Source organism: Delphinapterus leucas, chromosome 6 (genome assembly GCF_059928025.1).
Source record: "Delphinapterus leucas isolate spDelLeu-1000000601 "Yukka" chromosome 6, BTC_Dleu_Yukka2, whole genome shotgun sequence".
NCBI lineage: Eukaryota > Metazoa > Chordata > Mammalia > Artiodactyla > Monodontidae > Delphinapterus > Delphinapterus leucas.
This window is the reverse complement of record NC_143134.1, coordinates 77,296,621-77,418,516: the sequence shown is the minus strand read 5'-3', so window position 1 is coordinate 77,418,516 and position 121,896 is coordinate 77,296,621. Positions and strand designations below refer to the sequence as shown.

The 121,896-nt window shown below is 39.1% G+C and overlaps 1 protein-coding gene across 9 annotated transcripts; it reads left to right on the top strand.

Moving 5' to 3' along the window:
• Positions 1 to 1,807: 1,807 nt before the first annotated feature.
• On the top strand, positions 1,808 to 81,800 carry CEMIP2 (cell migration inducing hyaluronidase 2). Of its 9 annotated transcripts, none has more exons than XM_089913296.1 (26): positions 1,808 to 1,902; positions 18,733 to 19,075; positions 23,395 to 23,535; positions 24,139 to 24,700; positions 28,285 to 28,454; positions 31,226 to 31,282; positions 32,365 to 32,553; positions 34,451 to 34,620; positions 35,686 to 35,895; positions 36,207 to 36,412; positions 36,553 to 36,622; positions 39,943 to 40,071; positions 42,274 to 42,362; positions 53,277 to 53,408; positions 55,138 to 55,173; positions 55,935 to 56,090; positions 58,644 to 58,821; positions 61,022 to 61,237; positions 65,100 to 65,308; positions 68,394 to 68,576; positions 71,331 to 71,550; positions 74,231 to 74,329; positions 75,851 to 75,940; positions 77,588 to 77,742; positions 79,273 to 79,376; positions 79,730 to 81,800. In XM_089913296.1, the coding sequence occupies exons 2-26, from the start codon at positions 18,745 to 18,747 to the stop codon at positions 79,924 to 79,926; spliced, it is 4,299 nt and encodes a 1,432-aa protein (XP_089769422.1). In that variant the 5' UTR covers positions 1,808 to 1,902; positions 18,733 to 18,744; the 3' UTR covers positions 79,927 to 81,800. The 9 variants fall into 9 exon arrangements, 7 of the variants coding, with proteins under 7 accessions (XP_089769422.1, XP_089769420.1, XP_089769427.1 ...); XM_089913294.1 differs by lacking the exon at positions 1,808 to 1,902 and adding an exon at positions 2,616 to 2,959; XM_089913298.1 differs by lacking the exons at positions 1,808 to 1,902; positions 31,226 to 31,282 and adding an exon at positions 2,623 to 2,959.
• The last annotated feature ends 40,096 nt before the right edge of the window (positions 81,801 to 121,896 follow it).

Genomic DNA, 121,896 nt, shown 5'->3' with positions numbered 1-121,896 from the left:
TCCCCCTCTTTTGGTTGTTATTGTTGTTGTTGTTAATAGAACTTACTTAGAGCTGTATTAGGTGCACAACAAAAAGCAGAAGGTGCAGAGAGTTCCCCTGTGTCCCCTGCCCTTCTTGCACATGCACAGTCTCCCCTACTAGCAACATCCATTTGCTTTGGTTTTGGCAATAGATATAGGTTATGGAAGTAAGATCTCTTTAAAACCAAAACTTTCATTAAAATAGTTTATGTGAACTTTTCATTGTTATTTTTGATGTTTGAGTTGTTGGCTGACTTTATTCCAATAGGCTTTTGCTGTGTGAACTTGGCAGGCTCCTTAAACTTGGAGTCCCAGTATCCTCATCTCTAAAATTGGAATAGTAATTATTGGGAGGATTAAATGAGATGTCCCAACTCTAAGCAAAGTGCCTGGCACATAATAAAGCTTCAGAAAACGGGCATTTTAACATAAAGTTGGCACTGCACAGGTCACAGGGTATATTTGTTTCCTGTGGCTGCTCTAACACATTACCACAGACTTGGTGGCTTAAGACAAAAGAAATTTATTCTCTCAGGCTCCTGGAGGCCAGAAGTCTGAAATCAAGGTGTGAGCAGGACTGCAGTCCCTCTGGAGGCTCTAGGGGAGAATCCTTTCTTGCCTCTTCCAGCTTCTGTTGGCTGCTGGCATTCCTTGACTGCATCACTCCAATCCCTGCCTTCCTGGACACATTGCCTTTTCCTCTCTGCCTTCCTTTTATAAGCGTACATGTGATTGCAGCTAGGGCCACCCTGAAAACCCAGGAAAATCTCCTCAACTCGAGATCCTTAATTTAATCTGCATGGGCCCTGTTTCTCTGTAAGGGGACATTTCCAGGTTCTAGTGATGAAGATCTGATATCTTAGGGGGACTATTTTTTAGCCTACCACACAGGGTCACACAGTTCCTGTCCTGTCCTTACAAGGCATGGTCCTGGACATCTCACCTTTAGATTACTAAAATAGTCCTTTGTTCCCCCCAGTTTGTGGTTCAAAACCATCTGCCTTATTTTAAGAACATTCCTCCCTCTCCCAGAGGGGACAGTGGCTCCCAGGGTTGGGTGGTTTCTTTAAGGTCTCAGCACTAGACCGTGTTGCTATTTTAGAGGCATCTTTCCAAGGTTTTATTTAATTCCGGGATGCACTCTAGCACTGTTTCTCAAACTTGCATATTCCCAGCATCTCTAATTCCGAGGATGGTGCGAGGTTTGGCAATCTAAAATTTTCAAAGTGTCCCACAGGAATTTTATCAGCCAAGATTTAGAAACATTGATTCCAGCAAAGTCCTGAACCAAAACCCTCGAAATAGGGAATTCCCCTTCCCGCCTGCTGGGTGTGTCATGGTTGCATGACTGAGGTTTTTTTAAAAGGGTGGAGAAAAAAGAAAAGAGCAACCCTGAAAACTGAACAGTCTATCTGTACAGTATTCCCTGAAAGAGCTCCCTAGCGGGAAAACTTCCAATTCCGGATTAAGTGGCGGATGGCGACAGCCTGGATTTGGCAGTCCTGCTGCTGTCACTAGCCCGGGATCTCGTAGGTCTGAGTGATAAAGCCCCGGCCGCGCCCTCAGCGGAAGCCAAGCTTTCCCTCGGTGAGAGCAGCTCCAGCTGTGGTGGCGGCCAGGCTATTCCAGCCCTAGTGTGGGTGTCCATAGAGAGGTACATCGCAGTTGGGGTGGGCGGGGGAGTGGCCTGCAGCGCCACTCCTGCAAGTGGCAGCCACTCCAGAGTGGCGCGGGCAGGGGGCGTGGGGATACGTAGGTATATTTATTCTGGCGTGAGAGCGGGATGCTGGGACCGCTCTACGCTGACGGAGGAGCTGTCCTGAGTCGAGAGCAGGCCGTTCTCCCGAAAAGGCTAAGAAACCAGAGCCGGTGATTGGCCAGGTGGGGGCAGCCGTAGTGCGGTGGCCGAACGCACAGAAAAATTTCGGGAGTTGTGGAAGTCCCTTCGGGGATGATGGGGCGCAGTTTGGCTCAGCCAGGAGCGATGAAGGGGCATGTCCAGCTCAGCCGTGAGATGTTGGGGCGCAAAGTCAGGCTCCCCCGGGAGGTGACAGGGGTATAATGTCCAGGTCAGCCTTGGAGTGATGGGGGGCGCAGTGTCAGGCTCAGCCGGGAAGTGATGAAGGTGCAGAGTCAAGCTCAGCTGGGAGGTTATGGGGGCTCTGGGTTAGGCTCAACCTGGGGTTGATGGGTGCCGCAGCGTGGGGGCGCTGCTTGGGGGGCCTGCTCCGGCAACCGGACGGTCAGGTGCTGTTCCTGGGCGCCGCAGCGAGAGGCGCTGAGCGCCGACGTTCGCTGCTCGCCCTGAGCTGGGGCAGCGGGAGGAGCCCTGCGCGGTCACCGCCTCCTCCGGCCACAGGCTCCTCCTCTCCCCCCGCCTTCTTCGTCTCGCCTGCCCGAGCGCCCAATCAGCAGCCCTCGGCCCCGCAGAGCCGGGTTGCTTGTCTGGGCGGCGGAGGCTGAGCGCGACCCAAGCGAGCCGCGGCGCCCGCCGACCAGGGACAGGCGGGACTCCCGGAACCCCGCTTTGCCCCGCGCGGCCGCCCCCCACTTCATTGTCGCGCGGACGCTTCGGCCCGAGCCGCCCGGGCCACGATTCTCCTCCTCTTCCTCCCGGAGGGGAAGGAACGGAGACGGCGGAGTAGCTGCTCCGGAGAGAGCAAGCCGAGGCCCTTGCCCCTGAGGCTCGGGACGGGAGGAGGAGGAGGCGGAGGCGGAGGGAAGTGCGCGTCATTCCCGGGAGGAGAGTGTTTCACCTCCTGGCAGAGGCTGCGGCTGCCAGTTGCGTAAAAGCGGCAGCGGCGGCAGGCCGGGGCTGGAGGGGCTCCCTGGCCATGGAGGGAAGATCCAGACCCTGGGACGCCAGGAGCTCGGCTCTGTCTCTTTGGACTGCTGTGTAGGCACCTGAATTAGCCGACGCTAAGCGGGGGAGGGGAAGGTAAGAAGCAACGGGGTCACCAGCCCCCCGCCCCCTCCGCTCTGCCTCCCTTGCTGCCCGCTGGGGGCCACTGCCAGGACGCGGACCATGGTCCTCCGCTCCTTCCCGGCTCCCGGCAGTCAGGCATTGGGGCATTTCTATTGAAACGGCAAAATCCTCCCGCCTCCCACAGCACCCTCGCCCCCCCCCCCCCCGCGCGCCGCCTTTCTCCTTTTTGGATTAGGAGTAACAAGACTCTTCCGAGTAAGTCCTGTCCATAAGAAAGGGTCTTTGGGAACCACATCTTGATTTCTTTCTCTCCCTCGCTCTTTTCATTGCTTTTACGGGGAACCAAACAATGGACCTTTGAAAGTCGGTGTGAACAGTCTTAAATTTTCTGGAGAGGGCTGGCTTGGGGGAATAAACCCCACAGGAAGCCGACTACAGTGAAAGGTTGGTGGAATGTGCATTGCAGAGTTTCGGCTAAAGTGAGCGCGCGCGTACGCGTTTGGGGTGATCTTTGTCTCTTTATTACCCTGGGTTGGTGCCCCCCCCCGTCTCCCACCCCAGTTTCTTTTAGTTAAGGTAAGGCGACTCTTTAAGGTCTCGTGCAGCTTTCTTTAAAGCTGGGGAAAGGCTTAGCACTGGCCCCCACTTCCAGCTTTCCTCTGCAAAGTTGGGAGGTCTTGGCAAAGGAAGGGGGTCCGGCTCTGTGAGGACCCCTAAGTGCTGCGGTTAATGCTGGTTGCTACACCCCTTGTAATAAAACCAAGGTTCTGACGTCCCTGGATGCTGTCTGCTAAGGGTTGATTTGTGTCCCCAGATGTCCCGTGGAGCGGAAGCTACTCACTTAAATTCTCCACATTAGGTTAGGAAAACAGACTTTGATATATGTCTCCTTTCATCAGCAGTAAGGGTTAAGGATAGAGTGCTTAATAATTTTAAGAACTTTCATTCCGCACAGGAGCCACTCACTGGCTTGTGTTCACTCCCCTTGTTTCAGTGTGACTGTGATGCGATGTTGCATAATTACGCGTGTTGAGGGTGTGCAGATACTATCTTCGTGAGCTCTTCCCAGTACAAAGTGAGAAGAATTTAGAGGAAGGGGGATGGAGGGAGGTTTCACCTGAGCTGAGTAAAGACTGAGTCCTCAAAGCAGCCAGGCTTACCTGTTGGAAATGTCTCTGTTTTAAAAACAAATACATTTAGGTTCTGATGAACCTATGGGCAGGACAGGAATAAAGACGCAGAGATAGAGAATGCACTTGAGGACACCGGGAGGGGGAAGGGTAAGCTGGGACGAAGTAAGAGTAGAATTGACATATATACACTACCAAATGTAAAATAGCTAGCTAGTGGGAAGCCGTTGCCTCGCACTGGGAGATCAGCTTGGTGCTTTGTGACCACCTAGAGGGGTGGGATAGGGAGGTTGGGAGGGAGACGCAAGAGGGAGGGGATATCGGGTTTTTGTATATGCATAGCTGATTCACTTTGTTATAAAGCAGAAACTAACACAGCATTGTAAAGCAATTATACTCCAATAAAGATGTTAAAAAAATAAAATAAAAACAAATACATTTAAAATATTTAGCCTTATGGTTCTTTGGTTGTCTAGAAAGGAGCTATTAATGTTTGTTTGACCCTTGAAGGAAACGTGCTATTTTCAGAATTGGTCTGGGCATCATACTTTGGTTGTGTCTTTGATTAGCTATGCAAAGGGTTCTTTTGAGTTTGCATTTCTGGGCAAAGCAGAAGGTAGTGCACTTCCTCTGTTTAGTAAACATTGGCTAGCACCTTTTGATGCTTTATCCTTTACATTAAAACCACTCCTCTCAATTTTCTGTGTACCTGCACTACAGGATGTGTGTGTGTGTGTGTGTAACTGGAAGTCTTGTGGTTTTCAGTTCAGTCCACCTGACGCTGTCTTATCTGAATGTGTTTACAGGCCCAGAAAAGTAAGGTTAGAAGTGAACTCTGAGTCATCACCTGTTTCCCTTTAACAGTCTGAATGAGCAAGCAAGGGGAGGACTGGGCACTGTGTGTGTGTGTGTGTGTGTGGACAGAAAAATTGAATCAGTGAATTCTTACATGGTACTTGTTTAGATTTCCTTTGTCACAGCTAATTGAGTAAAAGTCTCTTTTTTTTTAAGGATTATTGGTTTTTTTTTCTTTATTTATTAATTTTGGCTGCATTGGGTCTTGGTTGCTGCACGCGGGCTTTCTCTAGTTGCGGCGAGCGGGGTCTAGGCGAGTGGGGGCTATTCTTCGTTATGGTGTGCGGGCTTCTCATTGCGGTGGCTTCTCTTGCTGCGGAGCATGGGCTCTAGGCGCTCAGGCTTCAGTAGTTGCAGAACGCAAGCTCAGTAGTTGTGGCTCGTGGGCTCTAGAGCACAGGCTCAGTAGTTGTGGCTCACGGGCTTAGTTGCTGTGCGGCATGTGGGATCTTCCTGGACCAGGGCTCGAACCCTCAGCATTGGCAGGCAGATTCTTAACCACTGCGCCACTAAGGAAGTCCCATGAAGTCTCTTTCCTTGGTTTGGCCTATAACCCCTCAAATTTTCAAAAGTCAGGAAACTTTCACAACAGGAAACCAGAATGGGGCAACACCTCATTCATGTTCTAATAGACATAATCAAGCCTGTTCTCAAACAGCTATCTTGGAAATGAAGAGGAAACAAAGCAGAGAATAAGGTAGTCTTGCGGGCCATTTCTGAATTTGAAAAGTTACTACTTACTAGCTATGTGCCTCTGGGCAAGTTTCTGAAATTGAGAATGATGAACCACGTGTCAGAAAGAGAAAATTTAAATTATCATTGTCAAATTAACAGTTTTACTCACATGGGATGCTGTATGTAAATGTGTACCTTGTAAAGTGCTGTAAAATATTTATGAGTATTGCATCATCCACCCACCCACCATCCCTTCAGCTAACAATTATTAATCACCTATTGTGTGTCAGGCTTTCTGGAAGCAATCTGATTGCCCACTCTCTTTGTGGAGTGTTCTTTTTGGTAGGGAGAGGGAGTTGGATGAATTGGTTGAAATTCCAGAGGTCACAAGGAGCAAAGATACGGACTTCCCTGGGGGTCCAGTGGTTAGCTGCCAGTGCTGGGAGCGCCTGTTCGATCCCTGGTCAGGGAACTAAGGTCCCACATGCCTCGAGGCCAAAAAAAAAAAAAAAACCCACAAAAAACAAGGAGCAAAGATAACCTGGTGGCTTCCATCTATAAAGAAAGATAAAACAACCTCTGCTGTTGAAGAAATGAGTCTATTCAGGTACAAAAGGAAATGAACAATTAGAAAGCCCAATAAGTGTTTGGAGAATTATGCATAGAATGCTTTAAGAACCCAGAGGAGGATCAGATTGGGAATGGGAGGGGGAAGCAATTTAGTGAAAAGTAAAATTTACTAAATCAGACGTAATAGTAGGGGCTGAAAACTGGTGTTAGACGTACCATTTTGAAATGTAAAGATTGGAGGACTTGAAGTCAGAATTGAGTTTAAAACAAAGCTCTGACAATTGTTAACCACTTGCTTATTGGGCAGATCCCCAAATTCCTCACATATTGTTTCTTCATCTGTAAAATAACTTTATGGAATTCTTTGAGGATTAACTTTGATTTAATTTGCTGTGTATATGATAAAGTACCATACAAGCTAATGCTGTTTGGTACTTTCAAAATATGTTCTTTTTAAAAGCTGTAAATAGATACAGTTTATAACTTAGTCTAATTGGTCTCAGTCACAGATTTCTATTTTATTGGCCCTTTCCTGAGTGTGCTGAATCCCATCTTGAGTGCAAGTCTTCAGCTGTTGTCATATGGTGAGTCTCACTTGTTCAGGCATCTTCATCTCAGACATAGGAAATCTTTTCATCGCGTTTGGGTTGTGAACGCTAATTAGAAGGATGGGCTGTCTAGTACAGTACATCAATTGAGAGGGGCTTGTCTGGGTCTGTACTGTAACGTCCGTACTCTCCTCCCTCCCTCCCAAGTCAGGCACTGGTCCTTCTGTTTGTCTTGATCCTAACAAAATGAATACAGAAAAGGAAAAAGAAAGGACAAGAAAAACTATACATCTACGTTTTTGAGACCATGAAAATCACCCTTAATAGTTTTCTCCATTTGTATAGAGGTATAATTTTCAACTACACTATTAAAGAAAGGCTATGCTCTCAATAGCAACAGCTGCTGTCTAGGTGAAACTTGAATCTGTAAGCAGTACTTGCTTTAATATACTTGCCTTAATTCTCTGCTTGAAATGGACTTAAGCTCATCTGACATTTTAATAAATTGCCTTTGATAGAAATCCATACTCAGTATTTAAAACTACCATGTTAAATGTGACTTTTTGGGGGAAGGGTGATATGACTGTAAATCAGTTCGCAGGACAGTTACACATGCTGAATCTTAGCATGCAGTTTGAATGGGCCTCAAAAATTATATTAAAATGAGGAAGTTGAGACCCAGAGAGGCTAACTAATTAGGTAAGGTCATGTAGTAAATTAATGGCTGAGCAGGGACAAGAACCCCTTTGTCCCTATTTCCAGCCAGCATATTTTTTTCTCCAATATACTCTAATTTGTTACTCTTTGGTTTTGTTAGCAATTTAGTTATTTTAATGTTTTAATATGAAATAATTTGCATTCTGGGTTAGAAATCCACTGCGCCCAAGTTTAAGGCAGACACTGTACCTTCTGTTTTGTTTGGGAGAATCTGGATATGATATGGTGCACAGAGTGGGGTGAAGCTACTTGTAATAAGTTTGTCAGATAAGGAACTAAGTGTAAAAGTAACATTAACTTTACTTGCATTTTCTATAAATAGTCTACTAACTTAAAATATTGTCGAAGTGCACATTTTTTAAAAGAAGCAAGTTCTTCTGAGTAAGAAACATTACTCAGATTTGTGTTGTGAAACATATGATAAAAGCATATTAGAAATAGGTTTGCATGTTCTTTTGTTTTTCCTGTACTTGCTTTGAGAAGCCTTTAATGCTGGTTGTTAGAAACTATGCCCAGCAAATATTTTGTTACATTCCCAAGATGTACAAGGCACTGTGCAAGTTGCTGTGAATGATACAAAGATGTGTGAGGCATAGGGTCTTTATTAAAATGTCTCTTTACAAAAAGTGAAACAGACTCAAAGCTGTGTATGACTTAAAACTCAGAATTGCTATCTCCCAGCAAATCAGTCCTTTGATCTAGTAGGCAAATCTGCTCTGAAATTGTTATTATTAGACTAACCAGACTTGTAACAAGATATTTATTTTCATTACATGGTGACAAGTGATAAACCTTTCACTTTATTTACTTTATCAGGGCCTCATCTTAGTTTGGACAATAAGTAAAACTTTGGCAACGTTCGATAAGATTTTATATTATGAAAAGTTTGCCTGGGAGAGCTTGTGGCGGTCTTAGCTTTAATGTATTTTAAAGATGACTTCTTTTTTTTTTTGCGGCACGTGGGCCTCTCACTGTTGTGGCGTCTCCCGTTGCGGTGCACAGGCTTCGGACGCGCAGGCTCAGCGGCCGTGGCTCACAGGCCCAGCCGCTCCGCAGCATGTGGGATCTTCCTGGACCGGGACACGAACCCGTGTCCCCTGCATCTGCAGGCAGACTCTCAACCACTGCGCCACCAGGGAAGCCCTAAAAATGACTTTAACATTGCATAGAAGTGCGACTGGAACATTGTTTTTGCCTGAAAAGGTTGCAGTTTAAGACAATCCATATTGAGGAACTGAGAAAAGAATTGTCCTCATTGACTCTGAGTTTGATGTTAGTATCTTAAAACATATGCATATTCACCACAAACTAGATGTCATGTCTGATTACTAAGTCTCTCCGAAGAGTGAAATTATTATTGACTTGGGGGCTCTTGCCTAATTACTGGCTTGTGCTTGGAGACTGCAAGCCTTCTCTTATCATAATGGTCTCTGCTAATGGTGACTCACTTCCCTGAAGAATGAGTGAGGTTTTTTGTTTGTTTTTTTGTTTTTCAATACACAACGAGGTTGGAAAATTCATTATTAACACTTAAGAGATTGGAAAGATTAAGTTTAGCACAAGGACAAATGCCTGATTCCGGTTACAGAATAAATTAGAAAAATGAGTCATTTTTTAAAAATTGTGGCTAAAAAACCCCCACATACATACCATTGTTTTTAATACCACCAGTGCCACCACTATAAAGTCAACATTGTATGAGGAATTAAAAAATATTATACTTCATTAATGCAAAAGATATGGCTTTAATTGTTCAATAGGTGCTTGGTGATAGCCATTCCCCAGCCATCCAATGCCATATACTCAGATTGAAGTGCTAGTAATGTTGAGAAGCTAGCAATTTGGTAGCAAGTGGGCTGTGTATGAAGGTATAGGTGAAAAGGCCAAATGAGAAATAAATCATCTTATCTGCGTGATTAATGACATCTTTTGATGGATATTAGTTGCTGTTTGTCCAAGTGCCTGTCCTTACCATATGACCCCCCTTCACAATATATGGTCAGTTCATGGATAACCTTCCCCAGCTGCCTGGTTACCATGTCGTCTGAACTTGGCTTTAGCCTTAAAGTATTTCTTCTTGCTCCCTGTTTGTGCTTTAGTCCTCATCACTTGAGCTCATTACTCAGCCCCTGTTTACCTGTCCTGCTACTGCTGGCAGTATTCTATCCCTGTTCAGCCATGCAAAGTCCAGCCTCTGCTCTGGTGTTGAGTAATTGCTCGTTCACTGGGGGTCCTGCCTTTTGACTCTCTGGTACCCCTGAATTTGACAAATGTCAAGGAGACTGTGGAAGGGGTGTATATGGTCCCTATGGTAGGCCTAGGTTTCACAAGCCCTAGGAGGACAGGGGCTGTGATTTTTTTGTATTTTGGCCAGGAACTCAGGAACTCATCTGCAGGTGACACCTGCCAGCCAGCCTTCTGGAGCATACGAAAGACATCCTGAGTTTGTTGTTTTCTCCCTATATTGGTTATTGTTGGACAGTGTGTTGTCATTTTTTTTTTGTGGTACGCAGGCCTCTCACTGTTGTGGCCTCTCCCGTTGCGGAGCACAAGCTCCGGACACGCAGGCTCAGCGGCCATGGCTCACGGGCCCAGCCGCTCCACGGCATGTGGGATCTTCCTGGACCAGGGCACGAACTTGTGTCCCCTGCCTCGGCAGGCGGACTCTCAACTACTGCGCCACCGGGGAAGCCCAGTGTGTTGTCATTTTAGGGGCAGAGTTCAGTGGTAGATTTTAGTTCACACATGCCAAGGAAGATATTAGTAGTAGTCTGATGGTATACATTTGGGTAAGTAAGTTTGGGATTTAATAAAATCAGGCTATCACCCCTTTAGACACACCAGCCTAGTGTCTTTGCCTCAACATATATTGTAATTACTTGTTTACCTGTGTCATCGTCTGACACCCACCTCCCCAACGCTAGGCTATGCGCTTCTTGAAGGTGGAGATCATGTATATTTTTTGCACCGCTGGATCCCAATCATCTAGCAAAATCCTTGTCTCATAAGCAATCCCCAAACCTGAACGCATTCCCTGTTTGGTAAGGCTTTTCTCTTAAATATACTGTGTGAAAAATAGACTATGTGTTGTAGGTTAAAAAATATATATACATTTGGATTCTGATCCTGCACCTGCCATTAATAGAAACTTTGCTTTGATGTTGGATTGAGTAGCCTGGATCACTTCAGTCTGGGCATCTCATTATTCATCTGGAATATTTCTTAGTTTGAAAGGCATGTCAAAACATACTTGGTATATGTTTCCTACTGTCATTGCATTTTGATGCCTGTATGTCACTGGATCATAAACTTTTGGTACACCTGTACTGAGTTATCAAACACATCTCTGTTGTCTTTTCTTTTTTCCCCACCTTTCAACATTCTACCAACATGACTTTCTTGAATTTTTCTTCTGGAAAAGCATCGTAAAGCTTTGTCCCTGGCGCTCGGCAGAGAATGTAGCCCACAGGCAGCTCTGCCCTTTGCTATGACCTTAATTAAATCAGCCTCCCTCAGGTCAGACTTAGGCTTTGGTTCTTTCTTTCGAAGGCCAGCTGCAAGGCTGATGACATGCCTGCGTCTGCCATTGTGTGCCTCTGCACAGCCATCCGTCACTGTCAGCAGGTTGGGAGTCTCTCTGCTGTGTCCTCCCAGCCAGTGGGGAAAAAGGGCGAAGGGGGATGGTCTAAAGACCCTTGAGAGGGAGGGGAGAAGAAAGAACAGCTTTCAGTAGAAAGAATTAAGGAGAAAAAGGAATCTGAGGAATAATAGTCAGAAGAAAGGAAACAGAAGTGAAGAGCAGAGAACTGGTAGGTAAAATGACCCTCTCCTCTCTCCAATTTTCCAAGTTGAAGAACAATCATGCTCCAGTTTTGCTTATCCTTTAGTTCTTTACTTCTACCCAGAGGCCTATGTACTTTGCTGTTTTTTAAAAATTTTATTTTTGATTGGGCGAGGAATGTGAGATATTGTTCAGTTGTCACCCTTTCTACCCGCCTTGGTCTGTAGATCTGTATTTTTGCCCCTTTTGTTTCTCTTTTGTTTCCCGGGATAATGTTCTCCAGCCTTTTCGCTCTATCAGCCATCTTGGCTTAAGGGTCAAGCATTGCTTTTCATGGACGGATCTGAAAAAAGACAGGATTAATGAGTATATTTGGTGGCAGAAAAATCAGACATCTGCCTCCTGTACCTTGCATAAGTGAGAGGAGTAAAATAATGAATTAAACTATTTCTTAAAGGTCACTTACTTTAAAGTGGGAAAGTGTTCACTGGGTTTACTTTGGGCATTAGATATTATAAATAAAGACTCTGTTTTGATGGACCATATTTTAACAGGAGATTCCAATAGAATTTGCCAAGGATATATACACTTTAGTGAAATTGTAGCTAATTTGCTAATCTGAAATCCTTAAATACAGACCCATGAGCATATATTGTTTCGTTGTTTTCCAGGAAAGCAAACTCTTAGTATTTGTAGTTAATTTTTGTTTTCCAGGGATTTACTGTTTTCTGACTATAGTTTTCTAGCAAAGAGAGTATAGATTAAATGAAAAGTGAATTTCTAAGCAGGGAAAAAAATGTCTTCTGACTTTAAATAATAATTCCAACTCAACTGCTTAGTGGGAAAAAAATTTCTTTTTAGTAAATTTAGTCTTTTTAGGACTATATGTTTGAAATATTCCTTGTGATTTCTCGGTATTGTGGTTTAATAGTTAGTGTGTATTGAGAGATTTATTTCCTTTTGAGAGGGGAGATAATGTGAACAATATATGGTACCAAACTGGAAGTCAGGTGCATATTGGTGTTTATATATAATACTAGGTTAACTTTTGAGTATATCATTCATCATATGTGTCAAAATTGACCAAGTGGAGAAAAGAAGGTGGAAAATTAGAATTAAAGTGTCTCAGTACCTTATCCTTTTACTTCATAGGGAGCTGTTTATGGTTCAGGGTTGGTGCATTCCCCTTCTATTTCTGAACATTGGCCTCAGTGTGATCAGCTTAGTGAAATGAGCAGGAATCAATGCAGGTAAACTAACTCTGCAAAGTGTATTGTTTCTTGGGAATGTGCCAGACAGTTGCAGGTGCTAGTGACTCATCCTGATTTGGAGAGTTGAAGGACAAAGACAGAAGGGCTATGACAAGTGCTGGGTAATAATGGAGAATGTGTGAATGTGACAGTGTGAAGGCACTGTCCTGTTCAGAAGTCTCAGAGTATTCATTTCTTTGCCAGTCTGCTTACACAAAACCAAGCAGATCTCTGAATGAAAGTGAACTTATTTTTTTCCCCACCATCTGTCTATTTTCTCTCAAGTAGCTATAGGAATAGACCTAGCATTTATGCTGAATTCCTTTGCAGTCATTGTTATAGAAAAATGTGTTTTATCTTGTTTGGTCTGGGAATAGAATATGTAATAAAGTATATTCTGCTAAACTATAAGAGAATTCCCCCTCTCCGAAACTCTCTTTGTTTTATCCTTTGCATTTGAAAATCTTTATATGAGAATATTGATCACACTTAAATATTTGACAGTTTGTGAAATTGAAGATCCTAAAAGTCAACTTTGCTAAGTTTGTTTCTTACTGCATAGCTTTAGTATGATTGAGTTGTTGAGCTCATTGTTTATCAACTACAGACATAATCTGAATGTAAAACAAAGCTAGATGAAACATCCTACCTCCTGCTCCCCCCCCCAACAAAAAAAACCCAAACCTGAAAATCACCTTGATGTTATTCTCTCTTGTCCTTCACTTAAAAATAGGAGATTGGAAGTTAGAACCATTAATTGAAAGTTCAAGGCCATTAGGAGCTGGTTAAGAATTTTGTTAGGTCGTGATTACTAGTAATTATAAACAAAATTATCATTTGTTTTCATGATAATTCGCGAACACCTCTCTTTCCTGGCATAACTTACTTTTATTTTTGCTGTGACTGAGCACACCAGTCAGTGTGTTACAAAGACCTACTAAGATCTTAATAAAAGGAAAAGTTTCCTTAGCCAGGTTTTGGCCAGTTGTACTGAAACTCTCAGAAAGTAGACTAATTTGTAGAACTGACCTTTAGGTTGGATACTGTTTCAAGAATTATGTCCTTGATCAAAGAAAGATAAACTTGAGGAGATCATGCCAGTTTCTTGACTGTTCCTACAAGCCTGAATTTTCCATTCAGAAATAAGTTTTTATACCAAGTGTAGGCAGGATTTAAAAGGGCTTAAATGAGTCAAAAGTATTGCATTTTCATTAGGTGTTCAGTATGATGGGGCCAATATGCATGGCATAGCAATGGGCTGTGGGACACCCCTATGTTGGGTTGGAGGGGCTGGATGATTTTGCACTATAGGGCAAGTGTCCTCAACCACTGTGTAAGTGATAAGCACTTGTGGTAGGCAGTTGGCCTTCTGTATTAGTAGCTCAGCAGTAGAAAGAAAATGAAAACTCAACCCTTTTAAAGGGTTCTTAGGAGTTTTGAATTAATTGCCGCTATCTCTGTATTGAGAAGACTTTTCCTTTGATCATAGCATTTATTTGCTGTCAGCATAACAATATAAAGTGGAATGGAACATCTCCTTTTTCCTAAGTACCTACTGCAGTTGAGCTTGTCTAGATGGTTTGCTGTTCTGTATCTTTAGAATTTCTATTTGCAGTTGTTAATAATAACTTTTAGTCACCCACTAGATTGCATATTAGCATTTTGTAAAAATTAATGCATTGACTTTTTTGCTTGAAGTAGTAAATGTTCTCAATTTTTCCCAAATTAGGGTAACTAATATGGAAATTAGACAAATTTCCCAGAGCCTCAAGGATGTTGAAAAAGGAGTAAATGGGAAATTCCAATCTGTGTGTGTGTGTGTGTGTGTGTGACAGAGAGAGAGAGAGAGAGAGAGAGAGAGAGAGAGGAAAACAGTAAGTTCTAAGTTCAGTAAGCACTTACTGAGTTCCTACTGGGTGTAAGTTCCTGTGAGAATACCAAGAAGAGTAAGGTGTTGTCCCTGCTCTCAAGAGGCTTTTGGTCAACTGCAGGAGATGGACACGTACTTACGTTAACTGCAACATAAGGCAGAAAGCAAGGTGATTCAATAAGAGTTTTAAACAGAGTACAGGGAAGAACAGGCAGGGAACTTATTTTGGAATCCTGAGAAGCCTTCATGGATGAAATAGCACAGTATTTGAAAACTTTATAGGATACTATCTTAGTTTTCTTAAAATCATGCCCCTTTTTAATAGGTCAAAAAAACCCAACTATGATCTCCTTTAATGTTGTTGAAATTTCAAAATAAATTACTTTCTGTGATTATTGTAATTTATAATCAAATTAATTAATTGAATACTCTTACCAGCTGTAAGCCCCTCCCACAGTTACTGTTTGAGTTTATACACTCTTTTTATCCAAGAGAAGAATTTTATTTAAAATAACCGCAAATTTTTAAGGTAATTTTTTTTTGTGAGGGCAACTGAGAATTTGACAAAAGTACTAGGTTTTGAACGCTACCCCTTTTTTCAGTATTTGCATATCTTTAAGTTGATATGATTTTTTCATACTTTTAGTCATTTCTTTCATATCTACTTTAAATTTTGCCTAAATTCCTGGTGCAAATTTTTGTGTGATTTTATTTTCAAATTAATTATTACCAAGCCTTTTGGGCTACTAGGTTTTTAATCATCCAGGAAATAAATACTCACAAGATAATTCTTCTAAGGAACATCTAAATACCAAAAATTGTGCTCCAGAAGCTTTGTAGAGTGTATTTCCAAATTTGATATGAATGACTTGGGTTATTCCTCATTTTGGATTGTTTGTGTTCAGGGGTTTAGCACAGTCCAAAATAACTCTTAAAATATATCTTAAAATACTGGTGTGTTCCTTCTGTATACTATGTGATTTCCACTAGAAATACAGCCCTTTTAAAAATGACAGGTGATATAAACAAATTAACAGTATATTAAGTAAAAACTTCCATCTGTAGTAAAAATTTTAAAATGACACCTAATGCTAGCCTTGAATAAAGTTTGAAAGCCAGGGGAAACTCTTCATCCTCTTTCTTCCTCTATTAGGTTTCTCCGTTGTTCTTGGGAACATAAACTAATGTTCAAACTAATGCTACCAGTAGTAACAACCTTATGGACTGAACAGCCTGGGAACCTATCACAGTATTTCATGATATTTCCTTGGTCAATTTCACTCTTCCTTCAAGCAAGTGATTTAAAATTGAATTTAGGACTCTATGTATAATATTGTTTAACTTTTTATACTATTTCATTGACACAAATGCTGTTAAAATAAATACTTGGAATAATCAAAAATAAATAAATAATAAAATTGAATTTAGGAATTGCATTTCTTGGGGATGCTGTATATCTTTTATCTTTATCCCCCATAGTCCCTACCACAATTCTCTAATGACAGTAAGAGCTCGCAATTGCTTATTGAATGAGTGAAATGACAATTTTTTCCCATGAATAATTGAAATCTAGTTAGCAATCAATATATTTTAAAGTAATTGATTTATAATACTACTAAAGCAAGCTCTTAAATGTAAAGTGAAATCCTAAAGCAGTGTATTTGTGTCTTATTAAAAAATTGTAATAAATTGCGAGGAAAATCTGCATATTATTATTTTCTTGTAAATTTATTCTAACATAGTTTCAATAATGTGTTACTCAGGAAAATAATGATTGTATTTGTTGCTTATGTATTTACATGTTTTTCAGTAAAATAGAGCTAATGGACTCATAATATGTAGGAAAAAAATATATACAGTTTTGCAGAAGGGTCCTGGGGAAAACATACCATGATTACCATTGATTTATTGGTCATGTGAGTTTGTGGTAGACACCATCTGAATTTTCATGTTAGAATGTGAATGTGAAGACAAATATTTTTCCCAGTGGGATGGTGACTTCATTTAGGCTCTCATTGCCTTTTTTTCTGTTGCTTTGGGTACATCTGGAGACATTATCTCCCACAAAAGGGGCCTCCAGGCTGTTAAGTAATAACAACCTTTCTCACCCTGAAACAATAAAGTATCAAGTGATTTCAGCTTCAAACAAAAGATTTCTACTCCCTTTCAGAGGAGATTATAGTCTGATTCCCCTCTCACCCTGGTGAGCCTGGCACTCAAGAGTATCTAGTTTAGTCCTTTCTTCCTTGATAGATGATCATAAAGGGGTCTTTGTCATACTCTCTCATTTGTTCCAGCAGGATGTATCTATTATTTTGGTCGGCTGCTTGACACATACAGCAGTTTCTTCAACAGTACCTTCGATCATGTTGTTCTCCCTTTGTCATAGAGCTTAAGCTTCATCTAAATAATTACTTTTGTTCAGAAATCAAACCCCACAAAGCAAGTGTTTTTGACAGACACACTCTGAGAAAGTTCTTTGCCCCATGTAAAATCAGCATCAATTCCTGATTAGATTCCCTTTCTGTCCCTATTAATTTCCAGGTCGTTTGGGTCCTGGGAACACTTATTTGTGGCTTCTTTAATGGCCACATTTTGTGTTTAATGGATTTGCTGTAATTTAGAGTAGCTTGGAAGTACCCTTTTTTGTTGTTTTGGCAGAAGGTGAGTGGGATTAATTATAAGAGTATTGAATGAAGTCAGGTGACTCTGAGATGCTGCAGTTGTTAAGGAAGGGAAGTAATGAACATCATGTTTCTTATTTATTCACAGTTGCTGCAATAAGAACATTAAATGGCAGCGCTTCTTTCCCTCCCTCCCTCCCTCCTTCCCTCCCTCCCTCCTTCCATTCTTTCTCTTTTTCTCCCTCCCTACCTCCTAGCCTTCCTCTCTTTCTTTAACTTGGCAAAGTTACAGAGTAAGGTTTCATTCAAAACTTATTCTTTTATTCGAAAACTGGTAAATGCTTACTATAAAGAATATAGAAAGTAAAAAGGACTGCCGTTTTGTGTGTATGTCAGCTTCTCTTAGATAAGAAAGAATCATGTAGAGTCTGGTAAACTTCTGCATGAAGAAGTTCTGAGAATATTAAGGTGCCCTTTCAGACTCAACACAGTTCTTGTTATACCCTTGCAGAATTGATTCTTTGAAATTATTGCCTCTCAATTGTTTTGGAAGACACATGAGTGTAACTGTTAAGAGCCTGAACTCTAGATTCAAAATTCTTGGGTTCAAGTCCTGGTTCTCTGTAAACTAGCGAATCAACTTTTCTAGTCCTCAGTTTTCTCATATGTAAAATGGGGATAATGGCACCTACCCATAGATGTGTCGTGTTAGATGAATACGACAAATTAAACGTATTAGATGAGTTAACACACTTAAGGTGTTTAGGACAGGGCCTGGCAGTAAAGTGCTCTATGAATGTTAGCTATTTTTTAAAATCATCTTAACCATAATCTTTGAATGCTACTATTTTTTAAACAAAATTTGAGGATTTAAAGGAATAATATAGACTTTCTCATTAAATGAATTCACAGTCTGTTAAGTGATAACATGGTTAAAAATAGTTCAGTTGCTTTACAAGGAGATAAATTTTGTGGAAAAATTAGACACCTAAACATGCATGCTTGCCTCCTGGAACTTGTTAGGGCCACCTTATGGTTCTCATATGACACATGGACTCTAACTTCAATTTGAAGAGATTTACAGTAATGATACTCAAGGTGTGACCACCTGCTTCAGTGTTACCAAGGTACATTTTAAAAATGTGAACTCCAGGGCACTCTTTCCACCAATTGAGCCAGAATCACTGGGGTGGAAAGCCTGGGAATCTACATTTTTAACAAGATTCCCTGGTGATTCTTATGCACAATTGAGAACAGTTGCCACAGAACAGTGGCTCTCAAACTAGATGCTCATTACTGTCACTTGGGGGGCATTTAAAAGATACAGATGCTGGGCTCCTGACTTAATTTTGGGAGTGTGGCACTGGACATTAACGTTAGTGGGTGATTATAATGTGCAGGGTGGAAGAGCCATGGCATTAGAAGACGATTAGTGGAGGTGATTGTTGACATAGTTTATTATACCAGGATGTAAGCTGACTTGATATTTTCAAAAAGTCATTACAGTGGTTACCAGGGACTGGAGCGAAGTGGGGAATGTTATTGCTTAATGGCTATAGAGTTTCTGTTTGGGATGATGCAAATGTTGTGGAAATGGATGGTTGTAATGGTTGTACAACATTGTGAATGTGCTTAATGCCACTGATTTTACTTAAAAATGGTTAAAATGGTAAGCTTCATGTTATGTATATTTTACCACAATATTAAAAAAAAAGCCATTACAATTCTCACATTTCTGAGCCTTAATTTTCTTTTCTTTTCACAGTGACAGTATATCATGCATGCCACTAACTCCAGGGGCCACTCCCCTGCTTTCCTGCAACCTCAGAATGGAAACAGCCATCGCTCATCTGGCTATGTTCCAGGGAAGGTTGTCCCACTGCGTCCCCCTCCTCCTCCAAAGAGCCAAGCTTCAGCCAAATTTACCTCTACCAGACCGGAAGCCCGGGCCACCTTTGCTTTCTCATCTGAGGAACAACAAGCCCAGAGAGAAAGCCGAAAGCAGAAGAGGCACAAAAATACTTTCATTTGCTTTGCTATTACTAGTTTTTCATTTTTTGTTGCACTTGCAGTCATTTTAGGAATATCCTCAAAATATGCTCCAGATGGTAAGTGCGTATGTGTGCATACAGAAACCATTCTAGGAGAAGAAAGAAGGGAAGGAAGGAGTAGAATAAATTCTGAAAAGTCTTTTGTTATTTTAACTTGGCTCTAGCTTACTAATATATAATTAGATAATATGAGGTGTATCTTCTTATGAATGAGAGCAATTGTTAAAGGAATCCACTGGAAATGACAAAATTAAAGGATTGCTCTTCCTTTCCATTTTCCCACTTTGTCTCAGGGCTCAAGACTTTCTTGGAGCATTTCTTTTCAAAATAGTAATTTTAAGAGTCTTTTTTGAAATCCTGTGGTAGCACAATTTCATCTTTTTTGGTAGGTATGATTTTCAGACTGACACAAGTTTTTAGTAATAAAAATTACTAAATGCAGTGATAAAGTATATTTAATTGAAAAATAAGTGAAAGTGGTAAGTTTTGTGTTCTGCCATTTGAAACCAGTTGAGGAGACAGCTCCAAAAGAGAAGCTTCCAATATTTTTGAGGAACAAAGCATATCCTTAAAGAAGAAGATCCATTAGTAGGTATAAGTTCTGATACACTTGTCTTCATAGTTAAACATCATTTAGGGAGATTTTAATTTCTTAAATGGCCTTTGCTTTTCAAGTTGGTAATATAGCAGTACTTTGAATGATTTTGAAAAGTTTATTGTTAGTTAGCCTCAATATAGTAACAATGAAGAATGGCCTCATAATATACCCTATCTGTCTCTCCGAAAATCAAAGGGCTCAGCACTGTGGAAAAAGCAGACCAGGCCACTGGATTGGTACCATACTGGTCTGCATTTTTTTTTTATAGTCTGCAACAGATTTTTGTTGAATTAGTGCCTCCTTAAATGGGTATAATGTTTGAGAAGCATTTTACCAGTTATAAGACTTAGAAATATTAGTTTATTTAGTTTTCATGGGTGATTTAGGGGTCTTATAGACTTTAAGGTTTTGGGAGGAGGTAATGTCAATACTTCTAAGAAAATAGACCTAAAGTAAGAGAGATGTTCATTCAACATCTTTGTTGGCCAAGCCAGTAGACCACATAAAGAACTTGCAACATTGCTTTCCATTGCACGTAGCATTGACTTTCTTTCCCCTTTTCTCCAGAGAAATAACCAAATTTACTGCTGTTGATTCATTCTTTCCAAGTAATCTTCAGTAAAGGGATGCTAGATTTTGGAAAATCAGAGCTGAAATCTGTGGCTTTAATTGATGTTTTCATATTCTAGCTAAGACATTGAATTGCTGATGTGGTTCCTTGAATCAACATCGTTCAGTTTCACATTTTGGCAGTGTAAGGGCAGAATATCAGTGGAAAGATCTGGTATGCTGAAATATTTCAGGATCAGCCTCACTGTGGTTATTGCTGTTATGTAACTTTGATAATGCATCCACTGCTCAACAGATGGGTAGCTGAGAAGGTGGGACTAGCTAAGCTAGTTTTTTGATGCTTTCTGCAGACTATATATTTTCTCATTAAGTGTAGTTTACTGGAAAAAAACAGACTGGAATTTTTGGTGATAAAAAATTTCTAATGAAGCATGCTTTCCTGGGGAATAATTATAAACAAGAGGAATTATATAACTATTATAGTAGGCTCTAGATCTTTTGAGACTTAGATTCCTTCTGGATTTCCTTCTGTAGCTGGGTACAGTGCTTGTTACCTGGGACCTACATTTGCTTATGATATCATGGAGCATTCCAGCTAAATGTTTTATGGGTAGAGAGGGAGGTAGAAGAAAAGCTCAAGAAATCCTCAGTATTAAGTCAGAACGAATTCAAGATGATTTTTGTTTCTCCGATGGGAATAAAAGTTTAAGGATTATTCTTAGTATAATAGTGATGATCATTGATTTATCAGAATTAAATATCAATGATTATGAAACTGCTAGGAGAAAAACTAATTCCATGAAATAATTGCCAAGGTCTTAACTAGTGGGACTAATTTTAACTGTAGTGGTTATTATCACCTCAAAGAGAAAGCGTGAGCCAACATGAATGCTTAGAAATAGATGCTTGCATTAGTGGTGTGCAAGTTCAAAATGAGGAATCACAGTTTTCTTCCTATAAAAAATTATATCTTTGTGATGTACCCAGTGTCTCTACTTTTTCTCATATTATCCCCCAACATACACCTTCCACCTTCATATGATTTGCAAGCATATCCTGTCCATTCTTATCTTGGCTTAGTTTAAATATAGGCTGTATCTTGCTATTCTAAATGAGCAACCAAATGGACTTGGATAGTAAGGGATATTTGCATCACTAGTATTCTTATCTCCCCTTCATGCTCCTCTTACTTAAATACTATCCACCCTTTGAGGATCTATGTCTAGTGTCATCTGCTCCATTGAAGCTGCCTCAGTTACTCTAGCCCCACCCCTCCTTTCTCTGAGCTCTTTTTCATCTAAAGTAACTACCACATTGTTCAGTATTATTTCATACATGGCGGCTTTTTCTCCCAAGCTAGGTTATATGCTCTGAGGGCTGTGAGCTCATTCTAAATTTTATAAATTATATACTTTATAAATTTTACACTATCTAGTCCAGAGTGGACAAATTGATCCTCAACAACTACCTGGTCATTAGTTGGTCAAAATTGGTGTGATTTTTTTTTCCTCACTTTTCTTCCAAATTATATCAGAAACTAAATGTCTCATGCATTAAATAGCTGTGGCAATGCAAAATACTTTTATGTTTTCATCATCATCTATTCAAGAGGCAAATTCTTTTTTTGTAAACACTCCATTTATTTTTTATTTTATTTTTTAAGATTAATTTATTTATTTTTGGCTGCGTTGGGTCTTTGTTGCTGCATGTGAGCTTTCTCTAGCTGCGGTGAGTGGGGGCTACTCTTCGTTGGGGTGAGCAGGCTTCTCGTTGCCGTGGTTTCTCGTTGTGGAGCACGGTCTCTAGGCGCGCGGGCTTCAGTAGTTGCAGCGCGCGGGCTTCAGTAGTTGTGGTGCATGGGCTCAGTAGTTGTGGCTCACAGGCTCTAGAGTGCAGGCTCAGTAGTTGTGGCACACGGATTTAGTTGCTCCGCGGCATGTGGGATCTTCCTGGACCAGGGCTCAAACCCGTGTCCCCTACATTGGCAGGTGGATTCTTAACCACTGTGCCACCAGGGAAGTCCTTTTTTTTTTTTTTTAACATATCTTACACGTTACTAACATATTATGTACACTATACACATCTGTTTTTTAAAAAAAATATTTATTTATTTATTTCGGCTGTGCCAGGCCTTAGTTGCATGCGGACTTCTTAAGTTGTGGCATGCATGTGGGATCTAGTTTCCCTACTAGGGATCGAACCCGGTCCTCCTGCGTTGGGAGCACGAAGTGTTACCCACTATACCACCAGGGAAGTCCCTCAAGAGGAAAATTCTAACTCTAGTAAAGAAACGCTACAAGGAAAGTAAACCTCATTTCTTAAAGGGGAACTTCCATATCACTCAACTTGCTAAGAATCTAGGGTTTGGCTTCTCTAATCTGCTGTTTCCTCATCTCTGAAAATGAGAAGTCATGTCTTTGGCCATTTGCCTCTTGAAGCTTTGTTGGGAAAGTGTATATGTCTGAAGATAGTGATGTTTATCAGCGGCTGCCTTTGGAATGAAAGAATTGCTATTATCACCTACTTTATGATTCACTGTGCATAGGAAGGAACCTGGGAAGACCTGATATACATATTGGGTAGCAATTTCTATTTTTTATTTATCACTGTGTTGTGAACATAGTTTCTTTTCTAAAACGGCTTTCTACAGTGGGTCCAAGAACAATTCAGAGTTTTGCCTCTTACTGTTGATTTATTTCCAGAGTAGATAGTTCAGGCGAACTCTGTTTTCACCTTGTGGACTCTGACCCAAACTAGTGGATAGCGACTTGGTTTTGTGGTGAAACCTTTTTTTTTTTTTGGCGGTACGCGGGTCTCTCACTGTTGTGGTCTCTCCCGCCGCGGAGCACAGCCTCCGGACGCGCAGGCCCAGCGGCCATGGCTCACGGGCCCAGCCGCTCCGCTGCATGTGGGATCTTCCCGGACCGGGACACGAGCCCGTGTCCCCTGCATCGGCAGGCGGACTCTTGACCACTGCACCACCAGGGAAGCCCTGTGGTGAAACCTTTTTTATGCGTTGAGGAAGTAAAGGATTTGACACATCTCTGCCTGGTGGGATGGATGGAATTTCCATCCTTATGGAAGGAAATTAAAATATGTCAGCCCATTACTTGCAGGTTGCAATAAATGATGGTAGTACTTGGATTTGGCTAAAGGCATTTTTGCATATTGTTGGTTAATGGGATATCGACATTGCATTGTTTTATAGAGAATTGCCCAGATCAAAACCCCCGTCTCAGGAACTGGGATCCAGGACAAGATTCTGCAAAACAAGTTGTTATCAAGGAGGGAGATATGTTCCGCCTGACCTCAGATGCCACGGTGAACTCTATAGTCATTAAGGATGGAGGTAAGTAGCAGTCCCTGTCTATGGGAACAGCAAGGTTGCTCTTTATTGCAGGGCAACGTTTGATGTTCTTTATGTAGAAAACTATTCTTAGCTTTTAGGATGTGGTGTCACTCTAACCATGGAGACAGGAAAAGTTCCTAAGGTAGAACGGTAGAATTCAAGAGCTGGAAGGGCCGTAGAAATCACTCAAGTCAAGACCCTTGATTTATAGAAAAGGAAATAGTTCCAGAAGGTCATCTCTCATAGCTAAATCTTTGTTACAACTATGAACAGTGATGAGAGAGTTAATGTGGGTTAACGTATGTGAAAATGAGATTCGGATTTGTAGAGTCTTACATATTTTTCTAGAAATGATGTACCTTTAAAGTGAATGGATTGAAATTCATACACATGGGCATCTTTAGGGTGTTGAGGTATGAACTCTCCATTTCTTCCTTTAATATGTTTTGAAAACAGGTTCAATTTTCTAAGCAGACTTCTAATAAATTCTTTGTCCCAACTTAACTGCGGAAGTGCTTTTTTCCCCTCTTAAGATGAAATTTATTTCTCTGTACCTCAGAAAGATGTTTCAGAAGTTGGCTTACTTAGTGTTATTCCCTGCAGGACTGCTTGTATTTGGGGACGATAAAGATGGATCCAGAAATATTACTTTGAGGACTCGTTACATCCTGATCAAGGATGGTGGGGCGCTTCATATTGGAGCAGAAAATTGCCGCTATAAATCCAAAGCGACAATTGCCTTGTATGGCAAGTCAGATGAAGGTGAAAGTATGCCAACATTTGGCAAAAAATTTATTGGTGTGGAAGCCGGTGGGACACTGGAATTACATGGGGCACAGAAGGCATCTTGGACGCTGTTGGTGAGAACTCTGAATTCCTCAGGCTTGACCTTTGGCTCCCATGCCTTTGAAAAGGACTTTTCCAGGGGCCTCAATGTGAGGGTCATTGACCAAGACACAGCCAAAATTTTGGAAATCGAGAGGTTTGATACGCACGAATACCACAATGAAAGTAGGCGACTTCAGAAATTCCTGAGAGACCAGGATCCAGGACGGATTGTTGCCATAGCTGTTGGAGATTCAGCAGTCAAAAGCCTCTTACAAGGAACCATACAAATGATCCAGGACCGGCTGGGAAGTAAGCTGATCCAAGGACTGGGCTACAGGTGGGCATACATATCTCTTTACTTTCCTTCCTGCTATGTATTAGCGTCTGTGTCTGTGTGAGAGGAGAGCGGGATGGAGAAAGAAACAAAATACTTCACAGTCTGACTTCAGGGACCAGAATGGCCACTACCATTTGGAAGTCTCGTTGCCTCTTGCTTTGAACTGGAGGACAGAAGACTGTTTACAAAGTTCTTTTCTTGGCTTTGGTTTATGAAGCACTTTGTGAACCTTAGCGTTGGGCTTGTGAAAAATTAAGAACAGAAACGTACTGAAAGCAGTCAGGCAGTTTAAGGAGATTGACTTCCTTCTTTTATTATCTTCTGAAGATCATATGAAACTCAGGCTAATTGGAGGTACCTTATGAGTTGAAAGGTTAGGGCCCAATTCCGTGCTAAGGTGGAAAAGTTGTCTGAAAAGATTGAGGAGGGGTGGAACATGCACAATTTTCTTTTTCTTTCTTTCTTTTTTTTTTTTTTGAATCCTTTAATTTGAGTCTGCTTGTTTGATGGGCCCAGGCCTCTGGGGCCCTGGCACATGTGAGGAAGCACAAGTTGGAGGGCTACGAGGTTCATCCAGATAGTACGATTCATCCCTACAGTTTATTCTTGTGTTCTTGTGCCATAGTCTAGTTAATCATGATTTCCTAATGCAGTTCTGGGTTCTGGGGAAGCAGCTGGCTCAACATTTAATTAAAAAAAAAAAACAAGTTTTAATTCTGCTTACTGTTCACAATAAAGTCAGGGAATATCTGCAGTGAAAAGTAAGAGGACTTCAAAACTCCCATGTTGAAATGATCTAGTTATTATTTTTTTCCTTTGATGGTTGCTTGGTCTAGTTATTATTTTTTCTTTGGTCAGTGTTGGAATGGAATATTATCTATAGAAATTGTAGAGAAAGTTAAGAAGACAAAAATTAGTGAAGAAAAAGCATCTGTAATGTTCTTAAAATGCTTTTTACTCACCCAGGGAATACTTAGGGGATTCTAAGTGCCGGGGACCCATAGATGCTTAGATGAAAGGACACTGTCTCAGAGTCCTCTTTTAATCTGGTGGATAAACAGAGACCTAAGTAGAAGGGGATCATACAGTGAGAAACTTAGTGCAGCTACAGGGTATGATGGGAGTGCAAATAGAAGGAGCCTTGGAGGCTCCCCAAAGGTGAGAAGCCCGAGGGAAGTTTAGGAGTATACTGTGTAGGCTGTAGAGAAGGAGGGCTTAGAGGTGGTTTTTTTTGGGGTGGTGGTGGTGGTGGTTTAATTAAATATTATACATATACAGAAAAGTGCTAAAAACAAGAATATAGAGTTTAATGACTTATCACCATGTGATATCGGGGTAGCGACCACCCAGTTCAAGAAAGAGAACGTTGCCAGTGTCCTGGAAGCCCCCATCCTATCCCATCCTGTTCACTGACCACTCCCTCTGTTCACCAGAGGTAAACCACTCCCCTGGATTCGTGGAGAACACTAAAGTTCAGGTTTGCCTGTCTTTGAACTTCATATAAATGGAAGCAGACGATATGTTATATTTTGTGTCTGGCTTCTTTGCTCAACCTCGTTATTGAGTGTCGTTTATGTTGGTGCATGCAGGGTGGCTTATTTTCATCGTTGTTTATTTACTATTGTATGACTATAGCACAGTGTATTTACTGCTGGACATCTGGGTGGTTGTCCAGTTCGGACCTCTCATAAAATGTGCTTCTCTGAGTGTTCTTTTATCCATCCCTTCATGCTCATGTGCACATATTTCTATAATTTATAAACCTATGAATGGAAGTGTGGTCTGTTCAAAGTAAGACACCTACTTTGTTTCACTATCCAGTAATACCGGAGATTACAACTTTATGTCATTATTGTTCTAGGTTTTGTGAGTTCATTAGCTATGAATATTTTGTTTGACTCTTTTTGGGTTCCTCTCCCTACTGTTTCTAAATTCCCTTTAGAATTTAGAAATATTGCTGCTGATTTGTTGGAGGAATTAGAGTTGTGATCCTTTGCCAACATTCCATTGCATTGACATTATCTCCAGGGTACATAAACATGCCCCTTTGAAGATAATGTTCTGGCACGCTGAAATTTTCCTCAAGTGGAGGAGGGAAGTAGGAGTGTTTTGGAGATAATATCAATAGAATAGAACATTGTTTTATAGTTGCTGAGGCAGTTCTGGTAAATAAAGGAAGTCTCTGATATTCTTCCTCTTCCCTCTCACACAGGAGATAATAAATGGAGACATTCTTCGTTTGATTCTTTCTGCTGTATCAAGGAATATAAATAGAGCTATAAAGCACAGTCGGCCAAAGAGTAGCTAATCCACGCAGGGGTGGGTGTAGAATTTGTAAGGTTGTAGGCATGCTCTGATTAACTTTCATCTGTGAGTATCCAGCCATCTGTCTAGCATAGATTACATTTGGCTTTTTTTTTTCTACAGTAGGAAGTTGACATTTTTCTTTTCATGTTTTAAACCTGGAGTCTTAAGGCAAATTTTCTGACTTTTTATCTTTGTTCTTTCTTTCTTTTTTTTTTGATTTATTTTGCCACAAGCTTGAGCAAAGTCCCTGGGATGTGTATCACAGTATCACAGAAATAAAATGGTGTTTTTCAAACATACTGCTTTCAACAAATAGATATAAAGCATGTAAAATTTTAAATCTATTGGAGAGTGATTCTACAGTTTTAATTTAAGAATATTAAGAAACCAATAATCCAGTGGTGCTCAGCCTTGTTTGCATACATGAGATCTTAAAAAAATCCCACGCCCAGGGCCCACCCTACATGATTTACCTCAGGATCTCTGAAGGTTAGGACACGCCCCCCCCTGCAATTTGTGCAGTTAAGGTTGATACCTACGGCTCTAACGTCTGACCTGTGACTCAGAGGTTCTCAGTGTGGTTCCCAGACCAGCAGCATCAGCATCACTTGGGAATTTGTCATAAATGCAAATTCTGTGGCCCCGCCTCAAACAGTCAGAAGGTGGGGCCCAGCAATCTGATTTAACAAGATGATTCTGATGCCTACAAAGTTTGAGAACCACTGCTCTAACTCAGTGGTTCTCCAGTGTGGCTGCACAATCGTGGCATCTGGGGAACTTTAAAAACAGACTAATGCCAGGCCCCACCTGTAGAGATGTTGTTTGCATCAGTGTGGGCTGGGTCTAAGCATGGATATATTCCTAAAGCTCCATGTGATTCTATTATGCAGCTAGGTTTGAGAACATAGCAGAGAGGATAGTGGAAAAGAGAGCAGGTAATAATCATTTAAAAAGAAATGGGTTTCTGCCCAGAATGATATAGGAATGAAATGGGTATGCATTGAGGAAGGAAGTTAGTGATTAGCTGAAGTCATAGTCATCAGTGTTTCACCTGTTACAGAGCTGGACAAACAAGGATTTAAAATTCAGGTGCATTTCCTTCTGTGATGTCAGTTATTTCAGCCAAGTTTGGACTTGCAACCACATATGAAAAAAGAGGTGGAGGGATTGACAAAAATGAAAAAATGAATTAACAGCACCTGTTATAACATCCGTATTGGGGAATTTGGTCAGTACCATGACAAATAATCAAATGCACCTGCTTATTTTCCTTCTAGGCAAGCTTGGGCTTTGGTTGGTGTCATTGATGGTGGAAGTACTTCTTGCAATGAATCTGTGAGAAACTATGAGAATCATAGTAGTGGAGGAAAGGCTCTTGCCCAAAGAGAATTTTATACTGTGGATGGTCAGAAGTTCTCTGTGACAGCTTATAGTGAATGGATTGAAGGTAGGCGAGTACAGTTTATACTCTTGTAAGACATTGGTAAGTATTGTGACAGATTTTTTTTTTTAAGTGTATTCAAACGACATTCTGTTTAGCTTTCTCAACTGGTTAAAGATGAAACCTATAGTTTCCCTACTGTACATACTCTTTTAGACTCAAGGGTTTTTTCTGGACTAGAAAATGATCTAGTTTAGGCACGCCCCCAATTGGACTTTTGTTCTTCATTCTTGAGTCATATGGTGTAGTTAATGGATTTGCTTCCTGGATTTGGTACCAATTGAACCAATCTGGATGTGATCGGGTGAGCTGTCTTTGGTTATGTTCTGAGACAGTGAAATGATCTTGTACTTTAGATTTTCTTGTTATATAGACATGTCGGCAAATATTACCTTTGAACACATGCTGTATAAACAAATTACTCATTTTCTTAGCAATTTTTCCTTGATAATCCAGCTAGTACATTTATCTTATGGACAAATTGGAAAACACAGAAAAGTACAGTTAAAATTAATGTTTAACCCTATCATTCAGAGTTAATTAGCCCTCTTCAATCTATGTTGCCTCCCCTAGTGTTCATTTTATTTTAACCTGCTTTCCTCTCCTTAAATAATGTATTGTAAAGTTACCTTAGGTCTTTACTTTTTCTTCAGCATATTTTAAAAATTATAATCCACCTTTCAGAAGAACTATCATGTCTAGCACTGATTCTCTGATTTTTTCTCTTAAGGATGTTCGCTGCAGAATTTCTGTACTTACCGACGTTGCTGCTAGATTTTTTTGGCTCCAGGTAGATAGGCAGCCTTCTGTCTGTGCTTGCCCACCAGCTTTCTTTTCCAACCCAATATTATACCAAAATTAATGTGAAATGAGTCATTAAAAAGTGCTTTATTACATCTGTAATTAGCCAGAAAGGTTTAGTTTAGACTGAGCTTATAACTCTGTTTTGAGCAGCATTGTAGCAAAGTATTCACTGAAATGGATTTTTGGAGACAGAATGCCTGGGTTCATATCCCAGCTCTTTTACTTACTATATGATGATGGGCATGTGACTTTAACTTCCTAACCCTCAGTTTCCTCATCTGAAAAATGGGGATAATAATGGGAACTACCACATAGAGCTGCTGTGAGTATCAAATGTGAAGAATATGAAGTTTTTTAGCACAGTGTATATAGTAAGCACTAAATAAAGGTTAGCTATTTTAACAATAATGCAAACATGACCTGGGTGTATTTTGTGTCCTTGTAATTAAAGAGAGAAAGTCTTTTGCTTTAAAACAGAGTTCCTGGTATGTAACAGGGACTTTCACATGTTCCATCTAAGCAGCCTTCTGAGTCTGAGGTGAGGAGATGGTTTCTATTATGGATAAGGAAGCTGGAATCAAGCCTCAGCTTTCTGCCTCCAAGACTACTGCTCTTTTGACCACTTCATGGTTGCCTCTGGCAAAAAGCGTAGGTAGATGAGGAGTATTTCTAAGCAGGAATTTGGACCTGCATGAAGAGTTTAGTGGAACTGCTTCCAGGAAGACTCCAGGCAGAGGATAACACTGACAAACCTTGAGTCAACATTTCCTTTGTGGGAAATTTTGCTTTCATTTCCACATTGCCAATGACTCCTTTCTTCTGGAAGAGGGTACATTCTAGCTATCTACTATAGAATATTGTTTGTGTTCTATGTTCTCAGTGGCTCCTATTTTCTGGAAGAGGTAGAAATTCTCTCCAGGAAGCAAGGAGGATAAAACTTATATCCTTTCATACTTCCAATTCAGTAGTGCTAATAGGAGATATCTCAGGTAGTCTCAGTGGCTCCTATTTTCTGGAAGAGGTAGAAATTCTCTCCAGGAAGCAAGGAGGATAAAACTTATATCCTTTCATACTTCCAATTCAGTAGTGCTAATAGGAGATATCTCAGGTAGGATTTTCTTCTACAGCCAGAAAAAAGTGAGGAATAATCGAACAATACAGATTTTTTCCATGTAACCTAGCTTTTTTTTTTTAAACAGAAACAAATTCTGATGGTCTTTTAAGCCAAAACTTATTGATCTAGAAATCTTTTTTTTTTTTTTTTTGCGGTACGGGAGCCTCTCACTGTTGTGGCCTCTCACGTTGCGGAGCATAGGCTCCGGACACGCAGGCTCAGTGGCCATGGCTCAGGGGCCCAGCCGCTCCGTGGCATGTGGGATCTTCCCGGACCGGGGCACGAACCTGTGTCCCCTGCATCAGCAGGTGGACTCTCAAGCACTGTGCCACCAGGGAAGCCCTAGAAATCTTTTTTTAAAAGCGTTATTGAAATTTTATATGAAAAAATTAATGTTTCTTAGTTGCTCCTTTTTTAGATAATTCTTTTTGGTAAAATCTGAAATTTTGGGTAGTGATTGTCATTGCTACCATGAGTTTTTTGTTTACCTTTGCTTTTAACTTGCCTGTTTTGATTCTTGGGAAGGCAGAATGATATAGACTTTAGGAAATTGGACTCTGGAATTAAATTAGCATTCATTTGTGGGCTCTATCATTTTTCAGCTGTCAGTCAGACTCCTTGACCTTTGCTTTCTTTATCTTTAATGCATATAATAGTTCCTATATCTCAAAGTTGTTTTGATGAAAAGTTATTATGTATGTGAAGTCCCACAACTGTTAGCTCTCGTTATTGTTAGAGTTATTATTATTATTTAGACAAAATTCCATTATAGGCTTTAGTATTTATATGCAAGAAACATATAAAAAAAGAAAACACTTTACATTTATTAGGTTCTTTTTTTTTTTTTGGTGCTTTGTAGAAACAGGAAAACATGGTGGATCAGAGTCTAAAGGAGCAGAATTCAAGACTTGCTCAGGTTAGGTTTTATCAGGATATCCTCAAGACTGTAAGGATATGTGTGTTACTCTTTGTGCCTTGCCTAAATTTCCCTCTTTTTTATTCCCTTAACTTGAGTAAATGAGTTTTTTTTACTCCTATCATCGACTTAGAGTCAGTGTCTTAAAGTAGCCCCAGAGTAGTTTGCCAGTTAATTAGAAGGATGATAGTGAAGTACAGTTAGTAAACAGATATCTTTGAAATGTGGTGTTTTCCCACATTTCCATATTTTCTGTAGCTTCCATCTATTCCATATTCATTTGCATTAAATCAGTTTTTAAACCATAACAGATTATATCATGGACAGTTTAGAAGTAGGAAACACTTCTACACTTGGTTGCATGTTAAAGAGTATAAGTTATGGAGATGCTGGATCAACTTTTCAGTTTTCATCTGCCTAGTTGGGAACCAATTCTGAATTTCAAAAGGAGGTATTAGGAGAGATCAGTAATTAGTAGTCCCTGGATTGCAAGCCTGACGTTATCCCAGGAAAGGAGCTGAGTTGGACTGGGGCACTATCATGTGGCCTTTAGGTCACATTGCAGATAATAGTGGGAATACTCATCCCTTCAGTAGACATTTATGAGTCTGCACTATGAGACAGAGCAGTGAATACACAGATGCATGTACTTTGCTGCCTTTACTGATGTAGCTTCCAAGGAGGTGAGCTGTCTTCCCATTGGAATGATATGAATCATACCAGAGAGAATATCAGAATGAGAATACCGGACATAAAGGTTACTTCCAGCAAGGATGTTTGGGAAGTACTTAAAGGTTCGCCTGAACTTTATCAGATGAATAGTATCTTGGTTGATGAATTAAGAGTGGAAGGACACTGTAGATAAAGACTAAAGGATGAGCAAAGGCAAAGAAATGAGAGATTGCCTAAGGCAAGCTTTTATTCTTAATATTAAGATTACATGTGTGCTAATGTCCTGTTTCATCCTGTGCATGGATCAAATTGAAGCATTGCTGACTTGTGTTTAACTTTTGATTTGTGAATCAGTGAGGGGGTTGATTTTAGAAAAAAAAAATCACTTTCTTTCTTGCTTTTTGGTTTAGGTGTTTCTCTTTCAGGTTTCCGGGTAGAGGTCGTGGATGGAGTGAAACTTCATCTGCTGGATGACGTTAGTAGCTGGAAACCCGGAGATCAGATTGTGGTCGCAAGCACGGACTATTCCATGTACCAAGCAGAGGAGTTCACTCTTCTCCCCTGTCCCAAGTGCAACCGCTTCCAGGTCAAAGTCAAAGGTATCAGACTGCTCAGAAGGTTTCTTGGGAAACCCTCTTTTTGAGATGTGACTCCTGGAGTTCTTTGTTTTATCTTCAGTCGTCATCATCATCATCTTCATCAATATTGAAGTTCTTAGTAGTGGGGTGTTTTGAACACTAGAGGCCCAGAGGATGTTAGATAAAAGTAGTCATTGAGCAATAATGTTGCTGTTAATGATGTGTTATAGGCAAATCAGTGTTTTTATGCCAGTTTCTATGTTAAAAAAAAAAACAAAAAAACGATGCAGACTGGATGGATTTTTTTTTCAAGATCCTTTCCAACTTCTTTCTTATTAATTTTCCACTATTAAATAATAGTAAACCAGATTCATTTTTTAATAGAAGTCTTTCTTTTTTTTAATTAAAAAAAATGAAACTCATGGTTTTTGAGTGTCTACTTTCTTGGCAAAAAGTAGATCTCACTAATATATTTAAAATGGAACCAAAAAGGTATTTTCAGGGCTTCCCTGGTGGCGCAGTGGTTGAGAGCCTGCCTGCCGATGCAGGGGACATGGGTTCGTGCCTCGGTCCGGGAAGATCCCACATGCCGCGGGGCGACTAGGCTCGTGAGCTGTGACTAGGCCCATGAGCCATGGCCGCTGAGCCTGCGCATCCCGCAACGGGAGAGGCCACAACAGTGAGAGGCCCGCGTACCGCAAAAAAAAAAAAAAAAGGTATTTTCATAAAACTACATTTCCTATCATAATCTTGAATAATATATTTTTTGAGAAAGAGCAATGTACAATAAGATTCTTACTGTAAGCTGTGTTTATAAAGGATGACTGACATTTACCAGGTACTTATTTTGAGCCTGGTAATAGGCAAAGCTTCTTCATTGCCTCATTTATGGGATTCATTGTGCATTTCACTCATTATATTTCCTTGCTTCTGTAATAAAAATTATACATTTATGATACAAAACAAAATAAAAACAAAACAAAATAATTTATAGTAACTATTTAATAAGTACTCAATGGGTAATTTAGAGCTTTGAAGGTTAAAGGGAAATTTTTTGCTTTAGAAAAAAATGGGATTGGCCCACTTAGCAATTTTTTCTTGTTTCATTCAGTGTTGTACTTTTCTTTCTTGACAATACAGGGCATAAGCAGGAAACAAAAAGCTAAAAAACCATGATACGATCTGGCATTAATTTCATTTGGAAATTCCCACTCTTGTTAACAAGTCTACGTGATAATGAGTCTCCATAATCTCAACTCCTTGATTTATTTGTATTTTTCCTTCCTGAGTTTATATAGTAAAGATCAGATAAAAGCTCATTATTAAAGTGTTTCTAAGCTTCCAATAAAGATGGGAATTTAAAAGTGCATAATAATATTACAAATAAGAAGTGAGAAAGGAAAGATGGTTATTTCTGTACTGTTAATGTCCAAATGTAGATTACTTTAGCTTTGAAGTAGAAGCAAAAACAACTTGACACTCTGTTATCAACATGTACAAAACCATTCGTTTTCCTAGATCCAACATGCATCTGGGTCTTCATGTGTCCTCAAGGGAGTAGAACAAGAGCACATGGACAGGAAGCAGAGAGAGAGAGACAGCAAGGATTCTTAGTTAGATTCTGGATTATTGGTGCTGTTCAAGAGAGGACTGAACTACTTCAGGGAGGAGTAAGGTGTCTGTGTGTGGATTTGATAGTTGGTAGTGAGGATTAAGGCATTGAGTGGGGGATTAGGCTATATAATCCTTAAAATCTTTACTTCCTGGGATTCTGTGGTTCTGAGGTATTGAAGAATGGAAGAAAACAATAAATTTTAATTATGTCTTGGAGTTACAGAATAAAGAGGACTATCTTTTTGACATAAGTTTTATGTTTTCATTGTTCTAATGTTATTTTTGCTTTGCTCTCATCAACCAGAAACGCCTCAGTTCCTGCACATGGGTGAGATTATAGATGGTGTAGACATGAGAGCTGAGGTTGGAATTCTTACCCAGAATATTGTAATCCGAGGAGAAATGGAAGACTCATGCTATGCTGAAAACCAGTGCCAATTCTTTGATTATGATACCTTTGGGGGACATGTCATGGTAGGCAAAAGGATTTAATGAACTCTTTGAAACCCTGGCTGCTAAGTGCATGTTGAAAAAACTTCAAGTTTTGGAATGAGATCTTTATGGCTATTGAAATCATATTTTATTTCTTTATCCAATAACAATGAGATTTTAGATGATTAAAAGATAAGGTTATATCTTTATTTAGTTGATCTGGACCTATAGTTAAACCATTTAAGAACTGTCCTGTGAAGGATTAAATCAGTTTACATTGGGAAGAACCAATTATACAGACAAAGAAACAATCTCAGTATCATGCATGCAATCCCTGAAAGAATCAGTTTTTTTTTTAAAAAACATATTATGAAACGGTAAGCAGTACACATTCAAAATATGTTTCTGTAAAGATATTTTTTGTATGCAGATTTTTACTCTGTAAAAGTACTAAACACTTACTGTGTGCTAAGCATTGCTCTATGTACTAATGTATTGGACTCCTGGGCTGCATTTTGGCTACATGTGTCTTAAAATCAGTTTTTGTGCATTGAGTAGGCTATTATTGTTGGCTATGTTTCTATTGCACTGATTTCTAAAATGTTGGTCAGTGTCATTTCTTTGTTTTTAGTAGTGTGATAAAAAATCCAGTGTTTGTAAATATTGAGATCGCTCCAGTGGTGGATCAACAGAGGCGTTTTTAAAAAGAACTCAAGTAAACAACAGTATGTGCTAACTAAAACATTGAAGGAGGATTTAGAAATAATTATTTATCAAACTCTGGTGGCGATTATAGAAATGAAAGAATAAGACAAGACTGGAAATGGCCAAAATATTTGAACAAACCCAAACATATATACAGAAACCATTTCTGTAGTTTTCCTTGTTACATTTCCTTTATTCCTAATGAGAGGCTATTTTTATTGCTCTTCAAAGCATTCACTTATGTAAAGAAGCATTTGCTAAATTATGATCAAGAAAAAAGTCTAGTCTAGTCTCCTTCAGATATTTTCTATTAAAACAATATTTTTTGCTACTTTGCTATTCTGAGCTACTTTGCTGAAGCTACTTTGCTTACGTATCAGTTTGATTTTGGTTATCTTACAGATAAAGAAAAATTTTACTTCAGTCCATCTTTCTCATGTGGAATTGAAACACATGGGTCAGCAGCACCTGGGGCGGTATCCTGTTCATTTTCACCTGTGTGGGGACGTGGATTATAAAGGAGGGTACAGACATGCAACGTTTGTGGACAGCCTATCTATTCATCACAGCTTCTCAAGGTGCATCACTGTGCATGGGACAAATGGCTTGCTGGTAAGTAGCCTCACATTATGTTGATGCATATTATGGAAACAGTTAACTCTCCTTCATTCTCATGACTTCTCAATTTTATATAAGTAAGCTGTTATACCACATGTCTTACTCTATCCTGCTTTACTGAGAGTTCTGCTGTTTTTCTCAGTTCTTTTAAGAGATCAATGAACCCTGACATTTGACTTTGCCCCATCAGCTAAGATGAAAACTTGTTTTTGCTTTTGTACTGAGCATGCCTCATGAATAGCACTTGTCGCTTAAACCGCAGTCAATCTTGTTACCAGTGACATCATACACTTGTATTTCTGCAGATAAAAGACACCATCGGATTTGACACACTAGGTCATTGTTTCTTTTTGGAAGATGGTATTGAACAGAGAAACACTTTGTTCCACAATCTGGGACTCCTCACCAAACCAGGCACCCTACTTCCCACTGATAGGAATAACTCCATGTGTACCACCATGCGGGAAAAAGTGTTTGGAAATTATATCCCCGTGCCTGCCACTGACTGTATGTGAGTAATTGGCAGAGTGAAAAACTCACTTGTGATGGTCAAGGGCTGTTGGCTTTTGGGGAAGATGTTTTGGGGGAGGTTTTTAATAGGTGGGATTTTTCCTGATGAATGTTTAAATCACCTTAAAAAATGCCTTTCAGGGCTGTTTCAACTTTCTGGATTGCTCATCCCAACAATAATCTGATTAATAATGCAGCTGCAGGCTCACAGGTAAATAATAAAGTGCTTCAGTTTTTTTGTATTTAAGTTTGTAAGTATTCTGGTTTATATATATGCAATGTAGTTTGTGGTAATCTAACTCAAGCACCTTGTTTTCTGGTACAGCTTATTTCATTGAGAGCAGGCTATAGTTGAGATGGTTCTTCTATTTTTTCTAAATCATTTGTGCCAGTTAGTGTTTATGAGTGTAGTAAGACAGGCGCTAAATGCCAGAAAAGAGGTGGGCTCATATCTAGGGTTATCATGCCATCTCCAGAGTGTATTTTTACTGTATTATGTACGATCTTTCTGGCTTCCCTATTTCAGTCATATATTAATGAGCAAAGAAAGCCTTATGAGAGTGGATTATTCTGTAGAATATTATGACAATGGTCATTCTGGTCAAAGGGGCACATCCTTTTGTTAAATACAGGGATTGTATACACTTAGGGATTTCATCTCTTTGGTAAAGCAAGGACTCAATTGTGTGCCTTAAATTGTTTCACATACACATACACAGGGATAACTTAAGAGAATAAATGAACTGTTTTTGGATGACAGAAATGTCTCCTGGATAAGCTTGGAGAAATTTACATTTGTAATTGTGTGTTTTTAGAGCTGCTAATTTATAACATAAAAATGAATCTTTAAGACATGATACTATTATGAGTATATCTGTGCTGAAAACTATAGCACAGAAATATGAGCTTTGTAGCAAAACCTGAATATTCATATATATACATCATGGCTATTAACAATTTAAAAAGGAAAGAAATATCTAGCATTGTTTTCCAGGATGAAATAAAAAATAGTTGAAGGGAGTATTCCTTCAAGATAACCAGAAAACAGGTATCACTGGGTGATGGTAGAATTCACATCTGTGATTTTTCTTAAAAACATAAAACATAAAATTTTTATTTGACAGAGCAGAGACCTGGACATTCAATCATTTCAGGCTTCTATTCATTCATTTTTCATCAAATATTTGTTGAGTCCATACGGGATTTGTGTTGAGAGTTTCTGATTGGAAGATGAGATTTTGGGTAAAGGTGACCAAGGGTTTGATGTTCAGTCTTACCCCAGGATCGTCTTCTGATCTGTTACATTACAAATCAACAGTCAGAGCAGAGCTTCCTTTAAGCTGTTTTCAGAAGTCATGGGTAGAAGATCAAAGCAAATTGCAAATAGTCCATGAAAAATGTAAGGTGAGGTTGCCAGACATCCTTATTAGGCCTCATGTGAGAAAAGAAGAAAGCAGGTCTCTATTTTTTCCATCTCCTGTGTGTTCTTCGTCCTTTGCGTTCTGTGAGTTCTTTTTTTCTCTCTAGAAAAATTGTTCCAGTAAAGCTCATGTTTTGGCAAGGATTTTCCTCCCAAAGTAAATCAAACCCTTTCTTCTTGGTACCTTTCCACTGCCTTTTACAAAGCTCCCTTTACCTGTTTTGACACCACAGAGTTTTAACAGGAAACAGCTGCTACCTCCTTATCCCCCTTTTTCTATCCCCCAACCTGAAACTCCATTGCATCTTGGGAGGGTTTACTCTGCCCTCAGTTTATAGGGCTATGGTATGGAGCCTTCTTCACAGCCCTCCAAGTCTGTTTTGTGCCCAAAAGAATAGAGGTGGCAAACACATTTTTCAGAGTAGTTTGTTTTACTAAGACCCATCTGTAAAGTTTTATCATGGAAAAATGCCACATTTTGCATTCGTTTTGGTGATATGTTTTCCACAATTCATATCTCTATGCTCCTAAAGGACTTTGTTACAACTAATATAGTACTTATTACATATATTATATTTTAGTTTTCTCTGTATTTCCCATTAGAGTATGAACTTTGAGACCTGGCACTAAATAAATGTTTGCTAAATTTGAATTGATACCATACTTTAGGACTATATATTTGAGTTTTAACAATCTGTTTAATCAGAGTTCCTTAATGTGAAGTTGTCCTTCACATTGGGCTGATTTTTAATTAAATTGTAAAATAAAAAATTATTCCAGAAATTAAGAACATTTCATTTCGATTTTTATATCTCATTTTGAGTGTCAGAAATTTTCAAACTGTTCTGCTTTGGTTAAGGTAAGTAACACTGAAGTTGAACAGACAGGACCTAGCCTGAGACAGCATCCTGATTCATGTGTGTGGTGGTTTTTTCTGTTTGGCAAAAATTTGCCTCGGGACAAGAAGGGCACTGGAGTTGTTTGAAAGAAGTCAGTGATGGATAGTTGTTTAATAGGTATGACTCATCTATTGATCAGGTTTGGAGGTAAACAGAAAAAAACCCATATTGCTAAAAGGCTGTGCTGTCCTGGTCACATGGAAGGGAAGGGAGGATTTGGTTCTAGTTCTGTATGACTCTTTTTTTTTTTTCCCCAGCTGTTATTTAATACTTTGATTTAAAAAATTTTTTTATTGGAGTATAGTTGATTTACAATGTTGTATTAATTTCAGGTGGATCAGTTATACATGTACATATAACCACTCTTTTTTTTTTAGATTCTTTTCCCATATAGGCCATTACAGAGAACTGAGTAGAGTTCCCTGTGCTATACAGCAGGTTCTTATTAGTTATCTATTTTATATATAGTAGTGTGTCTATATCAGTCCCAATCTCCCGGTTTATCCCTCCCCACCCCCGCCACCCGTTATCCCCTGCTAACCAAAAGTTTCTTTTCTATTGGATTGGCCAAATGAACTTTTTGGCCAACCAAATACATCCGTGACTCTACTTCAGTTTTGTAAATAACTTCATTTGTACCCTTTTTTTTAGATTCCACATATAAGTGGTATCATATGATATTTGTCTTTCTGTGTCTGACTTACTTCACTCAGTATAACAATCTCTAGGTCCAGCCATGTTGCTACAAATGGCATTATTTTGTTCTTTTTCATTGCTGAGTAATATTCCATTGTGTGTATATGTGTGTGTGTGTGTGTGTGTGTGTGTGTGTATGTACATACCACATCTTCTTTATCCATTCCTCTTTTGATGGACATTTAGGTTGCTTCCATGTCCTGGCTGCATGAGTTTTTAAAGTAGATAATGATGGGAAAGTTACTTAAAAAATAAATTTTGGTATCAGCCAATTCTATCTTTCGTCCCATCTTACAAGCAAAGTTAAATATGCCTTTTTTTTTTAAGCCTGATATACTGCTTTGAGTGTACTAGATGAGTGCACAACTCTTAGAGTCAATTCTGAACCTGAACCAATGAATAATTAGTGTTAAAAAGATGAAACTTGTTTGTGAAATGCTTAGGTTATGTGAGAGTGTTTCATAGAGTGGCTTTATAAAAGGAGGCTTTTTAATAATCTTGCCCTTTTAATTATAGGATGCTGGAATATGGTATTTATTCCACAAGGAACCTACGGGGGAATCCAGTGGATTGCAGCTCTTAGCAAAACCAGAACTCACTCCATTGGGAATATTTTATAACAACAGGGTCCATTCAAGTTTTAAGGTAGGTTCCTAAATTTTAACAATCAGTACATAACGATTTGCAGGGTAAAGGATGGACTACTGTGATTACAACTGAGAAATGTTAATATTAGGTAGAACTTGTCATCAGAGAAAGCAATTTGTGATTAAATAAGCAGACTCCTAACCTTGCCACATTCAGGATGTATAGACAGCTTTCTGTTTATACACACATAGGAATATATGCTACGGCACACATGTACATGCAATCTGAATAATTATAATAATGGACTTGACCTATGAATCCTCATCCTCTTCCTTCTCTCCCCTTGCCTTCTTTCCAATCTTTAATATCGTTACATGTTTCTAAGGATGTACACATTAGTGTATTATATGCTTCTGGAGCTTAAAAAGCATATTTTCTCTCTTCTCTCAGTGCTAATAGGGTGTCCTATTGGATACTTAATACTAGTTATGTAAATAGTGAAATATTGTTTAAGAATATTTGACCCAATTTAAAATGATATATAGGTCAAGGAGGCGAAAGGCCATTTAAGAACTCTCACTTTCATGATATTTGGCACTTGTCCCCACCTCCCTGGTGATAAATGCATCTGGTTCATTTTATGCTCCCAAGGCATCTTGATATTTTCATCATGTGATACAATGCCCAGATTCTTTACTCTGATGTGCCCATCAAAGTTGAATTAATACTTTCCATTTATGATACTCAGAGGATCCTTTAAAAACCTAAGTGTGATGTACTTTGAAGAGCTTAGAATCACTTGATGAAGACTTGAGAGAGGAAAAAACTTAGAAAGAATTGTGGTTTTTATGAACTGAATAGTTGATTAAGGCTAGTAATTGTTGAAAGCAGCACTTCAAAGCAGAAATCCTCAAAATTTTCTAATTATAAGTGGTATTACAAAAAACACCTTATTCTAATTAATTTTTTAAATGTCATATACCATGAGGACATGTAGTAATCTACTGTATCAATTTAAAATAAAAGGTATTAGATCTAAATAATGAGTGGATTATTAGGTTTTAACTTGTTAAATTTGGGACTGACTATCCAGAGTGATATCAGACATTCCAGCCTGCTGGGTGTCTCAGGGACACATAAATAAAATGTGTTCAACACAAAAATCCTTAATTTTGTCCCCAGACCCATTTCTGTGTCTCCGTTTCAGTGAATGAAACCATTAGCCAGTTAATTGCCCAGACTAGAAATATATGAACCTTTATTGTTTGTTTCCTTTCCCTTATCCTTAGACATTTTATTAATTACTAAATGGTATCAATTCTACCTAGTAAAGAATTCTCACTCTATTTTACCTGTTACTGTCACGAGTCTAGATCACCTTTATTTCTCTTCTGGATTACTGTAGTCAGCTCCTATTTTTTCTCTTATCTCTCTTTTTGCCCCTTTCTAATTCATTATCCATCTTGTAGCCACAGTATTCTTTCTTAAAATGCACTTGATTCCATTGCCTTTATTAAACGTCCCATTGTCTTGACTCTTTAGCGTATCAACTCTGCACCATCTGGCATTTGCTTCTCTTTAGTCTTCTTCCTTACCTTTCCTCCCTCCATACATTTCCTCTTAGTCCAGATAAGATTTTTTTCCCTCAGATGTGCCATGCTTTCTCTCATCCCCAGACGTTTTGTACAAATGATTCCCTTGAGTACTTTCCGCTGGGTTCTTCAACTGTTTCCCACCCACTCCCTGCCCTTCATCCCTGACCTGTTCTGTGTGGTTAGTTCCTTCAAGTTTCAGCTTTAGGATGTCACTTCTTTTTGGAGACATTCCCTGAATTCTCTCTCTCTTACCTTCACAAAAGGTCTTATCTTGGTGCTTTTCTTATGTGCTGCCAAAGCATCATCTACTTCCTTTGTTATATGCTTATCATATTGGATGGTAATTGTTTATTTCATTGCATGTCTTCCTGATAGTTTATGTGTCAGTAACAGCAAAGACCATAGTTTTCTGGTTGACGTATAATGCTTGGTGCCTACCCTAAGGTGGGCACTAAATAAATGTTTGCTGAATGACCAAATGAGTAAAAGTATTAAAAAAGTACAGTAAAGTAGCTCTTTTTGTAATACCTTTGCTTTGCTGTTTATTCCCTTCTCCCTCCTTTTTTGGTAGATGTGATAAGCTAAAACTTATTTCATGAATCATTATATATATAGTTATAACTTGGGATTCATATTCATTTCAGTCCATTATTATATTTTCCAGGCTGGCTTATTTATTGACAAAGGTGTCAAAACAACCAATGCTAGTGCTGCTGACCCAAGGGAGTACCTCTGTTTGGATAACAGTGCAAGGTAGAACTGGTCCTTTTAAATCACACTCAAGCCATATCTTGCCAAAGTAAAACTTTCTGAGTTAAGCTGTTGCGCTCTTTCTCCAGTAACATGTTTAAACTGAAGTTTTCAGGGTTTGTAGGAGGGTTTTGGAAAAACATTTATTTTGCTGTTCCTAGGTCCTGTGGCTGGGCTTTTCATCTTATTGAGATGCCAAAGAAATTGATGCTTTTTCTCTTTTTGACAGTTGTAAATTGATGTTAGAGAGAGTTGTAGAAAGAGAAAGAAAAAGAAGAGAGATATGTTGAAAAAGGGTTCAAAATTTGGCCAAAAGTAGAACATGATTCATTGAAAAACAAGTTAAGCTAAGATGTTTTAATATAATCCCTGAAAACCAAGGCATATATAATTTATTGTTAGTGGTCAAAGTGGAATGTTGCGTTAAATCTATTTCAAAGGGAAAAGTCTCAAACTTGATGATTAAGCTAGTTCTGGTTCAGTTCTTCGTAGTCTCAGCTTCATATCATAGCTGGGCTATGTGTTACTCTCCTTTATAACCACAAAATGTGGTTAGGATATGGATCAGCATTTCAACAAAGTTTTTTTTTTTTACATGCTGTATATGAGCCAAAATAAATAAAATATCTCCAATGGAAACAAAATTTTCTGGAAAAGATGGCAACTTAAGGTCATATTCAGTAGAAGCTGTGTACATGTTATTTTTCTATACTTCAAGTTGATTGACCAACTAAAGGATCTGAAAGGGTCCTAGATTTAATAGGCTCTGTTGACAGTTATTTAAGAAAAGGATGACAGGCGCTATTGTTCACAAGGGAATAAAGTAGGAGTCACACTGGAGGTTGGTAAAGCAGAATCCTTGTGACACAGTAATAAAGGTCAGGAGAAAACTGGGCAAATAAGTTAGTAAAATTAGTCATTGTTAAAGGTCAAGTTGAGCCTGAAATATATTAAAGCAATGATCAGAAAACATTTGACAAGTGGAGAAATTGTGGGCATTGTTTAAATAAAACACAAGGAAGGTACTGGACACCTAATAGCTGGGCAAGGTATGACATGGAAAAAGAGGAGATAAACTTGAGATGAAAAAGGAGCATACAGATGACAACAAATTATGAACCAAAAAGAGAATATTAACTGACAAAACAAATCTTTGCTAGAAGATTGCTGCTGCTTTTTAAAAGAGTTTGTTATAACTGGTAGAACTAATAATGTGTACTTTTCTAAGTTAGTATTAACAGAAAAATCTTTATACACAGCACAATTGACTCTCTTATCTGCCTTAAAAAATTACATGTGTGTGTATAAATGGATGGATGAGAAAATATATTTCAGAGTCTATTGATATTTTCATTATACTTGACAATAAAACAATTTGTTCATAGTGGCCTAAGAAGTTCTTTACCGTGTGTGAGTGTATGATATTATGATAATGGTATTCTTTCCTCTGCTCTCTATTACTTTTATTACTAGTTTATAAATATATACATATTGGTAAGGAATTAGACTCCATTTGGAAGTTGTTATTGAAAAGAACTGATTATAGGAGAGGAGTAACAAGACATTTGACAGCTAGTATATACATTTAATTTTGTATAAACTAATGTATAAGATATGCCCTCGTGCATTCATGCAGTTCAGACATGAGTAAAAATGATAAAACTCAAACACAAATGAGTAATAATCCAGCCCATGAATTAAACATCAGACTCATGGGATCCAGAAGATATTTAGTCTGTTCATCAAAGGGGAAGTTGACCTAATAGTTAATCAGATGAGCCTTTCCTTGTGTCTTCAAGATATGAAATTGCAGGAATCCAAAGACGGGATATTTTAAATCCAGAAAGCTCCCAGTTTAAGATTGGGAAATTTCATCTAAAAGGGTAAAAGAGCATTTAAAGCAGAGGACAATTAAGGGAGAGTTGGGAAGTGTGCTGAAGGCTTATACATGAAGGTGATAGAAAATTAACTGCATTTTCTACATACCAAAGTGGGAAAGAGGATGAAAAATAAAGGTTATCTGAGCAAGTGGTCAGTGATTTATATGGATAGAAATTTCAGAAAAAATGGGATGGCTACAGCAGAAAATCAGATGTTGCTTTACTGTACTTTTTTTTTTTTTTCTTTTTGGCTTTCTTTTAGAACGTTGTGTAGTTTCCTTACCAGAACCATCTGCTTGATATTATGTGATGACTGCAAAGCTGTTTGGCAGCAACTACAATGCCAGAAGAGTGGGTGGTGGCTCAGAGTCAGACTTTTTACCCCTTAGGTCAGAGCCATTTAGTGTAAGGGCTTATGTACACAATCTAAGGGTGGATGTAGCGCTTTCTAGATTGGTCTCCTTACCATCCGTTCTCCATTATCCTTTCACCAAGTAGCAGCTAGTGACCAGTTAAAAGGTGAAATCCAGTTATATCACTGCCCTGACTCCATGTTTCTGATGACTTTCCATCACACGTATTTATTTATCCACCTGCTTTATTGAGGTATGATTGACATGTAAAAAGCTGTGCATATATAATGTATAGAACTCGGTAAGTTTGGAGATAAGTACACACCCATGAACTCTCAAGGGCATAGACTTATCCATCACCTGCCAAAGTTTCCTTCTACCTCCTTTATGGTCATTATTTTTTTAATTAAAAAAAATTAAATTTTTTGTGGAAAGATCACTTACCTGAAGATCTACTCTCTTAGCAAATTTTAAGTATACAATACAGTATTTTTAGCTATAGGCACTATGCTGTAGAGTAGATCTCTAGACTTTATTTATCTTACATAACTAAACCTTTTGTGCCCCTTTGACTATCACTTCGCCATTTCCTCCTCCCTCCAGCCCCTGGCAACCACCATTCTACTTTTACCTTTGCATTTAGAATAAAGAACCACACCCTTGCCTGGCACATGCCTTCCTGTCTATCCTCTCCCTCTTGGTTCTTACTTACCAGCCAATCTGCTTATTGTCCCTTGAATATGCCAAGCTCACTCATGCCTAAGGACCTTTGCACTTGCTGTCTTCTGGGCATAGCTGCTTCTCAAATCATACATATTTGATGAGTACCTACCATGTGCCAGCAACTTTCATAGTGATGTTTGTGCAAATGATGTTTCTTTAACGTATGATTGAAAATCTCAACCAGCTGAAATGGTTTTTGTAAAGCTGTGTAGTTTTTTCTCTCCCCACCTGCCCAGCTCTGTAAGATTATGATGGAAATGATCTTTTTAAAAATTAGGTGGCCTTATGGAATTATTTGAGTTGTTACAGTTGACAGAGTTTTTTTTGTTGTTTTTTTTGGTGGTGGTGGGGTGCCATGCTGCATAGCATGTGGGATCTTACTTCCCCGACCAGGGATCGAACCCGTGCCCCCTGCAGTGGAAGTGCGGAGTGCTAACCACTGAACCGCCAGGGAATTCCCGGTAAACAGGGTTTTCTGTTGTTTTTTTTTTAAGAAAAATATTTTGAATTTTATTTTATTTTTTTAAACAGCAGGTTCTTATTAGTTATCCATTTTATACACATCAGTGTATACATGTCAATCCCAATCTCCCAATTCATCACACACACACACACCCCCACCGCTTTCCCCCCTTGGTGTCCATATGTTTGTTCTCTACGTCTGTGTATCAGTTTCTACCCTGCAAACTGGTTCATCTGCACCATTTTTCTAGGTTCCACATGTATGCGTTAATATACAATATTTGTTTTTCTCTTTCTGACTTACTTCACTCTGTATGACAGCCTCTAGCTGCATCCACCTCTCTACAAATGACCCACTTTCGTTCCTTTTTATGGCTGAGTAATATTCCATTGCATATATGTACCACATCTTCTTTATCCATTCGTCTGTTGATGGGCATTTAAGCTGCTTCCATGACCTGGCTATTGTAAATAGTGCTGTGATGAACATTGGGGTGCATGTGTCTTTTTGAATTATGGTTTTCTCTGGGTGTATGTCCAGTAGCGGGATTGCTGGGTCATATGGTAATTCTATTTTTAGTTTTTTAAGGAACCTCCATTCTGTTCTCCATAGTGGCTGTATCAATTTACATTCCCACCAACAGTGCAAGAGGGTTCCCTTTTCTCCACACCGTCTCCAGCATTTGTTGTTTGTAGATTTTCTGATGATGCCCATTCTAAATGGTGTGAGGTGATACCTCATTGTAGTTTTGATTTGCATTTCTCTAATAGTGATGTTGAACAGTTTTTCATGTGCTTCTTGGCCATCTGTGTGTCTTCTTTGGAGAAATGTCTATTTACGTCTTCTGCCCATTTCTTGCTTGGGTTGTTTGTTTTTTTAATATTGAGCTGTATGAGCTGTTTATATATTTTGGAGATTAATCCTTTGGTGATTCGTTTGCAAATATTTTCTCCCATTCTAAGGGTTGTCTTTTCATCTTGTTTGTAGTTTCCTTTGCTTTGCAAAAGCTTTTAAGTTTGATGAGGTCCCATTTGTTTATTTTTGTTTTTATTTCCATTACGCTAGGAGGTGGATCAAAAAAGATATTGCTGTGATTTATGTCAAAGAGTGTTCTTCCTATGTTTTTCTCTACGAGTTTTACAGTGTCTAGTCTTACATTTAGGCCTCTAATCCATTTTGAGTTTATTTTTGTGTATGGTGTTAGGGAGTATTCTAATTTCATTCTTTTACATGTAGCTATCCAATTTTCCCAGCACCACTTATTGAAGAGACTGTCTTTTCTCCATTGTATATCCTTGACTCCTTTGTCATAGATTAGTTGACCACGTTGCATGGGTTTATCTCTGGGCTTTCTATTCTGTTCCATTGATCTGTATTTCTGTTTTTGTGCCAGTACCATATTGTCTTGATTACTGTAGCTTTGTAGTATAGTATGAAATAAGGGAGTCTGATTCCTCCAGCTCCATTTTTTTCCCTCAAAACTGCTTTGGCTATTCAGGGTCTTTTGTGTCTCCATACAAATTTTAAGATTTTTTGTTCTAGTTCTATAAAAAATGCCATTGATAATTTGATGGGGATTGCATTGAATCCGTAGATTGCTTTGGGTAGTATAGTCATTTTCACAATACTGATTCTTCCAATCCAAGAACATGGTATATCTCTTCATCAGTTTGTATTGTCTTTAATTTTTTTCATCAGTGTCTTATAGTTTTCTGCATACACGTCTTTTGTCTCCCTAGGTAGGTTTACTCCTCAATATTTTATTCTTTTTGTTGCAATGGTAAATGGGAGTGTTTCCTTAATTTCTCTTTCAGATTTTTCATCATTAGTGTGTAGGAATGCAAGAGATTTCTGCATTAAATTTGTATCCTGCTACTTTACCAAATTCATTGATTAGCTCTAGTAGTTTTCTGGTAGCATCTTTAGGATTCTCTATGTATAGTATCATGTCATCTGCAAACAGTGACAGTTTTACTTCTTCTTTTCCAATTTATATTCCTTTTATTTCTTTTTCTTCTCTGATTCCTATGCTATGTTGAATAATAGTGGTGAGAGTGGACATCCTTGTCTTGTTCCTGATCTCAGAGGAGATGCTTTCAGTTTTTCACCATTGAGAATGATGTTTGTCGTGGCTTTGTTGTATATGGCCTTTATTATGTTGAGGTAGATTCCCTCTGTGCCCACTTTCTGGAGAGTTTTTATCATAAATCGGTGTTGAATTTTGTCAAAAGCTTTTTCTGTATCTATTGAGATGATCATATGGTTTTTCTTCTTCAATTTGTTAATATGGCGTATCACATTGATTGATTTGCGTATATTGAAGAATCCTTGCATCCCTGGGATAAATCTGAGTTGATCATGGTGCATGATCCTTTTAATGTGTTATTGGATTCTGTTTGCTAGTATTTTGTTGAGGATTTTTGCATCTATATTCATCAGTGATATTGGTCTGTCATTTTCTTTTCTTGTAGTATCTTTGTCTGTTTTTGGTATCAGGGTGATGGTGGCCTCATAGAATGAGTTTGGGAGTGTTCCTTCCTCTGCAATTTCTTGAAAGAGTTTGAGAAGAATCGGTGTTATCTATTCTCTAAATGTTTGATAGAATTCATCTGTGAAGCCATCTGGTCCTGGACTTTTGTTTGTTGGAAGTTTTTTTTTTTTTTTGGAAGATTTTTAATCACAGTTTCAATTTCATTACTTGTGATTGGTCTGTTCATATTTTCTATTTCTTCCTGGTTCAGTCTTGGAAGGTTATGCTTTTCTAAGAATTTGTCCATTTCTTTGAGGTTGTCCATTTTATTGGCATAGAGTTGCTTATAGTAGTCTCTTAGGATGCTTTGTATTTCTGTGATGTCTGTTTTAACTTCTCCTTTTTCATTTCTAATTTTTTTGACTTGAGCCCTCTCCCTCTTTTTCTTGATGAGTCTGGCTAATGGTTTATCAATTTTGTTTATCTTCTCAAAGAACCACGTTCTAGTTTTATTGATCCTTGCTATTGTTTTCTTTTTTTCTACTTCGTTTATTTCTGCTCTGATCTTTATGATTTCTTTCCTTCTACAAACTTTGGGTTTTGTTTGTTCATCTCTCTCTAGTTCCTTTAGGTGTAAGGTTAGGTTGTTTATTTGAGATTTTTCTTGTTTCTTGAGGTAGGCTTGTATTGCTATAAACTTCCCTCTTAGAACTGCTGCATCCCATAAGTTTTGGATCATCGTGTTTTCATTGTAGTTTGCCTCTAGGTATTTTTTGATTTCCTCTTTGATTTCTTCAGTGATCTCTTGGTTATATAGTAACATACTGTTTATCCTCCATGTGTTTGTGTTTTTTATATTTTTTTCCCCTGTAATTGATTTCTAATTTCATAGTGTTGTGGTCAGAAAAGGTGCTTGATATGATTTCAATTTTCTTAAATTTACTGAGGCTTGATTTGTGACCCAAGGTGTGATCTGTCCTGGAGAATGTTCTGTGTGCACTTGAGAAGAAAGTGTAATCTGCTGTTTTTGGATGGAATGTCCTATAAATATCAATTAAATCTATCTGGCCTATTGTGTCACTTAAAGCTTCTGTCTCCTTATTAATTTTCTGTTTGGATGATCCGTGCATTGGTGTAAGTGAGGTGTTAATGTCCCCACTATTATTGTGTTACTGTCGATTTCCTCTTTTATAGCTGTTAGCAGTTGCCTTATGTATTGAGGTGGTCCTATGTTGGGTGCATATATATTTATAATTGTTATATCTTCTTCTTGGATTGATCCCTTGATCATTATTTAGTGTCCTTCCTTGTCCCTTGTAACATTCTTTAAGTCTATTTTATCTGATATGAGTATTGCTACTCCAGCTTTCTTTGATTTCCATTTGCATGGATTTCTTTTTCCATCTCCTCACTTTCAGTCATATGTGTCCCTAGGTCTGAAGTGGGTCTCTTGTAGACAGCATATATATGGGTCTTGTTTTTGTATCCATTCAGCGAGCCTGTGTCTTTTGGTTGGAACGTTTAATCCATTCACGTTTAAGGTAATTATTGATATGTATGTTCCTATTAGCATTTTCTTAATTGTTTTGGGTTTGTTTTTGTAGGTTCTTTTCTTCTCTTGTGTTTCCTGCCTAGAGAAGTTCCTTTAGCATTTGTTGTAGAGCTGGTTTGGTGTTGCTGAATTCTCTTAGCTTTTGCTTGTCTGTAAAGCTTTTGATTTCTCCGTCAAATCTGAATGAGATCCTCGCCAGGTTAAGTGATCTTGGTTGTAGTTTCTTCCCTTTCATCACTTTAAATATATCATGCCACTCCCTTCTGGCTTGTAGAGTTTCTGCTGAGAAATCAGCTGTTAACCTTATGGGAGTTCCCTTGTATGTTATTTGTTGTTTCTCCCTTGTTGCTTTCAATAATTTTTCTTTTTCTTTAATTTTTGTGAATTTGATTACTATGTGTCTCATTGTGTTTCTCCTTGGGTTTATCCTGCGTGGGGTTCTCTGCGCTTCCTGGACTTGGGTGGCTATTTCCTTTCCCATGTTATGGAAGTTTTCAACTATAATCTCTTCAAATATTTTCTCACGTCCTTCCTCTCTGTCTTCCCGTGTTGGGACCCGTATTATGTGAATGTTGTTGCATTTAATGTTTTCCCAGAGGTCTCTTAGGCTGTCTTCATTTCTTTTCATTCTTTTTTCTTTATTCTGTTCCGTGGCAGTGAATTCCACCATTCTGTCTTCCAGGTTACTTATGCGTTCTTCTGCCTCAGTTATTCTGCTACTGATTCCTTCCAGTGTATTTTCCATTTCAGTTATTGTATTGTTCATCTCTGTTTGTTTGTTCTTTAATTCTTCTAGTTGTTTGTTCTTTAATTCTTCTAGGTCTTTGTTAAACATTTCTTGCATCTTCTATATCTTTGCCTCCATTCTTTTTCTGAGGTCCTGGATCATCTTCACTATCATTATTCTGAATTCTTTTTCTAGAAGGTTGCGTATCTCCACTTCATTTAGTTGTTTTCTGGGGTTTTATCTTGTTCCTTCATCTGTTACACAGTCCTCTGCCTTTTCATTTTGTCCCTGTTTCTGTGAATGTGGTTTTCGTTCCACAGGCTGCAGAATTGTAGTTCTTCTTGCTTCTGCTGTCTGCCCTCTGGTGGATGAGGCTATCTAAGAGGCTTGTGCAAGTTTCCTGATGCGAGGGACTGGTGATGGGTAGAGCTGGGTGTTGCTCTGGTGGGCACAGCTCAGTAAAACTTTAATCTGCTTGTCTGCTGATGGGTGGAGCTGGGTTCCCTCCCTGTTTGTTGTTTGGCCTGAGGCAACCCAACACTAAACCCTACCCGGACTTTGCTGGGGCTAATGGCAGACTCTGGGAGGGCTCACACCAAGGAGTACTTCCCAGAACTTTTGCTGCCAGTGTCCTTGTCCCCACGGTGAGCCACAGCCACCCCCTGCCTCTGCAGGAGACCCTCCAACCCTAGCAGGTAGGTCTGGTTCAGTCTCCTATGGGGTCACTGCTCCTTCCCCTGGGTCCTGATGCGCACACTACTTTGTGTGTGCCCGCCAAGAGTGGAGTCTCTGTTTCTCCCAGTCCTGTCAAAGTCCTGCAGTCAAATCCCGCTAGGCTTCAAAGTCTGATTCTCTAGGAATTCCTCCTCCCATTGCCAGCCCTCCAGCTTGGGAAGCATGACGTGGGACTCAGAACCTTCACTCCAGTGGGTGGACTTCTGTGGTATAAGTGTACTCCAGTTTTTGAGTCAACCACCCAGCAGTTATAGGATTTGATTTTCTTGAGATTGAGCCCTTCCTGCCGTCTCATTGTGGCCTCTCGTTTGTCTTTGGATGTGGGGTATCTTTTCTGGTGAGTTCCACTGTCTTCCTGTCATTGATTGTTCAGCAGTTAGTTGTGATTCCGTTGCTCTCGCAGGAGGGAGTGAGCGCACGTCCTTCTACTCCGCCATCTTGAACCAATCTCCCTGGTTAACAGTTTTTTTTGTTTTGTTTTGTTTTATTTTTTTTTTTGTGGTACGCGGGCCTCCCACTGTTGTGGCCTCTCCCGTTGTGGAGCACAGGCTCTGGACGCGCAGGCTCAGCGGCCATGGCTCACGGGCCCATCCACTCCGCGGCATGTGGGATCTTCCCGGACCGGGGCACAAACCCGTGTCCCCTGCATCAGCAGGCGGACTCTCAACAACTACGCCACCAGGGGAGCCCCTGGTTAACAGTTTTTGATACCAATTTTTTTTTGCCTTTTCAATAAGGTCCTTGTAAATATTTTACAAGGACATGAAAGAAAAAGTAACATTCTGTCTTTATAATTAATAAGTCAATGCAATACAATCTTTTTTTAAGTGCTGATACATTTTTTCTTTATATTTTTTTTTTTTTTTTTTGCTGTATGCGGGCCTCTCACTGTTGTGGCCTCTCCCGCCGCAGAGCACAGGCTCCGGACGCGCAGGCTCAGCGGCCATGGCTCACGGGCCCAGCCGCTCTGCGGCATGTGGGATCTTCCCGGACCGGGGCATGAACCCGACACCCCTGTATCGGCAGGCGGACTCTCAACCACTGCGCCACCAGGGAAGCCCTTCTTTATATTTTTTATTATAGTAGATTTACAATATTAGTTTCAGGTGTACAACATAGTGATTCAATATTTTTATAGATTATACTCCATTTAAAGTTATATAAAAGAATAGCTAGATTTCCCTGTGCTGTACAATATATCCTTGTTGCTTATTTATTTCATACATAGTAGTTTGTATGTCTTAATCCCATACCCTTAATGTTGCCCCCCCATCTACTCTCTCCTCACTGGTAACTAGTAGTTTGTTCTCTGTGTCTGTGAGTCTGTTTCTGTTTTGTTATATTCATTTGTTTGTTTTATTTTTTAGGTTACACTTATAAGTGATAATATAGAGTATTTGTCTTTCTCTGTCTGACTTATTTCACTAAGTAGAATACCCTTTAGGACCATCCACGTTGCAAATGGCAGAATTTCATTCTTTTTTATGGCTGAATAATATTCCATAAGTATAATCTATTTAAAATTTAGGCTTTTTAAAGATATTGAATCCAGTTTTCTCTCTATCTAAAGCATTTCACCAGCACACAACTCAAATAATACTCTGCTGCACATATATGTATGTTGAAATATATGATTAATTTACTCAGTAAGTTTATATTAATATCATGTAGCTTGAGAATTTGTGAAAACATACTATATTTCCTGGTCTGAGGTTTTTCTGTTTATTTTTGAAATGGTTTCAGTGCTTAGAGTGTTCTGTAATGTCCCTTTTATAATATAAATTGATTAAAAATAAACTGAAAGCAGTTCTCTGCAAATTTGTATTTTTTTTCAATATTTGAAATGTAAATAATTAAGTTGTGTCTTAAGGAGTTTTTTTTTTAGTTTAGTTTTGTTCAAAGTTAAATTCTGCTCTTTGACACTTAAGTTTATAATCGTAAGTAGCTTATTTACATTGCCTTTTCATTACTCTTTCTAAAAATCCTTTTTTTTTTTTTTTCTCCTAACCCCAAGGTTTCGGCCTCATCAGGATGCAGACCCTGAAAAGCCACGTGTTGCTGCTTTAATTGACAGGCTCATTGCTTTTAAAAATAATGATAACGGAGCTTGGGTCAGAGGAGGAGACATTGTCGTTCAGAATTCAGCGTGGGTATTGTCTATGAAATTATTATCTGATGACACTGATGTATTTATTTTTTAAGGCTTTTTAAAAAACTCAGTAGACTGAAAGTACAGTGGGGTTTCTGGAATCATAGTATCATTACTAATAGAAAAGCTCTGAGGAAATATGCCAGCATTAACTGACTGCAAATGTTTGGAATTGTCTCATTCTGCTGCTTTTATTGGAACTGAACTTGTCTGGTGACATGAGAGCTTTTTGATGAGATTAAACAGAAACTGGGACTTTAACTTTATGTAACAAACATGGTCTATGTCAGAGAGCTAAATAAAGATTTTGAAACTACCTGCATTTTTTTCCTTCCTTTTGGAAACTCAGTTTCCTGATGCTCTTCCACTGCCATTCAAAACAAAAGTTTTGAATTCTCCCTTAATAAGTCTGTTGACTTATGTCTTAACATGACTTGAGGCAGTAAGCGTCTCACTTCTTTTCCATTTGTATAATTTTAGGAGAAGTCTGATGTATGTTGAGGTAAGATTTGGTGTTCAGGAGTCTAGAAAAATGTTTTTTTCTGGCTAGTACTGACATTAGCTGCTTGGCATTTTACCATCATCTCTGACTTTTATCATTGCAAAAAAAAATGGATATTGTATAAAATCTGTAGAAATAGCTTGGGTATTAATGTTGAAAAGTTTTTTTTTTTTTTTGCGGTACGCGGACCTCTCACTATTGTGGCCTCTCCCACTGCGGAGCACAGGCTCCGGCCGCGCAGGCTCAGTGGCCATGGCTCACGGGCCCAGCCGCTCCGCGGCATGTGGGATCTTCCTGGACTGGGGCATGAACCCGTGTCCCCTGCATCGGCAGGCGGGCTCTCAACCACTGTGCCACCAGGGAAGTCCTGTTGAAAAGTTTTGAAGAGAATACCGTGATCTGATTGTTAAAAATTAGTCGTTCCTTGGTATCCGTGCGGGATTGGTTCCAGGACTCCCCATGGGTACCAAAATCTTGATGCTCAAGTTCCTTATGTAAAATGGCATAGTATTTGCATATAACCTACACACATCCTCCTGTATACTTTAAATCATCTCTATTACTTATTATATCCAAGACAATGTAAATGCTATCTAAATAGTTGTAAATGCAATGTAAATGCTATGTAAATAGTTGCTAGCACTGGACAAATGTAAGTTTTGCTTTTTGGAATTTTCCAGAATTTTTTGTTTAATATTTCTGATCCACAGTTGGTTGAATCTGTGGGTGCAGAACCCACACATATAGGGGCCAAGTATAATGATAAAAATTATAATTATAGCTAACACTTACCTGCTGCTTACTCTGTGCCAGACATTGTTCTAAATAGTTGACACTAATTAGCATTTTAATGCTTTCAAGCATACTATGAGGAAGCTTATATTATTATTTCAACCTTTAGGTGAGAAAACTGAGGGGCAAACAGGTTGAATAACTTGCCCAAGGTCACACAGCTAGTAATAGGCAAAGCTGAGATTGGAACCAGGTGGCTTCACTGTGGAGCCTATGCTTTTCATTATTGGAAAGTGAAATTTTGGTGTAGTCTTGGACAGTAAACATTACTGGAACTTCCTGGATTTTATGACAATTAAATATTTTGAGAGAATTACCTCTTCTTATATGTGATAAGTTAAATATATAAATTAAATAAATTAAATAAAATAAATAAATAAAATAAATTAAAATATAAATTAAAATGTTCCCTCATTCTCTTTTTTCTTATAGATTTGCAGATAATGGAATAGGACTGACCTTTGCCAGGTTTGTAATTACTTTTAAAAATACTTACCTGATTATTTTAAAGCTGTAAGGTAGAATAACCTTGATATATATTTTTTGATAACACAGGAATGTTATATCATTTATTAACATTAAAAAAATTAGCACTCACTTCCTGATGCCACTTGAGGGCCAAAAATACATTTTTATTGATTAATTGAATTTATACCAAAGTAGGAGATGAATCTAGCTGGAATTACACAGAAGGGTAGGCCCACCATATTTTTTGCTTAAAAGAAAACACTTGATCTTTAGATTAAAGATCTTAAAAAGTAGGGGAATAAAGAGGAAGGGAGTAGAAGTCGGGAGCAGATTAAATATTTTCTTTCTTAGAAGTTGGTCTAATTTCACAGTGGTCTTTAAGAACTAAACTTTTTATGTTATATATTTTTCTCCAGATAACAGTTATTCTCATTGCCATCTTAAACATGCTTGTCCTCTAATTATTGTCCAGGGCAAGTTTATTCTCCTCATTTGCAGTATTGTTGCTTGGGACTGAAATAATTAGTTGTTCCTGTAAATTAAATCTCATTTGTTTAAATCTAATTTGCCAAGCACATATTAATTTATAAGAGGTATGTTCAATTTTGAGGTACCTTTTGATGACTCACTAATATGTATCAGAAAAAGCTACTGGCTACTTTGACAATTTTTAGGTTTTTAAAGTTATAGCTTGCCTTCATTTGAGGGTCAATTTAAATTTCCTAGAGATGTGTGGTTAATGATTATTCTCATTTTAACAGTGACGGAAGCTTCCCAAGCGATGAAGGTTCCAGCCAAGAGGTATCTGAATCTCTCTTTATTGGGGAGAGCAGGAATTACGGATTTCAGGGTGGTCAGAACAAGTATGTAGGCACTGGAGGAATAGACCAGAAGCCTCGGACGTTACCCAGGAACAGGTAAGCATTGCTTTATCAGAGGAGTGTTAAATTTAAACAATAAATGAAAACCTAACCCCCTTAACAAAAGTTTCTATAATAATCCTGTATCGATTGGTTCCCACTGTGACACTTTTCCGACCTTATTATTATTAAAACTATTATTCTTGTTGTTATTATTGCTATTACTATTGTGTGTATTATCCTCTGGAATTCTGGAGCGTTAACTATTAAACACTTTACAGATTTCATTATCAATTTTATAATGAAGGAACCTATCTTGTTTATCCTTCCTGTATAAGGCCTTATATAAGCTGGTAATCTTTTTTTTTTCTTTCTTGAGAGAACTGCCGAACCATAAACTATGGACATTGAGTCAGTTTTCCCTCAATATGAGATGCTAGTTTTCAGAAATAGCCACTGGAAAAAGGAAATTACCTATTGAAAAGAGTCCTAGAAAATGAGGTGATAGATGCCAAAGCTGACTCAAAACCTAACCACAGGTGTATAATTAACAATGTTTCAGATGTTGAAAGGGTATGGGGGTAGACTTTTGGCATGTTTTCTTCCAAAATAATCACAGTCATTAAAATAGCACTTAGTACTAGAAAGATTCTTCAGAACTTTTAGGGAACTATTACCTAATTAATCTGTACCTCAGTTCTGAGACACAGTTTGGAGTTGTCATTTTACTCTCAGGAAAACCAGGTAGAGAAAAACTAGTGTTCTAAAGGCCTTACATTGGAGCTAATGTCAGAATTTATCAAACATCAATTCCCTTAAAGCTATACCCTGTGTCTGGATATTGGGCTAGGACAGGTCAGGGGGATGGGGCAAACATAGTTGCCTTTGGGGGACAGGTAATGAGTGTTGGCCGAAGGGCTTAACTAGCTTCTGGCAAAGGGCAGTCTATGCTTGGCTCCTCTTGCCTGTGTTTGTCGTTGGGAAATATTGAACATCTTTACTATATGCTGTGCTATGTGTAGAACTCCTGTTAGACCGTGGAAGCCACTAGGAAAGGAACTTCATGGATTTTTAATGGCAAACATTTATTAAATGCTTATGATGTATCAGGCCCTGTTCTAAAATACTTCATTATTCAGTTAATCCTTGCAAAGCCCAGTGAGGTAGGTGCTGTCATCATCCTGCTTTATAAGTGAGTAACTTACTAAAAATAGCTAAGGTGGGACTCGAATCCTGTTAGTTTGGCTTCAGTGCTCTGCTCTTTACAATTAGGCTAAAGCTGCCTCTTCTAATATGTAAATTAAAGAAAAAAGGCTGTATTAGTTGGGTATGGGCTGCAGTAAAAACGGTGGCCAATTCAATTCCATTATTTTTATTTTACACTGGCCTTTAGTTTTATTTCAAAATGCTATTGCTTCTTTGCCAAGGAGGAATTTTCGAAATGAAGATTCCTAGTTGGTCAATGGATGCGGTTTTTATTTTACTGTACCTTTACAACCTTTTCTATGGCAGAGGACCGTTTTGTGATGTATCCTTGGAAAAACATCAGGAGGCATAGTTTTTTTTTTTTTTTACATCTTTATTGGAGTATAATTGCTTTACAATGGTGTGTTAGTTTCTGGTTTATAACAAAGTGAATCAGTTATACATATACATATGTCCCCATATCTCTTCCCTCGTGCATCTCCCTCCCTCCCACCCTCCCTATCCCACCCCTCTAGGTGGTCACAGAGCACCGAGCTGATCTCCCTGTGCTTTGCGGCTGCTTCCTACTAGCTGTATCTATCTTATGTTTGGTAGTGTATATATGTCTAGAGGCATAGATTTTTAAGTAGGCTATTTGATTTACTTGCTAGCATCTATGTTTTTATTGTAAAACACCACCAAGCTGTAAACTAATTAGTTGCTATAGAAGTCCTCTGCAATGCCATTAAGAGCGTAATAGGGGAAAAACCTAAGGGATCCAGAATATTATGGGTTTTGTACATTAATTACGGTTAATAATATATGATTAGTAGGTTAAGGAGTTGTGTTGGAACAGAAAGGAGTAAAATGAATAAAACGAATTTCTCAATCTAGCCATCCCCTTTGACATAGTAAGTAAGCCTTGCAGACTTACACTTTTGTACTTTTAAGCATATCATTTCTCCTTACTACTATCATTTAGTGGCTTGAAAGGAGGTTCTCTCTGTTTAAGCACAGATTTGTCTTTTGTTCTCATGCTAGAGATTTTGGAACTAAAGCTAAAGTGTATGAGTTATCAAAGAAAAGATCTTAACTGAGTTGATTCAAGGAAGCCAAGTCACCTTTTCAGACAAGCCTCCATTCTATCCAAAATAGCATCTCTCTTCTACCCAGTCTATTGTATTACCATGTCTTTACTTTCTTCAAGCACTTATTATCTGAAATTGTCCATTGTTTTTCTGTTTGCCTTTCTCACTGCAGTGTAGGTTTCATTTGATTGGAGATCTTGCTTGGTTACCACTTTATCCTACAATTGTGCTTGGTGTATATGGGATATTCAACTGTATTTATAAAACAAGTACGCAAGTGAAGTGCTGTTAAAGGGACGGGCCCATGTGCATTAAACAAAATCTTGTATCTCAACAGGACATTCCCAATTAGAGGCTTTCAAATCTATGATGGGCCCATTCATGTTACCAGGTGCACTTTCAAACAATATGTGCCAACTCCAGATAGGCATACCAGTGCTATTGGCTTCCTCATGAAGAATTCTTGGCAGATAACCCCCAGGAATAACATCTCCCTTGTGAAGTTTGGTCCACATGTAAGTATGTTCTCATGGTTCCTACACAGTGAGTATGGTGGGTAGAGGAGGGATGGCACATTTCCAAAGACGAAAACACAAACGAAGGGTTCGCACTGAGTTTTTACGATTGGGAGGAGAAATCTATGCAAGAGCAACTCCTAATTCCAGGTACTCTGTCCTGCTGAGTTCAAGGGGAGAACAGAAGTCCCATGTGACCTGGGGTATTTCTGATATTTGGTGATATCTTCAAAGGGAAAATGACTTAAAGTGATGACACAGGGATGGGAATTGTAGAATTTCATAGGAACAAGAGGACATATAATTTGTAGAAATTCAGTATAATAATCCATGAAGAGATTTGGGTTTTACCTGGTATTTTACTTTTCTGGGGTCTATTCTTCTGGGGAACTAGAGGATAAAAGATTGGGAAAGAAGAGGAATAGTGGGGTGATATGAAACAAATGAGGTTATTTCTTATATGAACTATTGGAAGGGTTTTATGAAGATTGCAAAGAAGACTTAGAGATAATTGTTTACAATGCCATAGGCCACAGGAATAGTTTTCTTAGTAGTTTCGTCAGTACCCTCTTTACCATTAAAACACAGGACAATCTGATTATATACTCCCAGCCTCACCCCATCTTTCCACTTCTAAGATGACAGTGGTGTAGAGATTGAGCCTCAGACCGTATTGCTTTCTGCTCCCACAGACACAGCCACAATTGGAAAGTGGCTCGTAGTTCTCTCATTCATGTCCACAGGCAAACTCTGTGGTTGCCCAGTTTAAAGAGAACTTAAGATAGTTTACCAAAGTCTATATGTGGTTTTCATGAATAGCTGAGGCATGGAACAGAGGCACACGTGCAAGCTGGGTTGTCAGCTTGGTTGACTGGTTCTCTTCTAGGCCACATAACTCCAGGGGAAGAGGAAGAGCTACACTGTGGGTAGGGTCCCACGTAAATAAATAGGGTGGTTCTTGGATTACCTCTCCAGTGTAGAGGTTAGATGTTCGCTTACTGCCCACGTGGCTCTCCCCATGCACAGAGTTTGGTGATCACTGACACGGTCATACTGAAAAAAAAAGTTTTTAGATGTTTCGTTTGTTGCAGAGTTCTAGAGTTCTAACAGCCTAAGAGAATCCATGCTGTTTAAGTTTAGTGTTTCATCAGCCTAGAATTCTCTAACGTGGCAATGCTCTGAAACCATTCATAAAGGGAATGGTCTGTCATATTTGTTATTCCTAAAAAGGTGGACAGTATGCCCTAGACTTCTTTTAGATTTAACCATAGGAGGTATAAGGAAAAAGAGAAAAGAGCCTAGAACTAAGAATTTAGAGCCACTTGTCCCACACATCACTGATTTTCCATTGAGCTGCTTATCATTTAGATGTTCAGCTGGTTTTAAAACTTCCCAATAAAAGCATTATAGAGGTGTATCTGCATGGCTTGAATAACATTAGTAACTTACCACTAATAAGAAGCAGCTAAAGATTATAAAGCATGTAACCTGCAGCCTGCTTTGCAGCTGTGTACTATGTGTTCGATAAGGGCATTGAATTAACATTACCCGACATGAAAATTACTGAGCTGGACTTGGTCTACGTTGAGGGAGAGAGAAGATAACACACACTTTTCAACAAGTTGTAGTGAGTCGTGCAGCCATACCAAGGCAACACTTAGATTGTGTTTTAGTTTGGAACTGTACTTACTTTTTGGTGGGAGGAGTCATTAACAAGTTAACTAAAGCATTTGGAGTGAAATAAAATGATTAGCTCAGGAGATAGAATTTATAATAGATTTTTATTTAATTGAGGTATGGTTTGCATACAGGGAAACGCAGAGATCTTAAGTATAAAGTTTATAAGTTTTAACAAATACATATGACTGCATAGTTCCCCTTCCCACAACTATTCTAGTTTCTCATACCATGGATTAGTTTTATCTGGGGAATAGGTAATAGTTTTTAAGTTAAAAAAAGGGAAAACACCAAAGGTGAAATTGAACGCTTGCTGCTTGAACTCTACAAGGCTTTGGGAAATTTTTTTCCCCGTGCGTGTCATAATTAATCAAAAATGTTGGTTGACAATTATGCTGTGACTCAGAACTGCTTTAACCTTAAAGTAATTGTAATGGATATGAAGTTGGGTCCTTGCAGGGAATGCTGGCTAACATGGCAGGAGCCCTCATTTTATGATGTCCCTGTTTTTCATTGTTTTCAGGTGTCTCTCAATGTCTTCTTTGGAAAGCCTGGTCCCTGGTTTGAAGATTGTGAGCTAGATGGTGATAAGAACTCCATATTCCATGACATTGATGGCTCTGTGACAGGATACAAGGATGTTTACGTGGGAAGAATTGACAACTACCTGATCCGCCATCCAAGCTGTGTAAATGTTACCAAATGGAATGCAGTGGTGTGCAGTGGGAACTATGCCCAGGTAGGCCAGAACACATCGTGATGCCTGATTCCTTACCAGCTCCTGACAGCACTGCTTCTGTGAGGAGTACTCTTCAGCTCTTCGGGATGATTGATACTTTCCAAAGCATGGGTTTTTTGGGTGGTTCTTTAGGGGAAAAAAAAGAAAAAAATTCATTAGGAATCATAGACTCACAGAATTTTATTTAAAGTTCCCCCACTCCAAACCAATTTAAAAGTGAAAAAGTAAGCCCAAGAGAAGTAAGATAACTTGCTCTTGGTTAAATATGGTTGTATTGTAGTTGGGGTGAGAACCCATATGTCCTGAGTTCCTAGGCCAGGTTTTTTTGCTGTGCTACAGCTGTGTCCCCTGAGAGGGTGTTTCACTCTTTGCTTTCAGGGTTATTATCTCTATTTTATCTCTAAATTAGGGACTCTGACTTGTGAGGCAGAATATCAGTAGATCACACGGAAAGTGAGATGCTCTCAGAAACAGAGCTAGGAATTGGAATGAGTGGACAAGGAAGGAATCCAAGGAAATTCTGCAAATTATATTATGATATAATGTCTATGAAAATATGAAGGGGATGATATAGATTGGGAAACACTGCTTTGAAAACATTAAGCTAGCGTGCAATTTATTAACTGGATGCCCAGTATAAGAGGATGGAGTAATTAGGGAGGTAGCATGTTAAGAGCACAGATGCCAGAACCAGATTGCATGGGTTTGAATTCTGGCTTTGTTATTTCCTTTAATATGAGGTGGGTAAGTTAATCAATTGCTCTGTGTCTCTGCTCAGTGAGGATAATATTAGATCCTCTCGTACATGGCTGTTGTGAGGATAGAATGCACGAGTATTGGTAAAGCATTTCACCCGTGGCCTAGCACATAGTGAAGTGCTTGCTGCAATTAGTATTATTTGAAGAGCAGGGCTCTAAGTTGCAAAGATGATTTTAATAGTGGTATTTGATGGATGACAGATTGCAGAATGGAGGTACCAGTTGCCCAGAATTTTGAAGAGAGCAGAATTTTATTTCCATATTTTAGAGAATTACATGGTCATATTTAATAATAGATGTTAAGAGAGATAAAAGAATAGAGGGGGGCTTCCCTGGTGGCGCAGTGGTTGAGAGTCTGCCTGCCGATGCAGGGGACACGGGTTTGTGTCCTGGTCCGGGAAGATCCCACATGCCGCAGAGCGGCTGGGCCCGTGAGCTATGACCGCTGAGCCTGCGCGTCCGGAGCCTGTGCTCCGCAACGGGAGAGGCCACAACAGTGAGAGGCCCGCATACCGCAAAAAAAAAAAAAAAAAAAAAAAAGAGAATAGAGGAAAAGGATAATTGGAGCATGGAGAGGAGAATTAGAGGAAGAGCAAAGTATCTTCCAAGGCAGACTGGGCTCTGATAGCCTGAAAGGCAGGAAAGAAGCCTCCCTTGTTAATGTGCTGCTGAGTGCTCTTATTTGCAGGGTGGGTTCTTCCTGGGGAAGGACCAGTTCTGTGACGGAGCCCCTCCACTGAGCTCTGGCTAGTTTGCCCATCAAGGGTGTGTTTGTGGCTCCTGCTTTTCAACTTCTTGAGCCCCCTGAGTTGTATGTGGTTTCTACCATCTAAGCTTTCTATAGTGGGAGCTTTTTGGAGCAGAATTCTTTATTACTCTTCAGACTTTGAATCATGACTGTTAAAGAATGCTATGATTCTTAAATTAAAAAAAAAAACCTTAAAAAGATTCTCATTTATAGACAAGACAAAGGGCTTAAGAGGGGTAAAGATTAGAGAGCTTTTTCTGGTTTATTTTAATGGCGTATTAGCTTCTTTGTTGTGGGATTTCTCATCCCCATGGGAGCGAGAGGAGTCATACTTGCCTAAGTTCTGGGAAGGACAAGGAAAGGATGGAGAAATAATTATAGTAAAATAAAGAAGAAAAGAATGTGGTTGAAAATGTGATTTCTTCTTTCATTCGTTTTATTCTTAACCAGAATTGCCCTCTAAAATTAAGTTGACTCATTAATGCCTAAGAAGATATAGTAATTCTAGAATTAAAACAAAGATAAAAAGCTTTTAATTCTTTAGTAGCTACAGTTTTAGTTAAATTGCTAGCCATGTGTATTCAAAGGTACATGTATCTGTCTTAAAGTGGTATGTGCTCACTCATGAAAACTTTATATTTTATTATAAATGTCTCTATATAGTCTTTGGATTTTCTAAGGTATTTGAGAATGTGAACCTGATAACTTCTAACTTAAAAAGCAAAGTAGTAATTCTATTTTTATTTGAAGATGAAGAAAGAAAAAAGTGTCTAATACTGCCCAGGCGGCTCTGGGAATGGTAGGACAGAAATTTTCTCCTGAGAATTTGGAATTTGGGCTGGGAGCCCAGATATGTAGCCATTTGTTATTTCTTGGATGATGTATAATACTGTATTTTTTTAACAAAAGGTAGAAGCAACTGGATCTCAAGATAGAATAATCATTCTTTAGCTATTTGTAAATATATTTTAATGGGATGTCTGCTCTTTGCTGACCCAAGGGTAAAGGTGCTCAGGGAGAAAGGCGGTAACATAAGGAGAATGTGCCACCTCAAATCCTTCTTGGATTTGGAAGAAGGCAGGATATATATATGTATGTGTTTGGTGTGGGGGTGTATTCTATTATATTTTAACCTATTATATAATGAAATACAGATCAAATATAAACATTTAAATAAAGAATAAATAAATATAGTATATTAAGCATATATATTTAAATGTAGTCTCAAAATATATATTTCCTGGGCTTCCCTGGTGGCGCAGGGGTTGAGAGTCCACCTGCCAATGTAGGGGACACGGGTTCGTGCCCCGGTCCAGGAAGATCCCACGTGCCACGGAGCAGCTGGGCCCGTGAGCCATGGCCGCTGAGCCTGCATGTCTGGAGCCTGTGCTCTGCAATGGGAGAGGCCACAACAGTGAGAGGCCCACGTACCGCCAAATAAATAAATAAATAAATAAATAAATTCCTATCTCTATTTTAATCTTTAAGTGGTGTCAGTAGAGAAGAGTACTATAGTCAAACATGAATGAGAGTTAAGAAGACTTTCTGGCTCAAAGAATTTATAATTGAGGAATCAATATGGATAAAACTGCAGAAATCAGAGAAACAGAAAACATAGAGAAGTAGTGTGGATTAAATGCAACATTCTGCAAATGTTTTAATACTTCTGGGGAATTCTGTTACAGGATACTGATTTGTTTTAGGAAATTGTTCTGAGGTTTGTTCTTTGGAGGATGCATTTGGGGAAGATTTTGTTTTGGCACAGTATGGGGCTCAAATGCCACTGGAATAAATTCAGGGCTTTCAAATTTGCCTCAGTTTAATATGTTTTTCCAGTTTTTGCAGAACACTTTATAACTTTTTTTTTTTTTAATGGGTGGAAAATGACTTCTTGGGCTGATGTAGGTCATGGAAAATTGAAAGCCAAAGCTCTGAGATATTTTAAATTTCCATCTCTTATTTCAGAGGAAAGTCTTTCAGATTTGACTAGAGGGTATCAGTTTTCACATTAATGTACTAATTTTTTGTATGTGTGTACTTCAGATTGAGGGATTTCTTTGACAGGCTATGTAAACCCACAAAGGTTTTATATTCTAATGAGTAAGCTGGCCTGTTGTGGAAGGGATGATGAAGATCTTGGCTACCAGAACACATGGTCTGTTTTTACTATTTCAGCTTAAGCAGGCTTCATTGTAAGTGGAGCTTAGGATGAAGTTGGCTACTACTCAGTCAGTCTGGCACGGATCATAGAATCTCTCTTTTGAAAGTAGAGACGTTTGACTTTGTGCTAGATATGTTTTCTTTAGCTATTTAAATTTTCATTCTCTTCCCTTTAATCCTTAATTTCGTTTTGAAGGTCTATGTGCAGACGTGGAGCACTCAGAATCTGACTATGACCATCACACGAGATGAGTATCCAGCCTACCCTATGGTGCTCCGGGGAATTAACCAGAAGGCAACCTTTCCACAGTACCAGCCTGTGATCATGCTGGAGAAGGGCTACACCATCCATTGGAATGGGCCAGCACCGAAGACTGCTTTTCTATACCTCATAAACTTCAACAAGTATGCTTCTATTACTGTTATTTCAAATAGTTGGGCAATTAATAATTTAGTGGACAAAAAAAATAACGTATCTCCTTTGTAGCAAGTAAAGAACTTCAACTTTATGTACTTTGTTCCTCCTGTGGGGAGGCTGTATATGTTATATTGATGGAATTAAGAGATTGTATAAATTGAATTCTGTCCTATTAAAAGCATGTCTTTTTCTCTGTGGTCAAGGAATTGTGGGCAGAAAGCCATTTAACGGTAGGTTTTAATACCGTCTGCTGAATACTTTAATTCTCTGTAGCTGGGATGGGAATAAATTTTATCTGGTGTTCCAACTGAGCACTCGGTTACCTAGAAAGTAAAAAGATTTTTGAGGCCAAGTTTAGACTTGACAGAAGAGAGTAGTATGACTGATTATTCATGTCAGCAATGGGCAAGAAGTGGAAGAACTGTGGCATGGATAATGCCAGGTATTTGCCATCCCTGCCAGAATGTGAAAGCACCTTTCTATCCCTTCTTGATTTCTCAGTTGTCTGCTCTAATAATATTACTTTCAATCAAGGGCTCTATTTTTACATTAATTTATTTAAGCGTTTACTGTTTGCCAGTTGATATAAAGATGACTGAGAGAAGTACTTGCCCTTCAGGAGCTCACAGTATACAGGTAGAACAAAATTTAAGTAAATAAACCAGTACTATTTTTTAAAGGACAAAAGATAAGAGCAACTATTCTGCCTAAGGGAGTTGGGCCAGGCTGCACTGAGAAGTGATAGCAAGTGATCAGTTTTGTTACAAAAGCAGCAGAGTTGGGAAAGGGCTAGTTCTGCTCAGGGACTGATAGATTGAGTGTGATGGGAGCGTAGGTGGGGGAAGTTACAGAAGATGAGACTAGAAACAAGAGCTGGGACTATCTAGACGTGTGATGGTTAACCCATGGGACTCCATGAAACTGCTCAGATATGTACCTGAAAAATTGGTTTGTTCACCTGACTGGTCATAAAGGCTGACTCGTCAGAACTCTCTTAAAATACCCAATTGGAATGAACAGAGATGGACATAGAACATGTAGGAATTCCCCTCCAAGGATGGCTGAACATCATGGTAGATGCTCTTATTCTGAGATGATAGGCCTCTGGCACATGCTCTAAACTGAACCATTACTATTTTCCTGTAACACTGGCTGCTGCTTCTCTATGCCCGTACTGGACAATTGCACCTTCACTTACTGAGTCAACCAAGCCAAAAAAAATCTCAGGACTCATCCTTTCCTCTTTCTTTTCTCTCATTTCTCCATCTTATCAGTGGCCAAGCCCTGTTGATCCTATCTGCTTAATGTTTTCAAATCTCTCCACTTCTTTCCACCGTCACTGCTTGTGACTGAGTTTAGGTCATTAGCCTCTCTTGCCTGGATCCCTGCAGCAGCCTCCTATTCGGTCTCCCCACCTCCCTCCACCTTCAATCCTTGGTCCACATTGTGTCCAGGGTGCGGGTTCTAAAAGCCAATCTGATATTGTCACCCCCATCAGTGAGCTGCCTAGAAGTCAATGAAGGAACAAACGATTGTCAGAGAGGGTGGAGGAGATATGTGAAAGAGTGATCCGCAATACAAAAAGTTATATCTGGCAGGTTATGAATCTGAGGTGAGGTATTATAATCAAATGGTATGCAGGGTTCTGCACATACAAGGCATAACTTTTGAATAAATACTAAGAAAGTAAAAAGATTTTAAAGTGAAAAAAAGGATGAGCTCAGAAGTTTCAAAACTATATGGGCTTGAAATTCAGTCCAACTTTCCTTGTTTAATTATCTAAAAGTTTGTAAAAGTTACATCATGGGCAGAGGCAAGAGGAGGAGATGGATAATTTTTTTTTTCCAAATTTAATATAATTATAGAGAGGTCATGGATTTTGTCATAGTGGCACTTTTGAAAATAACAGTTTAAAAGTTATAAAAGCTGTACTTATGCATTAAACAAAATAAGGAAATATAGAAAAACATTTTAAAAATTACAATAACCTATAATTCTTCTAATCAAATTGAGGCATTATAAACATTTATAGGGTTCTCGTGTCTCTCCACCCTCAAGTGTTCTCTGAGCATATAAATATGCCAAAATTTATTTAACTACTCCATTCCCCTATGAACATTTAGATTATTTTTCTCCTGCCCCTCTCCCCCTTTTGGTATTACAAATGATACTGGATACAGCATCTTTTCTTATACATTTTTGGTCTGTATTTCTAATTTCTTAGTGGGATTACTGGATGAAATCTGTGTGAACAATTTTAAGGCATTGTTACATATTGTTTTAAAACTGTTTTGAATGATTAAAAAGTTCTGGAAATGGATAGTGGTGATGGTTGTACAACCTTGTGAATGTACTTAATGTCACTAAACTGTAAAGTGAAAAAAGGTCTAAAATGGTAAATTTTATATGTTACCACATGTATATTTTGCCACAACTTAAAGAATGCCAAAAAAAGAAATGATAAAAAAGGGGAAAATATTCTTAATGGTTTTCAAAAAGTATTAATTTTATATCTTAGAACATTAGGTAAGAAACAACACTATGGCAATTTGGTAATATTCATCAAAGACTTTAAAAATGCATACACCTTTATCTCTAGCACATTTACCACTAACAATTTATCCTAATGTAATTATAAAAGATAAAAATATATTTATGAATAAAAAAATTCTTTGGAAAGATTTTACCAGTGTACGCTTCCACTATCAGGCTGTTAGTGTTTCTTGCGTCTTAGTAGACCCATACCCAACTGTCTCAATTTTATTATCTGCTTGCAGTATCTAAGTACATTTTATCCAGCTTCTCTTCACATTCCCTGAAGTCCTGTTGAAACCAAGAATTTTTTATAAGCCATATCATTGTTGTACATATATTGAGGAGAGAAATTTGGGTAACATGTAAAAGTCGATGATTCATTAGTGTGTTAGGATTCAGGACTTGCATTGTTAGTGGCTCCATACACAGCAGAAATTTAAGGAGGAGAAGACCATGGCTAAAATTTACATATGCTGTAATACTCAAAATGTACTGGCTCAAATGTGAATTCATGTTTTTATTGTCTCTCCTTTATAGGAATGACTGGATTCGAGTTGGGCTCTGCTATCCGTCAAACACAAGTTTTCAGGTTACCTTTGGCTTTCTACAGCGGCATAATGGCTCATTATCCAAAATGGAAGAGTATGAGCCCTTGCATTCGCTGGAGGAATTGCAGAGGAAACAGTCTGAGAGGAAATTCTATTTTGACTCCAGCACGGGGTAATTCGGGGCAACCAGTGAATGAGAATTATTGCTGTTTTTCTTTAGTGGTGCAATTACTAGTTCTTCAGTGTAACTAAGAATAGATTGTGATGTGACGGCTGCTTAGAAAAGCAGCTGATGTGGGTAATTCTCTGCTCATCACCATTAGAGGTTTAGAAGAGAACTAGAATGACTCGTAATTACAGTTGGCAGTAGGAATCGAGTGAGATGTTTGCTGTTTACCTATTAAGGCGATTTAGAAAGAGAAATTATCCTTGTCAATAAAGAACCAGTAGGCCCAATTGAAAATTAAAAGTGTTTTCCATAACGACTCTAAAGATGATTATTTCCATATGATATAGTTCATATTTTAGTGAAAGCTCATTTTTCTCTTCCTTTAAGACTATCTCTCAAGTTGACCTTGGGTTTTAAAAAAATCACTGTGTAATCATGGCATATTTGCTTTCAACTTTCTCTAGCCTGCATCTTTCCACTTTTTAGTTCTAATCCTGTTCACCTGGGGTCCTGTTCGCTTTGTCTGCTTTTATCCAGTTACAGTCTCTCAGCCTTTGGGTTATGGTAGGCTCTCTCTCCTGTACTCTTCCAGAAAGTAGCATGCTCCTTCAATATCCATCCCTTAACCTGGCATTTCTACTCTATGTCATTGTCTAGGTACTATAAAGATACTAATGTAAATAAGGCACATTTCTTCTGCAAATTCACTGTCCATTGAAGGATGTGGGCATGTAAAGCAAGTAATCAGAGGGCGAAAGGTTTAAATGCTACAAGTCCTATAGTGTGCCTTTTGAGGTAACCCAGAGGTTCAGCCTTGGGTGGCCAGTGACAACCCAAGAAGATAACACTGGGGCTGACTCTTGAGGAGTGACTAAGAGGAAGGTGTTCCAAGGACAGTGTGGATAAATGCATGGAGGCATGAAGAACATGGTACGGCATGTTTGGGGAAAGACAAAATTTCCTACTGGAGAGAAGGGTGGCAAGATTGACTGTGGGGGAATGAGGTTAGGGTTCAGTCAAGTGTCTTGTTAACCTTTGAATAAGATGCAACTCATTTGCCCTTCAGGGCTGGTGCCGCAGCCAGTGTTATCAGCTTAAGTCTTTTTTTTATCATCATTATCTCTGATTTCAACTTCAGCAACCTAGTTGGGCTTTTATTCTATAGATGATAGAACTGCCACATTCTCAGTTGATTTTCCACAAAAATAAATGGAACGCCCAAATTTGTAAGGACAGTCTGGTGATCACAAATTAATGATTGATATGTAAAAGGATGGGAAGTATTTCTTCATCTGGATATTTCTAGAGTCCTTCAGCCTTTGAGGTTCAAATTCTTTTTTAATTCTATTCATTTTGATGATTTAAATTATATATCAAAAGTCCCATGCCTAATCAAGTCCCTGTCATTCCTTATATATATGTTAAAATTACTGGATGTTAGAACAGTGGCTGATTTTCACCTCATCACAACTTTGTGTTGTTCACTGACCTCATATTAAAATGTGAACTCTTTAAGAGTGGTGTCTCCAAAGAAAGGACTGCTATGGGCTGTCATGTAAGGGTTCAGTAAACCAGGCACTTTAGATGTTGCATTGCCTTCCTCAATTCTGAAAGTTGAGCTAGTGTGGGTCCCCCTCTGGGAAAGCAATTATTACCAGGAAATTCTACTGATCCAGGGTGATCTTCTATTTTGTTGGTTCTTACTTTGCCAAGCAGAGCTGAGTTTATAAATAGAAGGTTCTTCATGACTGCAATTGGAGAATTGCAGTTGATTGCCTGACTTTATATAATATTCTGCCTTACTTAATTGTGTGATTTGGGCAATTTAGTGAATATTTCTGTGCCCCAGTTTCCTTATCTGTTATTTGGGAATAATAAAAATGCTATATTATATGGTTGTTGTGAGGTTGAAGAACACACAGTTCATGCAAATCATTCAGCATAGGGCCTGGGATGTTGTACGTCCTCAATAAAAGTTTACTGTTATAAATAAATAAATAAATAGATAGATAGATAGATAGTGAACTCTTGAACTCCAGTAATCAATCGCATTTGATCGAGTCCTTTTTAGAATCTTGATTTCCTTTGGTTTAGAAGGCCTAGGTTTGCTGACAGACATTGGACTACTGCCTGGAACTTGCTTTTCCATTCATCTTGGCAGTAGGAGGAGAATTCAGAATGGGTAGGACTGTTCATTTCGCTTGATTTTGGCCAAAGTACAGACAGAAGGACCCCAGGCCCATCTGCTCTTAGTAAATATCACAGGAATTGATTTGATACCATATCTTGGCCTTAACCAAACAAGTCTCACAGTTGCTGTTTTAATTATTCCAGTTTTGTACCTTAAACCAAAACAATTTGTAAACCAAAAGAAAAAAAAGAATAAACCACACTAATTTACCAAATCCTAAACTCAAGTGTAAAGTTTTCCAAGGAATTCTTGAGCCAAGCCAAATTCCATCCTCCTAAATTACCAGTTGAACTAATTCAAACCAGAAATCGACTTTGATACTGCCCATAACGACTGAATCAGGTTATCAAAATATTTTCTAAAGTGGTATTGCATTTGACTTAGAACCCTAGGAGGGTAGAAAGGAAAGGGAAACAACTTTATTGGTTTTGTAGTTTATTTTTCTTTAAAAAAAAATTTAATTTATTGGAGGAATATCCCTTCTGGCCATGAGTTTATTTGAGGAATTTTTGTAAGTTTTTGAAAGTTAATCTAACATCCGTTGGACTGGTTTCTGTTTTGTGCAGGTTGCTGTTTTTGTATCTAAAAGCCAAAAGCCACAGGGATGGTCACAGTTACTGTTCATCTCAGGGATGCGAAAGAGTCAAGATCCAGGCAGCAACAGACTCCAAAGACATCAGTAACTGCATGGCCAAAGCGTATCCCCAGTATTACAGAAAGCCGTCAGCACTCAAGCCGATGCCATCCATGCTCAAGGGACTCTGTCAAGGCTGCGGAACCCATCAGGTAAACAGGGAATAAAAGTGGTCTGTGGTCCAGGAGAAAAAGTCAAAAGGTTCTGTGCAATCAGCACATTTTTTTTTGAAACATCTATGCTGCCAATTTATAAATATTGCATGTTTTCCCCTGAATTTTGGCCCATTCTAGAATGTGATGCTCATAAGAAGCAAACCAGTCCAAATTTATAATAAAACTACCTTCCCCCTGAGATATATCAGTTTGCCCTGGATGATTGTGGATATATTGGTTGTCATCTTTTCTTTCTCAGATGTGATTCCATTACAGTATCGCTATTTCGTTTGCATGTCAGTGATATCAAAAAATAATTTGTTTTCTTGGAAGTGTGAAATTTATCTTCAGAAAAGGCACTCGTATGAAAATTGTTTCCTTCAAGATGAAAAGCCATTAATTTGAAGCATGTGCTATTATGTTTACCTGTAATTAAAAGTACAAACTGACTTTGGCTAGAAGTGAAATGCTTCTTGTGACATATTCTTAATGAGATGGTCTCCTTCTAGATCTTGAGAAAACATGGCAATGAAAGTAAATCCAAAGTATGAGCTAAAATCAGGCATGGGGTTTCCAAAGGAAGTCAGACTAATTCCAGGTGAAATACAGAATTAATATTGCCCTAATTGATCTTTAACCTCTATATAAACAAACATGGGTCAAGAAGAATGGTTCTCAACTTGTGGTCCCCAGGCCAGCAGCATCAGCATCACCTGGGAACTTATGAAAAATTCTAAATCTTGGGTCCCACCCAGTTCTACTGTATCAGAAACTTCAGGGATGGGGCTTAGCAGTCTGTGCTTTAACAAGCCCTGGAGATCATTCTGATACATGTTCACATTTTAGTTTCACTGGCCTAGAGGAGTTTTTAAAAAGTCCTTATTGCCACAGAAATGCTTGCTATTAATATGGAGAAAACCTCTAAATCTTTATTTCTTATCATTATAAGTGATTTGAGAAAACAAAAATTCTTCCATTGCACAGGTTCTTTATTTCTAATTTTTCTTGTTTCTGTCCCTTGGAGGCAGTAAGAACAGGGAAAGGAAGGGGGATTTATGATTCGTATTGTGATATATGATAAGTATTTTTCTGATGACAGCTCACTGTCATAGTCTTGGTTGCTCATACCCTTGAGCCACCTCTATTCTCCAATTCAACTAAACCAACCAACCAACGAACAGGCAAAAAAATAAGCCAGGTACATGAAGAAGTTTACATGAATCCTTGCCTGTCCTATGTAATGTTTTGACTGTTAAAGTGAAATTTTCAGATAGTCTTTGTGGGGAAGTAAATTTTCCAGCCTAATTCTTAAGTTGAATTTGTTAAGAAAGTCCTTCATTACTGAAAAGACTTCAAATAATTTATAATTATTATAAGAATTACTACAATTTATAAAATAATTTAATCATCTTCAGAACTATTCTGGGCATATCTTGTTAAATGGTTCCATGCATTGACGTTTAGCGTTCTTTATTCTTTGGGCTTAAAACATTGATCAGGATTCATTTCTTAAAGCTGTATCGACTAGTGACCTGGCAGTTGAGAAGTATTTGAAGCATCTGGGGACATCACTTTTACTTGGAAATTTGAGGGGAATTTTTGTTTTGAATGTCAAAAACACATGTGTATTAGAAATAAGTAGGAAAATTCACATGAATTTTTTGACTTCAGACCTGAGACTTCAAAGCAATGTCCAGCTTCTAAGTGCTTAATATCATGATTATCTGCTCTTGCCATGATTATTTGCTCTTGTTGGCATCGATTTATAAGGACATACACTTTTTTTTTTTTTTGGCCATGCTGCGTGACCTGCGGGATCTTAGTTCCCTGACCAGGGATTGAAACTGGGCCATGGTAGTGAAAACGCTGGACCTAACCACTGGACCACCAGGGAATTCCCCAGGGCATATGCTTTTAAGTGCTAAATTGTGTGAAGAGTTAAGAGTGCTTTTGAATGAAAAGACAGCCTTTAGGGAGGAGGTGGGTGTTGGGGTTTGGAGACTGGCAGTGATTTGGAGTAGAAGGAAAAAGGGAAGGGTGTTCTTGGGAAGGGAACAGCATTGGAAAAGGCAGGGTAGCAGAAGAGGAGGTAAAGTGCTTATGGGAAAGTGAGGGAACTGCCCTGCATGTTGAATGTGATAGAATAGTGGGAAATAGGGTCCTGTGTGTATAAGACGTGGCTCTATTTGTGGAACATTTTGCAGGTCTGGTGGAGGAATTTAGACCTGGTGATGTCCAGGCCCCTGAAAGTTTTTAAACAGGGTAGTCCTTGTCATCTACACTTCTTTCCTCAGTCCTGGAGTGACTTGAGTCCCAATTCAGAATAACTGGTCTGAAAAGGACCTTTGAAAAGATTTGTGACTGTTTTTGCATGAAATGTTTACAAAGATTTAGATATAAAGCATATTTATATAGTCATTTGTAGAACTGATTTTATTAACAAGATTACAGTGATTTGAAACTGAGATTGCTCCAGAAAGTTAGGAACATACACTTCTCATATAAAGCCTGTATCAAAAGATAGAATTCCAGGTCATGAAATATGTACAGAAAGTTCAGAGAAAACAAATAAAAACAAAAACCCACTCACTGGCTTTGGTATAGTTGAGTTTATTTTGAAGGATCTTTTTGGAGGAAGATGCAGTTGACATAGATATGGAACTTCTTCCCTGTCTAGGTGGTGTTTACAAGTGATCCTCATAGAAGCTACCTCCCTGTGCAATTCCAGTCACCCAGTCAAGCAGAGACTCAGCGTGGAGACCTCTCTGTTATTTCTGTGAGTACCATCTGGTGTGTACATTGCCTCAGCTTCTCGGTTTTACATTTTATCCTGGTAACATGAATTATCTCTGGCAACATTCACTTGTTTATAATCACATTTTGATTATTAGTGGTGAGCAATACAGTAGAGGTGTAAATACCTCCTAAACATTTGTGTTTTAAATAAATAAAATAAATATTAAATTTTTTTCTCAGTCAATTATGTTTATTGATTACTTTTAGGCGAATGTTAAAATTATTCAGGTAATTATTCAGATTTCTTTTCTGTAGGAGACAAGGTGTTTTTGGTTTAAAAAAATGGTCATAGGGGCTTCCCTGGTGGTGCAGTGGTTGAGAGTCCGCCTGCCGATGCAGGGGACGCGGGTTCGTGCCCCGGTCCGGGAGGGTCCCGCATGCCGCGGAGTGGCTGGACCCGTGAGACATGGCCTCTGAGCCTGTGCATCTGGAGCCTGTGCTCCGTGGCGGGAGAGGCCGCAGCAGTGAGAGGGCTGCGTACCGCAAAAAAAAAAAAAAAAAAAAAAAGTCATAGATAATCAATATGCAGAAATTTTAACCTTGGATTTTGAAACTTAAAAGAAGTTCCCCAGTTATTTGTTTAAAATATGGGAAGTGAAGGTTTTAAAATTTCCTCAGCATTTTATTTTGAAGTTGCCTGGTTCCCATTTTTTTCAGATGAAGAAAGTGAAGATGCAAAGTGTTAGTTGTCTTTTTTAAGTAGGTTAACGGGAGTTAAAAGCCTTAGCCTCATATCAATACTGGAATTTGGGCTAAGAGCCAAGCTAGCCTGCAAGGTAACCAGCTCTAGGCATGTGGCCTGTCCAAAATCGAGTTGACCTGAGTGCATCTATATAAAGAGCTCTTTGGGTAGGAGGTATCTAGCCATCCAGCTGATACCCAGCTAGGGTCTGGGCTCAGCCTCATGTGGTCTCCTTAGGAGCTCGGTTTTTTTTTAAGTGGTGGACAACACATTCACAAATCCCCATATATGTGAGCAAAATTAAATCTTACTCTTTTTTTTCCTTTCCCAATCTCTTTTATTGTGTTAAAATACACATAACATAAAATTCACCATCCTAACCATTTGTAAGTATATAGTTCAGTGGTGTGAAATACATTCATATTGTTGTGCAACCATCACCATTATCCATCCATCTCTAGAACTTAACTCTGAATTAAGAACTTTTTAACAACCCTGAATTTAAAATACTGCTACTTAAGGGGGGGGCATGAAATGGGGAGTTATTAATCAAAAGGCATAATGTTTCAGTTGAGTAAAATGCATAAACTCTCAAAATCTGCTGTACAACATTGTCCCTGTAGTCAGTAGTAGTATATTGTTCACTTAAAATGTTTGACGATGGATCTCATGTTAGTGTTCTTATCACAATTAGAAAGAGAGAAAGAGTGAAAGATCCCTATGTAACTCAAAGATTTCTCAAGTATATATATCTATTGCCCTGCATTAGCATTTCTTCATTTTGTAGTATGTTCATGATGTAATTTTATTGGTATGAAGTTTGTTAGCTCAACATCTCAATGCAGTCAGCTGTATGAGGAACCCATCCCAGCCTACTTGCGTGGAATCTGGTGGGTGTCAGTTGCAAAGGTAAGCAAGTTGGTGCTGAGTCTCTCTGCTCTGCTAGCTCACTAGATAATTAAAGAAGATATTGTTTTGCCCAGACCATCTCAGGTAGGGTATTCCTCTGGGTCTGTAGACATTGTTTGACTCCATTGCTGCACACTGGGTGCCTGGGACTCTAAAAGAGATCACAGAGGACTGTGTTTTGTCACATTTACCTCCAATACTTTTCATATGCATTACCTGAAGAGTCTTTGCTGGACATGGCCTTGCTTTAGTTTTTACAGAAAATTTTGTGTTTCCTTTAAGTAACAGGTTTTTTGGGGGGGTACTTTTCAAGGGGACAGTTTGGGTGTGTTAGGGATCATTATGTATATTTTTTATCAAATGTGTCTCAGTTCTGAGTATCCAGATTTTTAAAAATAAGTGAGTCACTTTCAGTCTTTCTAAATATAAAATGGCACTTTATGTCAAGCACTTCTAGAATTTTTCTCTAGACTAGGGCTATTTAAATACAGGCAAAAAGCCATTTTGTATTCCTATGAGATCATTAGTGATTAGAAATAAAATTTAAGTATAACTTCTCCAAGCAAGGACAGGTGTAGTGAAGAGCGCATCTCTCCTTTGTTAGCTTTTTTTTTTTTTTTTTTTTGCGGTACGGGGGCCTCTCACTGTTGTGGCCTCTCCTGTTGCGGAGCACAGGCTCTGGACGCGCAGGCTCAGCGGCCATGGCTCACAGGCCCAGCCGCTCCAGGGCATGAACCCCTGTCCCCTGCATCGGCAGGAGGACTCTCAACCACTGCGCCACCAGGGAAGCCCCTCTCCTTTGTTAGCTTTTAACATAGTTTATAATTTCACGCATTTTAAAGAGAAACAGTGCCTATGACTTAAATTAGTGTTAAATCATTTCTCAGTCTAATAAGTTTTTTTCCCTTCCTTTTTGGTTGAGGAATTAATGAGATTTGGATGTATCTGGAATTCCTTTTTCTTGAAAAGGTCTCAAACCATTAATTTAAAGAAGACAACTGGAAATTTCAGTTCACAGTAATGGTGAACAAGATATAGTAATACCCTGTGGCTTAAATCCTGGTAAAATTACCATTTTTCCATTTTGATTTTAAAGGAGAGCTATATATGAAACAAAGGAGATGAAGCAATCTGGCTCCTCTGTTGTTCTAAATCTAAGCTATAATGGGGGGGTTTATGTGGGTTAAAGCATGCTATCTATTTATCTATCTATCTATCTGACTCGATATCTGTTTCATATAGATACATGTATTTTTCCTGAACCAATGTGACAGTATCTGAGCTGCAGTATAGAGGCTGCCACCCGATCACTGAGTTGGAAAGCTCTGACCCCATTGAGAGACTACGTGTGTAAGAATGAAGGCCCTGAGCCTGCAGAGAGAGTCACCCTGCTCAGCTGAATGTGGGCTGCCATGCCTTGCTTGTAGCAACTTAGCCAGTCAGAAAAGACCAGTGAAGGCAAAAGTCTGTGAGAACACAGGCTCAATCTCAAATGTTGGCAGGGGAAGAGTAATGGAATATGCAGTTTGAGTTTGGGAATTATTATTTGATTCATGGGTTTAGAAGACAGAGGGAAAGGGGCTGGAAAGACGAGTCATCCTGGAAATGCCGAAATGGTGATGACCGCAGATGTTTTTGTATTCTCAGATCAACGGCACTGACTTTACCTTCCGAAGTGAGGGCGTCCTCCTCCTGGTTGTGGATGCCTGCAGTGTTCCCTTCCGGTTGACGGAGAAAAAGATTTTCTCTTTTGCTGATGTCAGTCTCATGGAAGAGTATTTAAAAACAAGCATCCCTCCAAGGTAGGTGAAGCTTGCTCTGTGTGAGGGATAAGGTACCTTAAAGATGACATCCGGTTAACTCTGAGCTTTGGTTTGTCTACCTGCCCTTTTACCCTTTTAGGGTATTTAGGATTCTTGAAAGATAGTCATTCCTTCCTAGTCTCAGGTTTATGCCTGTGTGATCCAAGTTGCTTGTCATTGATAAGTGAGGACTTGGATGTTAGAAGTGTTTGCAAATGATGGGAAGGCTCTTGGAAGGAGAAAGGCTTAAAATTTTGGATCATTTCTATCCCACTTTTTAGTATTAAGCTAGTCTACATGGTACCCAACGCACTCAGAAGGCTCATTATCATTTTAAAACAATTTTATAGATAATTTTACAGACAATTTTACCTTTGCAGCCATCTTTCCCACTGATGAACCCTCAGACAGCATTGTGCTATGACTGTGGTATAGGAAGTTGTCACCTGGGTCACTTGGAAGTGACTGGAAAGGAGTAAATTGATTTTTTTTTTTTTTTTTTTTTAATTTGGCTGCACCATGTGGCTTGCGGAATCTTATTTCCCTGACCAGGGATTGAACCCTCGCCTTCAGCAGTGAAAGCGTGGAGTCCTAACCACTGGACCGCCAGGGAATTCCCCAGGAGTAAATTGATTTTTAAGTGAATGAGTGTGTGGTCTCTCTTTTAAGAGCCCTAGTCTGATTCATTTTTCTTTGTTAGTCTCTGAACAAAGGTTCACAGGAGAGAAATCTTCCTTTTTTTCTGTTGGGCAGACAAAAACGGTATTAAAATAAGCCGTAAAGCCATAGTAATTAAGCCGGTGTAGTAGTGGCAGAGGATAGAGAGATCAGAAGAGAGAATCCACAAAAAGATCTGAATGTGTGTGTTGATATACTCACAATAAAAGTAGCAATTTAAACCAAACCATGGAGAACAGATTTTATTTCATTTTTTTTAGAATTGGCATTTATCCATTTACTTAGTAAGTAGATAATAGAACTTAAGTAGGTATATAGAGCATCTGAAACTAACAAAACTAACCTCCTCTGTTAAAATAGTTTGTTCCATGACAGAGCTGTGTCCCAAGCCATCCACTAGGTCCACTGACCTAAATGACTTTTGCTTTCCCTACATTTATAGACCCCTTGTAATAGCAACATAAACTCTAGGTGGGGCATTGAAGGGGACACTTGTAACAGCAGGGATGAAAAGGCACGTGGGGTGTGTTTTTTTTTTTTGTGGTATGAGGGCCTCTCACTGTTGTGGCCTCTCCCGCTGTGGAGCACAGACTCCGGACACGCAGGATCAGCAGCCATGGCTCACGGACCCAGCTGCTCCGCGGCATGTGGGATCCTCCCTGACCGGGGCCCGAACCCGTGTCCCCTGCATCGGCAGGCGGACTCTCCACCACTGTGCCACCAGGGAAGCCCTTGTTTGTTTTTTCAGTTCTGCTTTTATCTAGTATTTCTATACTGTATTTAGTTCAGAATGGTACTCAATAAATACATGCTGAATTACTGAAATTTGCTCTGATTTTCTAACTTTTACAGGTCAATTGTCCTGTTGAGCACAAGAGGAGAGATAAAGCAGTTGAATATTTCAGATTCGTTAGTATCTCTGGGATTAGCCAAACCAGCCAATCTTTATAACAAAGGTTTGTATTTGTATTCTTCTGTGAAGTTCTTAGGAGGCCAGCAACATATGCATTTTTACGGTGGAGTATAGCTACCAGACTGTTTTCATGAGGTTGTTTGGCTGGGGTGGGTATCATGAAAATAATTTCTAAATCAGGAGACAGTTGTAGAGGAAGTGTGTTGGGACGTGGCTTGTTATTTGGGGCAAGAGGTGGGTGGTGAGAGTTCATTCTCTGACGTAAAGAAGTACAGTTCTTTTTGTTTTTGTTTCACAGCCATCTTTGTTTTGCTCACCTCCGCTTCACCTCCCACATTATCTTGCATGGAACTAGTAGAGGTACAAATTGAACTTTTTCTTTTTCTTTTTTTTAAGGGAGTACCATATTTTTGGGATTCAGTGGAAACTTCAAACCATCATGGACTAAGCTGTTTACTAGTCCTGCTAGAGAGGGCCTTGGGCTGCTTGAACAATTCGTACCTTTGCAGCTGGACGGATATGGTTGTCCCAGAGCTGGCACGGTCCGCCGAAGAGACTTGGAGCTGTTGAAGCAAACTTCAAAAGCACATTAGAGACTAACTGTAACTTAGCTGGGGGAAAAAATGTGAACTAACTTATTTAATTTATGGCATTTTAAAATGACACTGTTAACCCAACAGAACTATTTTCCTGTTTGATACAGAAAGGGGAGAAAAGAAAGAATTTAAAGTGATTGCTTGAATATGGGCTCACGCACCTTCTAGTTGTACAAAATGTTAAAGAATTTATTTGTATTTGTTAGGCTGGTATATTTCAGAGATCAGTTCTCTTATTCCTCACCTCCCACTCCTGTGTTTTGTAGTGACCATAAGCAGTGCTTCACCTTTTGTACAATGGGATGTCTTGGGCAGGGGGAGGGGGCTTCTGAGAGTCAGCCTGAGTCCTTGAGAGGACCAGCTCTTGTAGCACCTTGGATACTTGAAGTCTAATGCTCAGTTGTGTTGTTGACTTTGGGTCAGCAGTTGACCTGCGTGGCTGGCATGTTCAGGAATGCGTTGGGCCCTGGTTCCAGGCAGCCTTTGAGGATTTGGTATGATACTGAATGGTAAGAGTTTTAAGTGGCAACTCAGGCCCAGCTCATGCCCTTTTTTGCCTGGACATGTGCTATTTTTATTCATTTGTATATTGATTCCTTCTAAGGGTTCAACTTTCAAACAAGAAGTATGGAATATATTGGGACAAAGGGCTTTTAAGAGTTAGACATCCCTTTAATCTGTGACCATTGGGAAAAAATTTGACCTGCACCATGGTCTGATGTTGGTGGGGCCATTTTTGCAGCTTTAATCTTTAGCCTGTTTTGACTGTATATTTGTATTTAAAATGCAGAGCTGAGTTAAATATTTACATTTTTTTAAAAAAGAAGCAGGCCATTTTCCTGAACTATAAACTTGGGTCATTTCAACTTGCACAAAGGAAGTCTGTTCTTGGAGTTTCTCCTGCACCCAGTTTTTTGTTGTTGTTGTTTTTGTGTGTGGATATTTTTTTAAGCCTTACTGCTCACCAATCTGGCAGGACAATTGCAGAAAGCTTAATGATACCCCCAAAATATTGTACTCAGGGGGAGAAAAAAAGGGAGAGCCTTTTAAGGGCCAGAATCATGGAGGGAGTATTCAGAAACCTTTTCTTAGCCTTAGAGGAATCCGTTACTCTTAACTAAATTGTTAGAGCCAATTAAAACAAGACACTGCGATGCCATATTTTTCTTCCCCCTATGAGGTGCATGCATCTCCTGCCAGTGAGCACTGCATGTGGCAGAAAGATTGCTGCCACAGCCTGGGATGTCACCACACCAAGAGGAAAGAAGCATTGTAATGCCTTTACCTTTTCCTAAACCCACAATGCATGAAGTGTAGTGGAGGGATGGCCATGGCAAGACGGGAGGGAGTATGTTCAGGTTGACTTTGGCAGTGAGTACAGACAAATTCACTTTTCTCTACCAAGAGCAACGGCTGATGGCCTGTCCTTTTCTGTCCAAGAGAAACTGCAGAGCAGCTCTGTGACTTCTATTACTTTATAAAATATGCTACCTCAAAGTGCTACCGATAAACCTTTCTAACTGTAAGTGCTCTTGCTAAGGGCACATGTCTTAAAGTTTAGGTTTTGGGGTGTTTTTTTTTTTTTTGTATATCGATGAATGAAATCTTACCTATTAAATATATTATTGGATCATCGTTCCTCAAGGTGATTAAAGTTTGTGTGTGTGTGTGTGTGTGTGTGTGTGTGTGTGTGTGTGTGTGTGTGTGTGTTTTATGACCAATATCTTTTACGTGTGATTTTTAGAGTTTGGCTCTTTAAAGATTTGGAGAGGATATGTACGTTCTAAGGCACTCAGTTTTTCTGATTTATATGCTAATGATCAGGGCCTAAGTAAAATAAATAAAAATATGCGTGCATGTATATTTTTTTATATGTGTGTGTGACTCTATTTATCTAGCAAGCAGTCAATCAGTCAATCTGTCATTTTTTATTCCCTATCCCAGCTGTAAAGAACCTATGGGCAGACATAAGGAAGGGAAATGGTCCTCCACTAAGTAGATTTTGTAAAGCTAAGTAATCTTCATAAGGCCAATGGAGAGGTTCTCAATGTTGGCTGCACATTGGAGTCACCTGAGGAGCTTTAAAAACTGTGAAGTCCTGGGCCCCACCCCCCAGCTCCTACATTCATATTTAATTGGTGTGGGGTGCAGCCTGGGCATTGCAGTTTTCTTTAAAGCTCTGGGTGATGCTAATAACATGTAGCCAGGTTTAAGAACCACTGCACTCATATAATAGGCCCACTGTTTAACTTCAGTCTATAATTTTTTCGTGAGGAAAACAAAAGATTATCTATTCTTTTTATTTGCGGTTCCTATATTACTTACAGAATTCCCAGCCCTAAACAAAGCATTTCGCTATGGTCTCCTTTTAATCGAACTTTCAAATAGAGTTTTTAGTCCTTAATTGTTTCAAATTGTTAAATTGGTTATCGAAGCTGATAGCCACATTTCAGCAGTTGGGAGCTAGCAATCTGTTTTATTTTTACGGAGAAAATGTGTTCAAAGATGATTTATAAGTTCGTAAGCATTTTCCATCGGGGAGGCAATTGGTTGAGCTCCAGAAATGTGGCCGTGCACAAATCAGCCAGCTGATGAGAAACGCAGGGCCTTCTCATATGTCGACAGACCTGGGTTTTAAGTCTTTCCTGTGAGATTTCTGCCTCTCCACCTGAATCAGTGTGCCGTATATTATCTTCAGAGCCTGGAAGAGAGTGCTTGTGAGAAGAAGAAAGGCAGGCTCATGGTCTTGTAGAATATGACTCCAAAGCAGCCGCTAAACTGATGTTTAGACCTGGGTGTGGGGAGGAGGTATTTATGACTTCTCTGTTCTCTGGCTCCTTCAGAAGAGAACATACCCTCATGCTATTAAATGGAGTACTTGGTTTGGGAGGAGGGGTGGGCAATGAAGTGATGGATAGAGGCTTGAATGCTTCAGGTAACTAAGTTTTCATTCCTTAAGGGATGAAGTAATGTTTGGATAAATCCAGTTGAAAGGCATTTCAATAAGCAGGAATGTGCTTGATTTGTGTTTGTTTGTTTGTTTTTTCATTTGGTCCTAATAGGTAAGTACTTAGATTCCATTGTGGCAATGTTTGTTGATTTCATGATGCAGAGTTGGAGTTTACCCTCCAGAATTCTTGTTTGGCTTTCAGATGCTTGTGAAATCATGTTTAATAACTTGAGAAATTCCCCTAGAAGTGAAGACCATGAATGGGAGTAACTGGGTAACAGATTGTATCACTATAGTTGGTCTTAACTTGGTAATAACCCAGTCTTTTAGAAATATGAGCACACACTCTGGATTGGAGCTCATTTTCAACAAAAATTCAGGGAGGAAAAAAAATCAAGAAAAGGCCTCTCCAGTCCCTTGTTCACAAATAGCAAAATGCTGTTCACATCTTGCTGGACTCTTGGCATCATTTGGAAGATTGAAGGTCTTTTACTCATTTATCTTCAGTATGAGAGAGAAGCTGAAAAAAGGATGCTAATTAGGCACTGGTGTTGTAGGGAAGGGCACACACCACTTTATTTTTATGTGATAAAATTAGAGAATGACTGATTGAACTATGATGATTTCTAAATGAGGAACTGTGTCCCACAGGGCATCCAAAAATATCAGCCATAGCAAGATGTGAAAATGTTATATCTGAAAATCCAATAGTGGGTCAGAAGGCAACTTCACAGATACATTTTTAAAAATTTTCTAAGATGGATATTGTGATTATTCTGGATATGAAAAGCAATAACAGATCTAAAATTCATCCTCAGAAAAGCTTAGACTTTATAATCAAAATTGATAAGTCAGGAATTGGCAAACTGACCTGTAGGACAAACCTGTCCTCCAGACTGGTTTTGTACTAATTTTGAGCTAAGAGTGGTTTCACATCTTCAAATATACCACATTGGAAAAAGTCAAAAGAAGAGTAATATGTTATGATGAAAAAATTATGTAAAATTTAAATTTCAGTGTCCATTAATAAAGTCTTGTTGGAGGACAGTCATGCTCATTTGCTTACATACTGACTATGGCTTGCATATGGCAATGGCAGGTTTAAGTAGTTGCCACAGAGACTATATGGCCTACAAAGCTGAAAATATTTACAGGTGTATCTTGTTTTATTGTGCTTCACTTTATTGCGTTTCCCAGATATGGTGTTTTTTACAAATGGAAGGTTTGGGGCAGTGCTGCGTGGAGCAAGTCTATTGGTGCCATTTTTCTAGTAGCATTTACTCACTTTGTGTCTCACATTTTGGTAATTCTTGCAATATTTCTAACTTTTTCATTTTTATTATATTTGTTATCATGATCTGTGATCAGTGATGTTTGATGTTAACCACTGCAAAAGGATTACTCACCGAAGGCTCAGATGTCGATTAGCATTTTTTAGCAATAAAGTTTTTAAATTAAGGAATGTACATTGTTGTTTTAGACAATGCTATTGCACACTTAATAGACTACAGTATAGTGTAAACATAACATGTACTGGGAAACCAAAAATTTGTGTGACTTGCTTCATTGTGATATTTGCTTTATGACAGTGGTCTGGAACCAGACCTGAAGTATCTCTTATGTATGCCTGAACAGTGTTCCTTTACTGAAAGAGTTTGCTGACCCTTGATCTTCGTGAAGGGTATACTGGTGTTCATTGTACTGTTCTTGGAACCTTCCTAAGGCTTGAGAATTTTTAAAATGAAAAGTTAAGGGAAAAACCTCCATCAGAATCACCTGAGGTACTTGATGAAAATGCAGAATCCCAGGCCCCAACTCAGACCAGAGAATTGGCATCTCTGGGAATTGCAGCTGGGAATATAATTGTATAACAAGCTCCCCAGGTATTTCTTATGAGCAGTAACATTTGAGAATCCCATAGCACGTAGTAAGCCCCTGTTATCTCTCTCCCTCTTTAACAGAGAATACATCTGAACAAATGTGAATGTTATTTTTTTTAACTTGAACAGCTCCATCTACACTGTCTTCCTCACAACTTTTGGTCACTAATGCAGGGCGGATCTGGTGCACAACACAGTACCTGGCTATTTCTGGGGCAAAAGTTTGGAGCCCGTGAAATCTCTCCACTGTCTGAAATTCTGTTTGGATTATTCCTTTGGCTACAATTGTTCCTACAATGAAATCCCATCGATCCTTGTGAGTTCTTTTTATTATTTTAAGGAGTTTAAAGGAAAATATACAGTAAGCCACAATCAGGCTGCACAGACTAACAACATAAGTTTCTTTGCTTTTGGATGGAACTGCATTCACCCTAGTTATTTCACAATTATCGAAGTACTGATTGGCAATTGCAGGTCTATTTTTTTTTAAGGTAGAATGAATTATTTTATATAAGCAATTTGCTTTGTACACAAAAGCCTTTTAATACATGAGCTTCTTGGAGGGGGTGGGAGGGGGTTGGGTGGATTTTAGGGGGATAATGAAATTGGTCCTTGCCAGGAAAGAGAGTGGTACACTCTGGGAGGGCATGGGAGGTTTATCTTTTTCCACTTTCTCCCACCAGCTTACACTGATCAGAACACCTAGTTCCTGTGGGAGGAAGGCTTTGGTCAGACAGGTTTCTTTTCTTTCTTTTTTTTTTTTTCCAGATAGGTTTCTGATGTGGGGGAATGTCGGCTCTGCAGACTCAGGAGGCAAGGAACATCATTAGCTCCAATATGGGTCGGAGGAGGAGGGAGTTCTCACAAGGGAAAGACCATGCCAGAACTTGTTGCTTCCTTCAAAAATGTGCATGTGAACAGTCTTAGGAAAATGGCTCAGTGAGTAGCTAGTAGATTCCAGACAGAGTGAAGTATCTAATGCAGTTCGTTGCTGAAGGTATGGTGGGTGTTTTGTCTGATGCCACCTAAGGCTCTTTACTAGCAGTGTTACTTCGAGTAGTTTCCTACTTCTGGTCCTCAGCTTTCTCATATATAAAATGGGACTACTAATACTTTTGTAAAATTACAAAAGGGATCAAATGAGAGTAGCCAACAAACCTGGGTGCTTTGTTTACAAAGAAAATCAGATTTCCAGGCAATTTGTTACCCGAAGACTGGGTTTGCCTCTTGCTGGGTGTTGAGCTAAAAGACACAACCAAGCCAAAGATGGGAGAAGGAAGCTTTATTACTTGAGTCAAGTAAGGAGAACACCGGGGATCTTTCCCAAAGCAGTGTCTCCTCCAACAGCAAAATTGGGGAAGTTTTAAGCTAAGGGTACATGTATATTCATGAAGAGGCTTGGGCGGCTGACAAGAGTCCCCAGCTTTAACTGAAGTCACAAAGGTCAGAGAAGGTCAGCATCATGGTCCTGTAGGTTCTGGTTGACCTAGGTTGAGTGCCTGAGAGGGGTTTAATGCCTGCAAAACAACTCAAGAAAGTGCTTCAGGCTAGTCTTCACCATTGAAACAAATCTGGGAGTTTTTACAACTGATTTGTTAGCTTTGCTGTTGTGACTTCTCTTGCCTGATAACAGTTCTTTTGTTCCCTTAAGTTCATTATTTTTGAGACCTGTTCAAGGCCAAGCTTTGTGGACAGGCTCAGATCACAAAATGACAGGCCCAAAATGGCTTCTCTTATGTCAAGAAAGCCATGCTTGGTTCTCTTTCTCCCAGGACTCCCTACCTTATCTGCTTATACCATGTATTCTAATTTAGTCTTTTTTCTTTTTGAGGGCTAAGGATTAGGGAATCTATTTTTTAAATTAATTTTTATTGGAGTATAGTTAATTTACAGTGTTGTGTTAGTTTCTGCTGTAGGGAATCTGTATCTTTTAAACAAACTTCAGAGATAGTGCGAGATTTGGGAACCACTGAGAATGCCCTATGAAAGCCCCTGCCCTAGTTATCCTAGTTTTAACACACTTCCCTTACTAAGTTGCTTGTATCTAGAAAAGAGGCCCTCAGGCCAGGCAGTGCTTGTTTAGTGAATTGGTTTGAGCATCCAGAATGAGGTTTGCATTTAGGCCCTTCCTTGCACTAGCACCGTAACTCAGCAAACAGCTGTGTACGGACTCAAGCTATGAAATGTGGAAAGACAACTATGAAGTGAAAACATGTGGCTGCACCCTGTTCTGCAGCTGGTGTGTGCAGTTTTCTGCTCTCCATTCTCGTGAGGGAAAACTGCAGTTCATGGTTTGCCTCTTCCAATTCCTTTTGGCGAAAACTAACATGGAATGCAAACAACTCATTTCTGGTTTTCTCTCAGTACTTTACCCACATTTCATTCTTCCTTCTTACCAAGTAGGAAAAATGCTAACATGCAATGAAATGGTTCAGAGTGAAGGTTTATATGATGAGCTGAAGCTGAGTTAGAGGACTTGGAAAATGAGTGCCTTTGGCAACAAATCTTCCTATGTTTCTGCACCCCATTTCTTTCTAGTCACACCCCCACCTCCTCATCACTGCCCAGGGTCCACTGCTGCAGCCTTGTCACACTGGGCAAGACCATGTTCCCAGCCCTCTTTGTACCTTTCATTCCCCATCATCGCTTACGTGTTCCATGTCCAATCCTCAGCATCCTTAGCTAGCCCTTTGTAAACTAATTCAAAGTCAGATTGGTCCTCGTGTCTGAAACATATTCCCTCTCAGGCAGCAAGGCCGTTTTAATATCTGCCCACAGTGCCCATATGCTAAAAGTAATATGTTGCTGGAAGTTTTGTTTATCTGATTTGGTTAGTTTTTAAGGCAATTTTGCCCTCCTACATACTTCACCTACATATGAGGCTGATTCCATTGAAGCCTGGAGGAAGTTACAAATCTGGAAAATTAACAAACTGGATAATCATTCCCTGGGTAATGGAGTCACTACCATCTACAGGATATGAGCACTTGTATTTGAATAGAGTCCCTTTTGACCATCTTCAGGAAGGTTATGAATAATACTGTGATTTTCCTCCTGCTTAAGCAATGTTCTCAGAACACGGAGACTAGATGAGTAACTCTACCTGGCTCTGAAACATATAAACCATTTGGATTCCAGGCCCAGGGTCTTGGCCGCAAAAAGGTGTATTTGTTCCAGCATCTTCCTGGAAGCTGTGCTCTGTGAGCACTGGAAAATCCCTTTTGTTTACGGTGTCCTGCATTTCTGTAAATCACCTTATTTCAATAGCTGAAAGGAAGAGATTTGGTAATTATAGCTTTCCTTTGTTGCAGCTTTATATTGAAAGCATATGCCAGCAAGGTTGAGTAAGAATCCAAGTGGATAGATGATATATAAACAAGATTAGGAATCATGAGGATTGGGGGCTTCCTGTGCAGTTTTATCCAGAGGAAAAAGGTCAATTACAAACCCCCAATTATTTTTTTTTGCTGGTGGGAGTATGATTTTATTATACTGATGATCTATACTTACTGTGTCTTATTTCCAATTCCTTGCAATGAGTTAATTTGTTGATTTCAGTTATAAATTTTTAATGTGATATCTAAAATATATTTAAAATCTACTGACAAGTATAATTGTTGGGTATTTTGGACAGTCAACTTCTAATTTATCAACTTAATACCTATATGGCTGCTACCTATTTGATTGAAATAACCTGAGAGTTCCTTTAAATTTTATTTGGTCCTTTATCTGTTTACAGAAGGTAAATGATGAATATGAAGCATAAGGGTAACCAATGAAAGACTTAAAGATTAGTAACTTTGGAAGTAAAGGATGAGGAGGGAGAAGAATGACTCCACCCTGGCTTTCTTTAACTTTTTACATTAACTATTTCCATACTTAAGTTAGCAAGTCAGAGCCAGTAGAATCTATCTAGTCATTGAATTTCTGAGTTTGCTTAGTGAGATAATACTATTTTAAATAAATCCTGCCCTCCTTGTTAGAGTGTGTGTGTGTGTGTGTTGTGTGTTGCTCTCATATGTCTGAAAGTTTATTCATTTTATCAATATTATTTTGGTGAGGGCTAGCTACAAAGAGAATATTACACTTGTGAGTGTGGTGTTAAAGAAGAAATATTCAGGACACTTGTTAAGATGGTAAGGTAGACTTTATTCAAGGGGGCTATTATAATGGAGTTTTGTAGTAGGGGAGTGAGATGGAGTGCAACTCCAAATACACCAAGGAAAAGTGAGGAGTTATACCCAAGGAGCAGGGTGGGGATTGGTGGATGTAAAATGACTAAGGAAACAGCAGGGGTAGGGGGATGCTGGCTTGAAGGGAGTTTTGCAGCAGGTGGCCCAGGGTAATAAGATACCTCAGAACAGGGAGGGGGGATGAGAAATTTGATTAGATATCAAGGATGGGGAGTTTTCACTAAACTGGAGTTTCGTGAAAACTGAATTAAAAAGGCCAAGGACAGAGCCCAAGGTCAGGGGCCTCATCAGAAAAAGGACCTAAAGGAGCCTGATTCAAGCTTGGTCAAGGACACAGCCTTTGTCAGTGGTTCAAGGGTGAAGGTAAGTCTACTGTTAATTACCATGGGGAAGTTAGCTATTTAGATATACTCACCTGCTTGGTATTAAGTTTACAACTAGGGAAAGAGGGTTTAACCTTTCCCTCAGATTAGACTTCTGTGAGTCAAATTGCTTTGAAATGGGCTGTTGAATTATGAAAAGGTTTCAGATACCACATAGAAAAAGAACAGGTTTTAAAGAGGAAGGAATCAGGACTTCCCTGGTGGCACAGTGGTTAAGAACCTGCCTGCCAATGCAGGGAACACAGGTTCGAGCCCTGGTCCGGGAAGATACCACATGCCGCGGAGCAACTATGCCCGTGCGCCACAACTACTGAGCCTGTGGAGCCTGTGAGCCACGACTACTGAGCCTGTGTGCTGCAGTACTGAAGCCCGCGTGGCCTAGAGACCATGCTCCGCAACAAGAGAAGTAACTGCGCTGAGTAGCCTGCACATCCCAACGAAGAGTAGTCCCCGCTCGCCACAACTAGAGAAAGCCCGTGGGCAGCAATGAAGACCCAACACAACCAAAAATAAAATATAAATAAATAAATTAATTTAAAAATAAAGAGGAAGGAATCCCTGTCCTGGATTATGCCATTCTCTATTGTTCCCCAAAGGACAGGATTATCCTTCTTTTTTTTTTTTTCTTATGGTACGCGGGCCTCTCACTGTTGTGGCCTCTCCCGTTGCGGAGCACAGGCTCGGACGCGCAGGCTCAGCGGCCATGGCTCACGGGCCTAGCCGCTCTGCGGCATGTGGGATCTTCCCAGACAGGGGCACGAACCCACATCCCCTGCATCAGCAGGCGGACTCTCAACCACTGCGCCACCAGGGGAGCCCTATCCTTAAAATGCATTTTGTGGGCCGTTTCCATCAGAACCATGGGGTTTACTATTAAAACTGGATTCATGAGTTGCATTCTGGATGGGTTGAATTAGAATCTTTGCTTAAAACCCAGAAGTCTGCATTTAAGTAAGCGACATAACCAGTGGAATGTATCACAGAACCCAGAAATAAATTTGTAACAAAGATGGCATTACAATCAATGAGTAAAGAATAAACTATTCAATAAATAATGTGAGAAAAGTTGATTTTCCACATAGAAAAAAATTCAGTTAGATCCCTACCTTATACCATGGAGAAAAATAAGAGTCCATGTAGATTGAATATTTAAATGTGGAAAATAGTACTGTTAAAACTTTTAGAGAGTGGAAATTCCCTGGCGGTCCAGTGGTTGAGACAGCGCTTTCACTGTCATGGGCCCGGGTTCGATACTGCAAGTCGTGTAGCATGGCCAAAGAATAAATAAATAAATAAAACTTTTAGATAAAATATAGAAGAATATAATTTTGACGTTGGAATGACCTTAAATACATGAAAAATGCAAATCATTAAAAAAACAAAAGAATTCTACTAGATTACAATTTACTAATATTGTGTGACAAAAATTACCATAAGCAGTCAAGAGACACGCCACAAAAAATACCATAAGCAGTAAACAGGTAGGATATTTCTAACAAGTATAACCAGCAAAGAATTAGTATCACAAACCTAAGAACTTCTCTAAATCATTTAAGAAAAATAAAAGCAAACCAAGGGAAAAATGGGCAGTTTTTAATCATATCCAACTCATAGAACAGGAAATCTGAGGCAAATACATGTATGAAAAGATGTGTAACTGTATTATTATTTAAGGGGAATTCAATTAAAAAGTGAAATACTATTCAAAGGGTTCATGAATATGCAGAAAAATGAAGCCTTTGGACACGTTGGCTGGATATAAACAGGTACAAACACTCTGGAGAGCAAATTGGCAGTGTCTAATAGCTTTGTGTGTATGCTATCCTAATTATATATGTGCCTATGAATCTCTTGTTCATATGTGCAAGGAGGCGTGCAGAGATATTTATTGCTGTGCTTATATGGGTGAAAAATTGGGAAGAACGTGAATGCTCATCATTGAGGGACTGCATCAATACATTATAGTATACTCATACATGGGACTACCATACTCCAGTCAAAATGAATGAATTGTGTCTTAGTGTATCAGTATAGGTACATCTAATGCTGGGTAGATAAGGTACAAATTGATACATATGAAACAATAACAATATTTATGGATACAAACATTGTTGAAGTTGCACCATCCAATTTCCTATCTCTAACAAGAGGTTTTCTTTCTATTCTTGCTAACCTTGGAGATTTTTTATTTTATATTTTGCTATCAATATTCATGCTAAAATTGCTTTATCATTCATACTTTATTATTTCATCCAATCTTTTCCTTTTTTATTGGTTTTTAAAAATCTTTTAAAATGAACTTTTAATTTTAGAATAGTTTTAGATTTATAGAAAATTTGTGAAGAGAGTTCCCATATACCCCACATCTAGTTTCCCCTATTATTAACATCTTACATTATGAGTATGGTATATCTGCTATAATTAATGAACTAATATGTTAAATAAAGTTCATATTTTATTCAGATTATCTTAGTTTTTAACTAATTCCTTTATCTGTTCTAGAATCCCATCTAGGATACTACGTTAAATTTATTAGTCATGTCTCCTTAGGCTCCTCCAGGTTGTAGCAGTTTCTCAGACTTTTTTTTTATGACTTTGATAGTTTTGAGTTGCTGGTCAGGTATTTTGTACAATGTCCCTCATTGGAGTCTGATATTTTTCTCATGATTAGATTCGGTTTTGGAGAAGAAGACCATAGAGGTAAAGTACCATTCTCATCATGTTGTATCAAGAGTGCCTATTATTAACATTAGTTATCACCTTTGATGGTAACCTTGATCACCTGGTAGAAGTAGTGTTTGTCAGGTTTTTCAGCTGTAAAGTTATCCCTTTGTCCCCTCTTTCCATGCTGTACTCTTTGGAAGGAAGTCATGATGTGCAGCTCATACCAATCTCCTTTTTGAAAAGAGAAACCGAAGCTGAGAATGATAAAGTAATTTGCCCTAGGTCATACAGTTAATCATACCTAGTCCAAGGTATGATTTGGGCCACAGTAAGAGGATTACTTAATGTATAGCAATTTAATTTAATTTTTAAATTAATCAATGTGCTTCAATTAATTTTACTTCACTTAAATTTTACACTTAATTTACATGTTAAAATTAAGGTTAAGGAAGTGCACTTAGCACTTGCAAAGTCCAGTGTCCCCTTGCTCTCCACAATCCTTCTACTCAAAACATATAGATTTATTAAGTAACATATTTTTCATACACCCCCCCCCCACACACACAGCTGAGCTCAAAATGAATACTGGAAAACTTATACATATTGGAAACTGGAAAGGAACTAGTAACAAAGAGCAGGAGCTAAAGTTCCATGGGGACCAGAAGTCTGCCCCTAACATTTGCCACCCAGGCAGGCAGGAAATTCCAGGGTCCTGAATCTTTGGAAAATGGTCCAGAAGAAAACAAGAGGTACATATGCCCAGATGGGTATATCTTCTTTGGCTCCTGGATTCCTTAGTTCTTAAAGATGGGCACACTGGATGGAGGGCCAGAGGGACCCTTTAAAGTGCTAGGTCAGACATCAGGGCCATATACCTAGGTCTGAGGGTGGTACTCTAAATAGCCGTGCGGACTATACTACAGGAAAAAGAAAAATGATTGTAGAGTGAAGCTATGGGGCAAAAGAAGTGATGATAAACAAAGGAAGCAGTAAAACATAGAATATAATTATAAAAAATACTTTCCATAAAGTAACAAGCATAACCGTATTTGTGTTTGTGTTTGAAAACAGACTAAAAATAAAATACCACATAATAACTTGGAAGTTATGAGGCAGAGAAAGTTATTATGTGCTAAGGTCTTTGTTTTTTTCAGTAGAGAAAAGAGATACTGATTGGCTTTGTCATCATATTATAAATGCTTGCTAAGAAAAACAAGCACAGGAGCTTCCCTGGTGGCGCAGTGGTTGAAAGTCCGCCTGCTGATACAGAGGACACGGGTTTGTGCCCCGGTCCGGGAGGATCCCGCATGCTGCGGAGCGGTTGGGCCCGTGAGCAATGGCCGCTGGGCCTGCGAGTCCGGAGCCTGTGCTCCGCAACGGGAGAGGCCACAACAGTGAGAGGCCCGCGTACCGCAAAAAAAAAAAAAAAAAAGCACAAAATGCATAACTTCCAAACTGGAAAGCAAAAAGAAAGAAGTTTGAGAAATCTATTTAATGAAAGATAGCAAAAAAGTAGAAATAAATAGCAAAAAATAAGACATAGGGACTTCTCTGGTGGTCCAGTGGTTAAGACTCCATGCTCCCAATGCAGGGGGCCTGGGTTCGATCCCTGGTCAGGGAACTAGATCACACATGCCGTAACTAAGAGTTCACATGTCTCAACTAAAGATACCGCATGCAGCAACAAAGATCCCACGTGCCGCAACTAAGGCCCAGTGCAGCCAAATTAAAAAATATATACATATAGAGTAAGATGGTAGAAATCCAAATATATCAATAATTACAGTAAGTAGCCTCAGATTAAACTCACTTTTCTAATACTGGATTAAAAAATCTGGTTAAAAAAATAAAATATAAGCTATTTATAGGTACGCCTTACACAAAATGATATGGAATGATTAAAAATGAAAAGAAAATTATATACAAAAATGTTGATGTAACAATATTAATATTGAATAATATTAATAGAATACTACTAAAATACTAAGCAAGAAAATGCAAAACGAAAAAAGAAGGAAACATAATGATAGGAGGTAGCATTAAGGGACAAAGAGAAATATCTCTTTTAGAAAAATTGATAAGGAAGCTAAATTAAGGAAACAATCCCCATGTTGAATCACAAAAGTAGGAAATAGGCACTGACTTGTTCTCCAATTCAGGTACTGTGGTTCGGTCTTCAATTTGCTTTACAGCATATGCCACATATTTCCCCTGTATTTTTTAAGTACATATTTTCAGTTCTCCAAACTCACCATGTGTTCTCTCTTCTTGAGCTTCATACAGGCTTTTCTCTCTACCTAGATCTTTCTCCTCCCCACTCCTTTTCTTGGCTAACTATAATACCTCTGATCTCATTTTAACCATCCTATCCTCTGGGAAACTGCCACTGTGCCAGGGGTTCCCATAGCACCTCATACTTCTCCTAGAGTGGCATGTACAAATTTGAGTTGTAATTGCCTGTTACTTTTCTTTCTCCCCCACTACATGATAACTGTTCCAGGACTGGAGCTATGTACTTTTCTCTTATTGCAGCACAGTGCCTGGCACATGATTTACTTCTTGAGTAAATAAATCAGTGAAGGAATGAGATAAGTAAAAATGAAATGTGTTCGCAGATAGAGGGATTAATTCTACCTAAGGAGACAGCTTCAAAGAGGAAGACACCTTTAAGAAAAAACTTGGAGAATGAATTAAGGCAAAGGTTGTTCCAGGTAAAGGGAACAGTGTGAACAAATGCCTGGAGACTAGAGAGAGCATGGCATGGCAGGGAATTGTGAGTAGTCAGATTTAGTGTAGCTGGAGCATATATATGTCGCAGTGAAGGAGGGAGAAATGAGGCTGAAAATCGAGATTGGGATCCCTCTACAGAGCTTGGAATGCCACGCTAAAGAGTGTAAACTTGAGCTGGTAGGTGAGATAAATCCATTAAAAATATTTAAACGGTAGAATTATTATGGTAGTTATTTGAGCTATTCACCAAATATTTTCAGTTCTTCCCACTTCTAAGCCTATATTAGGATTGTACTTCCCCATCTGCCGTTGAATCTAGGCATGGCCACATAACTTACTTTGACTAATGCTAATGTATGCCACATCTGCACGGAAACTTTAAGAGACACTATCTGATTTGCCACTGAGTCTTTTCCTGCTTTAGGTCTTATGGAAGCATGACCCTTGGTCCTTGAGTGAGAATGACATAAAGAAAACCCTCAGCTATTTGTCACAGACATGAATAAGATACAAATCTTTGTTGTTATAAGACACTGAGATACAGTGGTTATTGTAGCAAAATCTTGACTGTTTCTGCTATTATAGGGTTTCTTTGTCTTGCTTCATTTTGTTTCAGATCTGACAGATCAGTTAGACTTGAGGCTGGGAGAAAAATTAGGAGACCATTCTAATAGGCCATTGGCAGTAGGGAAGGTGAAGAATGAGGACAGGGACTAAATTGATTTTACTCATTTATGGATCTCTGGTACCTGGCCCAGTTCCTGGAATAAAAGAGAGGTAGGGGGAGAATCCTGTTCTCATGCTTTCATAAGGATTGTTTAGTATTCCCCCAAAAGATCTGTCCAAGTCTTTGTGACTTGTGAATGTGTACCTGTGAATGTGATCTTATTTTGAAATAGGATCTTTGCAGATGTAATTAAATTAAAGATCTTGGGATGCGATTATCTAAGATTTAGGATAGGCTATGAATCCAATGACTGGTATCCTTGTAGGAGAAAGGGGAGGGAGGTTTGGCACAGGGTTACAGGGGGAAGCCATGTGAAGATGCCGGCAGGGACTAGAGTTATGTAATTACAAGTTGAGGAATGCCAAGGATTGCTATCAACCATGAAAAAAGTAGTAAAAAGGTAAGGAATGGACTCTCTTTCAGAGCCTCCAGAAGGTACCAATGCTGCTGACACCTTGATTTTGGACTTCTGGACTCTAGAACTTTCAAAGTACATTTCTGTTTGTTGTTTCGTTTGTTTTAGGTAAAACTTGTAAGTTTATTCGGTGGAGGACTCAGAGTCAGGACTCCTGGTTGTGGAATTATCTTCATCCTTCCGTTAGCAGCCTTGGGCCTGGCCTCGACCTCGCGGTCCTTGCAGCAGCGGGGCGGGCGTAAGAGCTCAAAGCCTCCTCCTGCGCCTGCGCTTGCGACTGCGCCTGCGCCTGCGCCTTGCTCTTCACGCCCCGCTCACCGCCCGCGTGACGGAGACTTTCGTGCCGCCGCGCACCGCGTCCATCTTGGTCATAGGATGTGCTTCAGAATGATTCAGCCTCTGTGCTCCGGCTCCTTGCCTTTGCTCTCTTTCCACTTCCTGCACATCATGACGGCTGGTGAGGAGGTGTCGGGTTGTTGAGGAGGGAGGTGACGCGCAGGAGGGTGGTCCTGAGGCTCAGGTGCGGTTCCGATGTTTAGAGGGCAGCTGCCCGCCCGGGGCTCCTCACCCGACACGGTGTGTGGAGCCTGGAGACGCGCATGTCACCATCTTGTAGATATCGCTGTAGATGTCACCTTGGTCAGGAAACGAAAGTCCGGCGGTGGTTGCGGGAGTTAGGTAGTAGTCGGGAAACTTGAGGCGCGCCTTGAAGTAGCTGCCCTCGTGGTAGGTGTTGGGCCCGAAAATGGCCACCTCCCCGTTGAACACGTCACCCTGTCCACCAGGGTCACCCAGCAGCCCTCCCCTGCCCCTCCTGCGACCCTTTGAGCTGGGCACCGGTGGCCGGGCCTTGGTGTGATGCAAGGGCCCTGGGTCTGGGCGTGCGGGAGACCTGAGCCAGAGCTGGACATGGCTTCCTCCTTCTCGCGGCCCTCCGGGCCTGAGCGCTCCACTTGCTCTGGCGCTGCGCCAATTGCTTGCCTCTTTCCGCCCACGCTGCCAGATTACTGTTGTTTTAAGACACTAAACTGGTGGTAATTTCTAATGTAGTCCTAGAAAATTAATATTAGACTTGTGCTCCACTGCTCAAGAGGGAACAGCATTAGAATAATATTTCCAGTTACGCCACTCTCTGCACAGGAGTAAGAGTGATTAATCTGATTTGTGAGGTTGGGGAATTCACTTGTAGCACCTAATGCTCTTCCAGGCTGACTTTTAGGCTATGCTATGGGGTGGATATGTACTCCTACTCATCTCTTGCATTAAGTAAGTAAACCTGGTTGATAACTTGAACCTGTTTTCTAGAAGCTCGCTAGGCCTGAGGCATGAAAGGCAACACACAATTCCCCATGTAGCTGGCTAGGCATAGATATGCTTTGCACACTGTCCCTTCAGATAGTTTGCAAGATTGGACGTGTGTTATGGCTCTGAGGGTTTGTAGGCCTGGAGGTCTTGAAGAAGAGGAAGAGATTCTGTGCGTGAGTCCTAAGTACAGTACAACATATTACTTCAAACTCTTAATCAAGGTTTACTTGATACTCAGCCACGATGAAGATATAGTTCATCAACTTTAGGATTCCATCAATTGCAAGACTCACCATTATTTTATGTACTACTAAAAAAGAACGGAACAACTCCATATGAATTGGTTCAGAAGCCAATTATTGCTTTGAAATGTCTCAGCTTTTCTGAGTGGCAATTTCTCCTGCTTCCATTGGTATTCACTGACTTGTGACAGCTAGTCCTTTGCACACATTTCAGTAATGAAATACGACATTATCTACTTGTGAACATCTTTTTTCTTAGTTCCTATAAAGCACTCAGTTATTCCTTTATAAGAAAATATGGAAGCGTGGTCATTCTTCCTACAAGGAATATTTTCTGCTTAGTTTCCATGTCTTTCTGCATACACAATAGACTGTTTGTTTCACTCATGTCAAATTTATATTCCTCTGCTGTGTTTCTGTGCCTTTCTGCATTCTCCAAACATTTTGTTTAAATGCATAATCGTAGTGAAAGATTTTTGAAAACGTTTAGACAGCAGTTAAATTCAGTACTGTAGTGCCAGATTGCATATAACTCAACAGAGGTGATGACATTCATATGAACAACTGTGACCAATGGGGCATATGCCAGCAATGACAGCTCAGTTGTGACGCTGCCTCGCTGGCAGGGATTGTGAATGCAACTCCTTGGATTGTAAGAAAATCCAAGTTCAATGTATTAAATTTGAAAAAAAAGAAGTGTACCTTAGAATTGCTGAAATATGCAAATTAAAATTTTTACAGAAATAGGTAATCAAAATTTTCAAATAAACCTCAAACTTAATTATAACCACTCTTTTTTTCTGTAATAGGGAGCCAGAAGTAGATAAACCTATATTGATTAATCAATGTTTCAGTATGTTTATCTTATTTGAAAATGACCTAGAGAGTCAGTGAATTTCCATCACTTAACTTGGTGAAACGCTAAGCTTCCAAGTTACCAAAAGACTTTAGAAACTATTTTTAAGTAGACATATTTTATAAAATCTCATCACTGTTGAAAAGTTTTATAAACTTTTACTCCACTTACATCTATTTGATTTACACGTTCGCAACAATCATGTTTACATTAGTCAAGAAAATTCTACCAGATGTTAAAGAGCTAACTCTCATCTTTTTAAAAGTTATTTTCTTGCTGGCACATTTTGTAACAGATAACTTATTTGACTAGTAAATCCAGGGAGAATAAAGGTTGCATGTCTGCATTAAATTTAATGCTGGTAATTCTGAAGACATGCTTGTTTTAATTAAAGCAACAAACTGAAACTAGCTTTTATTTACTGAAGATTATCCTGGATCACATGCACTTGAAAAACGTTTGGGTTAGTGTTTATAGTTCTGAGAGCATACTTAATTTACATAGCATTTGTTTGACTTTAAGCCAATTAAATAAGTTGCAGGAAGGGGGACCCCTTCCATGGCCCGAGAGTAGGCACTTGTCTAACACTTGGAAATGAATTGTCCGAGGAGACACACGTACTGACAAAGCAAAAGGCTTTATCGGGAAGGGGTGCCCGGGCAGAGAGCAGTAGGGTAAGGGAACCCAGGAGAACTGCTCTGCCACATGGCTCGCAGTCTCAGGTTTTATGGTAATGGGGTTAGTTTCTGGGTTGTCTCTGGCCAGTCATCTTGCCTTTGTTTGATTTGACTCAAGGGTCATTCCTGGTGGTACGCGCATCTCTCAGCCAAGATGGATTCTAGTGTGAGGGTTTCTAGAAGGTTGACAGGTCATATTATGGGCTGGGGTCTCCTGCCTCCTTTTGGTCCCTCATGATTTCTCCTGGTTAGTTGTCGGTGGCAGCCCTGTGTTCCTTATTGGGACCTCCTTTTGTGAGACAACTCTTGCCAGTGGTTATTATCACTGTATATCCCTTGAGGATGAACTAGGTGTCCTGTGACTCTGTTTTATTGCTGAACTGTTGTTTAAGCTATCATTACTTTTCTTGCTCGACTCCTTTTCCTTTGTTTCTGTGTTCCCTTGCTTCTTGGGAAGGCCAAATAAGAAGCTGGGGACATGGAGGGACTTGTCCTTGGGAGGGCCCTGCAGAGTCCTGCTAGGTTTCAGTCTGACCCCAGACTCAGCCTGATTTCTCAGTCAGACCCAGTTCAGACAAGGAAGCGGTCAAATAAAGTTCGAAAGCTCATAATGCAAAAAGTGTGGTGTTAGGATCCGAAAGGGACTTACCCACCACCTCCAGAGGCAGCGAGAAAGCAGCAAGCTGAAGGGACTCAGCAGGTATCTCCGCCTCATTGCCCATTGCTCCCTAGACACTGTGGGGTGGGGGAGCTTCTTTAGTCCCCTCTTCTGACATCAGAACTGTTATAAGATAAACTGAGGCATATTAAAAATTTTAAGAGTTTATTTGAGCAAATAATTATTTAAATCAAGCAGTGCCAAACCAGAAGTGGTTAGAAGTGCTCCACTGACAGGAACTGGGAGAGGCTTTCGTAGAGAAAACGTGGAAGCAAAGTAAGGAAATTACTGATTGGCTATAGCTTAAAGCCTAGTTGGCCATTTGTGATTGGTTGTCCTTAGCATTTTGATTTTGTAACCTTGAGGCAAATATAGGCTTAGATTTGGTTTGCTTCTATAGGTCACCAGAGCATTAGAACCATCTTGGCCTAATGGTCTCCTTGTTCAGTGGCTTTAAAAGAAGGCATGGTTCTAAAAGCTGGTCAGGCATTCTTTACTGTCTATTACACATTTCCAAGAACAAACCCTCTTCCTTGTCTCTGTATTCTGCCTTCCATTAGTCACACCTGTCTCTTGTCATTTCGTTTTGCTTTGCTTTGTTTTTGTCCCCTGTTGGGTCAAGGTAGGTTTGTTTTATGGAAATAATTAATGCCTGATTTCCCACTCTTCAGAGCTCTGGTGTGAGGTAAATCTACAGATGTTTATGAGTGGTGACAATCCCTGTAAGCAGATGTAGTAGCAGTACATTTATTTGGGAACCAGCTATACTGAATGATGCCAGCTGAAAGGGAATCCCAGAAATTTGCTTTCATGTAGATCAGACATTTGAACCCAGTGAAGAATGGCCCTCACTTTCTCTAGCTTTTATAAGTCCTGTAAGGCCCAAATTTCACTTGTGCAATCTGAGAACATTTTTTGCTTTCATCTGGTGTGACTGGGGGTGGGGGAGTGGGAGTCAATTGTTCAAAAGGAGGTTCTTTGTTCATCCTGTCTCTCAAATCTGTTTCATAGGGAACTTTCCATAGGGAACCTAGGAAGAGAAACAAATGGCTTAGGCAGAGAGCAACATTTGCTCTATTAAACATTCCAGTGGCTGGGTCTGTGGCCAGCAGGGCAGCCAAACCTAAGGAATTTCAAGGAGCATAGCTCTTTTTAAATTTGGAGTCCTATGTCTGGACATAATGCTAATTGTTTCACATCAGCAACTTGATATACAGTGCTCTGGGGACATCAGTGTTTTCTTTTGTCAAATACAGGCTAGCATTTATTAAAAAAGGTTACAATTAGAAAAGATTGTGGAACAGAGCTTGAGAAAGTGATCATGGGCGCCAAACTCTCTTTTCACTATAAACTGCTTCCTTTTCCTTGCTTCTGTAGTTGTCAGATGCTAAATGCTTGAATATTCTTGGGTTCTCTTTTCTTAGGAAGGGCAGAGTGTAACGGGGGGAAGCAGATATTTGAATGCTGTAGTCCAAACAGCTGGCATGGGAAACAGGCATGGACGTGGAGGCTGCTGGTGATTTGAACAAAGCGCAAACACGCCTGAAGTTAACTTGATTTACAGGAGTCAACAGAACCTGGAAAAGAACCAAGCTGTGAAGCCTTTGTTTGGAAAGTTTGCAGGCTAGCCATATCTAAATAAAGCTTTTCTATCAGGATTTTAAAACAAAACATTGAAAAAAGCAGAGGGTGCCTCTGTCTTTCCTTGCTTCTGGCCAGGTTTTGAATTCAGTTAGAGGAGTAGTGAGTTGGATTGCTCAAAGATGCAATCAGTTTCTTTGAGCAGTTCAAGAATCTGTCCCATCCTGGAACATAAAACACTGCAGGGTTGGATTGATTTCTACTGCCTAAGGAAAAAGCTAATTAATATTTCATGTTTTTATTGTGGTTCAGTAGTTCAGGACTTACACTATAAGTTGGGGGCAATGTCAAGTTGACACAGGAAGCATAAGTGACTTAGAAATGCCATACTGAGGGTATGCCTATGCACCTACCATTCCTAGATGCCATCTCTGGCTCAGCCACCAAAAGAAGTTCTCAGTGTCCTCCTCTGTGCAATGGTGATACTAAAAATACTGATTAAAAAAAAAAGTCAAGTGAAAAACCCCATGTAAATGTAAGCTATGAAGGTTCCAGGACTCTGTAGTCTCTGTGCCCTAAACACTATGGCATCCAACAATATTTATGGACCTAGAACACACATGGTAGGCACTCAGTATTTGTTGAATGAAGGAATGTTTTGTGGCAAAGCATCTTCATTTTCCTCTATAGTAGGGGTTGGCAAACTATAGCCAAAGGCCTCTTTTTCGAAATGAAGTTTTATTGGAATATGGCTACAGTCAGTGTTGAGCATGGCTGCTTTTTTGCTACTACAGCAGAGGTGAGTGGTTGTGACAGAGACCATCTGGCCTGCGAAGTCCCAAATATTTACTATCTGGCATTTTACAGAGAAAATTTGCCGATCCCTTCTCTACCGCTAAACTTTTCTACCTTCCCCTAAACAGTATGTCCATGAATATTCCTGGAGCCCTATTTCTCAAAGTATGTTTCAGGGAACACTAATTCTGTGAGCTGTTCCTGGTTTAGGAAGTTCAGAAAATAGAAATTTATAATGTATAGTGTTAAGTCTGAGAAAAAAAAACTTGTATAATTTTGATTCAGTATTTTAAAATTCATTTGACCTTATTATTCTCACCAATTAATGTTTTATAGAAGGAAGTTGCCCATAAACACCTTAAGAAATGTTGGTGAACAGAATTCATTTTGCATGCTAACTCCAGGAAATTGGAAGTGACTGCCCAGTGCATTGCATTGAGAATGGTCATGAGGTACTGCCGAGGCACAGTGGGGAAGAGTACAGCAATTAATTACCTAGATCAGCCATGGTGTGTATGCTGAGCGTTTACTGACACTTGTTTACACCTTATGAAAACTACTTTACACTTATGGTCTTTACAGTTTCTATATTGGTACCTGCTGCATGAGATGTGACTTCAAGGATGCTTTTCTTGGATGGCTTATAACTTAGTTATGAAGAAATTTCACAAAGAATTACAGTGAGAGTACTTGTCTTATCTTCCTAGAGAACTGCTTAGAAGATGAAATTTGATTGGTCATATAAATGCAAACTTGATTATTATACATTATTCTGCTTCCGGTATTCCCATTCCACTTGTGTTACTTTTTGTAGTTGTTCTGCAGTCCTTGGATATTACTATTTTTTTTTCTGGTATTTATTCTCTTTGCTTCAGATTTTGAAGTTCCTATTGACATATGCTCAAGCTCAGAGATTGTTTTTCCTCAGCCATGTCCAGTCAACTGATGAGCTTATTGGAGGCATTCTCCATTTCTGTTACAGTGTTTATGATTGCTAGCATTTATTTTTGATTCTTTCTTAGAATCAACTCTCTCTGCTTATGTTACTCATCTATTCTTTTTTTTTTTTTAATGCGGTACGCGGGCCTCTCACTGTTGTGGCCTCTCCCGTTGCGGAGCACAGGCTCTGGATGCGCAGGCTCAGCAGCCATGGCTCACGGGCCCAGCCTCTCCGTGGCATGTGGGATCTTCCCAGACCGGGGCACGAACCCGTGTCCCCCGCATCGGCAGGCGGACTCTCAACCACTGCACCACCAGTGAAGCCCAAGTCTCAGTCTTTTAGTGAGCTTGTGCCTCTGGACTGTGAACTTCACAAGTGCTTCTCAGTTCCCCAACTCTACCCCATAGGTGGGACAGGACAGCCAGAGTAGGCTGGAATTGGATATTTCCCTTCTCCCAATTTGTTAGGCTCTGGTCAAATAGTTTCTCTTGAGGGCAGCCTTGTTAAGAAAAGAATAGAGTATTTCAGAATGGCTCCCTTTCCCCACCCTGGAAGCATGAGAGAATTTTTCTCCAGTATTCACTGTAAGAACCTGGTAGGTAGAACTCACAGAAGTGTCAGGCCCTCCTGATGACTGGGTCCCCTTGGAGGTTTAACTCTCAGACTTGTCCAGACTGAGCCTCCAGCAATTTTTCAATTACAGCTTAGGTTTTCCTACCCTGGTATTGGTTCCTGTGGGGTTTTTGCTCTGGTTAAGTTGTGATTTCTTTGTATCTACCTGTCTGTCTCTCCAGTTTGGGGGCAGTGGTTTGCCCTGTGACCTCACTTCTCTGATAAATATAAGAAGAATTGTCAATTTTTATTTTACTTTAGCATTTTACTTGTTAGGATGGTATGGCAACTTTCAAACTCTTTACACGCTGGACCAGAGAGTTTAAGTCCACATCATTCTGTATACTTTACTGGGTCTTAAAAAGATAACAAAGCAGATTCCTTGTCAGATCTTGTGTGTCAAGGAGGCATTATAAATTTACTTTTTGAAGTTCCACCTTTGATTGAAACATATAGCAGTTCAAAAAGAGAAAATGAAAGTAATAGATATACTAATAAAAAAGAATAACATTTCCCTGTACCAGAAGCACAACAGAACAACAAAGCTATCATTGGGGGTTAGTGCTGGACCATGCTGAGAGGTATGTCTGAAAGCAGGCAGAAGCTTCTTCAAACTAGGACCTTGAGTGGGGTTCTCCTGGTTAAGAAAGGAGGCTGGAGAGCTCCTTAGGGCTGTCACTTCTGTGAACTTAGTGCCCAGGAAAGAAAGATACTTTGTACACATTCACAACCTGAAAATGAGGCAAGCCCCACACAATGGCAAATCTTTAATATCTGCAATACCATCAGGGACATAGGGAAAGAGAAGCAGTTGCTGTTTGCCACTATACCTGGGAGTGGCTGGAAAGGAAGGAAAAAAAAGACATTTTACCAAAATGAGCTTGAACTATAAACTCTAAAACATATGAAGAAGGACAGCCAGCAATTTGAGACATTCATTTTAGGTACAATTAAAATAATAGATTAATATGAAAAAGTCTTTAGATACATGTGTTTAGGATCATCAGAGTAGTAAATGAAAGAAAAACTTTCATACAGGCAGAAATGAAACAAAAAGATGCATATGAAATAAAAATCTTGTACATGACAAATGTAGGCAGTGGAATAAGAGACACAATATATTCTAGGCCGACACAGTTGAAGAAAATATAGTCCTCTGGACAGTTGTATTAGCAATTCCACAAGAATGCAGCACAAAGAGAACAAGAGAAAAAATATGGAAAAGCAGGGAAGAGACCTGGAAGATGTAGATTGAGAGGTGTCAGCATACATCCAACAGGAAGTTCAAAAGAAAAAAGGGATGGTGAAAAAAATATTCAAAGGAGAGTGAAGACATTTCAGAGTTTAAAGAAATTCACAAATCTTTACATTTTAAAGAGCACAAAGAATAATGAAAAGGAAAAATAGAAATAAGTTCACATGTAGATCCAAGATGGTAATATTGCAGAACTCTAAGCATAAAGAGAAAGGTCTTAAAAGCCACAAGACAGAAAAACAGAATTCCTGTTAATGAATACCCATAGATGAACAACAGACTCTTCATCTGCAACAGACGCCAGATTACAGCAGATGTTTTCAAGGTGCTAATAGCAAATAACTGCAAACATTGAATTCTAAATCCAGTTAAGCTATGACTCAAAAATAAGGACCTTATAAAGACAGTTTCAGACATCATTAGAAAAATTTACCACTTAAGATCCTCAATGAAAGAACCATGAACACATATGCAAGGATCAAGATGCAAAAACTAAGAGAAACTGTTATTCTTAAAGTGCTGTTATCTTTAATTAACCATTGACATTGTTCACACACACACACACACGCACACACTCTCTCTCTCTCCCTCTCCCTCTCTCTCTCTCTCAAAATTCTAGATAAGAATACCAAGAAAGAGGGTGGAGGCAGAAGTGGGAGTCAAGGTCTTTTCATTGGGTAGAAAAAGAAGACTTTGGTTGTTTAGGAGGTGGATAGAGATGTTAAATAATTCTAGGCCAGTGTTTCTCAAACTATGGCATCTATCAGAATCGCTTGGTGCACACAGGTTGTAGGTCCCATCCCCAGAGTTTCTGATTCATTAGGTCTGTGAGACCTGAGAATTTTGCATTTCTAATAATTACCAGAGGATGCCTATGCTGCTGGCCTGGAGTCCACACTTTTAGAACCAGTCCTCCAGACTTGATTAGAAAAATATCGTAGCTGACTCTGTAGATCAAAAAATTAAGGGTGACCGATAATAGAATAGAAACTATGTATAACTTTAAAATCATAGGTTAAAAAATTACAGTACAACAGAAGGCAGGCTAGGAGAAAACATAAGAGAATAAGGAGGAAAAAGAGATTGGTAAGCAAAAGTTTAAATGGTAGAACTAAACCCATAGACAGAAAGACAGTCTTTGCAACACATAGAACTGAAAAAGAGTTTATGTCCAGACTATATTAAGAACTTTTGCAAACATCTAAAACAAAAAGACAAAACCTGAGAACATTTGCAACGGATATGAAGGCAATTCACAAAAAAGTAAAGCAGTATGCCCAAGTAAGCATGTGAAAAGTGCTTAGTCTCACCACTAACCAGGGGAATACAAAATTAAGACATGGATTCATACCCAACAGATAGGTGAAAACTTAAAAGTCTCATAATTCTAAATGTGAGTGGGGAAAGTGAAGAAACAAGACAGAAGTCTCACACCTAGGTGGTGAGAGAGTGCATTGATAACAATCCTTAGAGAACAATTTGACTATATTTAGTAAGGATATAATCCTCATGTTATATCAAAGTAAAGATGCACATTCTCTGTGACCCAGCAGTTTTGCTTACGAGGAACCCAGAGGAACTCTTGCATGTATGTGTGTACAGAGGTGTGTGCATAAATGTTCTGGAAGCATTGCTTGTGATAATGAAAAGCTGGAAATAACCTAATTCTTTCACTAGGGAGTGATAAAAATGTAGGATCTTCATAAAATGGAGTACTCCAAAGAATTAGAATTAATTGGTACTATGCAGAGATAAATTCTACCTACAGATTCTTTAATGTTTTATATTATACAACATTATTAACCCCAAATACCTTGAATCAGCATCAGTTAATACTACAGTAGAAACTATAATGTTTCAGTGATAAATAAGAAACTTCAATGAAATGTATTGACGTAAGTGATTTTGAGAATCCAAAGCACTGGGTTAGCCATTATTCTTTGTGAAGATTAGAGTGATAACACAGAAGGCTGAATAATATTTACATTCCAGTAATCATATTTTAAAATTAATCTACACTTTTTTTGTATTTTGTTATCATAGAATTGTCTCTACATAAGTCTGTTTACTTAAAAGGGCAAAGAACTTTCCTATAATATGCAAAAATTTATTTAATAGTTATTGTCCAAAGACTGTTGACTTGTAAACTTGAGACAATGTCTGTTTAAGAAACTATATTTGTTCAAATATTTGTAATAGAGAATTACGTTTATTACTGAAAGAAATAAACTATGTTAGTCGTTCTGTTCTTGTTTTAATTAATACAACCAGTATATAAAAACTGCTCAGTTAAATTAGGAAAGTGTAATTAAAACCTTCCTCCCTGCAAAAAGATTTTTTTTTTTTTTGCGGTACACAGGCCTCTCAGTGTTGTGGCCTCCCCCGTTGCGGAGCACAGGCTCCGGACGCGCAGGCTCAGCGGCCATGGTTCACGGGCCTAGCCGCTCCGCGGCATGTGGGATCTTCCCAGACCAGGGCACAAACCCGTGTCCCCTGCATCGGCAGGCGGACTCTCAACCACTGCGCCACCAGGGAAGCCGAAAAAGATTATTTTCAAGTAAGATAAATTAGTGCTTCTAACATTAACTTAAAACTGTAATGCTGAATCTAATTTTCCAGTTACATGTATTAACATGGTAAATCTCAAAAACAAAAAGTAAAGTGAAAAAAGCAAATTGGTGAATATGTACAGTAAGATGACGCTTATTTAAACAAAACATTCAAAACAGTGCCATATGTATTCCATATGTTTTTTTAACCAGAAACCGTGGTATCAAGTAAATATCAATATTACTTATACATAATGTGCCATGATGATAAATTATGAAAACATGGAGGGTAGTCAAAGAATCTGGTGATTTCTGGGGAGAGAGGAAGTGAGAGGTAACAAGAGTCTTCAATGATATCTGTCATATTTCTTACTTTCGTTTTTAGCTTTATTGAGATATAGTTGACATATAACGTTGTGTAAGTTTAAGGTGTACATGTGTATGTTGATTTGACTTATATTTTGCAAAATGATTACCACCTTAGCATTAGCTAACACCTGCATCCTATCACATAATTACCTTTTTTTTTGTGGTGGAACCATTTAAGATCTATTCTCTAAGCAAGTTTCAAGTGTATAATACAGTATTATTAGCTATAATCACCATGCTGTATATTAGATCCCCAGAACTTGTTAATCTTATAACTGGAAGTTTTTACCCTTTGATCAGTATCTCCCCATTTCCCCCACTCCCCAGCCCCTGGTAACCACCACGTCATGTTTATTTCTTAAAACAAATGGTGAAAATATGGCAAAAATAACTTTTGTTCAATATAGGTGGTAAGTACTTGGATATTTGGATACTTGGATTTTAAAAAGAAAATCTGTCATGTATTTTTATTTAGGTTATAGAACATGGGTAAAAAATATGTGAAAAAAGTGTTCTTTCCCTCATATACATAATTATTATAAACCAGTTACACACAGAAGATTCTTCCCCATTCCCCCCATCCCCCAAAATCAACTCTTTTATTCATATAGATGCTGTGAAAACATGAAGAGCTCCAGCAACAGGAGCCCATAGGTAGTAGTCAGCTGTTAGCAGCTTCAAGCCGGCAGTATCTTTTACATACAAATGTCCAGTAATGTTTCTGCACATTTCCAATTAGCAGCCTCTGGCTTGTCCACAATAACTACCCAAACCTTCACCAGTATCCAGCCTTCCTCAGCAGCACCCAAACTCTCAGCAGATGATACCTTCCAGCATTTAATCAGGGAAAAAGAGGTCAGTAGCCATTCCTCCCTGAGCTTCTCCCTGTCTTTCTCCTGACCCACAGATCTGAATCTGAAGCCTTTATTCTTTCTATTCCCCTTAATTTCTGTGAGTACAACGGCCTTTCTTCTACTTTAATTCATCCATCCGTGTTCTGGACCTCCTTTCCTTTTACTTTCTCAGAATATCACTTTATCATAGGTGCCTCTGGCTCCTGTGTCTTTATTCTCTCCTATGTGTTTTTGTTTCCTTTTGGTATGTAATTATGCTTAACTATCTTCTAACTTAAAAAAAAAAATCCCCCTTGATCCTTTCATTTCCACTACGTCTACTCCTCCCTCAACAACTTCAATTCATTTTTGAAAACTTTATTGCTAAGTGAAGAGCCATTATGGTGAAAATCCTTTCCTGACCATCTATTACATGAGGTAACATAATGCTTCACTGTCAAACTTCTTGAAGGAGAGATCTACTTTTCCTTTTGCTACCGTCTCAATCCACTTCCATGGTGGTTTGGTTGCTGCCCCTCTTAGTCCACTAAGTTCTCTTGCCAAGAATTTGCCAACTGATGTCTTGTTTGTAAGTATAATGTTTTGAGTTGGCTTCTTGGAAGTAGTTCATAGAGTTGATTATTTCCTCTTATTTGAACGTCTTTCTGCCCTTGACTTCAATTGTGTTGAACATGCATTTATTGATGGACCAGATACAATGTGCCAGAAGCCACCCTGGTTGCTAGAGGTCGCTGAGCCTCTCTGCAACGGGAGAGGCCACGACAGTGAGAGGCCCGCGTACTGCAAAAAAACCAACCAACCAAACAAAAAGCTGACATGTAAAGGAAAGACAGAAAAATTCCTATCAGGCAAAATGACATAAAGGATCACGGAATATTTTTTTGGGTAAATTAAAAAGTAGCAATATAGTGAAACAAGTCCTGAAACAGCAAGTTTGAAATTTACTTAAGGGCACATGTTTTAAGAAAGTTATAGGCAGAACTTCTCAAAGACTGGAAAGATATCCTTAATAATAAGAAGCTACACTTAATCATAATAATTTTAGCGAACATTTATGAGCATTAGGGGCGCCCAGTATTATACTGAGTATTTTACATTCATGCTCTCAGTTAATGTTTATATAACACTATGAAGTCTATATAATTATTATGCCCAGGTTACTGATGAGAAAAACCAAGCCCTTTTTAAAAGCCAGATCTGCTGGATTCAAACCTAGTGCTTTCTGCCTTCCAGGAAGGAGGTTTATTGCCTTGAGGGACAGAGCTTGGCTCTCTAGGTAATGCACAGACAGGGCTTGTCCTCCATTGGGCCACAACAGCCAAGACACATTTCCCTCCTGTCCTCTTGGTTGCCTTTTGCAGATTTCCCTATTAGGGAGTTTTTGAGGAAAAGGATTCACAGGGTCACATATAATAATGGACCAGAGGCTATGGAGGGAGGTAAACATTTTTACTTAATACCACCTACCATGGAAAGTTTCTCTGTGAGTCTGTGGGTATGAGTACTGAGAATGAGCTTCCCCTTCCACGTGGGGAGGTGGTAGGGCCAAGAGCCAGAATAACTTGTCCAAAGTCCCCAAGGAAGTCAGCACTAAAAGCTGAGTTTCTACCACTGGACATTCAGGAGGCTTAAACTGGATATTTATGTGTATGAGAAAGAGGGCCCAAGAGAAGGGAATGCACCCTTGCCACTGAGTTATATAGAGACTGAGTGCAGAAACTTGTCTTCAGTTGTTATGAGGCTTCTCAAAATGTCTGGTTCAGAGCTCAGCTCACAGTAGAGTATGTGCTTGATGAATTAGGAAGATTTTATGGACTAAACATTATCTGATTTAACCTTCACAAATTCCCATCAGTTAAATATCATTGATCCTTTAATAAAGATGAAAGTATGGAGACTTTGAACAAGACTAAATAACTTGTTCAAGGCCACTCGGAAAATAAGGACTGGAGCTTGGGTTGGGGAGCAGCAGCCCTTGTGGTCACAGGTTGAAAGGTTTGCCTTTTCCTGTTTTGTATTGGCTCTCAAGAGCCCATTGTTAAATATTCAGGACTTTCCAAGCTGATTATTAAGTTGTTAGTAGTTTGAAATTGCATGGTGTTAAGTACTTTTATCACAGGAATTTGCAAGCACTGTAAGTGAGGGCTCCCTCCACCTGTGGAGAGCCGGTTTACAGAACTGGTTTAGTGTGTCTGACCTGTCATTCCTCCCATTGATTATCCCAAATAACAAAGTTTCAATTAAATGTTACATCACAACTCACTTAAGAGCAGCCTCACTTAAAGCTTCAGTGCATTCAGCCAAAGGAACTGCCTTTAATGTGCTCTTTGTAGGGCTAGATCCCTATGAAGTATAGATCCAGGGAGTAACAGAGGTTAAAATTAGTGAGAGGATTCTAAAGAGTGCTATTTTCTCTGCATTTTATTTCTGTTGAAATATTTGGAAACTTTCCGGTTTACGTATTTATTTAATGTCTGTCTCCCTCCACTAGAATGTGAGCTCTATGAAGACAGACACTTCATTTTTGGTGCTCCCTGGTTAGACCGTAGTGTGAAAGAGGATCACAAAAATCTGTCTCTCAAACAGCAAATATAGTTGAAACCAGCAATAAGTTCACCACCAGCAGTCAAACAAGGAAATAGTTACAGTCTCACTCTCTAACTGTGAAAACCTGGTAGCCAAAGACAATCAGAAGGTTCTAGCATGTAGGCAGCTAGCAGTAGGCTAGCAAAGCTAGTAGCAAAGGCAGCTTTGGAAAAAGTCAAGAGAAACCCTTAACTATCATTACAGGGTTTCAGTAGAGAAAAGAAAGGCTCCCAGAGCTTTACATTTTCCAGGGCTTCAAATAAATTGAGCAATAATCTGAAGACTCTGGGCACCCTTGACCCATGGGAATATTTTTAGAGGAATAGCACCCACAACTATGTGATGTGAATTTTCAGATATTAAGAGAATCTCTGAAGAAATAGAACTGACTCAATAGCCCGTGAGTTCTGGGCTATTGCCCAGAGCCCCAGCAGAGCTTCCCCCTTCCCCTTGCACCACAGACTATAGAAAACGAATCTAATACAATAATCACTCTTTAACCTGTAGCTCAGAGGAGAAAGCCATGCAGGTTCAGATGAGCTGCAAATAGTGTCACCAAGAATTGACTTGTGTTCTGTCAGAGCAAAGAGAGGTTTGGTTAGAGTTGTCTACCTTAAGCTTGTGTAAAAAAAAAAAAAAATCCGTGATGTTAGATTGATAATAGGGAAAGAAGGAAAGGGGAAGGAGGAAGAGTAGGAAAGAGCAAGGGGGGGGGATGGAAGGAAAAGGCAGACTAGAAGAAAAGGAAGGAAAGAAGAGGGTGAAGGAGGGAAGGAAGTGGGAACATACTGGGCAAAACACAGATGAATAGTTCAGTCCATATTTCTATGAGTGGTATGGGTCATAAAAGAATTAAGAACAGGAATTCCTTATTAAGAACAGGGTTATAAGAAATAAGAATTCAAGGATAGAATGGTACAAAACAACAGCCTGAAGTGCGGAAGATTTCAGAGCTAAGGGAACAAATTAAGAACCGAAACAACATCATTACCAAACTTATACATAAATTAGAGACAACAAAGAACAGAGTACACACAGCTGAAAATCAAATTATTTACACAGAGAAAAAGCTGGAGGAAGTCATAGTGAGCACAGAGGAAAAATGCAAGAGTTGAAAGCAATTAGAACAAAGAGTCTCACTGCCACTGGTCCTCTCCTCATGCTCATGTTCACACTCTACGAATTCTACCTCATTGGGATCCCCAGTCCATTGATCCTACCACTTTTCATTATTCGTCAAGCTGTCTAGCCTTATTTCCTCTTTATCCAGATTAGATTTACTTAAAAACACATTCCTTGAAAATCTGAATAATGCTTTTTATTTTGTTTTTTGGCAAATTCCCACTGGAATGACAGCCCTTCTGTTATGGATGGTGCTTGGTTTAGAGCAAAAGATTTCACATATTGAAAGCTTTGATTTTATGGTCTGTTGCTGCAGTCAACCCCTGGGAAACCAGGAGTTTCCCTTTCCCCTCTTCTCCCTTCATTATATTCATTTGGCAAAACGAATAAACAAACAAAAATTAAAACTCAAAACAAAAACCCTGCATGATTAAACCCAACTATCTTCTACTTTGAGCACTTGAATGGTGTTGGAATTACTAATACAAATGGAATGACTAGTCCCACTATAAATTTGTGCTCATAATTTTCAAAAGAGCACTTGATACTTCCTGGCTTTTCTTGTGTGTTCTTTTCACTCTCTGATTCTTCAAAATAACCTTTACACACTTTCTCTCCTCCAACCTTCAGTATCCCTCTCTTTCTGCACTCTCTTAGCTGATGTTTTCTCTTTACATGACCGATAAAAGCAAACAGATGGTGACTTGACTTCCTCCTTCATATTTGCACAGTCCTTATCTTTCTCAGTGTCTCAGCAGCAGAGTGGCCTCTCCATCCTTCGTGAAACACTTTCTGTTCTAGGGCTTTGCTAGTTCTCCTCATCCCTCCCTGCTACTCTCTCTCAGTCTTCTTTACTGGATTCTCCTCCTTCCACTTCAGATGTGAGTGTATTCAAAGGCTTGGTCCTGGGTCCACTTCTCTACCTACACTGATGCCACATCCCATCCTCACATGTGCTGATTTATTTGGGGGTAGGGAACTGGGCACAGGTATTTCTTAAAGCATCTCAGGTGGTTTTGTTGCTGAGCGAGGACTAAGGACCACTCTCTACCCAAGGTGATTTCCCCCTTGGTATTAATTCCATCCATATGTTGACTATTCCTAAATTTCTCTCTCCACTGAACTCTAGATATCGATAGCTCTGTCTACTGGATTTCTAATAGATATCTCAAATGAGACATTCCTAAACTCCTGTTCCCAATCCAACCTATTACTTCTCCAGCCTTTCCCCCCCTCTCAATAAGTGGCACTATTGACATATAGACACTACCAAACGTAAAATAGATAGCTAGTGGGAAGCAGCCGCATAGCACAGGGAGATCAGCTCGGTGCTTTGTGACCACCTAGAGGGGTGGGATAGGGAGGGTGGGAGGGAGGGAGACTCAAGAGGGAAGAGATATGGGGACATATGTATATGTATAACTGATTCACTTTGTTATAAAGCAGAAACTAACACACCATTGTAAAGCAATTATACTCCAATAAAGATACTAAAAAAAAAAAAATAAGTGGCGCTAATTTTAACTTGTTGCTCGAGTAAAACAAAACCAACCAACCAACCAAACACACACTAGAATTTGTCCTTGGTTCCAGTTTTCTCATTCCTCCACCTCGAATTCCATCTCACTAGGAAGTCCCTTCTTCTCTGCTTGTAACGTGTATCCCAAATCTGCTACTCTTCTTTGTCTTCGCTGTTATTGCTCTAGTCCAAGCCATCATCATCTCTTGCCTGGATTACTACAGTAATCTCCTAACTGGACTTCCTACTTCTACTTCTTCACTCCACCATCTCTTTCAATTCATTCTGTACACAGGAATCAAAATTTGGTCTTCTAAAAATGTAAACTAGTTCATGTCCTTCTCTCCTCCTCTTGCTTATACCTTCTAAAGTCTTTACATTATATTTTGAATGAAGTCTCAGTCTCATATGTTGGCCTAAAATTCCCTGTGTGAAATGACTCTGTCTACCTCTCCAGCCATATACTGTTCTCTCCTAATCTCCAGTAAACTCTAGCCACATTGGCTTTCTTTCTGGTACTCAAACATGCTACACTTATTTTTGCCTGAGGCATCTTCTGTTCCTTCTATGCAGAATGTTACCCCTTAAAGAAGTTTTCTGACTTTTTTTCTGACTTTTTTAAATCATTCAAGGACTCAGCTCACATGTCACATCTAAAGAGAGGTCTTTCTTGGCTAAAATAGCCTTTTCCCCACTTATTTACCATGTGTCCTTATGTACATAGCACCAATCACACACAATCTGAAAACTATCTTGGGCTTTTTTCTTACGTATTTTATTTTTTCTCTACTCCTTTAGAAGGTAAGCTCCATGAGTGTAAGAATCTTACCTGTTTTTCAGTCGTATCTCCCCAGTGTCTGGATGCCTCAAATATATTTGTTGAATATACTCAGGAATGGAAAACCTATGGTAAAAATGATCAGTGTTGAGGATCAAGTACATTTAAATAGAAAACTAAGGGTAAACACTTGGAGGATTATAATTACAAAAGAAATTTTAAGTATTAAAAATCTTGACAACATTAAAACCACAATATAACTCATAAAACTAAGAATGTGAAGGGAATTATAAAAAGCTAATAACTTCCTTATTGTTCAAAGTATAGAGTCAGTCTTTTAAGTTCATTCAGTCTAAACATTTCTTCTGTTAAATTCAAGAACAATTAAATTTTACTTAAAAAACAGCATTTAGAATACAATTCTATTTTACATTCTTTTCCCCCTATGTATCCACCCTCTTGTTGGTATATAGTAATAGAAAAAATGTTATAAAGAGAAAAGAGATGATTATTTTGGGGTTGTGAGAGCTCTGGTGATTTTTTCTTTATTCTTTCATTCTTTTCCCCTGTTGCTCACATAAAAAAAAATCATGGAAAATGAAGTCATTCTGAAAAATAATAAATGGGAGATGAAAAAGTGCATACTACATGTGTAGAGAACATGCTCTCCCAAGAAGCTAACTATGAAGGTGAGAATTGAAATATCATGAAACCAGAGAGGTTTTCTCTAAAACTTTGCTAGTTTGCTTATTGTTTAACAAGAGAGGTACTAGAATATATCTGAATGTAGATGAAATGGATTTAGAAGCAAGGCTGTGTACATGTGGCATATTTAGGGAGATGATCTATGGATCAAGGTCCCTTCCAGAGAAGAGGAGAGTTAATGAGTTTCACAGCCCATTTGGAACTGGCCTTTATTAGGAGGTAGGTGATTTATTGTAAAAGGGGGGAAAAGGAGAAGGTGGGTGCAGGTAGATGCAGGATGGTATGTATATTTAGAATCAGTGATAGGAAGTTGAGGGGTTTGATAGCTAATTACTTTTATTATCTCAGGGAAGTTGGAGACAAGTCATCACTTGAGAATGGGTGTGGGAGTTTGAGGAAATTGAAAAGGTATAAAATAGAAAAGCTACTACTAGAGAAAAATAATTAATGGGCACTGTTGAGGGCTCAGTTGATGTTGCTGATTATAAATGTAAAGTGATAGCAATCTATAAAGCTGAATGATTTTTCTCTAGCTTTGCTCAGCTGTTTGGGTGCAGGAATGGGGCAAGTGGGTGGTTGAACTCACTCAGGGTGGGTACTTTGAGACAAGGGTCCTAGGGAGGTCCAGGAGTTTACAGGAGAAGGATTGTAGTGGAATCTGAGATGGATGAGGAGAGAAGTGAGGAGGCTCTGATGGGTCAGGAGAAATTGGTTTGGCCTGTGGGTTGAAAGATGATGACCAGTTTGAAGGAATGTTATCCCTGGGCATTTGATCTGCATGTCTTTTCATAAACAATGAAAATAGACTAGACAGAACATTCATATTAAGGTTTTAGTCCTAGCCACTCTGATGTACATTTGTGTGGTTTGGCACAAGCTGCTTACTTGAGACTCAGTTTCTTTATCTGTAAATAAAAGGGTTGAACTAGATCAATGCATCTCAAACTTTAGCATGCACATGAATTACTTGAGTATCTTGTTAAAAGGCAGATTCTGGTTTAGCAGGTCTTCGGTGGGGTCTGAGGTTTTGCATTTGTAATAAGCAGCCATGTGATTCTGATGTTGCTGGTCCATGGATCATATTTGAGTAGCAAGGAAGAGATAAATTCTATAGGCTTAAAAATTCTGATTATAAAATCTCGAACCTTGAAATATATTTCCTCCTCCTTCTCACCTTCCTTTTCTGAGCTTTGTCAATTCATTTTGAAACCAAGTTTTGGACACTTCTATAGTTTTCCCTTAACTGAGCAGGAAGTAAATAGAGAAAGATGCAAACCCTGCAGAATAACCCACGCCCAGCAACGGAAACAGAGAGGGTTGATGACGTCTTACAGCTTGTGCTTGCTGGGTGGGGGTAAGTGATACTGCCTTTTCCCAGGCATGGTGTGTCAAACAGGAATGTACTATCACTCAGGAAATGGCTCCAATACAAACAGGGACACCAGAGATCAGGGTTGGATGAGAGACTGATCACAGCAAATGGCACGTTACAGACAAGACACTCAGATCGATTTCCTTCCTTTGTCATGTGAAAAGGTTTCACTGTGTCAGGGTTCTTTTCCTTAAAAACATATGTTCCCAATCTAATATGTATACAAAGCCCACCACCACAAGTCCTCCTTTACTCAGCCAAGGACTGAGTAAAGGTTTCATTTTGTTTTAAAGCTAAAGACTACAGGAAGCTCATCTGGTACGGACTTAGAGAAATGTTCCCATATTGTATATTTCCCATATGACTTTCCATTGCAAAAGGTTCCAATTACAGGGTTGTGTTTTTCTGGATTGAACATGTTTTTCACAGGCAATTAATTCATGTTTCAATTATTTAAAAAATAATAAGGGCTTTGGTAGATTGAATCTGATATTTTAGCTCTAAAGAGAAAAGTTGTTATAAGGAGAAATAGATGAAAGAATGGAACATAAAATTTTTGTAACAGCCGTAACTGAGGACAGTTCCCATTTAATGAGATGGGTGTTAGTGATGGTAGGAAATGAAATGCTGAATATGAATAATTGAGGGAAGAGTCAGAGTTAACGTTTCCTTTTGGGATCTGTTTCAATGGAGGAGGAAATCATCCTGAGAAGTACTTTTTGGCTTATATTGCAAATGAAACTGCCCATAGGCCAAGTTTAGAAAGGATTGGGAAAGACACAACCAGGATCTAAATGTCAGCTTCTAGCCTTTCATCCTGTGGGGCAACCTGTCACCCTTGAGACTGAAGAAGAGGCTGACGTTATGTCAAGGCTCCTTCTTGATTTCTGGAGGTGTGTTTGCCCTGCATTTGAGGATGGCAAAAAATAAAAGAGGAAGAGCCATCTTATCTAAGGTCTGTCTGTTAGGTTTTCTTTAAATATCCTGACTCCATTCAAGAAATGTCTTGGAATATGTTTTACATTGTGCTGAAATCTAAGCCATCTTTATCTCCGGAAATGGTGGTTGGGTCTCATAAATGAAAGTAAGGGTGTTTATTGGTAGCAGTCATTTGCAGTGGAGCAAGCAGTCTAATGAACTATATGAAAAGAACAGTCACAAAACCCCCTTTCCACAGGAAGAAGAACATTGTATGCAGTAAACACAAATAAACTCCCTGCTGCCTTTCTTCCCCACACCTCTTAACACGTCTTCATACGTATTGTTGAATACACAGGCTATGGAATAGATGACAGCATCGACTAATGAAGCTGAAGTGTTGTAAGGGATCACTTTAATTATAAAGCCAGAGCTCATCAATGGATTGAAATGAGGGAGAAAGAACTGGAATAACCTTGCTTGAACTGCATTAAGTTACCATTTTGCAAAGCCAAGAAATTCCTAGGGTTTTCAACAACAGGCATTATGGAGACTTTTTTTTCCCAAGGTGCTGGGTTGGGGGTGTGAGTGGATTTTAAGAGATTGCAAATTACTTTGAATAAAGAAGAGGTTTTTTTTGTTCGTTTGATTTGTTTTGTTTTTTTTTCACGGAAGGAGTTTCTATTACATGTAGCAAATTGAATTCTAGATTTTCAGCACTACAGAATCTCAACCAGATATCCAAACTGGCTGGAGATGTTTATTGCAAGTAAGGTATTCAACACCTGTACAAAGAGACCTCCCCACCCCCTTACCTTTTCATGTGCTCTAGCATGTTAATCATGCAGGAGTGATGAAATATTTAGTCTCACAACATAATTAAAGAGGCTACGAAAATTTCTAAAACTGTTAATTACTTTACTCTAAAAGCCAGTTAAGTAAATGACTATAGAGCTCCTCCTGGGATATTTTTGAAGAGTAATTAATCACACTGTTTCAAAATATGAGATCCACTTTAGCACGTTAATTTAGAGTAGAAAAAGGACTTCAGACGAAATAATCCAACCCAAAGGAAAGATATTGACATTTAGTAGCCCCTGTTGCTGCTATAAGGTAACTCATTTGCTGAAGAGTCACTTACTGTAGATCTTCTACTTTTATAAGGCACAGGATTGCCCCTTCTTTTCTGTTACATGGATGTTGTATACTTAGCACATGCCAATCACTGGGGTCTCCCAGGCACTCCCAGGTTGTTGGAGGTGGGTCCTTAAACAAGTCTCTTTTCTTTTGGTGTCACATTTTAATCTGAATGTTGGTTTGAGTTCTACAGTTTTGAGATGTATGTTAAAAATAAAAGTTAAGATTATAATCCTTATGACTTTGGAGCGAATGCTTCCATTTCTACTAAATGAGTTGGAATTTAAACCACATGTAATGATGGTCATTATCTCTGGGACTTGCTGCTTTGTAGGGAGGTTGGGCAAGAGGAAAGCAGTAAGGTGGGTTGCTTCGAAGCTCATACTACCATACATTCCATCACACACACACATCCTCTCTCCCTGTCTACAGCCCCTTTATACGGCAAGACAGATTACCTCTTTTGCCTTCTGAGACCTGCCTTTAGAATGAATTTAGGCAGAATTAATTTTTTAATAGATTTTCTTTTAGAGCAATATTCACAACAAAATTTAGCAGAAAGCACAGAGTTCCCATGTACATACCCCTAGGCCCACTGCCACGTAGCCTCCTCCCTGACTATCAACATCCTGCACTGGAGTGGTACATTTGTTACAGTCAGTGAACCTACATTGACTCATCATTATCACCCAGAGTCTGTAGTTTACACTAGGGTTCACTATTGGTGGTGTACATTCTATGGGTTTGGACAAATGTATCCATCATTATAATGTCACACAAAGTAGTGTTCAGTACCCTAAAATTTCTCTGTGTTCCACCTATTCATCTCTCCCTCTCCCCCAACCCCTGGCAACCACTGACCTTTTTACTGTCTCCATGATTTTACGTTTTTCAGAATGTAAAATGGTATGTAGCCTTTTCACATCGGCTTCTATCACTTAGTAATTTGAAGTTAATTTTCCTTCATGTCTTTCCTGGCTGAATTTCTTTTTATTCATGTAAACATTTCTTTTTGTGTTGGGGTGGGGAGAATGAAAACACATGGTAGCTTTCCAGGAGTTGGGCCTCCAGTGTTGTGGTCATTCTGTGAAAACACCTTAGGCTAACACACCTTGGATTTTGATAACCCACCAGTCAACCTGGAAAGTTTTTGTATTCCTGTTTGCCTGTTTTTGCCATTGGGATGTTCAGAACTGTTTGATGTTGTTTGGTTCTCTTTTATTGCCTCCCAACTCAATAAACATAAGAATCCAGCAAGGCTCAAGATGGATTACTGTTAGGAGAGGAAGGTATTTATTCATTTCTTCAAATAAAATGGTATGGAGAGTGTTTTTACATAGACCAACTCAGAATAGTTTGTCTTCTAATTCCAGCTTTCTGTTTCAGCAGAGGGCACTCTGGCCTTACCTAGAGCCCAGTGTTTTTTTCATTTGCCCAGTTTTGGAAAAGAGCTAGCTTATCATATACATTCTTCAGTTTAACAGTCAGCAGTGAGTATATTGTCAAAGTAGAAACCAGATGCATCAAACTAGGGCTCAGTCCTATCCTGTGTGATCCTGAAGTCCTTTGTTCATCTCTCACCTAAAGCTCCTACTGTTCTGTAGTGAAATCCATGCATTTGCATGTAGCTTTTCTGACCAGTCTGTGAAGTTCTTGGGGCTGGGACCCATATATTTCATCCTTGGGGTGTAACAATGCCTAGCACAGACTACACATTCAATAAATACCTATTGAGTAAATGAAAAAAAAAAAAAAAGGTAGAGTCTGACCAGACTGTAACAAACAAAGGGACAATTGTGCATGTATTTGATGTTTCTCTAGAAGACATCATTTTGCTTTGTGGATTCAGTAGTGTTCCTTCTTGAGGTCATACTCAGGCTGCATGTTGCTGTGTGTCAAGGGACAAAAAGTAGCATCTGCCTTAGATCCAGACTGGAAGATCCCACTGTGTCACCCCATTCAGCATGGCATTATTTGATACCCATAATGGCCTGGTCATGGCAAGTCATGTAGGTAAATAAAATAAATACTAGTTCTTTCAGCAAATTTTGAGATGACAAAAGCCCAAGACAAATCCAACTTGCTAATTTGAATGTACCCTTCCTTGGTCCTAAAATGCCCTGCTCTTCATCTCTGAATATCGAAATCCTACCAAATATCTAACCACCAGTTCAGATTTTGCCTTTTTCATAAATTTCTATTTCAGGCCATCAGGAACTTCTCCATCTGGCCTCCTATAGATGTTGAACCTTTGAACAACCCTCATGGCTCTTACACATTTTTCTCTTATAATTTTTCATATATATATATATATATATATATATATATCTTCTAGAGGTTTAGCTCTTGTTGTAAGGAACTTGATGTTTTCTGAGTGCTAGCTGTGTGTGCTATTTCATTTAATCCTTAAAACGTTTCCATGATAAATATGAACATTGTCATCTTGCTGATGAAGAGACTGGAGCTCAGAGAAGTGAACTATCTTAACTGTTATCTCCCAGGTAGCAAATGATGGAGACAGATTTTAAAACCAGTTTGGTCTGATGCTAAAGTCCATGTTCTTTCTGTTAACATTGTGCAGCTTAAGAACAGGAACAGGAACTACTCATTATGCCCCGTAGAGGGTTGAGCTGTAACAAGTTGGGGGAGGTTATGCCTCTTTACTTCACCCTGTTTGAAGGCCTCAAAAGTTGCTGTGGTTTAACTTTAACTACTTTAACTACTCATGACAACCTGCTCATAGAAGAGAATCTGTGGACCCCTCATTCATATTATCTATATTTTTAAATTAAGAAAATTGATACATAATCTACATGCAGTAAAACGCCAAAATCTTAAATGTACACCTTGGCGTTTTTTTCCTACATATTGTGCAGTAAAGAGTTAACATAGTAGGCCTGAATTCTATCCTTAGAAAGCCCTGCTTGTAAGGTTGGCCCTCATCTGGCATCTAGGAACTTCAATTTCAGGAAGGTTTGTGTTGTTTCCCTGATGAGAATGGTTCACTGTGTGTGTATGCAAACAATAAGATTTATGCTGAACACTTGACTTTTTTTCTGGGAGTCTGAAGTTTTGGTACATGCTTTGCAGAAGCTGCCTCTCTGACTAGCTCCCAGTAAAATCCCTGGCACTGAATCTCTAATGGGTTTTCCTGGGCGACAACATAGCCTATGAAATGAATTTCATAGTTCATTG

Coding starts and splice junctions, on each gene's coding strand:
- CEMIP2 (XM_089913296.1), top strand. CDS start 18,745: ATGCATGCCACTAACTCCAGGGGCCACTCCCCTGCTTTCCTGCAACCT. Junction 19,076..23,394: donor CTCAAAATATGCTCCAGATG/GTAAGTGCGTAT, acceptor ATTGTTTTATAG/AGAATTGCCCAGATCAAAAC. Junction 31,283..32,364: donor AGAATTCAAGACTTGCTCAG/GTTAGGTTTTAT, acceptor TTTTTGGTTTAG/GTGTTTCTCTTTCAGGTTTC.